We start from the raw sequence: 144179 nt of genomic DNA, 5'->3' as shown, positions 1-144179 counted from the left end.
ATGTCCTTACCTGCTTCCACCGGCAATACGGAAGGAAGGAGGTGGGCAGGATGTTACGTCCCGCTCATCTCTGCCCCTCCGCTTCTATTGGACGCCTGCCGTGTGACGTCGCTGTGACACTGCTCGAACCGACCCCTTAGAAAGGAGGTGGTTGGCCGGCCAGAGTGACGTCGCAGAGCAGGTATGTGCGTGTGATGCTGACGTAGCGATAATGTTTGCTACGGCAGCGATCACACAATATCGCTCGTACGATGGGGGCGGGTGCTACTAGCCGATACTAGCGATGTCGCAGCGTGTAAAGAGCACTTTAGCTGCATCAAAAGTCCCGGGAAGAAAACTGATGCCCAGCGGCCAAAGCAGAAATATAGGGAACAGGAACCAGAACAGATGTTACAACATGATACAAATACATGTTGGATGCATGGCAAGAAAACGAAACAAAAGGCACAAATTATGTCTAATAAGTAGAGTAAAAGGAGAAAAATAACTGGACCCAATTGTGTCAATAATAGTGGTTTAGCCTGACTTTATAAAAAAGCCTGGTTCGGGATCTGAACTTGACCCTGGATGCAAAACCTCATATAATTCAATGGAGACCCAAACTTGTGGGCTGTAAAATGACTGTAAAATGGTAGTAGTTAGGGCTAGGGGGCTGCAAAAGGGAGCAAAACCGGGGAAATTGTCCTGCAAACAAATGTGGGAAGGGAAATAACTTAAATGGCTTCTCTCACCATAGCAATCATGGTTATATAGGAAGTAAATGAAAAGTAAAAATTTTAAGACTGCCCTACGAGACTGATTTCACAGGTCCGCCAAAGAGCAACACTTCTCAAAAAAGGCCACTACAGAGCCTGTTTTACCAGTTCACCCACAGTCAAATTGTTACCTTTCTCCCAATGAGCATCCATTTCCAAAAAGGCTCTTACAGACACTCTTTTCCCAATTCACCCACATTGTTAAGATTGTTTTCATTTTCCCACAGAGCAACAATTCTGAAAAAGGCCCCTACAGAATCTGTATTCCCAGTTCACCCACACAATCAATATTGTGAGAGTTCACCCACAAAGCAACAATTCTCAAAAAGGACCCTAGAGAGCCTGTTTTCCAAGTTCACACACACACACACACACACACACACACGATTGTTAGAGCTCCCTCACCTCACACAGCAACAATTTTAAAAATGTCCCTACAGAATCCTACTGAGAATGTTTTCCTAGTTCACCTATTCCGTCAAGATTGTTTCCTCACAGAGCAACAATTCTCAAAAAGAACCCTACAGAGCCTGTTTTCCTAGTTCACACACCGTCAAGATCAGACCTGGGCAAGGGGCGGCCCACGGGCCACATCCGGCCCGCCTACTCTCTGTGACCGGCCCGCCTGGCTCAGGGCGTCCTTGCTGGCCGGTCACTGATGAGGGCAATCTGACCTGTTGTCCGGAGCTCCAGGCGCGTGGTCAGATTACCCTCATCAGTGCCCGGGCAAATGCCGGGGCCCCTGGAGAGCCGGGGGGGCCCACTCGGCCTCGTCAGTTCTGGTGACCCTTGGCCAGGGCCCACTCGCCTTAGTTCTGCTGCCCCCGGGCCGAGTTCCGGGGACCGCAGTCCTCGGCAGGAATCTGCGGCGCCGTCCCTTTAAGGAGCACAGACTTCCTGGTGGTTGAACTTCATCTGTGGGCGGAGCTACCGACCGACGTCCTGCTCATCCCACAGATGAGAGTTGCAGTGCCAGCCAGCGACCCCCAGCACAGTGCTTCTTTCCGGCTCTGTGTGGGCCCCCTCTCCACCGTGACCTGAGCGGTATGTGCCCTCCCCACCCCCCGATATATGGGCCCTGGTGAGCTGTATGGGCTTCTCCCCCCCCCCTAGGTGTATGCCCTGCCCATACCCCCCCCCCCTCCCGTGCCGTATGTGCTGGGCACCAGAGCTGCTTGTGTGGGCCCCCCAGAGCCGCGTGTGTGTCTGTATGTATATATTTGAGACATGCAGGCGCATGGAAAATCACAGAATTAAATCATTAGCAACAACTCATATACAATGAGAACCAAGAGGAACAGAGTCTTTAAATTCACTTAGTAAAGATCCCATACAAGCAAAATTATGGAAATATTAAATATTTTATTGAAATGCTGTTGGGTACAAAAATATAAATACATACGAATGGACCAGAGGGAGCGGTGCTGAAGGGGAAAGAACCCCACGTGTCCCAGAGAGTAAAGAGGAAGATTCCTCAGCCGTGATCTTGGAGAGTTTATGAGGGATGACCAAGGCTGCAGCACAATTTGTGGGAACGAATATACAAGCAATATGTACGAATATTTCCCAAATACAAGCAGCTCAACTCACCTCCTCAAGTCTATTCAGATCACTGCACCACCGGGGTAGCCACGTGGGGACCGGCGTCCCAACACGTGTTTCGCGTTTAGCTTCGTCGGGAGACGGGTAAAAGAGTGTGCAAGTACTGACCTTAAATAGGCACCCAAAGTACCTCAAAAAACACCCACCATGAGCGCGTCACGGGAAGCCCTGAGAGCCGGAGATCCGCCTATGTAGCTATGTGTGTATGTATGTATGTAGCAGAGCTATGTGTGTATGTAGCAGAGCTATGTGTGTATGTATGTATATATGTAGCAGAGCTATGTGTGTATGTATGTATGTAGCAGAGCTATGTGTGTATGTATGTATATATGTAGCAGAGCTATGTGTGTATGTATGTATATATGTAGCAGAGCTATGTGTGTATGTATGTATGTAGCAGAGCTATGTGTGTATGTATGTATATATGTAGCAGAGCTATGTGTGTATGTATGTATGTAGCAGAGCTATGCGTGTATGTATGTATGTAGCAGAGCTATGTGTGTATGTATGTAGCAGAGCTATGTGTGTATGTAGCAGAGGTATGTGTGTATGTATGTAAATATGTAGCAGAGCTATGTGTGTATGTATGTATGTAGCAGAGCTATGTATATATGTAGCAGAGCTATGTGTGTATGTATGTATGTAGCAGAGCTATGTGTGTATGTATGTATATATGTAGCAGAGCTATGTGTGTATGTATGTATGTAGCAGAGCTATGTGTGTATGTATATATGTAGCAGAGCTATGTGTGTATGTATGTAGCAGAGCTATGTGTGTATGTATGTATGTAGCAGAGCTATGTGTGTATTTATGTATATATGTAGCAGAGCTATGTGTATATGTATGTAGCAGAGCTATGTGTGTATGTATGTATATATGTAGCAGAGCTATGTGTGTATGTATGTATGTAGCAGAGCTATGTGTGTATGTATGTATATATGTAGCAGAGCTATGTGTGTATGTATGTATATATGTAGCAGAGCTATGTGTGTATGTATGTATGTAGCAGAGCTATGTGTGTATGTATGTATATATGTAGCAGAGCTATGTGTGTATGTATGTATGTAGCAGAGCTATGTGTGTATGTATGTATGTAGCAGAGCTATGTGTGTATGTATGTAGCAGAGCTATGTGTGTATGTAGCAGAGCTATGTGTGTATGTATGTATATATGTAGCAGAGCTATGTGTGTATGTATGTATGTAGCAGAGCTATGTGTGTATGTATATATGTAGCAGAGCTATGTGTGTATGTATGTAGCAGAGCTATGTGTGTATGTATGTAGCAGAGCTATGTGTGTATGTATGTATATATGTAGCAGAGCTATGTGTGTATGTATGTAGCAGAGCTATGTGTGTATGTATGTATATATGTAGCAGAGCTATGTGTGTATGTATGTATGTAGCAGAGCTATGTGTGTATGTATGTATATATGTAGCAGAGCTATGTGTGTATGTATGTATATATGTAGCAGAGCTATGTGTGTATGTATGTATGTAGCAGAGCTATGTGTGTATGTATGTATATATGTAGCAGAGCTATGTGTGTATGTATGTATGTAGCAGAGCTATGTGTGTATGTATGTATGTAGCAGAGCTATGTGTGTATGTATGTATATATGTAGCAGAGCTATGTGTGTATGTATGTATGTAGCAGAGCTATGCGTGTATGTATGTAAGTAGCAGAGCTATGTGTGTATGTATGTAGCAGAGCTATGTGTGTATGTAGCAGAGCTATGTGTGTATGTATGTAAATATGTAGCAGAGCTATGTGTGTATGTATGTATGTAGCAGAGCTATGTATATATGTAGCAGAGCTATGTGTGTATGTATGTATGTAGCAGAGCTATGTGTGTATGTATGTATATATGTAGCAGAGCTATGTGTGTATGTATGTATGTAGCAGAGCTATGTGTGTATGTATGTATATATGTAGCAGAGCTATGTGTGTATGTATGTATATATGTAGCAGAGCTATGTGTGTATGTATGTATGTAGCAGAGCTATGTGTGTATGTATGTATATATGTAGCAGAGCTATGTGTGTATGTATGTATGTAGCAGAGCTATGTGTGTATGTATGTATGTAGCAGAGCTATGTGTGTATGTATGTAGCAGAGCTATGTGTGTATGTAGCAGAGCTATGTGTGTATGTATGTATATATGTAGCAGAGCTATGTGTGTATGTATGTATGTAGCAGAGCTATGTGTGTATGTAGCAGAGCTATGTGTGTATGTATGTAGCAGAGCTATGTGTGTATGTATGTATATATGTAGCAGAGCTATGTGTGTATGTATGTATGTAGCAGAGCTATGTATATATGTAGCAGAGCTATGTGTGTATGTATGTATGTAGCAGAGCTATGTGTGTATGTATGTATATATGTAGCAGAGCTATGTGTGTATGTATGTATGTAGCAGAGCTATGTGTGTATGTATATATGTAGCAGAGCTATGTGTGTATGTATGTAGCAGAGCTATGTGTGTATGTATGTAGCAGAGCTATGTGTGTATGTATGTATATATGTAGCAGAGCTATGTGTGTATGTATGTAGCAGAGCTATGTGTGTATGTATATATGTAGCAGAGCTATGTGTGTATGTATGTATGTAGCAGAGCTATGTGTGTATGTATGTAGCAGAGCTATGTGTGTATGTATGTATGTAGCAGAGCTATGTATATATGTAGCAGAGCTATGTGTGTATGTATGTATGTAGCAGAGCTATGTGTGTATGTATGTATATATGTAGCAGAGCTATGTGTGTATGTATGTATGTAGCAGAGCTATGTGTGTATGTATGTATATATGTAGCAGAGCTATGTGTGTATGTTTGTATGTAGCAGAGCTATGTGTGTATGTATGTATGTAGCAGAGCTATGTGTGTATGTATGTAGCAGAGCTATGTGTGTATGTAGCAGAGCTATGTGTGTATGTATGTATATATGTAGCAGAGCTATGTGTGTATGTATGTATGTAGCAGAGCTATGTGTGTATGTATATATGTAGCAGAGCTATGTGTGTATGTATGTAGCAGAGCTATGTGTGTATGTATGTAGCAGAGCTATGTGTGTATGTATGTATATATGTAGCAGAGCTATGTGTGTATGTATGTAGCAGAGCTATGTGTGTATGTATGTATATATGTAGCAGAGCTATGTGTGTATGTATGTATGTAGCAGAGCTATGTGTGTATGTATGTATATATGTAGCAGAGCTATGTGTGTATGTATGTATATATGTAGCAGAGCTATGTGTGTATGTATGTATGTAGCAGAGCTATGTGTGTATGTATGTATATATGTAGCAGAGCTATGTGTGTATGTATGTATGTAGCAGAGCTATGTGTGTATGTATGTATGTAGCAGAGCTATGTGTGTATGTATGTATATATGTAGCAGAGCTATGTGTGTATGTATGTATGTAGCAGAGCTATGCGTGTATGTATGTATGTAGCAGAGCTATGTGTGTATGTATGTAGCAGAGCTATGTGTGTATGTAGCAGAGCTATGTGTGTATGTATGTAAATATGTAGCAGAGCTATGTGTGTATGTATGTATGTAGCAGAGCTATGTATATATGTAGCAGAGCTATGTGTGTATGTATGTATGTAGCAGAGCTATGTGTGTATGTATGTAAATATGTAGCAGAGCTATGTGTGTATGTATGTATGTAGCAGAGCTATGTATATATGTAGCAGAGCTATGTGTGTATGTATGTATGTAGCAGAGCTATGTGTGTATGTATGTATGTAGCAGAGCTATGTGTGTATGTATATATGTAGCAGAGCTATGTGTGTATGTATGTAGCAGAGCTATGTGTGTATGTATGTAGCAGAGCTATGTGTGTATGTATGTATATATGTAGAAGAGCTATGTGTGTATGTATGTAGCAGAGCTATGTGTGTATGTATGTATATATGTAGCAGAGCTATGTGTGTATGTATGTATGTAGCAGAGCTATGTGTGTATGTATGTATATATGTAGCAGAGCTATGTGTGTATGTATGTATATATGTAGCAGAGCTATGTGTGTATGTATGTATGTAGCAGAGCTATGTGTGTATGTATGTATATATGTAGCAGAGCTATGTGTGTATGTATGTATGTAGCAGAGCTATGTGTGTATGTATGTATGTAGCAGAGCTATGTGTGTATGTATGTAGCAGAGCTATGTGTGTATGTAGCAGAGCTATGTGTGTATGTATGTATATATGTAGCAGAGCTATGTGTGTATGTATGTATGTAGCAGAGCTATGTGTGTATGTAGCAGAGCTATGTGTGTATGTATGTAGCAGAGCTATGTGTGTATGTATGTATATATGTAGCAGAGCTATGTGTGTATGTATGTATGTAGCAGAGCTATGTATATATGTAGCAGAGCTATGTGTGTATGTATGTATGTAGCAGAGCTATGTGTGTATGTATGTATATATGTAGCAGAGCTATGTGTGTATGTATGTATGTAGCAGAGCTATGTGTGTATGTATATATGTAGCAGAGCTATGTGTGTATGTATGTAGCAGAGCTATGTGTGTATGTATGTAGCAGAGCTATGTGTGTATGTATGTATATATGTAGCAGAGCTATGTGTGTATGTATGTAGCAGAGCTATGTGTGTATGTATGTATATATGTAGCAGAGCTATGTGTGTATGTATGTATGTAGCAGAGCTATGTGTGTATGTATGTAGCAGAGCTATGTGTGTATGTATGTATGTAGCAGAGCTATGTATATATGTAGCAGAGCTATGTGTGTATGTATGTATGTAGCAGAGCTATGTGTGTATGTATGTATATATGTAGCAGAGCTATGTGTGTATGTATGTATGTAGCAGAGCTATGTGTGTATGTATGTATATATGTAGCAGAGCTATGTGTGTATGTATGTATGTAGCAGAGCTATGTGTGTATGTATATATGTAGCAGAGCTATGTGTGTATGTATGTAGCAGAGCTATGTGTGTATGTATGTATATATGTTAGTGATGAGCGAGCATGCTTGTCACTACTCGGTACTCGCACGAGTATCGCTGTACTCGGGCTGCTCGGCGGGGACCGAGTAATCTCGCGATATTCGTGCTGTACTCGTGGTCTTCATTTCTGCATGTTGGCGCTCTTTTGAGAGCCAGCCCTCATGCAGGGATTGGCTGGCAGACCACTGCAATGCCACAGCCCTGTTAGTTGTGGAATTGCAGTGATTGGCCGGCCTGCACAGCGTGACCGAGCCTTTATACCGGCCGGCGCGCTGTGCTCTGCTCACAGCTATCCAGACAGTCAGTGCAGGGAGAGTGTCGCTGATTCAGGGAAAGCTTTGCGGCCCTTTATAGCTATTTCCGTAGCAGGGCTGCAAACAGTGTGACCACAAGTCCTTCTCAGGACTATTCTAGTTGTATACAGGCAGGCAGGGTATAGCCAGGTCGGAGTACAGTAGCAGAGTCCTTCTCAGGACTATTGTTGCTATATACAGGCAGGGTATAGCCAGGTCGGAATACAGGCTAGTGACCAGAAGAGTCCTTGTCAGGACTATTGTAGCAGTATACAGGCAGGCAGGCAGGCAGGGTATATAGCCATTCCTAGTGGTGACCGTATACCAGCCTTCATCATATCTGGGGCTGGTGTACACAGTGTAAAACAGTCCAGATAGTGTCAGACTTCTCAGTAATTGTCGCTCCTAAAAACCAGTTAGGTTCTTATTGCGTCCGTGCTTGCATTTAAAAACAGCATGTGTGTGGCAGTCGGTGGCAGCGTCAGGCTCCATATTGTCCCTGGATAGAGACGTGCATGATGGCCTGTAAACATGAAGTGCCCATTGTAAGTAAGTGGGTCTATTGTAGTATAGCCCTTAGGCAGGGCAGCCAAAAATTGGGAGGCTCCACGTTGTCCCTGGATAGAGACGTGCATGAGGGCCTGTAAACCTGAAGTGCCCATTGGAAGGAAGTGGGTCTATTGTAGTATAGCCCTTAGGCAGGGCAGCCAAAAATTGGGAGGCTCCACGTTGTCCCTGGGTAGAGACGTGCATGAGGGCCTCAAAACATTGTTCCCATTGCAAAGGAGCGGGTCTCCTGTCGTTGTAATGTCCATTCTGCAAAGAATGGGCGAAAAAATTTACCACTGGGGGTATACCTGAAACAAAGGCCTAAGTATTGCAATTTGTAACGGTCATCATCATGGTGGCGCATGAGGAGAAGGAGGAGCAGTCCAGCGATTATCCAAAGTCCAGAAGTGTGTACCCATGGGTGAGTGGAGGTACATGGCAAACTTTAAATTCCGCTCTCATTTGCTGGTGGTGTGGTGAAGTCTGGCCCAATCCAACCCTTGTTCATCTTGATCAGAGTCAGCCTGTCAGCATTTTCAGTTGACAGGCGGGTGCGTTTATCTGTAATGATTCCACCTGCGGCACTAAAAACACGCTCTGACAAAACGCTAGCAGCAGGGCAGGCCAGGCCTTCCAAGGCGTAGAGAGCCAATTCATGCCACGTGTCCAGCTTGGATACCCAATAATTGTAAGGCACAGAGGAATGTCGGAGTACAGTTGTTCGATCTGCAAGGTACTCCTTCAGCATCTGGGCAAACTTAGGATTTCTTGTGGCACTACCCCGCACTTCAGGGGCTGTGGTACGTGAGGGGCTGAGAAAACTGTCCCACATCTTAAAGACTGTTCCCCTACCTCTGGCGGATTGGACTTGTGCCTCTCTCAGCTGTACGCCTCGGTTGTCCACTGATTCATGACCTATGCCGCTAGCGTTTTGTGAGGGGAATGCTTTGCCTACTTCCGTGACTATGGCCTTCTGGAACTGCTGCATTTTGCCTGACCTCTCCGCCTCGGGAATAAGAGACATAAAGTTCTCCTTTTAGCGTGGGTCTAACAGTGTTACCAACCAGTAATGATTGTCGGCCAAGATGTTCTTAACGCGAGGGTCACGAGACAGGCAGCTTACCATAAAGTCAGCCATGTGTGCCAGACTCTTAACAGCCATCACTTCAGTATCCTGACCAACACGATGACTGAACATGCTGTCCTCCTCCTCCTCCTCCTCATCATCTACCCTGTCCTCTGGCCAGCCACGCTGAACCGAGGATATGACTGCATGTCATATCCTCAATTTGGCCAGAGAGTTGCTCCATGTCTTCATCCTCCTCCTCGTCATAGTCCTCCACTGCACGTTGTGATGAGACGAGGCTGGGCTGTGTGTTATCATCACCCACACCCACTACTGTTTCTTGCTCAAACTCATCGCGCTCCGCCTGCAATGCATCATGGTTGTTTTTTGAGCAGAGACCATTTTAGAAGGCAGAGAAGCGGTATGGTGACGCTAATAATGTCGTCATCGCCGCTCACCATCTTGGTGGAGTCCTCAAAGTTTTGGCGGATGGTGTATAGGTCGGACATCCATCTCCACTCCTCAGGTGTTATGTGTGGAGTTTGACCCATTTCCCGACGGCTTAGGTGATGCAGGTACTCAACAACTGCCCTCTTCTGCTCACATATCCTGACCAACTTGTGCAGAGTTGAATTCCAACGCGTGGGGACATCACACACCAGTCTGTGTGCCGGAAGATGCAAACGGCGTCTTAAGCCGGCAAGGCCGGCTGAAGCAGTAGGTGACTTTCGAAAATGTGCAGACAGGCGGCGAACTTTTACCAGCAGATCAGACAGCTCTGAGTATGACTTTAGAAACCGCTGAACCACGAGGTTGAGCACATGGGCCACGCATGGAACATGTGTCAGCTGGCCTCGCCTCAAAGCCAGGTTCCGGCCATTGTCACACACGACCTTTCCTGGCTTTAGGTTCAGAGTTGTGAGCCAGTGATCTGCCTGCTGTTTCAGAGCTGTCCACACCTCTTCTGCATTGTGGGGTTTGTCACCTATGCAGATTAGCTTCAGCACTGCCTGTTGCCGCTTCGCCGAGGCAGTGCTGCAGTGCTTCTGTGTCGCCCTGGACAAGCCAGGGGCCACAGAGCACAACACTTAAACACCCCACACTCCCTGCAGGCATATCATAGTCAAAACACAAAATACTTGTTGCCTTCCCCAGGGGCTGTTGTCCACACCAGGGTGTGGAGCCAGGCGGTTGGTCTCCACCCATCGAGGAGGAGGGAAAACACAGGCAGTGAGAGTTAAGCTAAGGAAGTGGAAGGAGGAAAGTAGTAGAGAGGAGAAAAGTGACAGCAAAGAGCCTGAAGTTGGTCCGGGTGTGTGGCCTGGACAGGACAGCAAGGTTGGCAGGATGTGGTGACCGTCTGCAGTGGAGGCCGATTGGAGTCTGCCGTAAGGACCGTGGACGGGTGGTGACCCGGCCGTACCGGACCGGTATACAAAGAGAAGCCAGCACCATTGGCAGAGGACTTTCGGATCCCGGCAAGGCTTGGTGTCGCCGTGAATTTGCCAAATCCGTTAGTGAAGGGGACCTCAGGGTTTCCAAACAGCCAAGTCCAGATAGAAGGCAACCGTACAACCGTGAAGGGGAGACACAGCCACCGCCAAGGGCAACCGTCTCCCAGTGCCATCGCCTGTGGGCAAAAGGGGCTCCTCCGGCCCATATCCAGGTCAGGGAGCGGGTTACCGTTGGGAAACCATCACTACCAACACTTAACTTAGGTGCAGGGAGAGACAGTCATCACTAACCTGCAGGGAGGAACAACCGCAGCCGTCCGAGTGACCCGTCCATCCAGCCACTTGTTTTACCGTGAACTGTGTCATCATCATTGGGCTGAGTGAGTACCTCCGTGCCGTGCGGCACAGCGCTGCCCCTGCGACCCTGCACTTCATCAGGCCCCACAACCCGCCTGTCATCCATCTCTACCCCATCACCAGGCCCCGGGACAACCAACCCCCCTACCCACGGAGGGGAGAAATAACAACAAAGCTGCTCCCTGTCACAGGCTCCCGGGATCCCCGTCCAGAGCAGCGGTGGTGTCCACACAATCACCACAACCGTGGGTGGCGTCACGGACAATATCCCCAAAACCCAAACCACCCCTTTTCACTCACGGGCGAGTAGCGCCGCTCGAGTCCCCGGGATCCGGCCATCGCTCGAGCCAACGAGCAGCAGCAGCCGTAGAGCTGCGTCAGCCGGACCCGAGCAGTGGGAGAGCGCACCGTCCCCTCCTCCGCCCGCGACACTTCCAGCTTGGGACTGGTGTGGAGGGTAAAGTGGATCAGGATGCGCAGGAGGAGGAGGAGGCTGAGGAGCATGACATTCCGGAGCTGTAGAGTGTGTGTGAAACCCTGACTGAGGTAGGGCCTGCAAAACTTGGTGTGTGAAGGACGTGTTCCGTCCCTCGCTCAGACTGGGTCCCAGCTTGCACAATATTAACCCAGTGTGACGTCAACGAGATGTAGCGGCCTTGCCCACATGCACTTGTCCACGTGTCTGTGGTTAGGTGGACTTTGGCTGAAACAGCGTTGTTCAGGGCACGTGTGATGTTTTGTGACACGTGGTTAGTTATGCAATGCGGGGACGGCACACCGGGAGAAATAGTGGCGGCTGTGGACCGAGTAACGTGGGACAGCTGCCACCATCAGGTCGCGGAATGCTTCTGTCTCAACCAGCCTAAAAGGCAACATTTCCAGCGCAAGCAGTCGCGAAATGTTAGCATTTAGAACTGTGGCATGTGGGGTGTTGGCAGTGTATTTGCGCCTGCGTTCAAAGGTTTGCTGAATGGATAACTGAACGTTGCGCTGGGACAAGGACGTGCTTGATGATGGTGTTCTTTCTGCATAGGCAACTGCAGGTGCAGGAGTGGAGGAGGCTTGTTCGCAGGCAGCATGGACAGGGGATTGGCTCGCATGCACAACCAGCGAAGACGTAGCAGTGACATCAGCAAGCACTGCTCCTCGACTCTGTTGTACTTCCCACAAAGTCGGGTGCTTGGCTGACATGTGCCTGATCATGCTGGTGGTGGTCAGGCTGCTAGTTTTGGTACCCCTGCTGATGCTGGCATGGCAGGTGTTGCAAATGGCCTTTTTAGAATCATCTGGAGCCAACTTAAAAAACTGCCAGTGTCAGAGTTCCGGGTTTTCCAGTTTTCTTTTGAAAGAGCTTGCCCTTTGTTAACATGGAGTTTTTTGTTCTGTTGCCCTACTTCCTGTCCATCTGTTTAAAAGCCGCCCCTAAAGCTTAGTCCAGTGCCTGAGTATACTGCTTCCTGTGTGCTCCTGCCCTGCTGCTTTTGGTTCCTGATTGTTATTCGGATCCTCTTGGAAAACAACCGACACCGACTCTGGACTTCATCTGGTATCATCTAGCTGTGCCTGGACTCCGTTTGCCGTCTTTGGTCGGCACTTCTGCCCGGTTCCTTCCGTTTAATACCACTCTGGACTCACATCACGTACGGACATTTTTCGACTTACCTATTGCCCTTTTGTGTCCCGGCTGCTGCGCATTTAGGGCTTCTGGGGTGATTGCCAGACAGTCCCTGTATAGGGGTTCGCTCTTGGTGGTCTCCCTGGGGGAGTCCGGTGCGCGGTCCCGGGAATTCCCTTTCGCTCAGTCCCTGGAAGGTATTTCCTGTATTTATGTTCTACTGTGTTTTTGTTCCGTTTATGTACATATTTGCTGGTTGCATATTATAAATGTCTTGCACCAAGAACTCGTCTCTGGTTGTCATTGCCCTAACGCAATCGAAATCCTCAATACATACAATAGTATTACAGCCAGACTCGGGAAGACCTAACATTTGTACAGGCACCTTGTGTCGTGTTGTTCCGGGGAACAGTTGCCTGACGTCTGCCTGGGGCCACCACTCTGCTTCTTACTGCCTGTTGTGATGCTACGCCTCCCTCCCCCTGTGCACTGCTGTCCTCGCTCTGCATATCCTCCTGCCAGGTTGGGTCAGTTACTGGATCATCCACCACGTCGTCTTCCTCTTCCGCACCCTGCTCCTCCTCCTGACTTCCTGACAATTGTGTCTCATCATCGTCCACCCCTTGTTGAGACACGTTGCCAACTTCGTCAGAACGTGGCTGCTCAAATATTTGGGCATCTGTACATACAATCTCGTCATGGCCCACTTCAACAGGAGCTGGCGAGAGGCCAGAATTTGTGAATGGAAACGTGAACGAACAGCTCTTCCGAGTGTCCAAGTGTGGGATCAGTAATGTCCGTGGACGTGTACTCGGCCTGGTGGTAGGAAGGAGGATCAGGTTCTGAAATGTGCGGTGCAGTATCACGGCTACTGACACTTGACCGTGTGGAAGACAGAGTGTTTGTGGTGGTGCCAATCTGACTGGAAGCATTATCCGCTATCCAACTAACAACCTGTTGACACTGGTCTTGGTTCAAGAGCGGTGTACTGCTGCGGTCCCCAAGAATTTGGGACAGGACGTGCGAGCGACTAGATGTGGCCCTTTGTTGTGGCGAAATTAGAGCTTGCACACAACCTCGGTCTCTGCCTGCACCACCATCACGTCCACTTCCTTGTTCGTTGACAACGCCCTTGCGCATTTTGCAATGCTGTGCTGATGTGTATTCACTAGACTTGTGCGTTATATCCAAGTTTTTGCAAAACTCACACAAATGCAGCGGAAAGCTGCCACCAACAGGCACACACGTGCGGTTTTTAAATGCAAGCACGGAGGCACTAAGAACCTAACAGGTCTCTATCCAGGGACAACGTGGAGCCTCCCAATTTTTGGCTGCCCTGCCTAAGGGCTATACTACAATAGACCCACTTCCTTACAATGGGCACTTCAGGTTTACAGGCCCTCATGCACGTCTCTATCCAGGGACAACGTGGAGCCTCCCAATTTTTGGCTGCCCTGCCTAAGGGCTATACTATAATACACCCACTTCCTTACAATGGGCACTTCAGGTTTACAGGCCCTCATGCACGTCTCTATCCAGGGACAACGTGGAGCCTCCCAATTTTTGGCTGCCCTGCCTAAGGGCTATACTACAATAGACCCACTTCCTTACAATGGGCACTTCAGGTTTACAGGCCATCATGCACGTCTCTATCCAGGGACAATGTTGAGCCTCCCAATTTTTGGCTGCCCTGCCTAAGGGCTATAATATAATACACCCACTTCCTTACAATGGGCACTTCAGGTTTACAGGCCCTCATGCACGTCTCTATCCAGGGACAACGTGGAGCCTCCCAATTTTTGGCTGCCCTGGCAAAGGAAAATACTACAAAGACTCACTTCCTCAAAATGGGCACATTAGACTCAAGAGGCCTTCATGTACGTCTCTTCTCAGGGACATCGGAGTGCCACACATTGTTTTCACGTAAAATCTTTCATGTATTAATCTCAAAAAGTAACATACACCAGCTCTATCTCACTATTGGGTATGTGCCCTTAACATTTCTGCCATGAAAAATCATTTTGGGGTCATTTTGGAAGGTTTTCTGGTGAGTCCGTAAAAATGGCGTGAAACGCGGACAAAATTGTTCACAGCTGTGACTTTTGAGTGATAAATGCTTCAAGGGGTCTTCCCCATGCTGTTGCCATGTCATTTGAGCACTCTTCTGAGACTTTTGTGACATTTTTAGGGTTTCTCCATGCTGCCGGGGGGTCATTTCACAAAAATACTCGGGTCTCCCATAGGATAACATTGGGCTCGTTGCTCGGGCCGAGTACACGAGTATCTTGGGAGGCTCGGCCCGAGCTTCGAGCACCCGAGCTTTTTAGTACTCGCTCATCACTAATATATGTAGCAGATCTATGTGTGTATGTATGTAGCAGAGCTATGTGTGTCTGTAACAGAGCTATGTGTGTCTGTATGTCTATAGCAGAGCTATGTGTGTATGTATGTAGCAGAGCTATGTGTGTATGTAGCAGAGCTATGTGTGTATGTAGCAGAGCTATGTGTGTCTGTAGCAGAGCTATGTGTGTCTGTATGTATGCAGCAGAGCTGTGTGTCTGTAGGCATGTATAATGTGTATCTATGTATGTCAGTGTATATGGCTGTATAGATGTGTCAGTTCTATATGTATTTTTGTGAGTTTGTCTTTAAATATGTATATGTATGTGTACGTTTGTGTGTGTCTGCGTGTGGATGGGGCCCACTGGGACTCTTCCGCCCGAGGCCCACAAAAACCTGGAGCCGGCCCTGACCCTCATCACACGCTGCGTGTCGGGCAGGAAACAGAAGACAGATCCTAAAGCTCCGCACAGTGTAGGCAGCGGAATGCAGGAATCTCTCCTCTGTTCCTTGCCCGACACTTTTCTCTGTGACACACGCGCGCCCTGATATCGTCAGTACGGCGCGTGTGTCATTTGAAAAGTTCCCGCCCGGCAGGAGAAGCTGCAGCAGCCAGGGCCGTATGGAGAGAGGCAGCGGCGGGGGCTCCTAGGAATACAGCGTCGGCGCAGCCTGGCCATGTGAAGGAGAAGCAGCTCAGCGGGGGGCTCGTACGGAGGTGTCTGAGGACAGGAACGATAAGAAGAGAGGTGAGTGGTTACTAGTAACCTGCGGGGACAATGGGGGCGGGCAGGCGGGGGGCTGGAGGAGAGGGGTAACTTTTGACAAATATTTGGGGTGTAGTGGTTTAGTATATGGGAATGTAGTTTTACAGGTGTGGTATATGGGGGGTGGAGTGGTGTAGTTTTATAGGTGTGTAGTGGTGTAGTATAATACAGGTGTATATAGGAGTGTAGTATAATACTACACCCCTATATACACCTGTATTATACTACACCACTACACCCCTATATACACCTGTAATATACTACACCCCTATATACACCTGTATTATACTACACCACTACACCCCTATATACACCTGTATTATACTACACCACTACACCCCTATATACACCTGTATTATACAGGTGTATATAGGGGTGTAGTATAATATAGGTGTATATAGGGGTGTAGTATATTACAGGTGTTTATAGGGGTGTAGTGGTGTAGTATATTACAGGTGTATATAGGGGTGTAGTGGTGTAGTATAATACAGGTGTATATAGGAGTGTAGTATAATACTACACCCCTATATACACCTGTAATATACTACACCCCTATATACACCTGTATTATACTACACCCCTATATACACCTGTATTATACTACACCACTACACCCCTATATACACCTGTAATATACTACACCCCTATATACACCTGTATTATACTACACCACTACACCCCTATATACACCTGTATTATACTACACCACTACACCCCTATATACACCTGTATTATACTACACCACTACACCCCTATATACACCTGTATTATACAGGTGTATATAGGGGTGTAGTATAATACAGGTGTATATAGGGGTCTAGTATATTACAGGTGTATATAGTGGTGTAGTGGTATAGTATATTACAGGTGTATATGGGGTGTAGTGGTGTAGTATAATATAGTTGTATATAGGGGTGTAGTGGTGTAGTATAATACAGGTGTATATAGGGGTGTAGTATAATACAGGTGTATATGGGGTGTAGTGGTGTAGTATAATACAGGTGTAGTATATAGGGGTGTAGTGGTGTAGTATAATACAGGTGTAGTATATAGGGGTGTAGTATAATACAGGTGTATATAGAGGTGTAGTATATTACAGGTGTATATGGGGTGTAGTGGTGTAGTATAATACAGGTGTTTATAGGGGTGTAGTGGTGTAGTATAATACAGGTGTAGTATATAGGGGTGTAGTATAATACAAGTGTAGTATATAGGGGTGTAGTGATGTAGGTTATTACAGGTGTAGTATATAGTGATGTGCTGCAGTTAATTACAGGTGTAGTATATAGTGATGTAGCATATTACAGGTGTATATAGGGGTGTAGTGATGTAGTATATAGTGGTATAGTATATAGAGGTGTAGTATATTACAGGTGTAGTGTATAGGGATGTATATTACAGGTGTAGTATGTGGTGGGTGTAGTGATGTAGTATATGGGGATTGTGTGTGTATGAATACATTGTGTGTATGTATATATGTTATACATGCACAGTATATATGCGTGTTTGTATATATATGTAGAACCGAGTTAATTATATTAGTCCGGCCCTCTAAAACCATCCCAATTTCTCATGCGGCCCCATGGGAAAATTAATTGCCCACCCCTGGTCAAGATTGTTAGAGTTCCCCCACAGAGCAACAATTCTCAAAAAAGAACCCCACAGAGTTTGTCCTCAGCTCGTGTGGTGTAAAACTTCCCCACAAACAAATGAGTCTCAGAACAGCCTGCTGTCATTTTCCCCTGGCTATGCTGAAGGTGGTTGTGCAGGTGTTATGCTGACCAGATAAGGAGGTGGTCGAGGAAGGAGAGTAGTAGGAGGAGGCAACACAGACAGAGATACATTCAGCAATCCTTGGTGGTGGTAGCACATGCATCAAAACACTTTCTACCAAAGAGCCGCTTTTAAGAGTTGACCCACACAGCCAAGATTATTAGATCTCCCCAACATAGCAACAATTCTTAAAAAAGCTCCACAGAGCTTGTATACCCAGTTTACCCGCACAGTCGAGATTGTTAGCATTCTTCCAATAAGCAACAATTCTCAAAAAGGCCCCTGCAGAGATTGTTTCCATAGTTCACCCACTCTGTCAAGATTGTTTGAGTACCCCCATAAGGCAACAATTCTGTTAATGTTTTCTCAGTTGACCAACACAGCCATGATTGGTAGAGTTCCCTTACAGTGCAACAAGCTTCACAAAAGGCACCTACATAGCCTCTTTTCCCAGTTAACCCACATAGACAAGATTAGTCAAAATTTCAACTCCTTTAGTGTACACTAACAGCCGCTGCAGTTAAAAAGCTCGTAGTTGGATTTGGTATTGACCTGGTAGTACATCAGCTAGATTTGCTAACTTCAATCATAGCCATTTTGCTCTTGGATGCCTCAGCAATGCTGTTGACTGAGTGTCCCTGGGGCCTGAGGTGGAAGTGATGGTGTCGGTGGAAGAGGAGGTAGCCAACCCTATTTTAAATTTTAGTTGTTTTTTTTTATTTCATTTTTATTATTTTTTTGGGGACGCACCAATACATTGTGAATTGCAAATTGAGTATACCAATGGCTGACTGTGGCTGGCATAGTTGTTTAGTCAGCCAAAGGTGCAGAGAAGTCCTGTGTGATCCAAGCCTGATTCATTTTAATGAATATGAGCTTGCCCACATTGGCTGTGGACAGGCAGATGCGCCTCTCTGTGATCACACCCCCTGCCAAGCTAAACATGCATTCTGACAGTACACTTGCCGCAGGGTATGCCAGCACCTCTAAGGCGTAAAGGGCAAAATCAGACCATGTGTCCAATTTGGAGACCTAGAAGTTGAATGGGGCAGACCCATCACTCAGTACATGGAAACATGTGGACACATACTCTTCCACCATGTTGTTGAGACGCTGCCTCCTTCATTCCTACGGAACATATCAGGTGTTGGTGCCTGGATGTTGTGGCATGCTGCTGATGATTTTTTTTCCACTCTTCGGCCATCATAACCCTCCCTGCCGAGGTGGTGCTGGTGCACTAATTGTGTTGGTCTGCCTCCTCCACCTTTTTCTTCCACTGAGCCCCTGCTGTCAGGTGAGAACAACATAAGTAGTAGTCCGTGGAGTATTTGAAGTAGCACAACACAGTACACAGGTCCCACATGGGGGCGTACTCAGTGGTGAAGTTGTAGTATTGTTCTGCATAACGACTCACCCATGTGTGCTTCAGCTGAAACTCTACTTTTGACTGCTGCTGCACGCACAGTCTCTCCAGCCCAGCATATGCAAGATGGAGTTCCACCTTGTTGGTACGTCGCATATGAGGCTGAAGGCTGAAGCAGGGTGAGAATGCTGAAAGTCGCAAAGACTGCCCATATGTAGGTAATTTTAAGGAATCTCTGCACCTCAAATTCAGCACATGCACCAGGCCTTTAAAGGGTTGTGTGTCAAACTGCATGGGCCCAGAGATGCCATGGGATTTTGCCTGTTATCACACAGCACCAGGCCCAGCTTGTAGTTCACCAGCAAGAACCACTCATCTGTCTGTTGTTTGATCCCCGTCCACAGTTCCTGCGTGTGAAACGCCCACGCCGGGCTTGCAGGGCTCGTATGGTCACTGGGCTGGTGGTGTTCGGGGTCGAGCTGTGAGTGGCCCGACCCGTCTTCCGTGACCCCGGCAGGTTTCATTAAAGAATTCGACAGTCTGGTGTGACAAGGGGGTAATGTAAGGAGGGTAACGGGGGTCCTGGGGGCACATCACCGGTTGCAGCGGTGACTGGGGCCTCGGTCTCCTCCGCCATGGACCCCCTCCCCCTGTAACTCTTTTTTCCCCAAGGAACGGTATAGGACGGGAACGGGGGTTGCAAGCAGCGCCACCCGTGGTATGCAGCCAGGTGTTAAGCCGCCGCTGCATAGCCTCTCTCCGGGGAAGGTGTTACGGGCAGCCAAGATTGAATCACTCCCCACGGGTGGAGCGGGGAAGCCCTGGGAGGTTAGTGAGAACCGGGGGCGGCAGTCCTCGGGAGCACCGGGACACAGGGTGGCGGCATTTACTCACAAAAGTTACTGAGTGCGGGTTCTAGTTCCTTTTTATTCGCTGGTCTGTTCCAACATCGCACCCGGGTGCCAGTCCTTGCTGTTGTAGCCTCCGGTCGGTCTCGGGCAGGTCAGAGGCAGGGTCCAGTAAGGTAATCTAAGGGTCTCTCTTTCGTGTGCGTTTGGTTGCTGTCCCCGTGGCATGAAGCTTCTTGGGGACTCGCCGCCTCTCTGTCTATCTCTACTACTCCGGTGGCGCCCATGAAAAGCTCAGGGACCCTATCAGGCGCCGCCAGGTACATTCTCCACGATCCCTAGTACCTGTCCCTTTTCCCTTCCTCCAGATGTTACTAGGCCTGATCTGGCTGGTCCCCATCTACAGGAGCTACTCCTGCAGAGGTCTGTCCTCTTTCACATTCCAGACTGTTCTGATTAGACTTCCTGCCTTCTCTACAGCTCACTCCTAGCTCAGGCTCCCACCCTACCAGGACGTCGTCATGGTGACCGGTCTGTGTGAAGCTACCTGCTTCCTGCTCATTTAGGAGACAGGATGAGTCATGCAAACCTGAGCTACTTGCTGAAAATCTATTAACTCCTTCCTGGTGATGTGATGTGTGTGAACTTACCTCCTCCTGCCCGGGAAAGGATATTATACAATACCCTGTAACGACCACGCTACAAGGGCGTTACACGTGTGTGGGATTTGTCCCCCAGACAGATGAGTTTCAGAACAGCCTGCTGTAGTTTCCTCCTGGCTGTGGTAAAGTTGCTGGTGCAGATTTTACTCTGACCGGATGTGGAGGCGGTGGAGGAAGTACAGTAGGAAGCAACATAGACAGAAAAACATCCAGCAACCCTCGTTGGTGGTATGACATATACCAGAATGCTTTCTGCCTCAGGGCCAGTGGACACTACATTTACCTAGTTGGCATTTAAGGAGATATAACATCCCTGCCCTACCATGAATAAGGCATAGCCAAAACGTGTCAATTTCTTCTTCTTCATTCTGATGTTTACTTTTTTGTACTGTCTGATTGCTTGACAATTTTTATGGAAGAAATAAATGTAAATTTTATTTTTCTACATCCCTTCTCCTACTGTGGAATGGTTCTTACATCAAAGGAACTTCTCATCTCACCGACATATGTTTTTTAAAACTGTCCGTCTCCACCTGCCTGAATGACAACATTTCAAAGGCCGGGAATTTTGAAATGCTATTGCTCAGGGCCAAGGCTCATGGGTGAGTAGGGAGGTATTCCCCATTCTCTCCAGTGTTTGGGGGATGGACAGCTGAACACTTCCATGGGACAGTGTGGAGATGACACTGCTGGTGTTAATGCTCTCACATCCTCTCTTTGCGAGAAGCCAGGTGACCTTGTTGATCGTGAGCAGGAGGAAGGGGTTGAGACCGCAGCAAAAGAGGTAACAGAAGGAGCCTCACATCTTTCCTGGTTTTTAAGGTGTGTATTCCACTGCAGCTAGTGCTTGGAATTCAGATGCCTTGTCATGCAGGTGGTGCTCAGGTTCACAACATTTATGCCTTGCTTCAGGCTTTGACGGCATAGAGTGCAAACCACTTGTCTCTTGTTGTCAGCACATTGTCTGAAGATATGCCACTCCAGGGTGTTCCTTAGAGCTGGCTTTGGTGTGCTCCTTTCCTTGGCATAGTTGGTGGTAGCAGCCAATATACTGAGTAGGGGCCAGCCGCTGGGCTTTTGCACCTTGCTCCCCTATTCGCTGGGCTGCTGAGTCAGCGTGACCACTTCCTCTTTCTCCAAACTGCGCACATCAGTAGAATGGCCCTTGTTACATGGGGACTAGGACCTCATCATCCCCTGCAATATCTTCCACCCACTTCTCACCCCTGTCCTCCTTGCTGGTCTGCACAATGCCAGAACCTGCAGCAGTTGGCACCTGTATTTCCTTGTCCTTAGAGATGTGCTGTGGTCATCTGCTGACCATGTGCAGTAGCCCTCCCACTTACTCATCTTCTAACACAAGCAGTGGTTGGATATCAGTGCACTCAGTCTCTTCCATCTTTGGGGCAGGGCATGGTGGATGAGCCACACAACCCTAGCCAGCAGAGTCATCACAAATCAGATGTAATTGCTACATGACTTGAGGCTCACACTGCTTGGCTAATTTGCAAGGGGGTGAGATGGAAGAAAGATGCCCATAGTCCTCAGGTGCTCACTCTACACTTTACGCAGGGAACTGAGTGGAAGACATGTTCTGGCCTCACCATTCACCCAGCGGTACTCGTCCTGTGGCCTATGTTTACCAGAGGGAGGTATTTTATTTGGACATGTAGCAGGCACAGTTTGACCATGACCTTTCCCTATCCAGGATATTGCGGCTGCTAGCCCAAGCACTGCGGTCACCAGAACTCAGCCCGGGGCCCGCAGTACTTATGAGGGTGAGTGGGCCCCCCAGCTGTCCAGGGCCCTGGCATTTGTCCATGTGTGCCAGGTGCTGACAACGGCCGAGGTGTGCCGCCCCCACGCCAGCAGCCATGCTGCTCGGATCTGGATCTGCGGTATGGCTCGAGGGACTCTACTGGACCCAGGGGCCATGCGGACACTTCGAATAAAAAGGGGGACATATTTGTATGGGTGTTGTTGGAAACTGTCTGTGACGCTACCCACGGTGTGTGGTGAGATGTAGCTCCACCGCTGCTGCTGTGGGGCTCCCGGGGGCGATGGGCTGGCAGCTGGATGTTAACCCATCTGTGGGCAGGGATGGATGCCCCGGGGCCCAATGTCTCTGTGCAGGGGATGGTAACGGCAGGGGCCAGCGCACCCAATCAGACGACCGGGGATGTTACTCACAGTTGAATAAATCACACAAGTCCTTTGGTAAACCAAGGTGATGGTGGCCGGCTGCCACAGACAGGTGTATCTGGTCCCACACCCGGGCCGATGGTCAATGCCCCTTTTCTCTGCACTTTGTGTTTTCTGTAGTGGACTTCCTGGTGTGTAACGCAGGAGTCCGCTCCCGGTCCTTTGGTTGGGAGCCGTGCCCGTCAGACGCTGACTCGTTGGATCTACTGGGCCCTGGCGGATGCTCTATTCCTCTCTGTGGGTGGTTGTCTACTTTTCGGGACTTAGGTTGGGACAGGACCTAAAATCCTGCCCTCAATTGGTTAATTAGCTAGGCCGTCGGTGCCGGTCCTGGCTTTAGGGTCCGAGTACCCCCTTTTGTGCACGGTTTCCGGGTCGGATCTCCGTTGTCGGTACCGGCGGGCTACAACCCTGCCCCTATCCACCTCGGATCTCTGGCAGCCGTCTCCCCATCTCCTACTGGCACTGACCACTGTCTACCACCTAGCCAATATGTCAGGGCTCCGACCCTGACACCTGTCAGCTTCACCTCCTCACTTCAACTCCACTCCAAACTCAACTCTCTCTTAACTGCTGTTTTCCCGCTCCGGGCTCTCCAGACCCCTAGGTGGGCGTTCTCCTTCCGCCTGGTCCCACCCACTGGTGTGTCTTTCCTTCCCTGAGGGGGTGACTAGGATTTTGTCGGCTGGTTTAACCCTGTGTGGGAGCGGTGTTATGCGGGGGCCTAATCTGTGTGACTACCTGGTTTTGCCAGGGTGTCACATTCCCCCTTGGTTTAATACAGAGCGTCCGCGAGCTGTCCGACCACCACCATTTATTTTAACCAGAACTGGAAAAGTAGAAAAACAGGGTACAATTATAATAACTTTTTTACAATTACTTCCCTTATGGGAGGCACAAATCTTAAACATTGCATAACTTTACGGAATGGGACGGACCGGACCACCTTCTTGCTGTGCCCACCCAAGCAAATCTGACCCTGATGCCACCTCTAAGAACTGGTTGGCAACCCTTTTCCCCAAGTCCAGGAATGAGTCCGGGTGACGCCCACACGGGCCGGGTAAAAAGTTCCTCACCCGGCAGTCTATCTCAAGGGCCCCAAGTCCGGGGACCCCTGGCCTGGAGGGTAGTCACCGGTTTCAGTAGTGACTGGGCCTCGGCCAACTCCACCGCAGGCCCTTCCTCCAATCAGTCTCTCCAGAGACTGCAGTGGGACAAGAAGATTGGTCGGGGTGTATTTACAAAGCCCAAAAGTTTTTGGGTTGGCTTTCCAGTCCAAAGCCATGGTCCATTTAAAACTGAAGAACTGTGAACTGTCAACAGGGTTTAACTGGGGTAGCCGGAAACCGCTACCTTAATCATCATCTTCCGGGCTTGGAGATGGCGGAGAGGGGTGGAGGTACAACTGCTCACCAGCGGCCGCCCACTTCTTTACATCGAGGGTGAACCACCCCCTCTCTCCGCAGTGCCGGGAATAAGAGACCAGCTCTCCGGGTTCCAGGTCTCGATCCGGGTGGCCTGTAGGCAGATGAGGGGCCACGTCTCTCCGGGATACAAAAATCTTGGCCTCCGGCTCGTAAATAAAGCCCCATCCCTTCTGGGGGTTAAAATGCCGGGCCCCGTACTCGGAAAGTTGCCTGTCGGAGGTTGTCTTTCTCCCGGTAGGTGCGGACTAGTACTTCCGCCTTCCTCTTCTCCCGGACCGCGATCTCTGTCCTCAGCTGTTGCCGCTGCCGCTCCCAATACGGGGCACTGGTTCCATGCTCTGCCTCTGCCTGCTCAGGGGCTTGGATCAGCCGGACGCCCTTTCTACCGGCTACGACCGGCCTGACGTGAAGTGGCGGGCTCCGCTGATCTGTGGCCTGCTCTACCACCCTGCAGGTGCATCCCAGCTACACCTCAGCCGGGACAGGTAAAGGGGAGCAGCCGGCGTCTTTGCTGATGCCGACTTCCGGTCGGGCGTCGCCTCTGTTGTGGCCGGGCCTTGGTCTGGCGCGGGGCTGGAACGGGTGCCGGAGCGGTAGTGTGCCCATGGCCCGAGGACTCCGCAGCCTGGTCCTCGCAAGCAGACGGAACGGGTACCGCTGTCGTGGCTTGGGGCAGTGGACTGAGCGGGGCGCCAGCTATAGGTACGGGTGACGAGGGAGGCGACGTGGCAGACGGGGGCAGACCGAGCTCCTCAGCCTGGTGGGCCGGTCCCGGTGGGACATAGGGGCATGGGTCGCTTACCCGCTCCTCCGAGGCCATCTCCACTTCCCGGGCCCACATGGCTGCAGCCAGATCCCTCATCTCGGCCGTCCATCTTTTTAGCAGAAAGTTGGCCTTAGCTTGGATCCTGCGGCACACCCGTTCTGTCTGGGCTTCCACCCAGTCAGCAGTCCTGGGAGTAGGTTCTTCCATTTTCGGGTCGCCAGACTGGTCGGACATCCTCTTGGGGTGGCGTCCAGGAACTGAAGATGGCAGAGTCCTGGCGTCCCTGCCTCTCATCTCCTCGGATCACATGCCGCAATTCTCGCCCGCCCCCCTTTTTTTCGGGAGCAGTCTCTAGACGTGGCTTGCTAGTTTCGTTTTTGGCCTCAGGGTCTTCCTTCCGGCCATGTTCCCAGGGGGCGGGGCTTCAACTTTGCGCCGTTTCTCGGGGAAGAAGACGCTGGGTTGTCATCCTTCGCGCCTAAAAATGGCGGCAAAAATGGCGCACCGAATAATGTCCAGAATAAGGCGCACTTCCACCAGATAAGTGGATGGGTAAGTATCTTGTTCGTGACGCCAAGTTTCGAGGTGTGCCTCCCCCACGCCAGGAGCCGTGCTGCTCGGATCCGGATCTGCGGTATGGCTCAAGGGGCTCTACCGGACCCGGGGGCCACGCGGACACTTCGAATAAAAAGGGGGACGTATTTGTACGGGTGTTGTTGGAAACTGTCTGTGACGCCCCCCCATGGTGTGTGGTGAAATGTAGCACCACCGCTGCTGCTGTGGGGCTCCCGGGGGCGATGGGCTGGCAGCTGAATGTTAACCCCTCCGTGGGCAGGGATGGAGCCCCAGGGCCCAATGTCTCTTTGCAGGGGATGATAACGGCAGGGTCGGCGCACCCGGTCAGACCAGGGATGTTACTCACAGTTGAATAAATCACACAAGTCCTTTGGTAAACCAAGGTGGTGGTGGTCGGCTGCCGCAGACGGGTGTATCTGGTCCCACACCCGGGCTGGTGGTCAATGCCCCTTTCCTCTGCACTTTGTGTTTTCTGTGGTGGACTTCCCGGTGAGTAGCGCAGGAGTCCGCTCCCGGTCCTTTGGTTGGGAGCCATGCCTGTAAGACGCTGACCCGTGGCATCTACCGGGCCCTGGCGGATGCCCTATCCCTCTCTGTTGGTGGTTGTCTACTTTTCGAGACTTAAGCGGGCTTTACACGCTACGATATTTCTTGCAATTGCTAGCGATATCGTACGCAAAAGCACCCGCCCGCGTCGTACATGTGATATCGTGTGATCGCTGCCGCAGCGAACATTATTGCTACGGCAGCGTCACACGCACATACCTTGGTCGGCGGCGTCGCTGTGATCGCTGAACAATCCCTCTCTCAAGGGGGAGGTGTGTTCGGTGTCACAGCGACGTCCCCGCGACGTCACTAAGCGGCCGGCCAATGAGATGAGCGGGACAATCATCCCACCCACCTGCTTCCTTCCTCATTGCGGGCGGGACGCAGGTAAGGTGAGGTTCCTCGCTCCTGCGGTGTCACACACAGCGATGTGTGCTGCCGCAGGAACGAGGAACAACATCTATAAACAACCATTAACAATTTTTGGTTTTAGGACGACCTCTCCATGGTGAATGATTTTCACCACTTTGGAGGATGTTTAAGGTCGCTAGTAAGTGTTACACGCTGCGATATCGTTAATGACGCCGGATGTGCATCACTAACGACGTGACCCCGACGATAAAACATTAACGATATCGTAGTGTGTAAAGCCCCCTTTAGGTTGGGACAGGACCTAAAATCCTGCTCTCAATCGGCTAATTAGCTAGGCCGTCTGTGCCGGTGCTGGCTTCAGGATCCGCGTACCCCCTTTTGTGCATGGTTTCCGGGTCGGTACCAGCGGGCTACAACCCTGCCCCGGTCCACCTCGGATCTCCGGCAGCCGTCTCCCCGTCTCCTGCTGGCACTGACCACTGTCTGCTACCTAGCCAATGTGTCAGGGCTCCGACCCTGGCACCTGTCAGCTTCACCTTCTCACTTCAACTCCACTCCAAACTCAACTCTCTCTTAACTTCTGTTTTCCCGCCCCGGGCTCTCCAGACCCCTAGGTGGGCGTTCTCCTTCCGCCTGGTCCCGCCCACTGGTGTGTCTGTCCTTCCCTGAGGGGGTGACTAGGATTTTGTAGGCTGTATGTAACCCTGTGTGGGAGCAGTGTTATGCGGGGGCCTAATCTGTGTGAGTACCTGGTTTTGCCAGGGTGTCACACTGCCACCAACACCAGCAGCACCACGGCCACGTCCACATCTCCTATTTAATCCTCTCATCATGGTTTTACACTACCCAAAAATTTCAAAGTAGAGAAGAGGCTGTATTTGGGCTGAATGCACAAGGCATGCTGTTATGGCTCTGGACGTGCCCACAGCCTAAGTACCTGTTAATTGCCTGCACTATGCCTTTCATCAAGCTTTATTCAGCTGTCGAACCCGAACAGTAACACAGATATTCGGTTGGAAGTCCGTGTTCGAGTCCAAGACCTGGACACCCACTGCTCGGTACGAACCCTAAACTTTATAGTTCGGATTCACTCATCCCTAGTCAAGACTTATTCCTGAGACTATTGCTAAATCTGCTCCCATATTTATACTGACATGAAATTCTGGGTAGTAAAGAATTTTGCTGCCATCTTGTGGGGAAATAGGAGCTTTCCAGACAGTTAACATGAAATCTAGTCTTTTTTCATGATTTAACCAAAGTAATTGTTACACAGGACAATGAGAACTTACATCACGTGTCCCTGATTACTATGGTTCTCAACATTTTGACAGATAAAAAGTCCATCTCTTGAATTTGGGAGAAAAGCTGTAATTTCACGACTGTGTAGGACACAAACTATTCCCTCCCCTCACCTTGCGCCGCAAAAGCAAGATAAATACACCATAACATGGATGGATATTGCTCCCAGCTTTACTCAAAAAATTCTTGAAAAACACACTTATTGCCAAACAACCAGATTTCCATGATAAGAAGTGAGAACAATGCTAAAAAGGAAGTCATAGAACTCCGCTCTCTCACCATTTCTCCATTTTTTTAAACACAGCTGTGACTTGAACTGCATATATGCAGTAACTCTTAACAGATAAAAAATAAGTATATATATCATATAGCATGGTATTCACAAACATTTACAAGGGAAGGGAAGGTTGGAAACCGTGCCACCGGATCCCAATACCATGGGGGGAAGTGGACGTCCCAAGAGGTAAGGTGTTATATATACAGTTAGGTCCAGAAATATTTGGACAGTGACACAAGTTTTGTTATTTTAGCTGTTTACAAAAACATGTTCAGAAATACAATTATATATATAATATGGGCTGAAAGTGCACACTCCCAGCTGCAATATGAGAGTTTTCACATCCAAATCGGAGAAAGGGTTTAGGAATCATAGCTCTGTAATGCATAGCCTCCTCGTTTTAAAGGGACCAAAAGTAATTGGACAAGGGACTCTAAGGGCTGCAATTAACTCTGAAGGCGTCTCCCTCGTTAACCTGTAATCAATGAAGTAGTTAAAAGGTCTGGGGTTGATTACAGGTGTGTGGTTTTGTATTTGGAAGCTGTTGCTGTGACCAGACAACATGCGGTCTAAGGAACTCTCAATTGAGGTGAAGCAGAACATCCTGAGGCTGAAAAAAAAGAAAAAATCCATCAGAGAGATAGCAGACATGCTTGGAGTAGCAAAATCAACAGTCGGGTACATTCTGAGAAAAAAGGAATTGACTGGTGAGCTTGGGAACTCAAAAAGGCCTGGGCGTCCACGGATGACAACAGTGGTGGATGATCGCCGCATACTTTCTTTGGTGAAGAAGAACCCGTTCACAACATCAACTGAAGTCCAGAACACTCTCAGTGAAGTAGGTGTATCTGTCTCTAAGTCAACAGTAAAGAGAAGACTCCATGAAAGTAAATACAAAGGGTTCACATCTAGATGCAAACCATTCATCAATTCCAAAAATAGACAGGCCAGAGTTAAATTTGCTGAAAAACACCTCATGAAGCCAGCTCAGTTCTGGAAAAGTATTCTATGGACAGATGAGACAAAGATCAACCTGTACCAGAATGAAGGGAAGAAAAAAGTTTGCAGAAGAAAGGGAACGGCACATGATCCAAGGCACACCACATCCTCTGTAAAACATGGTGGAGGCAACGTGATGGCATGGGCATGCATGGCTTTCAATGGCACTGGGTCACTTGTGTTTATTGATGACATAACAGCAGACAAGAGTAGCCGGATGAATTCTGAAGTGTACCGGGATATACTTGCAGCCCAGATTCAGCCAAATGCCGCAAAGTTGATCGGACGGCGCTTCATAGTACAGATGGACAATGACCCCAAGCATACAGCCAAAGCTACCCAGGAGTTCATGAGTGCAAAAAAGTGGAACATTCTGCAATGGCCAAGTCAATCACCAGATCTTAACCCAATTGAGCATGCATTTCACTTGCTCAAATCCAGACTTAAGACGGAAAGACCCACAAACAAGCAAGACCTGAAGGCTGCGGCTGTAAAGGCCTGGCAAAGCATTAAGAAGGAGGCAACCCAGCGTTTGGTGATGTCCATGGGTTCCAGACTTAAGGCAGTGATTGCCTCCAAAGGATTCGCAACAAAATATTGAAAATAAAAATATTTTGTTTGGGTTTGGTTTATTTGTCCAATTACTTTTGACCTCCTAAAATGTGGAGTGTTTGTAAAGAAATGTGTACAATTCCTCCAATTTCTATCAGATATTTTTGTTCAAACCTTCAAATTAAACGTTACAATCTGCACTTGAATTCTGTTGTAGAGGTTTCATTTCAAATCCAATGTGGTGGCATGCAGAGCCCAACTCGCGAAAATTGTCTCACTGTCCAAATATTTCTGGACCTAACTGTATGGGAATAAACCAATTGTCAACAGGGACTGTTAGGAGGATCCATAGGGACGTCTGCTTCCCTCACAAGCTATCGGCACCATGACACACAAGGGGTTTATAGGAGAACAGCATAGGGAAGGGGGGGCAAATATGCACCACACAGTCTGGGGCACTTTCGTTATATACCACACTGCCCACCATTTTCCCCACCGACAGGAAAAAAAAGGCAACTCTGTTTGAGGCTTATATCAATGCAACTTTTACCATTATTGAATTAAAATGACTGTACAGGGCTCCTTAAAGAGGACCAACCACCAGGATTTTCCTATATAAACTAAAGTCAGTGCTATACTGGCGCTATCATGCTGATTCTAAACATACCTTTAGTTGTGAAATCAGATGTATAGTTTCTGAAATACAGGTGTGACGCCCTGGCAAAACCAGGTAGTCACAGCTAGGCCCCCGCATAAGACCTTCCCTCATCACATAGCCAACCAAGAAAACCCTAGTCACCCCCGCTTAGGGAAAGACAGGCACACCAGGGGGCATGACCAGGTGGTTGGGACACGCCCACCCAGGGGTCCAGACAGCCCGGGGCGGGAAAAACACAGCAGATGAGTTGAGCAGAGGAGTTTGAGAGTTCAAGGTCAGAGGAGTGTGGAGTAGAGGTTAGGCCTGTGTGTCAGGCCTGAAGCTGACTGACAGGTACCAGGGTAGGAGCCCTGGTGCTACTGGCTAGGAAGCAGACGGTGGTCTCAGTCAGCAGGAGGCGGGAAGATGGCTCGGTGGAACTGAAGTGGACCGAGACAGGGTTGTAGCCCACCGGTACCGAGACGGGGAACCGACCAGGAAACCGGAGCACAAAGGTGGGTACTCGGACCCTGAAGCCAGGAACCAGAAACAAGTGGAACTGGTTAATTAACCGATTGAGGCCAGGACTAGAGGTCCTGTCCCACCCAAAGTCCCTCATAGAAGAGAACAGCCCACCAATAGGGATAGACAGCCACCGCCAGGGTCCATAGATCCCACGAGCCAGCGTCTGCGGGCACGGCTCCTTAGGCCACATCAAGCCAGGAGCGGACTCCTGAGTTTCAAGCTAGGAAGTCTAATTCACACAAAAAGGTGCAGCAAAAGGATAGAGACCACCAGTCGGGTGGGGGATCCCGAAAGCAACCAGCCGCGGCACCGGTCACCACCACCTTGGTTTACCAGCGACTTGTGTGTTTTACTAACAGTGAGTACACCAGCACCCTCTGCGGTCGCCATCTCCCCTGCATGCACCAACCGGGTCCCGGGGCCACCACCCCTGCCCACGGAGGGGTTAACAACTTGCTGCACAACATCTCCCCCAGGTGCCCCGTAACAGCAGCGGTGGTATCCCACCTCACCACACACCGTGGGTGGCATCACGAAATTACTACGGCCTAGTCCGTACATCTACGTCCCCCTATTTATTCGGCATGTCGTCGAGACCCCCGGGTCCAGAGACCCTCGAGCCACCACCCCCTGAAGGTCCGGGCCTGAGAAGCGACCGGCTGCTGGCACAGGGGCGACACACAGGCAAATAAAGTTTGGGAAATGCACTGTTATTTGTTGAGAGGCGCAATGCAATATCTAATAGGTGGGTCGGGTTTTGCTAGTTATTCCCACCTTTGTCTGCCTGCCTGTCCTTCCTCCTTCCCTCCTCCCCCTGTAATATCAGAGACAGGGGGGGGAAGGACAGGCAGGAAGACACTGGCGGGAATAACTAGCAAAACCCAACCCATCTATTAGATATTCCGTAGCACCTTTCATCAAATAACAGTGCATTTCACAAACTTTGCTTGCTTATATATCAGAAAGTATACATCCGATCCCACAACTAAAGGTATGTATAGAATCAGCAGGATAGTGAAGTGATGAGCCAGGGAGGCCTCTGGCTGTGTAGTCGTGGCAGCAGTGAATTCAAGGCACATCCCTGGCTCCATCACTCCTTCAATGTTGCGGACTAGCTTGTTGGGACAGTGTGTGTCAGTGTCTTCGTCGGATGATGCACAAACAGTCCTCAGGCAAAAGCTGGGTATAATAAAAGATGACATTTATTGGCACAAGACAATCCGGTCAGCAGAATTCGGCACTTTCTGTGGAGCTGGGGACAACCTGCCCAAACGCGCCCTCTGGTGGGGATATGCCCTGGGTACTCCGCTTCTCCGGGCTCCCACTTCTAAGTCAAGCACACACTGGACCCACACCAGCGGATTCAGACCTTGAGGTTTACGTTCTCCTCCATTGCTCCGGCGTCCCCTGATGTTCCGCTCACACACACACTGCCACCGATGTTCACACACTGCTGTCCCGGATCCCAACACAGCACGCACACACAGACCTTCCCTAGACATCCAGCCGACTCCTCCTCCCCGGTGGCAACAGCCGTCCCACCCGGCCACTAGGGGGTGCCCTAACATTGCAATACAATACAATATTAAAAGAAATACAACATTTTTATTAACAACATTTCCGGTCCTTTAGTAGGGGTTATGAGCACCCACTACAATAGCACCAGTATAGCACTGGCTTTAGTTTATATATGAAAATCCTGGTGGTTGATCCTCTTTAAACATTTCAGGTACAAACATTTTAGTCTTTGGAAATCTCACACACAATTTCACCACTTGAATTGTAGTGCTATAGTCAGGGTCATTGCTAAAGCAGAAATATCTTCTAACCTACAGTACTTTTACAGGGAACCAACCTGTTTTCAGTCTACTTCACATGGTCACCCTATGGGCTCGGCCAGACAACTGTATTTTCGGTCCGAGTGCTAACCATCAAAACATCGTATTGCACTCGAACATACAATATAACACAAAAGTGAATGACCCTTCAAATTTTTGTATCTTGTTTTATTATATCTTTTCATGGGACAACACTGAAGATCTGACTCTTTGATACAATATAGAGAAGTCAGTGCAGAGTTGTATAACAGTGTAAATTTGGTGTTTCCTCTAAATAACTCAACACACGGCCATTAATGTGTAAACTGCAGGCAAAAAACGTGAGTACACTTCTAAGTGAAACTGGACAAATTGTCCACAATTAGTAATTTTTCCTCCCCGGTGTCATGGTGTTATCTCTCACACACTCTCTCATACTGGTCACTGTAAGTTTAACATGGCTCCTGATGGCAAAAAATTCTCTGAGGATCTGAAAAAAAAAGAATTGTTGCTCTACAAAAAGATGGCAGAGGCTATAACAAGATTGCCAACACCCGGAAACTGAGCTGCAGCACAGTGGCCAGGACCATAGAGAGGTTTAACAAGACAGTTTCCACTCAGAACAGGGCTCGCCATGGTCGGCCAAAGAAGCTGAGTGCATGTGCTTTGCGTCATATCCAGTTTGCTGAAGACAAGGAGACTAAGAACATGGATTACTCGAACCATGTCCTAAGTGAAAATGGCCAAATTGTGCCCAATGTGTCAATATTTTGTGCAGCCGCCATTATTTTCAAGTACTGCCTTAACTCTCTTGGGCATTGAGTTAAGTAGAGCTTCATAAGAGCCGCTGGATCCTCTTCCATCCTCCATGACAATATCCTGGAGCTGGTGGATGTTAGAGACCTTGCACTCCTCCACCTTCCATTTGTGGAGGATTCACAGATGCTCAACAGGGTTTAGGTCTGGAGACACTTGGCCAGTCCAGCACCTTTACCCTCAGTTTCTTTAGCAAGGCAGTGCTGATCTTGTAGGTGTGTTTGGGGTCGTTATCATGTTGGAATACAGAGGCAGAGGATCATGCTGTGCTTCAGTATATCACAGTACATATTGGCATTCATGGTTCCCTCATTGACTTTTAGCTCATTACAGCCAGCAGCACTCATGCAGCCCCAAGCCATGACACACACACACCACCATGCTTGACTGTAGGCAGGACACACTTGTCTTTGTACTCCTCACCTGATTTCCACCCACATGCTTGACAACATCAGAATCTAATAAGTTTATCTTGGTCTAATGATATCACAGGACATAGTTCCACTAATCCAAGTAATAAATGTAGATACAGAATAAATTTAAAAAAAATGACGTGAGGTTTCCCCTATTATTGATAACCAGCGCAGGTAAAGTAGACAACTGTGGCCTGCAGTTTTCAACTGTCTGTTTTACCTTGGCTGGTTATAAAAAAAAGAGGGGATCACACGCCGTTTTTTATTTATTTATTTAAGTAATGTAAAAAATAGCATGGGGTTCCCGTTGTTTTTGATAACCAGGCAAGGGAAAGCAGACAACTGGGGGTTGGTATTATCAGGCTGGGAAAGCCGATGGTAACTTGACCCTATACAGCCTAAAAATAGCAGCCCACAGCTGCCCCAGGAGTGGCGCATCCATTAGAAGTTCCAATACTGGCCCTTTTCCCGACTCTTCCCGATTGCCTTGGTACAATGGCAATCGGGGTAATATTTTTGGGGTTGATCTCAGCTGTGAATTGACAGCTGGCATCAAGGGGAGCAGGGTCACCTCCTAACACTCACTTGAGGCTGATTCCTGCACTCCCTGACATTCCTAAACGGGTTCTTCACCCCGTGCATCGATCTCGAGTCTAGGCCATCACTGGCTCTGATCTCACCCTGATTAAGTAGGGCCAGCGAGGCACTAGTCTCCCACTACAATAAGACAACACGAGAAAGGTAAGACAAACAGGTGGTGACAAATAAGGAATAACGTTTGGAACACCATTCTAAGTCTCAACTGGGTGCAAAAACCTAAAAAACATCACTATGGGGAGATAAGGTATGCACACCAGTGACTATGTAAGGGGGATACATGAATCTCTTGATTCATATGTTCATGGCAGTAATGCAGATTCCATTTTTCACATTTTCACTCTTACATATAGCTATTGAATTTTTCAAGTCAGTATTCACACAGCAGTTTCTGCTATTTCATGTATTCCCCTTACATAGTCACTGGTGTGCATACCTTATCTCCCCATAGTGATGTTTTTTTAGGTTTTTGCACCCAGTTCAGACATAGAATGGAGTTCCAAACGTTATTCCTTATTTGTTAGTAGTTTTTCGTTTGTGAACCCTCCCCAACCACACCTATTGCCAATCCATATCATACGCATAAATAGCCTGGGTCTCAGCTTCCCATACACGGTAAGTTTTTTAACTGCATGAGAGGACACACACAAGCTAGGGACCCCAACGTAGAGAAATACTTTGGCGTAGTGTTGGGGCTCTATTGCATTGATCAATTCAGTAGCTAAATTTCTCTTGATTCATATGTTCATGGCAGTAATGCAGATTCCATTTTTCACATTTTCACTCTTGCATATAGCTATTGAATTTTTCAAGTCAGTATTCACACAGCAGTTTCTGCTATTTCATGTATTTCCCTTACATATTCACTGGTGTGCATACCTTATCTCCCCATAATAAACAGGTGGTGACAGACAAAGCAAAAAGCACTTCTTTGTTTCTTCAGTAGGAACCTTCGCAACTGCAATAGAAATTATACTACATCTATGCAGCTATGAGCTCCTTCCACATGGTCAGCATAAGAATGTGCTACAGCCGGCATAGAGAGGAGTGAGGAGCTGATATTTATAGCAGAAGGGAGTGGCTACAATTGAGATTGCAACTACCTGTTAGATCACAGCAGGATAGAAATTAATCTTAACCCCTTCAGTACCGGATGGAATTAAATATGCTCAAACTCAGGGTAAATCACATGCGGGCACTAAAACAGATCTGTGATCCGCAATACGTTGTGACCTTTTGATTACAGAACCCCCCCTTCCCCCGAGATCACAACAGGCAGTGACACATTTGTCGCGGGCGGGGAGGAGGGTGTCAGCACACTACGCTCACCCCTTCTGCTCGGGTCCGGCGGCTGCTGCTCAGTGGTGGCTCAAGCTGTGGGCCGGATCCCGGGAGTTCTCGAGCGGCACTCCTCGCCTGTGAGTGAAAGGGGGGTTGTTGGGTGTGGGAATAGTTTATTGTCCGTGACGCCACCCACGGTTGTGGTGATTTCACCACCGCTGCTCAATATGGGGATCCCGGGGATGGTGATGCGGAGCAGCCAGGTGTTGTGTTGCCCATCCGTGGGTAGGGGTTGGTGATCCCGGGGCCCGGTGATGGTGAGGGAGGTGCAGGGCCTGGTGGGCGCAGGGACGTGGGGGCAGCGCTGTGCCTTGCGGCACGGAGGTACTCACTCAGCCAGTAACCACGACACAGTTCTCAGTAAACAAACGGCTGGTTGGACGGGTCCCTCGGACGGTTCACGGTGCTGCGGTTCCCTGCAGTTGGCGGTGATGATCACTCTTCCCTGCACCTACGTTACATCTATTGGTAGCGATGGATTCCCACCGGTTACCCGCTCCCCGACTACAATCTGGGCCGGAGGAGCTCCACACTTTGCCCGCAGGCGCTGGCCCTGGGGAAACTGGTGCCCTGGCGGTGGCGGTGTCTCCCCTGTAATGGTTGAGCTGTTGCCTTTAATCGGGACTTGGTTGTTGGGGGATCTACGTCCCCTTCACTGACGGATTCGGCAAATTATGGCGACTCCTAGCCTTGCCGGGGTCCGAGAGGCCCCTGCCCTGGTACTGACTGTCCTTTGCACGCTGCTCCAGACCGCCGGGCCACTACCCGTCCACGGTCCTTCCAGGAACCTCCAAACAGTCCCACTCCAGACAATCTCCGCCGTCTGCTGACCTTGCTGTCTCTGTCCAGGCACACAGCCTCAGACCACTTCAGGCTGTACTAAACTGCCACTTTGCACTTTCTCTACTTTCACTTCTCTGTCACTTCAGCTTTCTTCTTCAGCTCCACTACACTTCACTTCCTTCCACTTCCTCCTCCCTGGCTGAACTGCCTGCTCCTTCCTGCCTCCAGGGCTATGAACTCCTTGGTGGATGGACACCAACCGCCTGGCTCCACCCCCTGGTGTGGACACTAGCCCCTGGAGGAAGGCAACAAGGATTTCTGGTTAGCTGGTGTACCTGCAGGGAATGTGGGGTGTGTGTTGTTGTGACCTGTGACCCCTGGCTTGCCCAGGGCGTCACATTCCCCCTTAGCAAAATGCAGACCGTCCTCGGGCTGCCGTCCAACACCGGTTTTATTTTTCTGTAAAAGATAACAGGGTAAAATAACATATTTACATTTTTAATGAATCTTCCCATAACGGGAGGCACATTTCTTAAACGTTGCAAACGGTTTACGGTTACGGTTTCCGCTCTCTCCCACCCAAGCAACCTGGCCCTGATGCTGCCCCTAAAACCCAGGCAGCACCCCTTGACCCACAGTCCAGCACAAGTTACCCGAGCGGGATCTGTCCTTCCCCTCCAGAGGGTAGCCACCGGTTCCTTTGGTGGCTGGGCCCCAGCCTGCTCTGCTGACGGCCCTCCCTCCAACCTGCCTCTCCGGAGGCGGCATTGTGGAAAACGGTAACGGCAAACAACTTATTTACATGCCACTTAACGTTTGTGGTTGCCCTGCAAGTTCACGGGCTTGTCCATGGATAGTCCTCCATGCAAAACTTTTTAAACGGTCCCCACGGGGACAACGGTGCCGGCTCCGGCCGGTTACAAATCACTCAGATAATCAGGTTAAACTTCGGTAATTATTTCTCATTTTTCAAACTTTCAACACAAACTTAAACACAGTGGTGGTCCCAACGGGGACGGTGCAACGGGCATCTGCTGCCCTACTCCGGATATTCAGGCTCTGGTGCTGCCAAGGGAGGGAGTGCTGCGCTCGCTCGGGCCTCTGGGCTGCCCCTTAGTTTAGCGTCCAGTGCGAACCACCCCCGCTCCCCAAAGTACCGGGTGTATTGCACGATGTCACCCGGCATCAGATTGCGGCCGGGATGCTCCTCAGGCAGGTGGGCATTCACATCCCGCAGGGCTATAAATACTTCGGCCTCCAGGCCCGGTTCGTAGATAAACCCGTAGCCCCGGCGGACATCAAACCGCCTCACCTGCCCCTCGTACAACGGTCCCCAGACACGGGAGGTTGCTTGCCGGAGATTCTCCTTCTCCCTAATGGCCCTGGCCACCAGCTCGGCCTTCTTCTGTTCCCTCTCAGTGATCTCCAGGCCCAGCGGTACCGGCTCCCTATCCCAATACGGCGCTGCTGCCAGCTCCGGCGCACGGGTCGGGCCTCGCGGGACATCCTGGACGTTGCCCACTGTCAGGAATCTGGGCGGCATGTCCCGCGGTGTCTTGGCCTTGGGCGCTGCCTTGCAGCAACAACCCGGCGCTACCTCAGCCGAGGTGTGGGGGATGGGCACAGGGGCTTTCTGCTGCTGGGCCTTCGGCTCGGAGCGGGTCATCGGCTCTGGCTCGGGGGATTTTTCAGGGGATGCCTCCGGTTCAACCTTCGGAATCTTCCACGGCAACACCTCCGGTTTACTGCGGGCTCCGGCTACAGATCGGTCCGCCTGGGCGGGGACGCTGGGTATTGCTACCGGTTGCGGTTGTAGCAGGCCTAGTGGCGGGGTCACGGCCTCCGAAACGGGTGGCGAGGGAGGCAACGGGGGGAGAGGGCTTGGACCGGGCCCCGCAGCCGCGATGACCGGCCCTTCCAGGGCATCGGGACGTGGGTCACTCACCCTCCCTTTCTCCGCTTCCTCCTCGCGTCTCCGCACGGTGGCTATAACGTCCGCCATGTCGGTCTCCCACTCCTCCATGAGGAGGTGCATCCTGACCTGCAGCCGTTGGTAGAGCTGCGCGGTCCGGATTTCCACCTACGCCGCGGATCCAGGCGCGGGGGCTACGGTGTCGCGGGACGGCATCCACATGATGGCTTCTTCTTCCAGGAACGGTATGTCTGCAGAGTCCTGGCGTCCCTGCTCTTATAGCTGCAGCTACATGCGTCCAGCCGCCATCGCGTCCCCCTTAGCTCTTTTTGGCCCCTCCTCTCTCGGGGCGGGGTCTCGGCCTTCGCGCCTCTGCTACTCGAGAAGACGCTCGAGCGGGAACTTTTCGCGCCAAAGATGGCGGCTTCTGAAATTTTCCTGCCAGATATCTCCGGCGGTAACAAGGCGCACCTCTACCAAACGGCAGAGCGGTAAGATCCTGTTCGTGACGCCAAGTTGTCGCGGGCGGGGAGGAGGGTGTCAGCACACTACGCTCACCCCTTCTGCTCGGGTCTGGCGGCTGCTGCTCAGTGGTGGCTCGAGCTGTGGGCCGGATCCCGGGGGTTCTCGAGCGGCACTCCTCGCCCATGAGTGAAAGGGGGGTTGTTGGGTGTGGGAATAGTTTATTGTCCGTGACGCCACCCACGGTTGTGGTGATTTCACCACCGCTGCTCAATATGGGGATCCCGGGGATGGTGATGCGGAGCAGCCAGGTGTTGTGTTGCCCCTCCGTGGGTAGATTTTGGTGATCCCGGGGCCCGGTGATGGTGAGGGAGGTGCAGGGCCTGGTGGGCGCAGGGACGTGGGGGCAGCGCTGTGCCTTGCGGCACGGAGGTACTCACTCAGCCAGTAACCACGACACAGTTCTCAGTAAACAAACGGCTGGTTGGACGGGTCCCTCGGACGGTTCACGGTGCTGCGGTTCCCTGCAGTTGGCGGTGATGATCACTCTTCCCTGCACCTATGTTACATCTACTGGTAGCGATGGATTCCCACCGGTTACCCGCTCCCCGACTACAATCTGGGCCGGAGGAGCTCCACACTTTGCCCGCAGGCGCTGGCCCTGGGGAAACTGGTGCCCTGGCGGTGGCGGTGTCTCCCCTGTAATGGTTGAGCTGTTGCCTTCAATCGGGACTTGGTTGTTGGGGGATCTACGTCCCCTTCACTGACGGATTCAGCAAATTATGGCGACTCCTAGCCTTGCCGGGGTCCGAGAGGCCCCTGCCCTGGTACTGACTGTCCTTTGCACGCTGCTCCAGACCGCCGGGCCACTACCCGTCCACGGTCCTTCCAGGAACCTCCAAACAGTCCCACTCCAGACAATCTCCGCCGTCTGCTGACCTTGCTGTCTCTGTCCAGGCACACAGCCTCAGACCACTTCAGGCTGTACTAAACTGCCACTTTGCACTTTCTCTACTTTCACTTCTCTCACTTCAGCTTTCTTCTTCAGCTCCACTACACTTCACTTCCTTCCACTTCCTCCTCCCTGGCTGAACTGCCTGCTCCTTCCTGCCTCCAGGGCTATGAACTCCTTGGTGGGTGGACACCAACCGCCTGGCTCCACCCCCTGGTGTGGACACTAGCCCCTGGAGGAAGGCAACAAGGATTTCTGGTTAGCTGGTGTACCTGCAGGGAATGTGGGGTGTGTGTTGTTGTGACCTGTGACCCCTGGCTTGCCCAGGGCGTCACACATTCATGACACCCAGTCATTAATAGAGTGGACCTCCTCTTCTAGTCTTTGGCCTTGATTCTTGATATATTGTGGTACATATTAATAAAAATGTATCAAAATAATGTGTGGGTATCATTGTATTCTTTCATTGGCTAAAAAACTCCCACTCCCATCAATGTTTCTTCTATTCTATTAAGATTTTAAGCTTTTATATAAAACATTAACTATAATTTATGGCTTTTATCAAGGTCACTCTGTTATTATATGTAGACAAGACAAGCCTGTGACTCATCTGTTCTTACAAGATCTCACAGTCCTTCTTATAGACATGGGCATTTCGGCTAATTATGGTAATTAGGAACCAACTTTCAGAAAAGATAATGAGAAAATAAATCTGTTGAGATGTTCAAATAGCGTCTGAGCTCGAAAATGGAAACAAAATGTGGTGTTGGATGACGAGGAACTACTTAAGGCCTGCAGGGAATTTAAGGTCAAATAATTCAGTTTGTTCTTAGCCGCAGTGTATGTTGGAGCCTACAAGGGCAATGCCATTCATATTGTGTAGCTTCTTGTATTTACTGAGCTTTGTGGCTAATGCGGAGAAGGTTAATCTGAGGGTAAATGTCACCGCATGTTCTGCTTCAACGAACCATCGCTCCAATACAACCATTGAGAATTTGCTGTCCATACTGCCTTCTGTTCAAGGGATCGGTGACATTTTTTTCTTAATTTCACAAAAGATGTATAATGAAAGGATATGAGCCTATAAGACTAAAAACTATTATTAAAACCATTGTTTATATACTATATAAGGGCCTAGAGAAGTTATAGCAGGATTTTCATATTTTGGGCCCTTCTGAGTTAGGCCTCCTTCACACATTTGTGATAAAAACGCACAATTTTCATAGTCCGTGGTGTGGGTGCGTATGTGTCTGCGTGTTCCATATGTGTGTATGTGACGCCCTGGCCTATCAGGTCATCAGGGTATTGTGCAATCTGCCCTTCTGCATGATATCCATCTCCTCCTTGGTTACGGGTCCCTGACCTTTCGTGTTGCTAAGAACAAGCTAATCAAAACCCTAGGAACACTCTACACCACACCCACTAGACACACCAGTGGACAGTCTGAGGGGAATAGGGCTGGCCACTTGGGGGGTTGGGTAAGGGGAGGTCAGGAGTGTTAGGAGACAGATAGTGTAGTGCTGGAGCTGAAAGTGAGAGGAGAGGTCAGGAGCTGGGCTCCTCGTATACTAGGTGGCAGACGTTGGTCTGGGCCTGGTAGGAGCTGAACCCTGGTCACAGGGGATCGTGACAAGGGGCACGGACTGTTGAGAAGGACAGCCGGCAGCCTTGTGCCATCACCGGGCAGGGGCCAGGGCACGACAGGGTACGTGGACCCCAGGCCAGGAAGTAGCTTCAGGCATCCTGGTAATTCACCCGACGAGGACGGAGCCTTCAAGATCCGTTCTCCACCCACTCCAAAATCAGGGTACTAGCGCAACGAGGGGGATAGGACTTTCCCACTGCCTAGTCCAGAAAATCCCAGGGTGAACCCTGAGAGCAAGCTCACTCCATTAGCCATTCGGTGTGAGCGGGACCTCTTTTAGTTTCAAGCTAAAAGGGACCAACTGTAGAAAAAGGTGCCAAGGTCAAGGTCACAGTCTAACAAGCAACACCAACAGGCACGGGATCCAGGCATGTTCCCTCCCTGCTGCAGTGGCATCAAGAACTTTGGTTTACCACGGTTGTCAGTGTCAGCATTATTGGACTGAGTGAGTACGCAATTAACCCTTACCGGCCCGACGGCACCTCCCCGACACCATCACCGAGTCCTGGGGCATCCCCCCTACCCGTGGAGGGGTTAAACACCTGGCTGCCTACACCATCGCCACCGGGTACTCCCAGCCGCAGCGGTGGTACTCTACCCTTACCACACACCACGGGTGGCGTCACAAACTTTCCACACCATCCCCTGTACATAGCCCCCTTCAATTCGAGTGGCCGCACGACCCTCGGGTCCGGAGACCCCTCGAGCCACCGCGGATCCGGATCTGAGCAGCCTGCCTGCTGACGCGGGGGCGGCACATATACAGCGTGTGTTGTCAGTGTGCTCTCAGTGAGCTATCTGTGATCTGTGATTGCACATGGACAGCAGGAACTTCTATACTCACCTGTCCTTGGTGCTGCTGTTGTGGCACCCCATTGGTCATGGGAGCCACAGTGGCATTGTTCTCTTCACCTGGGGAGCAGTACTATGCCTGGAAGCAGCGGGGAAGATCTCAATGTCAGGTACCATTGCACACATCACTTCCTGACTCAGACCAGAAGGGGGAGCTCAAGTCCTGGTTGGGATGAGCCTCCCCTGTGCATTTTGGGATGGGAAGGGTTTAGTCATAGGAACAGGAAGAGGAGCCTCAGAACCCTGGAGGAGAGGAAGGAGACCGGTCGCTGTAAGAGAGCTGTCTACTAGCTTTCCAGTACCAAGCGCATTGTACAGGACACCGGAGTCCTAGATTACTGGGTATTAAAGGCTCAGTAGTAAAACCCAGAGGGCAGGAGATTCCATGTTTCATAGCCCACCAACAAAGCCCTAAGGCGAAGTAGCAAAAATAGAGCCCGGGGCCGTGGAGGAACACGCGGGCCCCATATCTGGCTCACGCTGCCCATCAGAGAGGGAGATAGCACTAAGCAACCAAGAACTGGGGTCCCCAAGTAGCTAGAAGCCACGGGGATCCAACATCCAAAACGCATAAAGGAAGGCCTCCAATGTACCTGGCATAGAGACATTCCTCCCTGCTACCAGGCTGTCCGGACCACAATAACCTCGGGACTACAACCTGTTACCAGTAAAGGTAAAAGAAAACTACCAATCTTTGTCGTCTGGTTACTGTCGACAGCCTCAGCCCTGCACCCCAACGCAACCACTACTACATCCATCATCCATCAGCTATGCACCCCAATTTGGGATGTATTCCACCTGTCTAGATTTTGGCGGTTGGTGACTGTACACATTCAGTCATCAGGCCTTGTTCACAGGCTTTTTACTTCATGCAGCATTTGCTTGGACCTGTTCCGCCCACAGCCATGACTCATGTCATGGGCACGGGATTGAAATAGACCAGGTGAGTGCTGCTAAGAGCAGTTCTACTATTCATATGTGAGGCCGTATGGCACATTTTATAAAAATATTTTAGTGTAGGACTGCCCCAAATGAGATTTGCCGTGACGTGGCGAGGTAGCTCAAGAAATTGCAATTTTTTGCCAAAAATCTCAAAATTTTATAATAAGTACAGTTTGGAATTTTTAGTGCTGGAGTGCACATTTGGTGCTGGCTTTTTGTTTTTTCTACATCTATCATCTCCCTGGGGCCCGCTCCACCTGTGGAGAGTAGAAACATCCAGGCTGCCACTAACATCTGCTTCTGAGGACAGCGACAGCAGCTATACCCTTGCTCCATACCGCAGGTGTGCACCACAAAATCAAACCTCCATTACTATCCCCTCCTTTATTGTACAACTCGGGGCACGAAACCGGGCAAAAGGGGCCACCCCGTGACATCCCCAGACCCGACATCGCCAGGCCCGGCGACGAGTAAGTTAATCAGTGAATATTCATGAGCATAGTGAGCGGGCCTGGAAGCAAGTGACAGCAGCGCTGGAGACAGGTGAGTATAGAAAATCATATTAATTCAAAGACACATGTTTTCTTCTGTACGTGCCACACTGATGTCACATGGATCACATCAGTATGTGGTCCATGTGACACCCGTGCTGCTGGAGAAAAACGGACATGTCGCCAATGTGACGCCCTGGACTATCAGGTCGTCACAGGGTATTGTGCAATCTGCCCTTCTGTGCAATATACACCTCCTCCTTGGTTATGGGTCCCCAACTATATGGCATGCACAAGATGGCAACTATATGGCAGGCACATATGCTAGCACAAGACACAAGGTATCCAACTGCTGCACTCAGGTTACCTAACCAGCTGGGACACAGTAAACGGACAGACGGGATCCCTGTGGGTGGCTATTTGGACAATTGGGAAGCGATTCAGCTCCCGGCTGTCATTACCTGATCCCCTGATGAACCCCAAACCACAAGTGGGGGGAAACGCGTAGGGTTAAGGATTTTGCACTAGACACGTGTTATCTGAATTTTAGACAGTATGATTTGGGATATCTAACCATCTAATCGCTGTAGCTCTGGAGGACTACCAACCAATAGTAGGCTGGGTTCTTCCCACTAATCATTTTTGTATACTGATTATCTGTATTTGATTGATATTGGATCATTTATATCTGTTTTAAATCCATACTGTAACAGGCAGCTCCTCTAGCCTGATATCCATTTATCTGGGCTGCACCTCTATATGCTGGGAACCTTGGTTTGCATGCTGGAGGCTTGATCCTAGATACATTTTGTACTGGATTGGAGTTACATGTAAAAACTTTAACAGTGATACGTTTTTTTCCATACGCAGTTGTCGCGGGCGGGGAGGACGCCGCTGCGCTCGATAACGCTCGGGTCCGGCGCTGCTGCGATGGCTGCTCGGTGGCTCGAGCGGTGGGCCGGATCTGGGGACTCGAGCGGCGCTCCTCGCCCGTGAGTGAAAGGGGTGGTTGGTTTGGGGGATTTTAGTCCGTGACGCCACCCACGGGTTGTGGTGAGGTTGGGCACCATCGCTGCTGGTGACGGGGATCCCGGGAGCGATGGTAGGTAGCAGCTGGGATGTTGTTTTCCCCCCTCCTTGGGTAGCGGTTGGTGGTCCCGGGGCCCGGTCAGGTGACGGGGAGGCAGGGCTGGCAAGGTGCAGGGTCGCCTGGACTGCGCAGCGCGGTGCCGGATGGCACGATTGTACTCACTCAGCCACAAATGTACGCAAAGTCTCTGGTAAACCAAACGGCTGGATGGACGGGTCCCGCAGCCGGCTGCTGTGGTTTCTCCTGGACGGTTGGTGGTGGCTGCCTTTCCCTGCACGTTTGTGTATGTTCGGTCCCGATGGCTTCCCAACGGTAACCCGCTCCCCAGCGTGTATATGTGCCGGAGGAGCCCTTTTGCCCGCAGGCTCTGGCCCTTGGAACTCTAGCTGTGGCGGTAGTTGTATTTCCTTCTACTGGTCGGACGGTTGCCTTCTATCGGGTCTTGGATGTTAGGAAACCCCTGGGATTCCGGTCACTAACGGATTTGACCTCTTAACGGTGACTCCAAGCCTGGTCGGGGTCCTCAGGCCCTGCCGGTGTGTGCTGGCTTCACTTCGCTCCCCGGTTCGGTACCGGCGGGCCACCGCTCGACCCCGGTCCTACGGTTCCGCGTTGATCTGCCGCTCCTGCAGACGGCCACCACCGTCTGCCAACCTTGCTCTTAGTGCCCGGGCCACACACCCGGACACGGTCAGTTTACTCCTCCACTACTACTTCACTCCTCTCTCTTGCACTTCCCTAACTGAACTCCCTTCCTTTTCCCGCGTCCAGGACTGTGAACTCCTCAGTGGGTGGGGCCAACCACCTGGCTCCACCCCACCCGTTCTGAGGCAACAAGGATTTTGTGTCTGGCTGATGTGCCTGTCTCAGGGTGGGGGTGTGTGTTGTAGTACCTGTGACAACCTGGCTAGTCCAGGGCGCCACATTCCCCCTTGGTTAAATGCAGACTGTCCGCGGGCTGCCCGTTCATCACCGGTTTTATTTTTTTCTTTTCAACTGTAAAAATATAAAATCAACACAGTATGGATTTCAAATCTTCCCTTACGGGAGGCATGTCACTTAAACGTTGCAAAACACATATATATACATTTTTAATAATAACGGACGGACGGCTCCGCTCTCCCACCCAAGCAACCTAGCCCTGATGCTGCCCCGCTCGGGCAGCACCCCTTGACCCCAGTCCAGATCCAGGCTGCCCGAGCGGGAACGGGTACGGTGCAGGACGGAGGAGGGGGCTGGGCCGGTTCTTGGGCCTCCTGGCCTCCTCTCAGCTTGGCATCCAGGGCAAACCAGCCCCTCTCTTCACAGTGCCGCGTGTATGTCACCAGATCGCCTGGGAGAAAGTTACGGCCCGGGTGGCCCTCTGGTAGATGGGCATTGACATCCCGGCGGGTCACAAACACTTCAGCCTCCAGACCTGGCTCAAAAATAAATCCATACCCCTGGCGGGGGTCAAATCTTCGCACCTGACCCTCATATATCGGGCCCCGCTCCCGGAAGGTGGCTCGGCGGAGGTTTTCCTTCTCTTGGATCGTGCGGGCTATCATCTCGGCCTTCCGCTTCTCCCTCTCCGCGATTTCCCAGCCCAGCTGGCTCGGCTCCCTGTCCCAGTAAGGGGCGTCTGCCTGCCCCTGCACGCAGGTCAGGCCCCACAGGGCCTCCTTCACACTGGCACTACTGGCGTCCTCTGTGGAAGGTCCCGCGGTGTCATGGCCTGGGGTGCTGCCTCACAGCGACGACCCGGCGCAGCCTCAGCCGAGGCGTGGGGTATGGGCACAGGGGTCCTCACCTGCTGAGCCTCCTCCTGGATGGGACGGATCACCGGAGCCGGGACAGTACTGGGTGCGGTCACTTCCGATGCCACCGGTGCGTCTTCGCAGACTGACTCTGCCCTCGGGAGCTTCCAAGGAAGCGGTTCGGCTCGTCTGCGGACCTTTTCTGCAGGCTGGTCCGCTCGGGTGGACAGGCAGGGTTCCGCTACCGGTTGTAGGGGTAGCGGGCCTAGTGGCGGGGCGGCAGCAGCCAACACAGATAGCGGGGGAGGCAGCAGGGTGAGCGGGCGCAGATCGGGCCCCTCAGCCGCAGCGACCAATCCTGTAGGGACACAGGGGCGTGGGTCGCTTACCCGCTCCTCCAAGTCTTCCTCCACCTCGCGTCTCCGTATGGCCGCCATCACATTTGCCACGTCGGCCTCCCACTCCTCCAGGAGGAGCTGCACTTTCACCTGCAGACGGCTGCTCAGACGGACGGTCCGGATTTCTACCCATGCTGCGGTGCCGGGCGCGGGCTCGGGGACTGCGGGGCTACCGGACGGACGGTGCATGCTGGCAGCGGTATCTTCCAGGAATCAAATGGCGGCAGAGTCCTGGCGTCCCTGCTTTCATGGCCTCGGTTTACATGCGGCTGGACGCCATCCCGTACTTGTCAAGGGACGCGAACACTTCAGCTAGGTGCTCCAGGTGGGCTTCATACGTCTGTGAGTATACAATTACATCATCCAGGTACAGCAAGACGGTCTCAAAATTCAGATGTCCCAGACAGCATTCCATCAGCCGTTGGAAGGTTCCAGGGGCGTTGCACAGCCCGAACGGCATGCTGTTGAACTCACAGAGTCCCATGGGTGTAGCGAAGGCAGTCTTCTCACGGTCTTCGGGTGCCACGGCCACCTGCCAGTACCCACTGATGAGGTCCAGGGTAGAGAAGTAGTTAGCGGTTCTCAGCGCGGCCAGTGACTCTTCAATACGGGGCAGAGGATAGGCATCTGGCTAATCTTCCAGTAATCCACACACATCCTCATGGTGCCATTCTTTTTCTTTACCAGCACCAGCGGGGCGGCCCAGGGACTGCAGCTATCCCGAATAACCCCCGCCTCCTCATGTTCCTCAACATGTCTTTGGCGCATTGGTAGTGTGCAAGTGGGATAGGTCTGTATCTCTCTTTAATGGGGGGATGCTCGCCGGTGGGGATGTGGTGCTGGACCCCTTTAATCCGCCCAAAATCTAGTGAATGTTTGCTGAAAACCTGCTCGTACTTCTGTACCACCCGGTATACCCCTTCTTTGTGATGTGTGGGGGTAACATCAGTGCCTACATGTAACTTTTGACACCACTCATCTAACCGCTCAGGGGATGTGTAGTGACTGGCAGAAGGCGGTAAGGTCGGGGGAACGGCCTCCTGGATGGTGTGGGGGTCTAGGGTAAGCAGCTTGGCAAGGGTAGCATACCGGGGAAGCCTGACCTCCTCCTCCCCACAGTTTAACACCCTTACGGGCACTCTCCCCTTCTTAACGTCTACTACCCCTCGGGCGGCCATTACTGTGGGCCAGTGTTCGGAGGGCATGGGCTCTACCATGGCTGGGTAATCACGCCCCTGGGGACCTACCACTGCCCTGCACCAAATCATCATTTCACTCCTGGGAGGCACAATCAAAGGGGCCGCATCCATCACTCTCACTCCCCCAATCTCCCCTCCTGTTGAGTTCACTTGCTGCCGATACATCAAGGCCCGGATCTCACGCTGCACAGCCCTCTGTCGGCCTCCCGCTGCAGTGGCGGCCAGTTGCTGCAGTAGGGTCAGCACCTCACTCATGCAGTGCTCCATCACATTAGTCCCTAGCACTACCTTCGGGTTATGGTCGCTGGGTTCATTCATTATCACAATCATTCCCTGGTGCTGCAGTTCAGCCCGTCCCACGGTCATGGCCACTTGTTTGTATTCCACTTGGGTCAAGGGGAGTCCATCAGCTGCGATCAGTGTCATGCTACCGTCTGGAGGGGCAAGTTCATCATCCCCCCAATACCGCTGATACAGTGTGTATGGTATCGTGGTTACCTGGGATCCAGTGCCCAGGAGTGCCATCAGCGGGATGCCGTCTACTGCCAGAGGGATGATGGGCCGGGCTCCGATGTACCGGTCCCACCAGTCTGGGGGGCCACTGGGTTCTACTCCTGAGGATTGGCCTATGGCCCCAGGGGTTGCTTGTTTAACGGACACCGTCGGGAGTAGTGGCCGGGCTTGCTGCACCTGTAACAAATTGGAGGTCCATACCGTGAGTCAATGGCCCTTCTCCGCTGCATCCAGGGGACGTCGTCCAGGCTGTCGGCGAGCTGCATCCTCCCCGGGGGCTTGAATCTCGTCGGAGGCTGGAGTGCTGCGAGGATCTTGGCGAGGTCTCCATCCATGCGACGGACCTGGGCAGCCAGCTCCTCCATCATTCCGCCAGGGGCTGCAGGGGCCGAGGGAGCTGGGAGAGGAGGGGCTACCAAGATGGGAGCCGTCTCAGCTGGCCATGGGGCCGCTTCAGGGACGTCGGACGCTGGGGGCTGCAGAGCTTTGATGGCCCGTTCTTTCAACACGACAAAGTCCACGTTAGGGTGTTCTAGGGCCCACAGCCGGAGCTGCTTGCGGTCCTCCGGGGACCCCAGTCCCTGCACGAACTGCTGAACTAACATTTTGTTGCTGTCCGCATCATTAATGGTATCCACCCGCTTCAGTGTACGGAGGGAAGTTTGCAGGCGCAAGGCATAGTCTCTAATACTATCTGCAGGCCGCTGTCGACATTGATAAAACTGCATCCGCAGCTCGGCTTCGGTGCGGGTCTCGAAGGCAATCAGAAGCTTTTCAAAGATGGTGGCCATGGAGGACCAGTCCCCCTCGGTCCAGGTCTCCGTCTCCTGCTCAGCCGCGCCGGTTAGCTGCCCCAGCACTACCGCTGCACGTTGCTTATCGGTCAGAGGATACAGTTCAAGGACCGGGTTAAGCTTCTTCCGGAAGACCTGAAAAGCATCAGGTTTTTCCTCATACTGCGGCAGCCAGGTAGCCCCGGGCACATAGAGCAAAGAGAACGGCATCACCTGAGCAACGGCGGGGGCCATGGCCTCCCCTGCTCGTGCGATCGGAGCATGGGCTGGCCCATTTCCATCCACGGCTGCGGCTGCGGCTGCAACCGCCACTCCTCCAGCGGCTCCGTCGGGCGCAGACATCTTGTTGCCGCCCCCCTTGGTCTTTTCTCGGCACCTCCTCTTCAGGGGCGGGGCTTCGGCTTTCGCACCTCCACTGCTCGAGAAGACGCTCGAGCGGGAAAATCTTCGCGCCCAAGATGGCGGATTCTGACATTTTTCGGCCGGACACCGCCGGCGGGGCACAAAGCGCACTTCTACCAGCCGGCAGAACGGTAAGATCCTGTTCGTGACGCCAAGTTGTCGCTGGCGGGGAGGACGCCACTGCGCTGCGCTCGCTAACGCTCGGGTCCGGCGCTGCTGTGATGGCTGCTCGGTGGCTCGAGCGGTGGGCCGGATCTGGGGACTCGAGCGACGCTCCTCGCCCGTGAGTGAAAGGGGTGGTTGGTTTGGGGGATTTTAGTCTGTGACACCACCCACGGGTTGTGGTGAGGTTGGGCACCACCGCTGCTGGTGACGGGGATCCCGGGAGCGATGGTAGGGAGCAGCTGGGATGTTGTTTTCCCCCCTCCTTGGGTAGGGGTTTGTGGTCCCGGGGCCCGGTGAGGTGACGGGGAGGCAGGGCTGGCAAGGTGCAGGGTTGCCTGAACTGCGCAGCGCGGTGCCGGATGGCACAATTGTACTCACTCAGCCACAAATGTACGCAAAGTCTCTGGTAAACCAAACGGCTGGATGGACGGGTCCCGCAGCCGGCTGCTGTGGTTTCTCCCGGATGGTTGGTGGTGGCTGCCTTTCCCTGCACCTTTTGTGTATGTTCAGTCCCGATGGCTTCTCAACGGTAACCCGCTCCCCAGCGTGTATATGTGCCGGAGGAGCCCTTTTGCCCGCAGGCTCTGGCCCTTAGAACTCTAGCTGTGGCGGTAGCTGTATTTCCATCTACTGGTTGGACGGTTGCCTTCTATCGGGTCTTGGATGTTAGGAAACCACTGGGGTTCCGGTCACTAACGGATTTGACCTCTTAACGGCGACTCCAAGCCAAATTTTGTTTAAATGCGGATTGCACATTTTCTGTTAGTACAATAAACCTCATTTCAATCCAGAAATATTACTCAGTCCATCAGTTATTAGATATATGAAACTGAAATAGCTGCTGCAAAAACCCAAATTGTTATAAAGAAAAAAGGTTAACATTAATAGGGGTGCCCAAACTTTTTCATATGACTGTAGGACAGCAAAACAGAAAGCCATCCAAAAAACTCACAAGAATTTGAATACAAGGCCGAAGGCTGACACTTTTGTGCTGCACCACCTGTAACGGCGGCCTATGTCACCTTCTCACCAACCTTTGCCTAACCAAGGACTGTCTGGGCAGTCGCCTAATACCTAGTAACCTCTCTGGGAAGTAGTGTGTCTGAATGTAGAGGTGTCGACCCTATAAATGATTTAAAGACGTTATGACTTTAAGAGATGGTGCTCCCCTGCATGCTGTTTTTTGTGGACTAGCCAGCAGAGACGGCGCTCCCCTCTGTACTGTGTAGTTTTACTAACCCTGCCCACAAAGTGCAGGATGCAGAGAAGAACTGGAAAATAGCTTAGGGTGGGAACAGGAGAAGTGAGGTCGCCTGAGAGAGTGAAGACGGGAGACGGTGCCTGAGAAATGTCTGTCAACAACAGTTTGGGAAGAGGCAAAGTGCCGGCTGCGAGCAGGGACTGTGAGAGAGGCCTTGTAGCCGCCAAGTGACTACCGGACAGAGAAGCTCCTGAGGTTGGCGATTCCGTATAGGTCAAGATATGTGAGCTGAAGGACCCAAGAGACCCCGGCTTCGTGACAGAAGAAGATTAGTTCCCCCTTGCCCAGCAAGGAGAAGTGTTCCCCTCTGAACATCACAGCATCAACCTTCCAGGAGTGGACTTGTTCCCCTCACCAGTACCGTGAGTCTTTTACCGGTGTGCACACTTGATAGGGTGTAGCAAAGGCCTCAAAAGCCAGAGAATGGTATCCACGTGGCCCAAGCAGCAGAGCCCAGTTATGTTGTTAGTAGAGTGTAACTGGGAATATATTCTGCTTGTAAAATTAATCGTTGTATATGGACTTGTAATAGCTGGGCGACGTGTCGTTGAAGCTGTCATCTTGTGTACCGTAATTGAACTCTGCACAGCGGTGGTCCCTCGTCCATCGTTTCATGAACGTGCCTTACTAGTATACATGGGCAAAGTCAAATATTCGGGTTTAGATTCTTTGTGCCAAATAATTTATACAATTTGTGAATTCATACCAAATAAAGAACCTAATGCAAGTCAGTGGGAAACTAGAATATTTTTCTGTAGGACCTTGGAAGTCGGTCTGAGAGGGCTGTGAAAAGGCTGCAATGGATGGAAATGTGCTGAAATTGAATGGGGACAGCATAGGGAAGGTGCCTGAATGCATTTCTGGGAATAATGTTGTTAAAGTATTATGGGGATAAAAGCAGGAGCATTATACTTACTGGGTTTCCTGCGGCTGTCACACTGCTTCCTGGTCCGATTATTAAAGTTCATGAAAGTGTACTACTTCCTCCACCCACCCTCTGTAACAGTGTCTGTGATTGGTTGCAATCCTGCTTCCCACACCCACCCTCTGTGCCGGTGTAGCGCCTCTGAACCCATCAGGGTGCTACAAGGTTCTGCATCCCCACAAGGTTGCAGGGCCTACCCCCTTAGGGACCCAGAACCCCAGTACTGGTAACACCAAAAACCCAGGTAATCCCAGTTTTCCCCAATATTCCCCCACATAATGGTACTTAGCTAGGGTGGGACCAATGGATGGCCACCTAGAGGAGGAGCCACTCCAGTCCACTAGTTGACCAGGTGGGAGGGGGCAGACTGTGGAGAGTAGTCGGGAAGACAGCAGTCAGAACTGCGGTGCCTGTTGAAAGTGTCAGACAGCAGGAGGTGGGAAGGTGTGTCTGAGCAGCGTCCTGACTCGGGTTGACGGTGACCTGGTATCCAGGAGAAGTGGTTGCCGGTGGAGTACTCCCGCAACTACGCACCGACGGGGTACAGGACCCTAGGACAGGAAAGAGCCTCTAACCGACCTGTTAACACCTGCACAGCAAAGGGGACCATCATGGACCTTGCTGACCCTACTCACTTACCAGAGACAGGTGCAGCGGAAGAAGGTACCAGAGAACCAGACTGGCACTGAGACAAAGGGGACCTGGAGGCAAAACCAGCCGGCCTTGGGCAACCAGTTAACATCTCAAGTGAGTAAACCAGTTGCACTAAATACCTGTCTGGACTCCCTTCTTTCAATGCCCATTGCACCATACACCCGCTGGGGCAATACTCTACTTGCGGAGGGACTACCATACTAGCTGCAAATACCACCAGCCCCAGTAGAGACATTGTGCAGCGGCGGCTCCCTACACTTAGGCTACATGTGCACGCTGCATCTTTTTGTGTTCACAAACTGCAGCCAAAATGCAGCCAAAACTGCACGTTGTCAGAGAGAGCCTGGAAATGTCACAAACAATGCTTGCAATTGTAGGTGCGTTTTTGCTGCGTTTTCGGTGCGTTTTTGGTGCGTTTTCACAACATGCGTTTTTGCTGCGTTTTTGTGACAAATGTTGACAAAAATGCAGGAAGAATGAACATGCTGCATTTTTTTTGTCACAAACGTTTGACAAATAAAACGCTGACAAATAAACTGCAATGTGCGCATAGCAAATCTGACTTCTCATAGACTTTGCTGGGAAGTCAAATGTCATAAAGTTCTGACAACAAAACTGCACCAAAAAACGCAGCAAAAAACGCAGCGTGCGCATGTAGCCTTAGCCGCATCACCACAAGTGGCTTCACGTATAAACTTTATTTAACAATCCCCTGTAAATATCCCCATTACAAAAAGGGCCCAGGGCACGGAACCGGGTAACGGCCACCATCGTGACATTCCCAAGACGTACACTGTCCGGAACCGAGTACCCCATAGCCCTGGGTGCTACAACCCTTTTTTCTGGCGTCACGAACAGGATTGAACTGCACCCGGTCAAACCAGGTGACGTGTGCCTTAAAAACTGTTTTATGGACTGAACTTTATTGTTTGAAAAACCGCCACTACTTTGCCGTGAAAAATAACTGCTCCACAGCAGACCAAATGGCGCGAAAAGAGATTCTGCCAACGACTCCTGTAAGCGCGAGTGGAAGAAGGCGGTAATCTGACCCGTCAGTTCCCAGAGGTGCTCGAGTCCCACAAGAAAGTGGCAAAGAAAAAGAAACCCAAGGGGTTGCGCCATGGAACTGGTTAATCCTAAGCGCGCGCGGAGGGACGATGATGAGCAGGTTGTACCCGCCCCCACCGCCGTAGAACTGGAGGAGTCGGACTCGGCCTCTAGCAACCTCGAGGCTGCATGGCTGCATGGGTTTCGCGCACGGAGAGTAATAGATTCCGTGCTGTCCTCATGATGCGGTATTTGCCTGAGGTCCCGGAGCCGATGCCAGATGAGGAGCCTGTTGCCCCCCGAGCGATGTCCCACTACCAACTTACCGCCGATGCAACAAACCGGGACACTCTTCTTGTGTGTGTCCAGCGGATTCGCAGAGCCCTGGGATTGAGATTGGTTCCCAGATGCAACCTTATGTGCCAGCAGAGATCGTTGCAGAGGAACCCGCTCCCACTTCAGCACCCACTTCATCACCAGTCCCTCAGCTGCCACCAGGAGGCAGTGTAGGTGCACGGGACCAGTGCATGCAGACTCTAAGTGCTGATCCCAGGAGGCCAAGTGAACCTGATGACCCCTACCCAGCACCCTGGTAGCCATGACCTGCTAAGCTACCAGTTAAATTGTTCATTGTTTGTTGTTTGAACATTGGACTGTTCCAGATTGAAAAGTTACCAGTTGATGTTTTGATATAAAAATGGACCCAGGCTGCAGGAGTGGTAGCAGCCAAAACAAACTTGTGTATTGTAAATAATTGCACCAGTTGTGCCCAACCAGGGTACACCTATCCAGTGGACATTGCTGTGAGCATCACCACCAGGAGAGGCCGGGTGCAGGAAAGGTCTGCGGCAGAGGCGGCAAGACCTGGTCACTAGTGAAACCGGTGACCTGCTTCCTTAGAAGGGTTCTGGGACCAGGATCTTTGGGTGGTGGGTGCAGGGAGGGATACACCAGGTTTGAAATGTTTAAAGTGATGAACCTCCCCTGCGTGGGATGACCAGTTATGTTTACTTTAAAATAAAAGAAAAAAATGTGTAACCAGTTTTACCTTGCAGCCTGAAGACGTGCTGGAATTAAGCAAGGGGGAAGTAACACCAAAAACCCAGGTAATCCCAGTTTTTCCCAACATTCCCCCATACAATGGTACTTAACTAGGGTGGGAACAATGGATGACCGCCTTGAGGCGGAGCCACTGCAGTCCGGAACAAGTAGCATAACTGTAGTAAAAAACTGTTAGCATCTAGCAGAGAAACAATTAAGCACAGAATGCAGCCTAGAATATTTCAGCAAGACAATAGTTAAATCAGGAGTCGCTGAGAAGAAAATGTCTTGTATCTTCCAGCAAGGCAATAGTTAATAGCAGGAGTGCAATGACGTAGAGACAAACTGGAGACTCACTTGAAGAGATGCATTAGCTTGATTGCAGATTACAGTTAAAAAGAGATGGTAACTTACACACAGAGAAAGCTTGACTGACCTTTTAAATAAATCTGGCTTTAGCATGGAAGTCAGGAGTAGCAAAGGACAAGATTGTCACCAGAGATCAGAAGATAAGGCCATAAACACTGAACACATATTACAGATAGTGTGTGACAGTGAAGAATATTAGTGTGTGAGGAAAAGTTAATAGTGTCATACATGTTTTTCAGAGCAATTAGAGGTTTTCGAGTGCCTTTGATTGGATTTGTGGTAAATAGATTTTCGTAAAAAATATTGATGTTATTGAATTTCAGTTATTTGCTCATCTTTCTCTCAGAATCTCTTGAAGGTACTACTAGCGCCCCACCAGGATAAATATATGCAATGATACAGCTTGTTCTGGATGTCTGAGCGGGATTGCTGCGATGTTTTGCATCCCATAAAAGACAACCCTCTATTACTGAACTTTTCTCTGGTCCTATAGACAGTACTGCTGGGGAGAAAATTGGTGCTGACAGAGAACATCAGTGGGAGGGATAGACCCGGAAACCATTCACAATCCATTAGCGATGGGAAGCCATCTTCCTCCATGTGTGGCTAACCCATCAGAAGCATTTGAGGACAACAGGATCTGCAATTTTCACTCTTTCACTGCCAATGATATAAATGTGTGCACAGAAAGGGAAGGTAGAGTAATTGCATCCTAAAAGTATTATACTAATATGTCTCCCTTCTGGTGCCCTCAGTTCTTCATTGCTATGTGCATTAAACATGGATGAGACCGTGAGACGGGACTATGAATGCAGATACTTTCTCACTGACATTTTTGCTGTTGATTCCAATGAGAAATTGAAGACAACACAAGCTGCGTGTTTTGAGCTCTTTGGTGACAACTATACTTGACTCTTTCTAAATGCATCCATACCCTTGTTATTGTAATATAATCCTTTTATCATGTAGACAACATCAATTGATGTCTCCCAGCAGCAGCTCTGTTGTTTACATCCATCTCTTCCCCTCCCCAGGTTTACTGTGTGCTAATACTAGGAAGTCCATCATACATCGCTGCAGCCTGTGAAACAGCACTTAGCTCTCCCCCTTCCTTCTCCATCCTGTGCTGCTGATTATCTGAGTGACCCAAGGTAGGTACCAGGTTATCTGGCAATTGCCAGATGACCATTACAGCACTGTCACTGTGTTTGTTCTGCAAATGTAAGCACTTTTTAACTGTCCACCTCAGTGATTGGATTACCTAAACCCTTTGCTTTTGAAATGCAGATTGCAGCACTTTACTTGGTGTTGGCCCCTGCTATTACTGCAAAATGAATATGACAGCTCAGCTTGGTGAGACTGTGAGGCAGACTATTTGTGATTCACTCCAAAACGTCCACACCCACCATCAGGCCACAACTTGCTTTTGTTTTGTCTGACATCTGTTCCAGAAAAGAAAGTATCAGACATAACAGAGGAGGAAGAAGAATCTGCATAACAATCTAGTACAATGTGATCCCTAATGAGATGTGCTCATAGAAGCTATACAGTACATCCAATACAAGTATATCACAAAAGGTATTGTTTAGAACTATGATATGTGGCAAAGGGGGTGAGAAAGTAATGGATAACCCCTTTAAGTTCAATTCGGGAATAAAGATGTCCTGCTTTGTCAAAATTTGAAAAATGTATCCATAATAATAATAATAATAATAATAATAAAAAAAAAAAAAAAAATCCGGCAACAATGTGTCTTCATGATTCTGTTTTTTAAAGAGGATAAAGCAAAGGGGCGCCTTTTTGGGATAGAGCTGCACCTTTTTCATGATAATATTAGTTTAGCAGGTGTGATGGGGTTACTCTCTTTGCTTGCTGCTGTCACGCTCCCGCCGTCATGGCGCCGCTCCTTGCCCACTGATCCGGTCTCACCGTCACGGTATCACTCCTTACCCACTGATCCGGTCCACGTGCCCACCGGTCACGGCTGCCGCTCCTGCTCGTGCTCCCCTGCGTCCTGCTCCCTTGTGTCTGACTCTGAGTGGTCTTACTCTGAGTTGTCTGGCTTTGATTCTGAGGCCCATGCATGTGTATAGGGCGGGGCCGCGCCCACTCACCTTAACTTATAGGCCCAGCACTACTGAAGCAGGATACGACATGATACTGGGGCAGGGTATATAAAGCTTCCCTTTCCATGTGGGTGGCGCCTGAACAACGTGTTCCTTGAGCTAGATGTCAGGTCTCTCTGTGCATTGCATCCCAATTAACCCTGTGTCTTCCGTAGAGCCCGTCTGCCGTCCTGACCTGGTCCCAGAGTGCCGATCTCCCAGGAGGTATCCCGGTGACCGTGTGCTGAGGATTCAGCCATCTCCTGTCAGTCTGAACCCTTCACCTGGACTTGGCCTGGCAACCTCAACCTTCACGCCCAGCTGGACCCAGATCCCATCTGTTGTTCCAACCCGGCACCTGAACCTGATTCCGGCACTGTCTTCTGGAACCCTGTGGCCCCAGAGACTTCGTACTACCAGTCCCCTGAAGGACGCTGTTCCCGTACCTACTCGTGTTCCAGCTGCCGTACATTTAGGCCCTCTGGTGGGGCGACCAGACAGTCCCTGTATAGGGGTTAGCTCTTGGTTGCCTCTCCAGGGGAGTCCGGTGCACGGTCGAGTGAATCCACATCCAGGACGTTACAGCTGTTTGAGGTAGCAACAGGAACACTTTCCATTTAAAAGTTCAATGGGTTTCTTAACATGCAAATAAACCGTACTTCTGCTTAAAGGAACACAACACAATTTTCAAGTCTGATTAACTCCCGCACAGGTTCAGATACACTTCTTCTCAGAAGTATTCCAGTGGAGGTATCTCCCTCTGCACTCACTGACCCCAGTCAGTACCCACACCTCTCTCCAGAGATACCTTACGGAGGTATTACAAACCTCCATACACAGTCCCGGTCAGGACCAGCTAATCCTCTCTCAGACGATTCCCTCCTAGAGAAATGACAGCCTCCTCACACTCCCAATGTGGCAAACAATCAGTCTACATCTTAACACATGAGACACATCCATTTGCAAAGGTATGTGGATAGCCAGAACTCGCACATATTTCCAGCTATCTATAATAGGACTCTGGCACTATAAGTACAAGAGCGGACATCCAAGTTTACACAACCTTCTTGAGACTGTGAGAGAATATGAGCCATTTTGTATTCTATAGAAACCATCTTGTTTTATAACTGAATAATATCATAGGGTTCAGCTAACACTGATGGGCGGGGAGATTTCACATTTCTACAGCTCTTAATGGTGCATGGTAATTTCTTTGTTTGAGGTACTATACAAGCTGTTCACATGATGTAATAAAACAGAAACTCTCAGTACACCATGCTAGGCTGTGCTGTATTAATTTCTCCAAGCGCTTGTAAAACAAATCTTATTAATTTGGAGTTCCAAGTGCAAAGACAGAGTGAATTTCACTAACAATACATACCCGCTGCCATGTTACACAAGATAGGATGATATCTTTGGAGTAAAAGAAATCTAATGTCTTAATTACTTGATGATAATTTTCTCTGTGTCAAGGTGTTAATCATCAGATAAACTAATGCTGATAATTCTTCTTTTCTTTTCCTTAGTAAATGCAGAGAGTGCAGACATCTAAATTCATGTTTTTTGCATGGCAACACTGGATGCAATTGTGTGTTCCCCTGATATACCATCCATTCATTTACATACAAGTGCAGCATTTGAGTTGGAAAAAGCAGTCAAGAGAGCAAGTGTTATAGATTAGGGCAACACCTCAAGGGCTCTCAGTCTCCATCTTCCAAGCTTATTATATACACATGTATTTTGCCTGTATTCTAGAGATGCAGTCAAGAATACGAGCACAATCTATAACTAATTATATCTCTTTCCTTAAGGGCTTGTTCAGACATTGTTTTTTCATGTAGAACTCTAGTCTGAGTCCAACAAAAATAAGACATCTATTGGACACCATCCATTTGCTGTCCATTTTTCACTGACTATGAATCGGGGGGGGGGGGGTCATCCAAGAAAAACCGTTGAAACTCTGAACAAATTCTTATGAAATCTGATCAAAAACACTCAAATTCAAATTAAATTCATATTCAAAATAGCATTATTGAGAAGACCAAGTACATGTTGGCAGTGCCAGAGCAAGTGGTACAAATGGGGATGGGGATAGGGGCTCATCCAGAGTGGGGTTTAGAGGTCCATCCAGGATGGGGGATTGAGGTATCTCCAGGGTGGGGAATGGAAGCTCCTCCAGGGTGGGGGATGGAGGCTCTTCCAGGGTGGGGGATGGAGGCTCTTCCAGGGTGGGGGATGGACGCTCCTCCAGGGTGGGATATGGAGGCCCATCCAGGGTGGGGTTTAGAGGTTCATCCAGGCTGGGGATGTAGGCTCCTCCAGGGTGGAGGATGGAGGCTCCCAGGGTAGGGAATAGATTGAGGCTCATTCAGGGTGGGGTATACTCATGAAACACTCATGAAACTCCGATTTTTGCATTCGAGAAAAATCACTGAAATCTGAATAGGGTCTACGTTTGTGTGTTTTTGCCTCAATGGTAATAGACCTACCTTGAAATTTTATGATCCCTGTGATATAGAGATGCACTGACTTTTATGGGCTTCATGGTCCGGAGTTAAGTCTGGGTCCCGAACTGAACTTTTAATTAAAGTCCTGCTGAACACGGTGAACTGTAACTTCAACGAGTTCACTCATTAGAGATGAGCAAACCCAAGGTTCGGTGTTCAGTGTTCGTACCAAACACAGACTTTACATAAAAAAGAGAGTTTGAATTTGGAGTCCGGATGCTTTACATATGAACACCACTGGTGTGAGCATCGCTGTGCTCTGGTACACTCGGTGCTCGGTCCAGTGTGAGCCTCTTGTAGGGTTTGAATGGCTCCCACTGGGGGGGTAACAACAACATGATCGGATGTAGTGTGCACCAAATAAGAAAAATGGAAACACTCCATCCACCCTCCCCTGGAAGTGATCTGTTCATGGCTGGCTGCATGTGGGCGAATACCCAACTGTCCAATTAGTGACTTCCATTGGGGTTCAGGAAAAGTCCGGGTACCAAACAGAACATTATATAAAGTCCGTCTGAACCCGCCGAACCAAACTTCCAAGGGTCCACCCATCTCTAGTTCTCACTTCTTGTAGATGTATTGTTTTATTTGTTGTTGTTTTTTCATTTGCATGTATCCATAAAGTATTTAGCTAAACATATAACAAAAGTATGCCAAATATTCACAGAAGTGCTATGCCAAATGGACAATTCTGGAGGGAAGCGTTAGCGGGGTTGTCTGACGTTAAAATATTTTAGTTTTTAAGCATCGATTGAATAGAATAATAAACAGAGGCGTATACTCCCCATCAAGTGCCCCCCCCTTGAATACAACGAACGTTCCAAAGGTCTGTGACAACTCAGTAAGTGGTGTCAGAAGTAATACTAAGGCTCTATCTTGTAATTGCTAATGACACGCTTTTCTTGCCAGCTGACCGTTGCAGTCAATGACAGGCTAGAGCGTTTCGCCTTCATTGACTTCCAAACGGGGCAAATCTTGTACCGGATCTGCGGGGGCGAAGCAAGGTGAGTATGCTTCTGTTTATTACTTTTAATCAAAACATTATTAAAAATATTTTACGGTTGGAAAACTCTTATAAAGCTGAATGTCAGCCTATATGCTGCATAAAGGTATGAAAATGCAGGATGTTAGCACTCCATTTCTATAGTCCTAAGTGCCAAGTGGCACAAAATAGTATGCCGTTTGGCTTCTAGCAGCACTAAAAAAGAATACAACAGACATTAGGAACCATGATTAAGGTGTAGCTAAAATGCGTAATTTTTTGTTGTGATTTTGTTTTTCTGATCGCCATGTAGTGTATTTTTCGGTTTATAAGACACACCCCAAATTTAGAGAAGGAAAAATGGTAAAAAAAGTTTTGGTGAAAATAGGCTGTGTCTTATAATCCGGTTGTATCTTATCGAGTGGGTTCGGCAGCAGCGGTGGTAGAGTGGGGTCACAGGGAGGCAGGGGCGGTGGTGTGGTAGGTGTGGTGAGTGTCTCAGCTATATTGAGGGCGCTGTGAAGAAGGAGCCATACTTGGTGATTGTAGGTAACAAAATGTCAGCAGTGTGGGAATCATAGAAATGGCGCTCAGAGTCGACGTGTGTAGATTGAGCTCTCGGTTTAATGAAGCGCCGAGATCTCATCTGCGCATGCGCCACCTCTGGGCACCACTTTCCTAAAGTCCACTGCTAGAAATCAAAGGGCCAGAGGCAGTGCGAGTGCAGATGAGCTCTTGGCTCATGAGTGAGCCGAGAGTTAAATCTGCGCATGCACCAACTCAAGGCGCCATTTCTTTGAAGCCCACACAACCGACATATTCATTAATTACTGGGGATGGCTCCTGCATTGCCAGGACACCCACAGCATCACTCTACTCCTGCCATTGCCATCTGACCCTTCTCTACCACACTCCCCCACCTTTGGTAAGCTAAAACTGGATTATAAGATGCACCCCCCATTTTGCTTCCACATTTTTGGAAGGAAAAGTGCGTCTTATAAGATGAAAAATACAGTAACTACTTTTTTATTATTTTGTAATAAACGAGAAATTTTTCTTCAAAAATTACTTTTCCTCGCAACTTTTCTGGATTGTCCACAATTTTTCTGAATCTTCAAGACTCAGATTTTGTACAGTCTAGATGTCAGTCTCAATGAATAGTGCACTGGAACACGATACATCAAATTCAATAATACAGTAGGTGTGTGTCTCTGATGCCTCTGGAGCATCTTTCAGACAGGATTGGCCCGGTATGGAGCAGTCTCAGCTCCTGAGCCTGCTCCATACATCTTACTCGCACACTGTGATGAAAATGTCTTCAGGGGGTAAGAATTAGAAACATGTAAAGGGGTTCAAAATGAGTCCACCACCCTCTTAGGCTATGCCGGCATGCTGCAGTTTTTTTTTGTTAATATCAAAACTGCTCCTTGTGGCAGAAAATGCAACAAAAAATTGCATGTGTTTTTGCCTCGTTTTATTCCATGAAGTTTTTTTGAGAAATCAATGGCTGGAAGGGCTATAAACCGCTGGCCAAAAATACACAAAGAATTGACATGCTGCAGTTTTTTCGTCACATAAAAACTGCAGACAAAAAAATGCATCTTGCAAATCTGATTTGTCATAGAATTTGCTGGAGAAGGAAAGGCATGCAGTTTTTGGACACAAACTACACAAAAATGAGGCAAAAAAAGGCAGGGTGCACATGGGGCCTTACAAATATTAAAGACCAGCCCAACTAATCAAAAGCCTCACCGGTGATCCGGGAAGGTAAGAGATTAGCGAGCCCATTCACATGCTTTACAGCTTCCTCAGAGTAAGGCTACTTTCACATATCCGTTTTTTTCTCTGCGGCACAATACGGCGCTCTGCAGAAAAACCGCAACCGTTTTTTTTTCGCCGGTTGCGGGTTTTTTTGCATAGACTTACATTAGTGCCGTATTGTGCCGCATGGGCTTGCGTTCGGTCCGGTTTTTGCCGCATGCGGCAGATTTAGCCGATGCCACGGCCGGATGGAACGTTGCCTGCAACGTTTTTTTCTCCGGCAAAAAAAACCGCATCGCGCCGCATCCGGCCGCTGTGGCACATTTTTCAATGCATGCCTATGGGTGCCGGATGCGGCGCGATGCGGAAAAAAACGCATCCGGCCGCCGCATTTCGGTTTCTTCCACTGCGCATGCTCAGTAGCGTGCCGCAACCGGAAAAAAATGGACGGGCCGCATGTAAAAACTGTTTTCGCCGCATCCATTGCATAGGTTTCACAGCCGGATTGAGCCGCACTGCTCAAACTGGATGTGTGAAAGTAGCCTAAGGCCTCCTTCACACATCCGTGTTTCCAGGACATTTGACGTCCATTTTCACACGAACTGGAGACATGGACACTTCTAGAACCATTAAAATCAATGGGTCTGCGCACATGTCCATGTTTTGCTCCACATGGCGACATGTCCATTTTTCTCTGGCAGCGCTGATGTTACATAGCCTGCACACTGATGGGATCAGTGTGACAATGTAGCGCCCCTGAAGCCCTCAGGGTGCTACAAGGTTCTGCATCCCCACAAGGATGCGGGACCTACCCCCTTAGGGACCTGGAGATCCATTGCCGGTAACACAAAAAACCCAGGTAATCCCAGTTTTCCCCAACAATCACCCATACAATGGTACTTAGCTAGGGTCGGACCAATGGATGGCTGCCTACAGGTGGAGCCAATCCAGTCCACTAGTTGACCAGGTGGGAGGGGCAGACCATGGACAGTAGGAGTCAATAGAGTGTAGTATGTGGAGGTGGACGTGAGGAGACAATCTGACGCAGGTTAATGGTGACCTGGTACCCAGGAGAAGTGATTACCAGTGGAGTACAGTGGAGTACTCCCAGAACTTCGCACCGACGGGGTACAGGACCCCATGACAGGAAAGACCTCCAAGCCGACCTGTTAACATCTGCACAGCAAGGGGACCATCAAGGACCTTGCTGACCCTAAAAATCCCTTTACTCAGTAGCAAAGGGAGAGCCGGGGACAGGATCAGAGACTCCATCCCCACAGGGTTCACGCTACCGTCAGGCGGACAGAAGTGGATAAACCACAGGACGGGGATCCCCAGTTGTTCCATACCACGGGGACCCACTTACCAGAGACAGGTGCAGGGGAAGAAGGTACCAGAGAACCAAACTGGCACTGGAACAAAGGGGACCTGGAGGTGAAACCAGCCGGCCTCGGGCAGCCAGTCATTACTAGCTTGCCGTGAGTAAAACCAGTTGCACTGAACTTTGGTGTGGACTACCTTCTTCTAGCATCCATCACAACACTTATCCACTGGGGCCCGGCCCTGCTTGTGAAGGGCCAACCAACCAAGCTGCAAATAACACCAGCCCAGTAGTGACATTCTGCAGCGGCGGCTCCCTACACTTAGCCGCAACACCGCAAGTGGCGTCACCCTCCCCTGTAAATATGCCCATTACAAAAAGGGCCCAGGGCATGGAACTGGGTAATGGCCCCCACCGTGATTTCCCCAAGACCTATACTGCCCGGGACCGAGTACCCCATATTCCTGGGTGCGACAACACGAAACAGAGAAAACACGTGTCTTTGAAATAAAATGATTCTCTATACTCACCTGTCCCTAGCAAAAAGGTGCTGTCTTCGGTGCTTCGAGGCCCGCTCATTATGCTCATGAATATTAACTGCACTGCCGACCCGGAGCAGACCTGGAAGCAGCAGCGCCAGAGACAGCAACACTGGAGACAGGTGAGTAAAAAGTTCCTGCTCTCCATGTGCTATCACGGATAGCACACGGAGAACACACATGTGCCAAAATCACGGCACATGGATGGCCATACGGTCCGTACAAAACAGTGTTTTGCATGAATGTGTGAAGGAGGCCTTATTTGGTTATCTCTCCCTATCCATAAGGTCTCATTCATACATTATTGTTGCATGTAGGTGTTGTATCTGTTTTTTTTCCATGGATACAACATGTGCATATTACAATTAGAGATGAGCGAACCGGTCACGGTTCGGCTCGAGGTCGGTTCGCCGAACGGAGCTCCTGTTCGAGTTCGGTTCGTCGAACGTTCGACGAACCGAACTCGAACTGCATAGGAAACAATGGCAGGCAATCACAAACACATAAAAACACCTAGAAAACACCCTCAAAGGTGTCCAAAAGGTGACAAACAACTCACAACACAACACAAACACATGGGAAAGGGACAAGAACAAATTCTCATGTGAAAACAAAACAGCGTTACGAGGAAAAAGAGGACGAGACACAGATATAGGCATGGCATGCCCTTCTAAAATCATGTAAAACACTGCAAGGTGACTCCAAGCGGAGTCTCCCTTTTTTCCAAAAATTGGGCCACACAGACACCCCTTCAGTGGCAGCACTTGTGCCCCAGTTGTACACTTCACAGCTAGATTTGCATCAAGCACATTCAAAAATACACCATACTTAACCGTCCCCAGGATGACACCGGGGTAGGTAGCAAAGTCTTTGCTGAACCATGACTTGTTCATCTTGGCTTCTTTTAAAAACAATGTAAGCAAGGGTTACTCCAAGCGGAGTCTCCCTTTTTTCCAAAAATTGGGCCCCACACACACCCACCCCTTCAGTGGCAGCAGTTGTGCCCCAGTTGTACACTTCACAGCTAGATTTGCATCAAGCACATTAAAAAATACGCCATTCTTATCCGTCCCCAGGATGACACCGGGGTAGGTAGCAAAGTCTTTCCTGATCCCAGATCTGTTCATCTTGGATCATTTTTAAAAAACACAGCAAGCAAGGGTTACTCCAAGCAGAGTCTCCCTTTTTTTCCAAAAATTGGGCCCCACACACACCCACCCATTCAGTGGCAGCACTTGTGCCCTAGTTGTACACTTCACAGCTAGATTTGCATCAAGCACATTCCAAATCCACAAGCATTTACTCTCCCCAGGATGACACAGGGGTAGTAAATTCCTTCTGGATCCATGACTTGTTCATTTTGATGAACGTCAGTCTGTCCACATTGTCACTGGACAGACGCGTGCGCTTATCTGTCAGCACACACCCAGCAGCACTGAAGACACGTTCAGAGACAACGCTGGCAGCTGGACACGACAAAATCTCCAAGGCGTAACTGGAGAGCTCTGGCCATTTTTCTAGATTTGAAGCCCAAAAGAAGCAAGGCTCCATTTGCAAAGTCAAGGCATCGATGTTCATTTGGAGATACTCCTGTATCATCCTCTCCAGCCGTTGACTATGTGTCAGACTTGTTGTCTCTGGTGGCCTTGCAAAGGAGGGTCTAAAAAAATTATGAAAAGATTCCATAAAATTGCTGTTACCAGCACCAGATACAGTCCTACTGGTACGGGTAGACTGTTGAAGATGACGAGACCGTCCCATGTTTGTCAAGTTACAACTGGGAGATTCCCTCCCTGCACCTGCACGGTTGTTTGGTGGAAAAGCCGAGCTAAGATCGAGTAACAGCTTCTGCTTATACTCCTGCATACGTGCGTCCCTTTCTATGGCTGGAATTATGTCACAAAATTTGGACTTGTACCGGGGATCTAATAGTGTGGCAATCCAGTAGTCATCATCACTTCTAATTTTGACAATACGAGGGTCATGTTGGAGGTAGTGCAACAAGAAGGCACTCATGTGTATTGCGCAGCCATGCGGACCAAGTCCACGCTGTGTTTGTGGCATAGAGGTGCTACCCGTTCTTTCTTCCTCTGACATCTCCCCCCAACCTCTTTCAACTGAAATTTGACCAAGGTCTCCCTCATCCGCTGAGTCTTCCATGTCCATGGACAGTTCGTCCTCCATTTCTTCATCTTCTCCTGCACCTTCCTCAACATTTCGCCTGCTACTATGCGCCCTTGTTGATCCCTGTCCCCCATGGTCCCATGCCTGCTGCGTTGGTGATGATGAACGTCTGGACCTTGGTGATGTTGTTGTCCCTTGCGCATATGAATCCTCCTGTAGTTCCTCCCCTTCCTGTTGTCCCACCCCCTGACTCCGAATAGTGTTTAGCGTGTGCTCCAGCATGTAAATGACTGGAATTGTCATGCTGATAATGGCATTGTCAGCGCTAAACATATTCGTCGCCATGTCGAAACTGTGCATGCAGAAGGGTGCATAGGTCCTTGATCTGAGACCACTCCATCAGGGTGATCTGCCCCACCTCTGCATCTCGTTGGCCCAGGCTATACGTCATAACGTATTGCACCAGGGCTCGGCGGTGCTGCCACAGTCGCTGTAACATGTGGAGAGTCGAATTCCAGCGTGTCGCCACATCGCATTTCAGGCGATGAACTGGCAGGCCGAAAGACTTCTGGAGCGATGCAAGTCGCTCAGCTGCGGCGGTTGAACGGCGGAAGTGAGCAGACAGTTTTCGTGCCCTGGTCAGAAGGCCATCTAGGCCGGGATAGTGTGTTAAAAATTGCTGGACAACAAGGTTCAACACGTGAGCCATACAAGGCACGTGTGTCACCTTGCCCAGGTGAAGGGCCGCACCCAGGTTTGCAGCATTGTCGCACACGGCCTTACCAGGCTGCAGGTTGAGTGGAGACAACCATTTATTAAACTCGGATCGCAGAGCTGACCACAACTCCTCAGCTGTGTGACTCCTATTACCAAGACATGTCAAGCTAAAGACCGCCTGATGCCGTTGCGCTCTGCTGCCAGCATAGTAATGAGGGGTGCGTGATTCCTTCTGCGCAGTGAGAACGCTGGTGGCCTGACCAGGCAGGCTTGGAGCGGAGGTGGAGGACCCAGATGAGGTGGAGGAGGCAGAAGCAGTGGCGGAACTTGGACAGACAGAGGATTGACACACAAGTCGTGGGGACGGCAAGACTTGTGCAGCAGACCCTTCACCATCTATCACCATAGTTACCCAGTGCCCAGTCAGCGACATGTAACGTCCCTGTCCATGCTTACTGGTCCAAGTATCGGTGGTGAAATGCACCCGTTCACACACAGAGTTTCTCAAGGAAGCGGTGATGTTGTGTGCGACATGCTGGTGTAGCGCGGGCACACCTTTCTTAGAGAAGTAGTGGCGACTAGGCATCTGGTACTGGGGCACAGCGACAGGCATAAGGTCTCTAAAATCCTGTGTGTCCACTAGGCGGAAAGGCAGCATTTTGGTAGCCAAGAGCTTACAGAGGGATAGAGTCAACCTCTTAGCTTTGTCATGGGTCGCAGGAAATGGCCTTTTATTTGACCACATCTGAGGGACAGAGATCTGGCTGCTGTGTGTAGACGGTGTTGAGTAGGGTGTCCCTGGAAAAATGCAGGTTTGTGAGGAAAGTGCAGGCGGAGACATGATGTTGCCTTCATCCAACGTTGGTGCTATCGATGTCTGAGAGAGCTGTACACATGCACTTGTTTCCCCTTCCAAACCAACTGACGACCTACCAAGCAAACTGCCTGTTGCAGTTACAGTGGTGGAAGTTGTGCGTGGAAAACCAGGTGTGACAGCTGTCCCCACAGTCCTAGAAGATGAAGAGCGCGCGGATGCACTGGAAGGGGCAGACCGTGGATGGTTCGCTCCGCTAGGCCGCATTGCAGCACGGTGAGCTTCCCACTGGGACCTATGATATTTATTCATGTGACGATTCATGGAAGAAGTTGTCAAACTGCTGAGGTTTTGACCTCTACTAACAGAATCACGACAAATTTTACACATCACATAATTTGGGCGATCTTTTTATATGTCAAAAAAGGACCAGGCTAGGCAAGGCTTAGAGGGCATGCAACCTGCTGATCCACCCCGACTAGTGCTCAGAGGCAGAGTGGTGGCTGATGATGCAGTTGTAGACGTGCTACCAGTGCTCCGACTCTGTCCAGGAAGGCGCAAGGTAGTGTGCAAAGGGCAGGAGGGTACAGTGGCAGGGTTCTGGGTCTGGGTAGAGGAAAGGCAGCCTGCCTTTCTATCCCTCCTAATGGGGAAATGCAGCGAGGAAATCCCTGACCTTAGCTACACAGACGCTGTCATCTTGTGAAGCTGTTAAACTCTGTTTTCAGGACCTGTCACCTATGGCTCTGACCCTGCTGGTACAAGCCCTTAAAAGGACTGATAGAAAGTGCTATCCCTATGCTGTCCAGCGCTGTGTATGGAGCGTATACAGCAGTATCGGAGATAGGAGCTGCGCCAGTGATGTCTGACACCAAGGACGCAGAAGAGAGATAATGGCGTCCGGACGGGCAGATACTCGTTTTTATAATGCAGGGACATGTTACATGTACATCCTATCACACATGCCGTTGCTTCTCTGGCTAAAAGTCCACTTAGCTGTGTGTGTGTCTGGGATTGGCTGACATGCTGGCCCTCCCCACTACACGCGTGCGCTTAAGGAAGGAAGACAAGGAAAAAAAAAAAAAAAATGGCGATCGCCATTATACATACAGCAGTGATCTGAATGCGCTGTTCCCGCACACTATACACTGAAATGTCATAATAATGTGAGTCACAGAGTGACTTACACTATTACAGCGGAAAGCCAGCTAGGAATTAGCTGTTTTTTTTGCTGCTAGAACCGTTCTCGAATGTATCTAGAACTATCGAGCTTTTGCAAAAAAGCTCGAGTTCTAGCTCGATCTAGAACAGCCCCCAAAATCACTCGAGCCGCGAACTGGAGAACCACGAACCACGAACCGCGCTCAACTCTAATTACAATCTGTGCATTCGCATACGTATTTTTTTCTCAGACATATCATGGATGAAATGAGCCAATACATGTTTTTGGATTCATGAAAAACACATACAGCATAGGGATGGCATCCGTTTATCATCAGTGGGCTGTACATATTTCACACTGCAAAGTATAGGAGACGTTTTGTAATTTATTTATTATCCAGCCGTGAAAAACACTGATGGTAAAAACACACAATGATGACACATTGTTCAAAACACCATTTTTACACATATGAATTTAAATACGGACATGTGAAGGAGGCCTAAAGGGGGCTTTACTCGGAGCGATATCGCTAGCGATGGCACCCGCCCCCGTCATTTGTGCGTCACGGACGATTTGCTGCCCGTGGTGCACAATATCGTTTGGAGCAGTCACACGTACTTACCTGCCTAGTGACGTCGCTGTTGCCGGCAAACTGCCTCCTTTCTAAGGTGGCGCTCCGTGCAGCGTCACAGCGGCGTCACTAAGCAGCCGCCCAATAGAAGCGAAGGGGCGGAGATGAGCTGCTGTAACATCCCGCCCACCTCTTTCGTTCCTCATTGTCGGCGGCCGCAGGTAAGCTGTAGTTCGTCGTTCCCGAGGTGTCACACATAGCGACGGTGCTGCCGCAGGAACGACGAACAACCGGTGTCCTCAACAATCAACGATTTTTTGAAAACGAACGACGTGTCAATGATCAACGATAAGGTGAGTATTTTCAATCGTTAATGGACGCTCGTTGGTGTCACACGCAACGACGACGCTAACGATGCCGGATGCGCGGCACGAAATCCGTGACCCCGGCAATATATCGTTAGATATGTCGTTGCGTGTAACGGGGCCTTTAGGCTAAGCTATGATGTGTGATTTTCTCTAACCATTCAGATTCACATTTATATGGCTGCTGCATTCCCTACCTTTGCTTTTATACAGACTATGATATTTCCTGATCATTAACTCTTCTATACCACGAGATGTGATAGCTGCAATGAGATCCTGCTTAGCAGCTCTGTCTGATGCAATATTTTGCATTGTGTAAAATTAGATTTTTGCTGATGGCATGAAGGGAATAGCAAATGATTTAAATTTGCCAGTTTCAACGAAATCCAAAGCATCCAACACAAATTCGATTCACATCAAATCAATCTACACATCTCTGAAAATCAACCCTTTTGCAAACTGGTAAGCTTCATTTTTCTCACTGTATGCTTTGCGTAATAGAACCATCATTATGCGTACGACCTAGTTACTGAATAAGAGCTGGTATTTTGGGGACAAACATTCATTCATGACGTCCATGTGGTTTTCGGCACCCTGCAGGCTGCATTGTCACAAGTATATTATGAATTGATCTGCTGGAGTTTATTAGAATGATAAGATTTATTTTTCCCCCATTTCACTTTCTATGATATTCCTCCCCGCTGGGCAGGTTGTATAAAGAATAGTGCGAGCGCTGGAAACAATTTCCTGTCTTTGTGATTTTGTTTTGTAGTTGACAGTGTTTGATGGAATCCAATGTACAGTAATCGGCTCATTTCAGCAGATTATTAAATCCGAGGTTCACATGTAATTTCTTTCAGCAAAGAATTTAAGGCACCCAAGCTTCCTGTAGTAGAAGCCTCTCACTGTATCATGAAGAAGATCGCAAGGTCACCAGAGGGTAAATGTATATATACAGTCATATGAAAAAGTTTGGGCACCCCTATTAATGCTAACCTTTTTTCTTTACAACAATTTGGGGTTTTGGCAACAGCTATTTCAGTTTCATATATCTAATAACTGATGGACTGAGTAATATTTCTGCATTGAAATGAGGTTTATTGTACTAACAGAAAATGTGCAATCCGCATTTAAACAAAATTTGACAGGTGCATAAGTATGGGCACCCTTATCAATTTCTTGATTTGAACACTCCTAACTACTTTTTACTGACTTACTGAAGCACTAAATTGGTTTTGTAACCTCATTGAGCTTTGAACTTCATAGGCAGGTGTATCCAATCATGAGAAAAGGTATTTAAGGTGGCCACTTGCAAGTTGTTCTCCTATTTGAATCTCCTATGAAGAGTGGCATCATGGGCTCCTCAAAACAACTCTCAAATGATCTGAAAACAAAGATTATTCAACATAGTTGTTCAGGGGAAGGATACAAAATATTGTCTCAGAGATTTAAACTGTCAGTTTCCTCTCTGAGGAACATAGTAAGGAAATGGAAGAACACAGGTACAGTTCTTGTTAAGCCCAGAAGTGGCAGGCCAAGAAAAATATCAGAAAGGCAGAGAAGAAGAATGGTGAGAACAGTCAAGGACAATCCACAGACCACCTCCAAAGACCTGCAGCATCATCTTGCTGCAGATGGTGTCAATGTGCATCGGTCAACAATACAGCGCACGTTGCACAAGGAGAAGCTGTATGGGAGAGTGATGCAAAAGAAGCAGTTTCTGAAAGCACGCCACAAACAGAGTCGCCTGAGGTATGCAAAAGCACATTTGGACAAGCCAGTTACATTTTGGAAGAAGGTCCTGTGGACTGATGAAACAAAAATTGAGTTGTTTGGTCATACAAAAAGCTGTTATGCATGGAGGCAAAAAACACGGCATTCCAAGAAAAGCACTTGCTACCCACAGTAAAATTTGGTGGAGGTTCTATCATGCTTTGGGGCTGTGTGGCCAATGCCGGCACCGGGAATCTTGTTAAAGTTGAGGGTCGCATGGATTCTACTCAGTATCAGCAGATTCTTGACAATAATGTGCAAGAATCAGTGACGAAGTTGAAGTTACGCAGGGGATGGATATTTCAGCAAGACAATGATCCAAAACACCGCTTCAAATATACTCAGGCATTCATGCAGAGGAACAATTACAATGTTCTGGAAAGGCCATCCCAGTCCCCAGACCTGAATATCATTGAAAATCTGTGGGATGATTTGAAGCGTGCTGTCCATGCTCGGCGACCATCAAACTTAACTGAACTGGAATTGTTTTGTAAACAGGAATGGTCAAATATACCTTCATCCAGGATCCAGGAACTCATTAAAAGCTACAGGAAGCGACTAGAGGCTGTTATTATTGCAAAAGGAGGATCTACAAAATATTAATGTCACTTTTATGTTGAGGTGCCCATACTTTTGCATTGGTCAAATTTTGTTTAAATGCGGATTGCACATTTTCTGTTAGTAAAATAAACCTCATTTCAATCCAGAAATATTACTCAGTCCATCAGTTATTAGATACAGTATATGAAACTGAAATAGCTGTTGCAAAACCCCAAATTGTTATAAAGAAAAAAGGTTAACATTAATAGGGGTGCCAAAACTTTTTCATATGACTGTATATACAGAGAGAGAGAGAGTTATGTGGCGCCCTGGACAAGCCAGGGGCCACAGAGCACAACACCCACAACACCCCACACTCCCAGCAGGCACACCGAGGTCAGACACAAAACCCTTGTTGCCTTCCTCCAGGGGCTGATGTTCACACCAGGGGGTGGGCCAGGCAGTTGGTCCCACCCACCGAGGAGTTCACAGTCCTGGAGGCGGGAAAGGAGTCAGATGAGTTTTGACAGTGAAAGTGGAAGGAGGAAAAGTGTAGTAGTGGAGCAACTAACTGATGGCGTCCGGGTGTGTGGCCCGGGCGGTACAGCAAGGTTGGCAGACGGTAGTGACCGTCTGCAGGAGTGGCGTATCTGAGTTACCGTAAGGACCGTGTACCGGACCGGTACACGAAGAGAAGTCAGCACCATCTGGCAGGGGCTTACGGACCCCGGCAAGGCTAGGAGTCGCCATAAATTTGCCGAATCCGTTAGTGAAGGGGACCTCCTGGGTTTCCAAACAGCCAAGTCCCGACAGAAGGCAACAGTCCAACCAACAGAGGGAGACACCGCCACCACCAAGGCAACCGTTTCTCAGGGCCAGAGCCTGTGGGCAAAGAGGGGCTCCTCCAGCCCATATCCAAGCTGGGGAGCGGGTTACCCGTGGGAACCCATCGGAACCATCAACCGTACATAGGTGCAGGGAAAAGCAGTCACCATCAACCTGCCAGGAGAAACAACACCGCAACCGTCTGCGGGACCCGTCCATCCAGCCGAGTGTTTTACCGAGAACTGTGTCTTCATCATTGGGCTGAGTGAGTACCACCGTGCCGTGCGGCACAGGGCTGCCCCCGCGACCCTGCACCTCACCAGGCCCCGTAACCCGCCTGCCACCCATCCCTACCCCATCACCGGGCCCCGGGACAACCAATTCCCCTACCCACGGAGGGGAGAACTAACAACAAAGCTGCTCCCTGTCACTGCTCCTGGGATCCCCGTCCAGAGCAGCGGTGGTGTCACCATTATCACCACAACCGTGGGTGGCGTCACGGACAATAAATCCCCACAATCAATCCCCTTTTCACTCACGGGCGAGGAACGGCGCTCGAGTCCCCGGGATCCGGCCCACCGCTCGAGCCACCACCGAGCAGCAGCAGCCGCAGCAGCAGCGGCCGGACCCGAGCAGTGGGAGAGCGCAGTTGAAAAAACACCTAGCTCCATCTAGTTCAACCTTCCTCTGCAAATTCTACATTTTGTCCCTAAAGCCCGCTTTACACACTACAATATATCTTACGGTGTCGGCGGGGTCACGTCGTAAGTGACGCACATCCGGCATCGTAAGGTACATTGTAGTTTGTAACAGCTACGTGCGATTGCGAATGAACGGTAAAATGTTCATCGTACGCACGTCGTTCATTCCTCATCAATTGAACGTCAGGTTGTTCATCGTACCCGGGGTAGCACACATCACAGTGTGTGACACCCCGGGAACGATGAACAGATTTTACCTGCGTCCTGCAGCTCCCGGACCACAATGCGGAAGGAAGGAGGTGGGCGGGATGTTTATGTCCCGCTCATCTCCGCCCCTCCGCTTCTATTGGCCGGCTGCCGCGTGACGTTGATGTGACGCCGAACGTCCCTCCCACTCCAGGAAGTGGACGTTCGCCGCCCACAGCGAGGTCGTATGGACGGGTAAGTGCGTGTGACGGGGGTTAATCGTTTGTGCGGCACGTTCAACAAAATTGAACATGCCGCACATACAATGGAGGTGGTTACGATCGCATACGATATCGTATGCAGAATCGTAACATGTAAAGCAGGCTTAAGTCATTTATAACCAACAATGTTGTGTGTACTGAGGAAATCATGGCTGTCACACTGTGACGGGTTCTCCAGCTTTTGAAAATGCTGGCCGCACATTATTCCATCTCATATTCCCTGCTTCCCCCGCCTACCGGCGCCTATGATTCGTTGCAGTTAGACACGCCCCCATGCTGAGTCACAGCTGTTTTACTGCAACCAATCAAAGCCACTGGTGGGCGGGTCTATATCGTGTAGTAAAATAAATAAGTAATTTAAAACAACAACGTGCGTTCCCCCCCAAATGATACCCAGCCGAGGTAAGCGCACAGCAGTGGGCTGGTATTCTCAGGCTGGGGAGGGCGAGGGTCTTGGTTATAGCCCCCCTCTCGCAGCCGAGAGTACCAGCCCGCCGTTGTCCCGAGAATGTCGCATCCATTAGATGCGACAGTCCCGGCGTGTCACCGGCCCTTCCCGATTGCCGTGATGCGGTGTCAATCAGGGTAATAAGGAGTAAATAGCAACTAAGAATTCTAAAGGCTCCGTCACACTAAGCAACATCGCTAGCAACATCGCTGCTAATGAACAACTTTTGTGACGTTGCTAGCGATGTCGCTGTGTGTGACATCCAGCAACAACCTGGCCCCTGCTGTGAGGTCGTTGGTTGTTGCTGAATGTCCTGGGCCATTTTTTAGTTGTTGCTGTCCCGCTGTGAAGCACAGATCGCTGTGTGTGACAGCGAGACAGCAACAACTAAATGTGCAGGCAGCAGGAGCCGGCTTCTGCGGAGGCTGGTAACCAATGTAAACATCGGGTAACCAAGAAGCCCTGTCCTTGGTTACCCGATATTTACCTTTGTTACCAGCCTCCGCCGCTCTCACTGTCAGTGCCGGCTCCTGCTGTGTGCACATTTAGCTGCAGCACACATCGGGTTAATTAACCCGATGTGTGCTGTAACTAGGAGAGCAAGGAGCCAGCGCTAAGCAGTGTGCGCTGCTCCCTGCTCTGTGCACATTTAGCTGCAGCACACATCGGGTAATTAACCCGATGTGTGCTGTAACTAGGAGAGCAAGGAGCCAGCGCTAAGCATTGTGCGCTGCTCCCTGCTCTGTGCACATTTAGCTGCAGCGCACATCGGGTAATTAACCCGATGTGTGCTGTAACTAGGAGAGCAGGGAGCCAGCGCTCAGTGTGCGCTGCTCCCTGCTCTCTGCACGTGTAGCTCCGTGCGGTGGTAACCAAGGTAAATATCGGGTTGGTTACCCGATATTTACCTTAGTTACCAAGCGCAGCATCTTCCACGCTGCGCTGGGGGCTGGTCACTGGTTGCTGGTGAGCTCACCAGCAACTTCTGTAGCGACGCTCCAGCGATCCCTGCCAGGTCAGGTTGCTGGTGGGATCGCTGGAGCGTCGCAATGTGACATCTCACCAGCAACCTCCTAGCAACTTACCAGCGATCCCTATCGTTGTTGGGATCGCTGGTAAGTTGCTTAGTGTGACTGGACCTTTAATCCCTGCTTAATCCAGTTGTAGAAGTGTGAACAATAAGTTGTTGTGACCTTGTGGTACCACACCCACCAGAGGTTTCCCCAGAGTGGGACACACTCATAGCAGAGCAGCATTAATAGGGACTAGAATAGAATAAATGTAGGTCTGAAAAGTACTTTAGGTTTTATGTTGTAGCACCAAGGACTGTAAGGCAATAACCCATACCAAGCTGCCTCTAATGCTAAACTAGCCCTTTTTCAGCAACTCTCACTACAGTGAATGCAGCTAAGAGTGGTAATATTAAAGGATTTTTCTATGTTGAAGCAGTAAGGACTGTAAAGGCCACTTTACACACAGAGATAAATCTGCGGCAGATCTGTGGTCGCAGTGAAATTGTGGACAATCAGTGCCAGGTTTGTGGCTGTGTACAAATGCAACAATATGTCCATGATTTCACTGCAACCACAGATCTGCCAAAGATTTATCTCTGCGTGTAAAGTGGCCTTTAGGCAATAGTCACTGTCTAGATGCCTCTAATACACTATCCCTTCTCCAGCAGCTCTCTTTACACTAAATGAGGCTAACAGCAATATTATAGGAGAATAGAATAGATTACACTTATGCGGGCTTCACACGGTACGATCTATTGTGCGATTGCACGAGCGGTCGTACCCGACCCCGTCGTTTGTGCGTCATGGGCAATTAGTTGTCCGTGGAGCACAAAGTCGTTAAACCGCCATCACACGTACTTACCTGCTGAGCGACCTCGCTGTGGGCGGCGAACATCCACTTCCTGAAGGGGGAGGGACGTTCGGCGTCACAGCGACGTCACACAGCGGCCGGCCAATAAAAGCGGAGGGGCGGAGATGAGCGGGACGTAAACATCCCGCCCACCTGCTTCCTTCCGCATTGCCGGCAGGAGCCGTGGGATGCAGGTAATCTGTGTTCATCGTTCCCAGGGTGTCACACGGAGCGATGTGTGCTGCCCCGGGAACGATGAGCAACCGGCGCCATTTTAATTAAACGAGATTATGAAACCAAGCGACGAGTACACAACTCTAGATTTGTGAGTGATTCTGCTTGGAGGTGTCACACAGCCCGATGTCGCAAGCGATGCCGGATGTGCGTCAAAAAAACCTTGACCCTGACGATCTATCGCACGATAGATCGTCTCGTGTAAAGCACCCTTAAGGTTATAATCTCTGCCTAGATGCCTCTAATACACTTAAACGCAGCTAAGAGCAGTATTATTAGAGAAGAGACTAATTATTTTTTACGTTGCAGCAGCAAGGACTGTAAGGCAATAATCAATCTAATATGCTATGCCTTCTCTAGCAGTTCTCCTTGAACTGTTTACAGAGTACAGTCTGCTGAGCATGGTGTCACCAGGTCTTATATAGATCCGATGACACGATGCGGCTAGCCTGTCACAGTAATGTCAGTAGCCAACATGACTGCGGCATTACTGTGATTGGCAGGCAATCCCAGCATGTTTAGTGGTAAATAAACAATGTGAAACATGCATAGCGCTCAAGCACCAGGGATACTCAATCGAGTATCGAGCAGTGGCGACCACGCTTACCCTTCAATATTGATTACTGGTATTGTAGTAAAATAGTAAATTGCCTGTAGCCTTTTCTGCTATTTCTACATAACAGATCAATTTTTGTCTTCTATTCCTGGTATCTAATGAAGTGCGCTGTGCTTTTTTCATGCTTTTCTGTTATTGTTAACCACATGATCAGGAACATTTTTCATATTCAATAGGTATTATGCAGTTTTTCATGTTTTGCTTGTGGGTCTCATTTAATACAATGAACAACTTGGGGGGGGGGGGGAGAGAGAAGAACATTTTCTACCATTAATAACAGCTACAAGGCACAAGTGTGTACAATTCATTATGAGACATGGGTAATGGAAATTGATTAAGTCTTTTAAGTGCGCTTGTACACCTGCAGATCTAGTTTTGATTTTGTGATGCCGTTTTTCAAGTCAAAACCAGACATGAATCATAAAGGAGGAGAAAAGTATAAAATACAACTACATTTCCTTGGGAAACATTTTTTTTCTCCTCTTTTTCCAAGAACCATAACTTTTTATTTTTTTGGTAATACAGCCATATGAATGCTTATTCTTTGCGGGATGACTTATACTTTTGATTGACACCATTCAGTGTATAAGCTTTATTACATGCAGAAGATGCCTGTAAGTTGCTGTGAACAATAAAGAAAAAAAATGACATCGGCTCCCACCTATTTTTGATAAACAACAAGCAAGTAAAGCAGACAACTGTGGGCTAAAGGCCTAAGCTGTCAGCTTTACCTTGGCTGGTTATCAATAATAAAAGGGATCCCACACAATGTTTGCTTATTATTTAAATAAATGATTAAAAAAATGTTTTCACCCCAATTTTTTATAACTTGCCAAGGTAAAGCAGACAGCTGAGGATTGGTATTATCAGGCTGGGAAGGCCCATGCTTACTTGGCCCTTCCCTGCCTAAAAGAAGCAGCCGGCAGCCACCCTAGATCTGGCGCATCCATTAGATGTGCCAATTCTGGTACTATGCCCTGCTTGTCATGATAAAGACCATTATCTGCCACTTTGGTTTCATCCATTTCCAGCCTGGTCATATCAGGGGTTAACTCCTCCCTTCCTCACTCTGGTTTCGGGACACCATAACCTGGTGCTCCACCTCTGGTTCAGTGGAAGTGATAGTTTATGCTCTGCAGCGTGTATTACTGGCTCTGATGAGTTACCTGATCTGTCCTGCTACCCGATTCTGACCAGTACCCTCTTCCATCCATCCATCTGTCCCGGTCCCTGACTACCCACTCCTGTCTACTGTGTATCCTTCCCTGTCTGTCTTATCTCAGTCCTGATCTATTTGTCCTCCTCCCTTGTTTATACTTGGACTTCCCGGCATCTGACTTATATCCACATTCCTGACCTCAACCTCCGTCTCTCCCTTTGGCTGTATCTGTGACTTCTCGGCTTCTGATTCTCGGCTATCACCTGACCATGATTTGTCTATCCCTGTGCCATTGATGAGATCTCCTGCTGCTAACCCAGTATTCTGACTACTCTATTGCCCTTTGGTGGTTTATCTATTAACTGAACTCTGAAGTTACATTGCTTGTAACTTCAGCTTCTCCTAGTGCAGCGTGACACTGCTATTCCCTATTGCAATGATGTGGTGGCAATTGAGGTAATCCTTTTGGGGTTGATGTCAGCTGGCAGGTAAGGAATTTCTCATGAGCTTGAGAAATTCTGGGCTGCTGCTGGACTTTTGTTATGAGAATGTTCTCAGAACAGAGCTCCATAGGAAATGATGGGTGTCATGGCACATTACACCATTGAATTACATTGGAACCTCGAGGATTTCATTTTAATTAACAAATTGTTGAACCAGAGAGTGTGGGGGAGTGTTTCTTCAAAAACAATTTTTTCCTGTGCATGCTTTTTTAAACTCTATACTTACTAGGTTAGTAATGGGGGTGTCTGAAAGATGCCTATCCATTACTAAACCCTGGGCTTGAAACCAGCTGTCAATTCACAGCTGACATCAAACCCAATAGTAATTTATGGATTGACATCACACCAGGGCAGTCAGAAAGAGCCAACACAGTGCCAGACTTGGCGCAACTAATGGATGCGCCACTTCTGGGGCGGCTGCAGGCTGCTATTTTTAGGCTGGGAAGGCCTAAAGAATTTTCAAAACAGGAGCCTATCATTTACAAAATGTAAAATTTGAGTTGATTAAATTTACATCTTAAATAAAATACATTCACTGTATATGGTACAATAGTAGATTAGAGGGGAAATCCATGGCTAGAGACCCTGCGCTGTCCCTTATCCCAGAGGTAAGCTTGTTGGTAGCTAGGTCTGGACCGCCAGTGTGACCCTAAAGGCTACTTTACACACTGCGATATCGGTCCCGATATCGCTAGTGTGGGTACCCGCCCCCATCTGTTGCGCGACACGGGCATATCGCTGCCCGTGCCGCACAACATCGCCCAGAGCCGTCACACATACTTACCTGCCCGGCGACGTCGCTGTGACCGGAAAACCGCCTCCTTTCTAAGGGGGCGGTCCGTGCGGCGTCACAGCGACGTCACTGAAGCGTCACTGAACCGCCGCCCAATAGCAGCGGGGGGGGCGGAGATGAGCGGGACGTAACATCCCGCCCACCTCCTTCCTTCTGCATAGCGGCCGGGAGGCAGGTAAGGGGAGCTTCCTCGTTCCTGCGGCGTCACACGCAGCGATGTGTGCTGCCGCAGGAACGAGGAACAACTTCGTTACTGCTGCAGTAACGATTATTAAGAATGGACCCCCATGTCGCCGATTAGCGATTTTGCACGTTTTTGCAACGATGCAAAATCGCTTATCGGTGTCACACACAACGGCATTGCTAATGCGGCCGGATGTGCGTCACAAATTCCGTGACCCCAACGACTCCGCACTAGCGATGTCGCAGCGTGTAAAGCCCCCTTAACTCAGGCCCCAACCCTGATCTAACACCCCCTCTTCCCCAGCCCAAGAGAGGGCCGAGAGCGGAGAAGCAAACCCCACAAATACCACAGACAGGGGAAAAATCAAAACACATGCACACTGCAATCAGACACAGGGGAGAAACAATACGTGCCCAGGGAGAAATAAAACACAGGGAGGAAATAAATTACCAACAGGGATCTTTCCACACCACATAGGAAAGCACACAACAGATCAACAGGCTCTGGATCACTATAATAAGGACTGGTATCGCTGAAGCAATGCCGAGCTATATTCGGGGAGGAACAACTGAATCCAATACCTTATAAAGAATGATGGTGGCTGTGAGTGGTCACACCAGTCTGAGCTCCTAGCACCAGTTCACTAGACTGGAGAGCATTGAAGCTAAATCAGCCGATGCCCGAGTCAGGCTGAGCAACTAAGAGACCTCAGGTTGCTTGTCAGACTCTGTGGCAGTTTAAAAATAGTCTGATGCCACCATGACACCCAGAGAGTGCAAAGCCAAACACCGCTTGACACTGCCAGTAAATTATAACCCACCATGAAAAGTAATGAACCTATGACCATAGAAAGTTAAAGTTCTGAATCGGGGAATATATAATGATGAGTGTGCATTGATGTCGGTTTACAATTTTTTTGGAACTTTCTTAAAGGTACAGGGCTCCATGCAAAATCTGTAGGGTCCTATTGATAATTCTAGTGTTTTCCTTTGTGGTTAGGTACAGATGAGCATCTGAGAAATCATCCAAGTTTCATCCTAAAATTTATAAAAATTTTCAGCTGACTTTCACCATTGTGCTGTACGTATGTCAGCTTCTTACGTATGTGTGCGATCCGTTTTCATAGACCTATATTATAAATTCTACATGTACAAACGCAGTTTCCTAGGATAATAATGGAAATGTATCCGTAAAAATCGGTTTATCTGTGTGGGATCCGATTTTCTTGTATTTAGAAGGGATGATTCAGAAGAGAATAGAGCATGCTGCGTTTTTTTCTCACGAAGAGTTGGACCAAGAGAAAGATGGTTCATCTGAAGAGTCCTATTGTACAACATAGCGGTCAACGTGCTGTCCATCTGCTTTTGGATCAAAAATCGGACAACACACAACAAATATATACAATTATCTGCCCGAGCCTTTTGCTAAAAGGGACTTTGGGTCCCTCAGACACCCCGCCTTCCCGGCTTGGATGTGGCTGTTACAATATCTGTGGCATGCAATGTTATAATTAACACCATTTCGAATTTTGAATATAAAATTGGAAAACTCCCATCGACTGCAATGGGTCTCTAATGCCATTCAAGCAATCAACTGTTTGCTATATAAATGTTTAACCCCTTCACCACCAGGCGATTTTCCATTTTTTCCTCCCTTTCTTCCAAGATCCATAACATTTTTTATTTTTCCATCAAATGCGGGACGAGCTGAATGTCCCACACTTCTGGTCATGCGCACTAGACCTGTCTGAAGCCACACCTGGCTTCATACTGTGCATAACCGGAAATGCGAGGCATTCAGCTCAGCATTGACCGTGGTACAGGTACATGCATCACCGCTGGTGACGCTGCATTGAATAGCACCCTTGTGGGCGTGCAAACAGGCTATGAGGGCAGCTAGTCAAGGGAAGTATCACCCTCATGACTAATCGCTGGCCTCGTTAGCATATTATAAAGAATCTTTAGAAAGACTTTTTCTAAAGATCTCTTTATCTATGCACTAAATATAGGGACAGTTAGGCAGGGATTAGAACTATGCTTATGGTTTTGGGTGCATATTGGACCTGACAGTGTCATGATCCAGGCCAGTATCTTCCACTGTAGTATCTCCCAGCTATTGCCTACTTATATCAGGGGTTAATTTCTCCCTGCCACCTTCTGGTTTCTGGAACGCTATATCTGGGTGCTGCACCACTGGTTCAGTGCCAGTGATAGTCTATGTCTCAGGGTACGGTTTCACTTATACAGCTTCCAATTTAAGACTATCGAAAGTGATACGCTTATGACCCTCTGCTGTATGCGTCAGCCGAGGGTCATGCAACTGTGATGCGATCTTGCGATCGGTCACAGCTGCGGAGAAGAGGGGGGGAGCACTTTCTCCCCATTTCCTCTGCTGTCTGTCTCTGCGTACATCACACTGCAGTCGCATGACATGTGAGTGTAGTGCGATGTTTCACACGCTCCCGTAGACTGATATGGGCGTGCGTGACTCGAGACTCGCTACCAAACACAGTATGCTGCGATTCATTCCGCATGCCGCTGTGGTATGAGAAATCACAGATGGACACTGCCCCATAGTATTGGACTGGTGCGAGTGCAATTCAATGTTTTCGGATTCCACTCGTCCGTACAAATCTCAAGTGGAACCGTACCCTCATAGTGTGTGTGTGAAAACTCACATACTGTACACATTAGAAAACTTGCAATACCGTTCATGGCCACAATACATTTATGGCGCTGTGTCACAGCCAACAAAAGGGGAAATTCAATCACCTGATCGATGCAGGTGTCAAAAGACAGAACAATAGTATATCGTGTGGATAGGTCATCAATATTAAATCACAGAAATCACCTCTGATGTGTTTACGCCAAAAACATGTAAGGAAATTATCTCCTATAATTGCAACACTATGGAATAATATATTTATTGTGCAAAATCTTATGTGATGGGAGAAGAACCAGTTTATGGCACGGCTACACTACAAGACATCAATATTTTCTTTAAGTAGAGGATCTTTCGGCTAAGTCTTTTCCTTTTTTCATATATTATAAGCCCTTTGAAAATGTTCTGTTTTATCACACTCTGCATATAAAAGTACATTGTTTATCTGTCAGTCATAGAAAAGGATAAAATATATCTGCTTTACTCTCACAAGGCTTAAAGTACAAGAAAACATCAGTCGAATACAGTGATCAACATGCACAGAGCAAGACGATTTAATCTACTTTAGCAATGAAATGATAAAGCTGTTCTTCATCTAAGTCACTTCCCGTATGGATGTTTCAGCTTCTGATGTAGCATGAGGTTCAGTTTTTTCCGCTGGCTATAGTCATTCCCAGAAATAGGACTTTTAGCTCTCTTAAACATTAACCGAACATGTCTGATGCCCATGCTTTTTAAGACCACCCTTCAAGCCCAGTTGGCCATGTCCCCGGTCACAGAACAGTAGAAAGATGAGAGCTGCAGACGGAGGCACGATGGGGAAACGAAGGACTTCCTTCTTCAGCAGAGTCTTTGCGGTTTCGATTGGCCAAAATTATGGTGCTCTTCTGGGGAACGAGCACCTGGACAGGAAGTTTAGGGGTCCAGTGTTTAAAGAGAGGGGGCAGAAAGTTTCTGAAAGCAGAGCGAAAGCGTCTGGAGAGGAGGTTGTAGATCAAGGGGTTGACAGCCGAACTCAAATAGAAGAAGACTCCTAGGAGATGAAAAACGGACAAACAAGACATTAATGTCATCAATACTTAATTATTTTTTGACATACATTTTTGGGTTATGTTCTTTATGTGGAAATCATGTACAACCGTTATATCAATTCAGTGGAGAGGTGAGAGGTACTTCCATCCGCTCATTAGAAACAGACTCAAACAATGTGATGGGACTCAAAGGATGGACTTCAGAACATGGACGGGCTTTTCCAGCCAGCCACCTTAGATTCCATAAAATAACAAAACAGTAACATTCAACTTAATGATTTCCCACTGCTCCTGTGCCAATGTTACCCAACAAGTCTCGGTTCCTTCTGCTCCCGATATGAACTAAATGGTATGTCAGCCTGGGATAGCTAGACGGGGAAGAATAAAGATCTGAGGGGCACCAGAATCGTCATAGGAGCAGTGGCAGATTGTTAAAGGGAATCAGTCATCAGATAGTCCCCACTAAACTACGGCCACCACCAGTGGGCTCTTATATACAGCATTCTAGAATACTGTATATAAGAACCCAGGCCACTCTGTATTACATAAAAAAACAGCTTTTATTATACTCACCTGCGGGGCGGTCTGGCCTGATGGGTGTTGCTGGTTTTGATCCAACACCTCCCATATTCTTATGATCGCCGTCCTTCTTCCCTGCTCATTTTGGATGATGCATCGTACATCAACCACACAATGTCTTCCATTGTGTTCCTACACAGGTGCACTTCACTCAACCCTGCTGAGGGCAGATCAAAGTATTATAATGTGCAGAAGCAGGGAAAGGCCAAAGACCGCCCGCGCGTGTGCACTACAATACTTTGATCTACCCTTGGCAGGGCAGAGAGAAGTGCACAGATTCATGAGTGCAATGGAGGGCTTTGTGTGGGTGACATAGGATGCATCCTCAACCTGGAGCAGGGAAGGAGGACAGTCATCACAAAAAGATAGGTGGAGCTGGATCAAGACTAGGGACATCTATCGGACCAGACCGCCACCTGGTGAGTATAATAAAACTATTTTTTTATGTTATACAGAGTGACCTGGGCTCTTATATACAGTATTCTAGAATGCAGTATACACTGTGTGCAGAATTATTAGGCAAATGAGTATTTTGATCACATAATAATTTTTATACATGTTGTCCTACTCCAAGCTGTATAGGTTTGAGAGCCAAGTACCAATTAAGTAAATCAGGTGATGTGCATTTCTGTAATGAGGAGGGGTACGGTGTAATAACATCAACATCCTATATAAGGTGTGCTTAATTATTAGGCAACTTCCTTTCTTTTGGCAAAATGGGTCAGAAGAGAGATTTGACGGGCTCTGAAAAGTTCAAAATTGTGAGATGTCTTGCAGGGGGATGCAGCAGTCTTGAAATTGAAAAACGTTTGACGCATGATCACCGAACAATCAAGCGTTTTATGGCAAATAGCCAACAGGGTGGCAAAAAGCGTGTTGGGCAAAAAAAAAATCACAGAATAACTGCCCATGAATTGAGGAAAATCAAGCGTGAAGCTGCCAAGATACCATTTGCCATCAATTTGGTCATATTTCAGAGCTGCAACGTTACTGGAGTATCAAAAAGCACAAGGTGTGCCATACTCAGGGACATGGCCAAGGTAAGGAAGGCTGAAAAACCACCACCTCTGAACAAGAAACATAAGATAAAACATCAAGACTGGGCCAAAAAATATCTTAAGACTGATTTTTCAAAGCTTTTATGGACTGATGAAATGAGAGTGACTCTTGATGGGCCAGATGGATGGGCCAGAGGCTGGATCAGTAAAAGCCAGAGAGCTCCACTCCGACTCAGGCGCCAGCAAGGTGAAGGTGGTGTACTGGTATGGGCTGGTGTGCTGCCCCCACTCCAGTAGCAGCCGGGCTGCTTGGATCCGGACCCGCGGTGTGGCTCGAGGGACTCTCCGGACCCGGGGGTCACGCGGACACTCCAAAAAAAAGGGGACATATTTATACTGGATTTGCCGTAGTCAGATTGTGACGCCACCCACGGTGTGTGGTGAAGTATGGCACCACCGCTGCTGCTGTGGGACACCCGGGGCGATGGGATGGCAGCTGGTTGTTAACCCCTCTGTGGGTAGGGATGGTTGCCCCGGGGACCCGGTGAGTTTGTGCAGGGGGCGGTGATGGCGGTGCGCCTGGTCAGACCAGGGAGTTTCAGCTTACTCACGGTTAAAGAAATCAGACAAGTCCAGTACTTAACCAAGGTGCTGGTGGCTGGCCGCCGTGGCCGGTTGTACTCTGGTCCCCCACCTGGGCTGGTGGTCTGTGTCACTTTCCTCTGCACTGTGTTGTGTTGGACTTCCCGGTGTGGAACACGGGAGTCCGCTCCCGGTACTATTGTTGGGAGCCGTGCCCGCTGACGCTGACCCGTGGTATCTTAATGGGTGTTGCAGATACCCTATCCCCCTCGGTAGGTGGTTGTCTGCTTTTGGGACTTTGGTTGGGACAGGACCTATAATCCTGCCCTCAATTGGTTAATTAGCTAGGCCGTTGGTTCCGGTCCTGGCTTCAAGGTCCAAGTACCCCCTCTGTGCACGATTTACGGGTCGGTTCTCCGGTGTCAGTACCGGCGGGCTCCAACCCTGCCACAGTCCACCTCGGATCTCCGGCAGCCATCTTCCCGTCTCCTGCTAGACACGAACCACCGTCTGCCAACTAGCCAATGCACCAGGACTCCAACTCCGGCGCCTCTGCACTTGAGCTTCACACTCGAATCTCTCACTTCAACTGCAGACTTAGACTAGACTAGACTAACTGTTTTCCCGCCCCGGGCTCTCCAGACCCCTAGGTGGGCGTTTTCCATCTGCTCGGTCCCGCCCACTGGTGTGCTCGTCTTTCCCGGGGGGGTTGACTAGGGTTTCAGGTCGGCTGATGTAACCCTGTGAGGGAAGGTGTTATGCGGGGGTCTATGTGTGTGTGACTACCTGGTTTTGCCAGGGCGTCACACTGGTATCATCAAAGATGAACTTGTGGGACCTTTTCGGGTTGAGGATGGAGTGAAGCTGAACTCCCAGACCTACTGCCAGTTTCTGGAAGACAACTTCTTCAAGCAGTGGTACAGAAAGAAGTTGGTATCATTCAAGAAAAACATGATTTTCATGCAGTACAATGCTCCATCACATGCATCCAACTACTCCACAGTGTGACTGGCCAGTAAAGGTCTAAAATATGAAAAAATAATGACATGGCCCCCTTGTTCACCTGATCTGAACCCCATAGAGAACCTGTGGTCCCTCATAAATGTGAGATCTGCAGGGAGGGAAAACAGTACATCTCTCAGAACAGTGTCTGGAGGCTGTGGTGGCTTCTGCACGCAATGTTGATCGTAAACAGATCAAGCAATGACAGAATCTATGGATGGTCGGCTGCTGAATGTCATAAAGAAAGGAGACTATATTGGTTACTAATTTTTTGGGGTTTTGTTTTTGCATGTCAGAAATGTTTATTTCTAAATTTTGTGCAGTTATATTGGTTTACCTGGTAAAAATAAACAAGTGAGATGGGAATATATTTGGTTTTTATAAAGTTGCTTAATAATTCTGCACAGTAATAATTACCTGCACAGATATCCCCCTAAGATAGGCAAATCTAAAAAAAAAACCACTCGGGGCCATGATGGTGACATCTATTCCAGGATGGTTTCATTATGTCAGACCCCATCCTGGAATAGATGTCACCATCATGGCCCCAAGTGTTTTTTTTTTTAGATTTGGCTATCTTAGGAGGATATCTGTTCATGCAGGTAATTATTACTGTGCAGAATTATTAGGCAACTTTATAAAAACCAAATATATTCCCATCTATACCAGGATGGCACCATGATGGGGACATATATACCAGGATGGGGATATATATACCAGGATGGGGTCAGTATGTGGATATGTACCAGAATGGGTCATGATGGGAATATGTATACCAGGATATAGCCATAATAGGATCATACACCAGGATGGGGCCTCGATGGAGACATCTATACCAGGATGAGGCAACATATACCAGGATGGACCATGATGGGGACATATATACCAGGATGGGGTAATATATTCCAAGATATTACCATGATGAGGTCATACACCAGGATGGGGGATAAATTTGCCGGCACGTGGCCCAGGATGAGGGACATTAGTACAGGATGGGGGTCAGTACTACACAATGAAGGGGGAGGGGGGCCACTCATATGTCTTTATAGGATATTGAACGCTACAGCGGCCCATACATCTGACCAACATGTGGGGGGTCCCAGGCTCAAACCTTGCACCGGGCCCATCAGACTCTAGTTACGCCACTGCATACACACATATGAGAGCTTATTCCGAAATCATTTAAAACATGGAGTATACTTTATGCTTTCCTTTTATATCTATTGCAGTAGAGCAAAGACACAAAACCAAAAGTTATTACAGCTGTCCTGAGAAATATAAATGTCACAGTAGTACGTCCTTCATAAAGGAATGACATGTAATGTGCCGTTTGTCTAATATTGTTAACTTCTAATAAAAAGAGCTCGTCACTACATGCCAACATAATTCTTGTGATTTCGACCGCGATTCAGACAATATCCATTCCTGACATCTTTTTTTCATTAAATATTAATAACAGCTTCACATGATGAGCGACATCTGCCATGAAATGACACATACAGGAAGACTGGCACAATTTCCACTTCTGCACAATTACGTGGAAAGGATGAGCGAGTCTCTGGGTCCCCGGATACTGGAAGGGTCTGGATACAAATTTACTTACATCAATGTCTGTCTGGATTCAGAGGTCAAGAATAAAAGGTTCTGATGATGATTCATTAAGGGTATGTACACATTTTCAGTATTTGTAGCAGATTTTTCTGATGCAAAAACCCAAAATGTTGGCTTGAAAAATGGCGCGTAAAATGACACTTTTTTTACATGTTTTTGTATACATGTTTTATGTAGTACATTGATAGGGATCTAACAATAGGTGTTGTCACAATGATACAATGAAGATGTCACGGGATTAAATACGGAAGACAAAACTGCCACTGATAACCCCGAAGGATCTTCACCGGATGATGTGATACAATAGAGAACTATTGTGTATCTTATTCATCGCTGCAAAGCTCTATCATACAAAGAAGAAGCCATATATCAACATAATCCCGAAACGCTGCCGTCCCGAAACTCATTTAAAATGGACTCAGGCAAAATGGAAAACTGTTCTGTGGTCAGATGAAAAAAAAACTTGAAATTCTTTATGTTTATGAATATCATGGATGCCATGTCCTGCAGACTGAAGAGGGGGACCATCCAGCTTGTTATCAGCACTCAGTTCCTCCATCTCTGATGATATGGGGTTGCATTAATGCCCATAGTATAGGAAGCTTAAGGCTGCTTTACACCTTACGATTGTGCATACGATATCATATGCGATCGTACCCGCCCCCATCGTATGTGCGGCACATTCAATTTGTTGAACGTATCGTACAAACAATTATTTCCCGTCACACACACTTACCTGCAAATACGACCTCGATGTGGGCGGCGAACATCCACTTCCTGGGGTGGGAGGGACGTTCGGCGTCACAGCGACGTCACGTGGCATCCGGCCATTAGAAGCGGAGGGGCGGAGATGAGCAGGACGTAAACATCCCACCCACCTCCTTCCTTCCGCATTGCCGGCGGGAGCCGCGGGACGCAGGTAAGATCTGTTCATCGTTCCCGAGGTCTCACACACAGCGATGTGTGCTACCCTGGGTACGATGAACAACCTGAAGTTCAATTTTTAGTAATTGAACGACGTGCATGCGATCAACGTTTTAACGTGCAATCGCACGGAGGTTTCACATGCTACAATGTAACTAACGATGCCGGATGTGCGTCACTTACGACGTGACCCCGCCGACACATCGTTAGATAAATTGTAGCGTGTAAAGCCCGCTTTACATATGCAAGGAGCTACGACTGCCGAGCATAATATAAAGATTTTAGACCAACAATTTCACAATGACTATGGGATATCAGATAATCGGGGCTCCTAGGCTGTCCCTCAACTAGGGGGCCCTATGTTATCTCTAATTTCAGGGATACTCCTGATGGTGGAAAGGCCTGAGTCTCCTTCCTGGCCCGGCTTCTGACCTGTGATGATCTGATTTCCCCTTCCCCAGGGAGGGACGGGACATGAGTGTGATGAAACCACAGATAAAGACAGACATGGGAAACCAAAACTCTAGCACATAGCACACACACACAGGTAAAGACAATAAGAGATTCAGGAGGAAAAATAAGAGCAGGAAGGAACAGGGGTAAACTCCACAACTGCTCCAAGTAATGAACATAACTTTCATCAGTAAGTCTGGGATACCACACTTCACAGACCAACATAGTATAAACTATAGCTGGCATGGGTGGAAGGTTTCAACCTGCATAAAAAGGAGGGAGGAGATGTGATAGGCCTCCTCATAACATGTGACCAAAGGAACAAGCAAACTAGCAGATATTAATACTTGCTAGTCTGCCTATGAATCAGCACACAGCAGGTCGACAGACTAGTTTGTCTGTGTTGACCCTAGACACCAGAGAAACCATTAGACAGAGTGTCTGAATCTGCAAATACAGAGTCCCAATGTTAGTATGACAGTCGGCAAAACTCCGTGTAACAAACATATGCTCCATCCAGACAATGTCTATTTCAGGGAAGGCCTTGCATATTCCAGGAAGACAATACTGCCTTCATCACAACAGCATGGCTACACTAAATAAGAGTGTGGATGATGAACCTGCCGCCTGCAGTCCATAAAATTAATTCCTAGAAAACATTTGATGTATTATGAAATGATATATCCTGCAAAGATGACCTTGGATTGTAGAGCAACAAGTATCATACATCAGACAAGATTTGGACAATATTCCTCTCCCAAATCTCCAGCAATTGGTCTCCTCAATTCCCAGATGCTTACAGACTGTTGTAAAAAGAAGAGTGCAAGCTACACAATGGTAGATGTGGCCCGGGTACTACTTTTTTCAGATGTGTTGTTGACATCAATCTCTAAATGAGTTTTTTTTCTAATGAAATGGGACAATGTCCAACTTTCAACCTCTCATCTGTGCTCTATGTACCGTTGTGAATACTATATGTGTCACGGTCGTCTCCCTGCTGTTTAGAGCCTCTCTTTTCCATCTTGACTCCTCATTTAACGGAGTTTACTTTCTTTTCATGTCTCATGAGTTAAATGCCAGTTTTGTTGCCAGCATCTTTTAGCAGTGCAGGTCAGCTATAGCTGTTTTGAGCCCACGCCTCTTTAGGTTTAAATAGTGAGGCTTTCACAGCAGTCCTTGCTGTTGATAGAATTCATTCTATTCTGGCCATCCTGGTGGAAGGAGCTGCTGGGGAATTGTCCTGTGCCCATCCAACTTGTACTTTGGAGTCTGTCTGCAGTCGTGGATTTTGGTGTTTGTATCCTTCAGTGTCTGGCTTTCCTTTTCTCTCATTAGTGTAGCGGTGGGACTAGTGTCTCACTCCGGCCATCTCACTAGCTAGGGGTGATTGCAGGGCTAGTGAGGGATTAGGTATCTGGCTCAGCGACGGGCTGAAACACTGTGTATAGGGACCCTAGGAAGCTCAGGTAACTGCTTGAGGTGAGTTCAGGAGGTTTCCCCTTATCCATCTCCCTAGCCACAGCGTCCACCCTCATTAAAGTGCCCCTGGTCGGTGTCCCACCTTAGTGGTGTTTTTCGTAGTGTGCCAGACGCCCGTCGGTCTGAACACGTGTGTCACGCGGTAAATACATACCTCTCCTACTCTGTGCGTGACAATATGGCTATACGAAATTTCCAAATCTTTGCATTCATGTTTTCTTGACATTTTACACAGCGTCCCAACATTTTTGTTACTGGGGTTGTAGATAAATGCCATATAGACATTCATATATATTTAGTGTTGTTACTATATATCATATTTGAGGTTAAATGTGTTTTCTGTACCTAAATAAGAACATAATATGACACTGTGGAAATACAACCTCACAAAACAGATGTGGAGTCAGGACCAGCAACAAAGTTCATTGCATATCCCCAGAGGGCGAGGATAAAGTATAAGGTAATCATTTAGAGATGAACTGTATCCAGATCCTTTTCCTTGCTCTTCACCGGAGGCCAACATTTAGCAGGTGTCAAAGCATTTTTTTTATTTCAAAGATCGTCTGGCTTTTCATCAGATCTCAGACATTTAATCAAGACACGCTCCATATCAAGACGCCAGAGGGCTTAACGCATCTGAACCATTCTGTGCAGCGGCCAAAAATCTGCAAACAATGTCTGCATATGTGCGAGAATAGATTAAATGTAGTTACAGAGCAGTGACTTTGGAAATGATTCAATAATATGAAAAAAAAAGTAAATGTAAAGTTTCGGTGCCTTGAAAAACTATTGACACCCTGTGAATTTTTCCACATTTGGTTTCACATTACACCCACAATCTTAAATTTATTATATTGAGATGTTATGTCATATAACAATACAAAGTAGCAAGTATTTGTGAAGAACAAAGGAAATTATACTTTCTTTTCTAAATATTTTAAACATATAAATCTTGTGATGTAACTGTATATTCAGGCCTGTAGTCGGATACAATCCGGAGACCCAATTGCCTCCAGAAGTCACCTATTTAGTAAATTGAGTCCACCTGCATGTAATTTATTCTCAGTATAATTATAGCTGTTCTGTGAAGGCCTCCGACGTTTGTTTGAGGACATTAGAGATTAAAAAGCATCATGAGAACCAAGGAACACACTGGACAGGTCAGGGATAAAGTTGTAGAGAAGAGTAAAGCAGGGTTAGGTTATAAAGAAAATTGCCCAAGCTCTAAACATTTAAAGAAATCTTACTCCAATGAGGGCCTGGAGTAAAGGCCACTTTACACACAGCGACATCGCTAGCGATGTCGCTGGTGAAAGCACCCGCCCCCGTCAGTTGTGCGTCACGGGCAAATCGCTGCCATCACTAACACCCATCACACATACTTACCTACCTAGCGACGTTGCTGTGGCCGGCGAACCACTTCCTTTCTAAGGGGGCGGTTTGTGCGGCGTGACAGCGGCGCCACTAAGCGGCTGTCCAATAGAAGAGGAGGGGTGGAGATGAGCGGCTGTAACATCCCGCCCACCTCCTTCCTTCCTAATTGGCGGCGGCTGCAGGTACGATGTTGTTCCTCGTTCCTGCGGTGTCACACATAGCAATGTGTGCTGCCGCAGGAACGACGAACATCATTGTACCTGCAGCAGCAACGATATTTGAGATTAGAACGACTGGACAACGATCAACGATATGGTGAGTATTTTTGTATCATTGTATCATTTTATAATACTCACCTAACGGGGAGTACAGACTGGTCAGATGGGTGTCTCTGTTCTCCGATACCGGCACCTCCTCTTTCGGCCATCTTTGTCCTCTTTCTTCTGAGGCCTGGGTGCATGACAAGTCCTACATCATCCACACTAGCTTGATTGAGGTCCTGCGCAAGCGCACTACAATACTTAGATCTGCCCTGCTCAGGGCAGATCAAAGTGCGCCTGCGTAGGACCTCAATGCTGGCTAGTGTGGATGACGTAGGACGCGTCATGCACACAGGCTTCAGAAGGAGGAGGACAAAGATGGCCGAAAGAGGAGGCGCCGGTACCGGAGAACAGAGACTCCCAGCCAACCAGTCTGCACCACACCGCCCCTTAGGTGAGTATTATAAAGTAATTTTTATGTTCTACACAGCAGCCGGGACTCTTATATACAGCATATTATAATGCTGTATATAAGAGCTCAGTGGTAGTGACCGCAGCTTATAGGCCCCAAATCTGGTGACAGGTTCCCTTTATTGAAAGTCAGCCAATTTCAATTACTTTATGACATCATGTATGTAAATTACAATTTTTTTAGATTAAAATGTATATGAGGAAACTTACCAGAAACAACATGGATGAGATTAAACACATTGGCAAGAGGTTCAGTCCAATCCACAACAAAACTAAAGAAAAGTCGGTCCACGTGGAAGGGCGCCCAACAGATGCCGAAGACCAGGACTAACACAACTATAAAAAAAAGGCAAAAATTAGTATGTAAAAAAGAGTACGGTTTAACCTTATACCTGATTGTTCCGGAATGTTCCACAAGGACATTCAAAGTGACGGCAGAAGATTATATTTTCCCCATGGAGGGAAGTACAAAGCCATCCTGGTGCATTATTACTCTATTTCTCTTATAATGATATATGACTCGGTAATATTAAATCTGTTCTTGCTCTGTCTATTAAGAAAGAAGTGGTTATCAGCAGAGGATATTACAACTGATAGAAAGCAATTCTGCCTTCTTATGAAATCCCCCCGACGCTGCCTTTCTTTTTTATTATTTTTATTTTTTTTATTTTTATTTACATCATATCAGAAGTGGTAACATTACAACTGCAAAATATCATGGGAGAACGGGGTAATTGCTTCAAGCCCTGGATCAGTATAGTATTTTTATTTTAGCGCTTTATGGAGGTATTTTATGGTAATATTATTTGACACTTTATTACATTATTACATCTGAATTTGTAATACAAACTGCATACATTATTAAGTAGATCTCTTAGAACTAATGATGTTGGTGTAATTTCTCTGCAAAGTAGGGGCGTGACGATCATGGTCGCACAGGGTGCAACAGAAACCAGGCTGTGCTGGATGGGGCCCATCAATGCCAGCGGCTATTTCAGTTGTATGTGTGTACGAGAACGACCATTCATCTGAAATGTATTGCAACGCAGAGACCCACGGGATCTCTGCTCAGTAATACATGCCACTGGACAATTAGGGGTACTTTGCACGTTGCGACATCGCTACTGCGATCTCGTCGGGGTCAAATCGAAAGCGACGCACATCTGGTGCCGGTAACGACGTCGCAACGTGTAAAGCCTAGAAGCACCGATAAACGATCGCAAAAGCGTCGAAAATCGGTGATCTGTGTAGTGCCGGTCATTTCCATAATTTAGCTGCAGCGACAGGTACAATGTTGTTCCTCGTTCCTGCGGCAGCACACATCACTGTGTATGAAGCCGCAGGAGCGAGGAACACCTTCTTACCTGCGTCCCGCCTGCAATGAGGAAGGAAGGAGGTGGGCGGGACGTTTACGTCCCGCTCATCTCCGCCCCTCCGCTTCTATTGGCCGCCTGCCGTGTGACATCGCTGTCCTAAGGGGGCGGGTCGCCGGCCAGAGTGACTATCGCGCTTGGCATCGCTACAATCGGCTAGCGATGTCGCAGCGTGCAAAGTGCCCCTTAGAGTTTGGCGGCTGACATCTCCAAAGTTAGTCATAGGTAACACATGTCAGTGACGTCATATGTTACCCATTGCTTGTTTGGGAGACATTATACCAGGAAGGGATCCAGGTTGGAGGACATCTAACTAGGAATGGGGCCTATGATGGAGCGCATTATACCAGGATGAGGGACATTATACCAGGAAAGGGAGATATTATTCCAGGAAGGGGCCAAGGATGGAGGGCATTATACCAGGATAGGCGACATTATTCCAGGAAAGGGAGACATTAAACCAGGATGGGGCCCAGGGTGGAGGACATTATACAGGAAGGGGCCTAGGATGGAAAACATTATACCAGGATGGGGGACATTTTACCAGGAAAGGGAGATATTATACCAGGAAGGGGCCCAGGATGGAGGGCATTACACCAGCATAGGGGACATTATTCCAGGAAAGAGAGACATTAAACCAGGATGGGGCCCAGTGTGGAGGACATTATACCAGGAAAGGGAGATATTATATCAGGAAGAGGAGCAGAATGGAGGACATTGTACCAGGAATGGGTCTAGGATGGAGAACATTATACCAGGATAGGGGACATTATTCCAGGATGAGGCCCAGGGTGGAGGACATTATACCAGGAAATGGAGAAATTATACCAGGAAGAAGCCCAGAATGGAGGACATTATACCAAAAAGGTGCCTAGGATGGAGGGCATTATACCAGGATGGAGGACATTATACCAGGAAAGGGAGATATTATACCAGGAAGGGGCAGAGGAAGGAGGCCATTAAACCAGGATAGGGGACATTATTCTAGGAAAGGGTGACAATAAACCAGAATTTGGCCCAGGATGGAGGAGATTATACCAGGATAGGAGACATTATTTCAGGAAAGGGAGACATTAAACCAGGGAGAGGCCCAGGATGTAAAACAATATTTCAGGATGGGGCTAAGATTGGGGACATTATTACAGGATAGGGACATTATTACACAGGAGAGTGAACATGTATGTCTTCAAAGGATCTGGAATGCTACAAGGGCCCATACAGCTGGTGAACATGCATGTGAGGGCCCAGGTCCAAAGTTTGCACCTGTACCCATCGAACTATAGTTACGCCACTGCTGCAAATCCATGTTACATTGGCTGTATAATTAAGAAAAGCATCTTAGGGTTCAACTACAGATCTCTAGAATCCAAGAGTATTCAGTGTCAACCCACCCAGTCTCACAGCTGCAGCTTATATTAAGCAGTGTGAGATTTCAGCAGGGAGGAGACACATTGAGGAGCTGTCAATCAGGCAAGGTGGTGAAGGCTGAGTTCAGACTTCCAAAAATGATTATATAGCCATTGTGAAATGGATTTTCAAAGTAAGTTCACTGCCTCATCAGTTCTAAAACATCTAATTAATAAAGTATGCAGTTTGTATTTTAAAATCTAGTAATTAGTGATGAGAGAATCTGCTGAAATTCAGATTTTAATTTCAACCATTTGCTCGAATTTGGCCGAGAAATTAAATTTCCATCTAAGTTATTCAGTTTCATAATTAAATGTTCCTTATTATGCTTTGGGGGGGTCTCAAAACATACATAACGTGTGTCCCAGAAAATAATACAGGGTCTTATATTATTTTTGGCTCCAAGGGATGTGCTAGGGTTTTTTTTCAGGGGATGTCTTATATTTTTTATTGATGTCTGTGGTTGGGTTGCCCATTAATGCAAAATAAATATTTACCCCTTCCCCCCCCACCCCTCTGTGCTGGCGTCAGTGATTGGGTGCAGTCAGACTCGCCCTCTAATGTGGGTGCAGTCAGACTGCTGTACTCGCCCTTTTATATTTTGTATGAAATTAACTCCCAATGAGCCCCTTTTATATGATTTTAAAGGGGATCTGTCACAAGGGTTTTCCTACCCTATCTGAGCACAGCATAATGTAGGGGGCAGAGACCTTGTTTGCAGAAACAGATCACTAACTGGGCTGGTTGCTGTCATTTTTATAAAATCATTGTTTTTTCTGTTACAGATCCACCAGTTCTTTGAATGTTGAGCTCAGTATAACCCCGCCCACACCACTGATAGGCAGCTTTCTGTGCACATATGCACAAAGCTGCCAATCAGTGGTGAGGACGGAGTTATACAACACTCGTGAATATGGAGGACTACATGAAAGCAGGTTTACTAACCCTCTAATGATAATCTGTTGCATATAAAACAGTGGTTTTATCAAAACTACAGCAAGTAGCCCAGTAAGTGACACATCACTGGAATCAGGATCTCTGCCCCTATATTATATTGCTCTCAAATTAGAAGGCAAATCCTAGTGACACATTCCCTTTAATACTGATTAATGGTGGGCATTTCACTGAAATGTATGTAACAGGCCAGAGAAATTAGGGCAAAAACTTTATTAAGTGGTTCCTATAGTCACAAATATAGAACACTTTATGACACAGTCATATTTTCTTTTGTTGGTTTCATTCCGAAGACAACATTTTCCATTCATCTCCATAGAACACACGGCACAATAGTGAATGTCACTTCATACTTACACAGCATCTTTGTCACTGATTTCCGCGATGGTCTCTGGATGTTAACAGACATTTTGTCAGCTCCCAGTGAATGATCGCCCCTCAGCTGAACAAGACAAAATGATAAAACAAAAAATCCTTGAAACAGCTGACTTACAATTTATTTTTGCAATATGTCATAAAAGCAACCATTCTGTCATTTTCCAAAAAGAAATAAACCACTCTTTTGACAAGTAAAATATGATGCCAGACTCTGGTAAATTGGAAGTCAACCATAAGGAACCCCCCAAAAAAACAAAAGAACCATTCATACAAGAGCAGATACAATTCTGTATATTGAATTCTTGCTAAAATACACACAATGTATATAATAAAATGATAACAATGCCCTAAAATGCAGAAAAAATTACTATCGCACCCATAGAGAATCCCATAATGTCTGTCTGCTATTTTATCCTTCTTCTCTGCTCTCTCATTTCTAAAACTGAACATGGACAAAACAGAATTCATCATCTTTCCTCCTCCTCACTCAACCCCCCCACCTGACCTATTCATCAAAGTCAATGGCTGGTAACTCTCCCCAGTCCCACATGCTCGGTGCCTTGGGGGTGACTCTCGACTCTGCTCTGTCCTTCAAGCCACACATCCAAGCCCTCTTCACCTCCTGCCGCCTCCAACTAAAAAATATTTCCCGGATTTGTACATTCCTTTTCCAAGAAGCTGCAAAAACACTAGTGCATGTGTGACGCCCTGGACTAGCCAGGTAGTCACAAACATAACACCACACACACCCCCTTCCCTAGACAGTTACACCAGTCAAACAAAAACCCTTGTTGCCTCCCTCCAGGGTCTGATGTCCACACCAGGTGGGGCGGAGCCAGGTGGTTGGCCCCACCCACCAAGGAGTTTACAGGTCTGGAGGCGGGAAAAGAGACAGAGATTTGTGTAGACAGTGAAAGTGAGAGGTCACAAACTGTCGGTGTCTGGGTAGGGGCCCAGACACAAACAGCAAGGTTGGCAGACAGTGGTGGCCATCTGCAGGAGTTAGTGAATCTCTGCAGAGCTGTAGGACCGGGGTCGGGCGTTGGCCCGCCGGTACCGAACCGGGGAGCGGAGTGAAGCTAAGCACACAGGCAGGGCCATCGGACCCCGACTAGGCTTGGAGCCGCCGACAATGGTCAAATCCGAGTGTGACCAGAACCCCAGGGGTATTCCAACAACCAAGACCCGACAGAAGGCAACAGTCCACACCGAGAGGATATACAGCCACCGCCATAGGCTAGAGATCCAAGGGCCAGCGCCTGCGGGCAAAACGGGCTCCTACATCAACAATACGCCAGGGAGCGGACTACCGGTGGGCAACCACAGGAGTCAGGGAAAGACAGCCACCATCAGCCGTCCGGGGAGAGCACAACACTACAGCCGGCTGCGGGACCTGTTCATCCAGCCGTTTGGTTTACCAGAGACTCTGTCATTGACTGTCTGAGTGAGTACACCAGTGCCATCCGGCACCGCACCGCGCTGTCCCTGCAACCCTGCACCCCCAGCCATCCAGCCTCCCTGTATCACCACCGGGCCCCGGGATCACCAACACCTACCCAGGGAGGGGACAACATCCTAGCTGCTCCCTACCATCCTTCCCGGGATCCCATGTCACCAGCAGCGGTGGTGCTAATAATCACCACGACCCGTGGGTGGCATCACGAACTATCTCCCTAAACAAATCACCCCCTTTTCACTCATGGACGAGGAGCACTGCTCGAGTCCCCGGGTCCGGCCCACCGCTCGAGCCACCGAGCAGCAGCAGAAGCCCTGGACTCGAGCGTGGCGAGCGTGTCCCCTCCGCTCGCGACACATGCCCTTATTATTTCCTGTCTGGACTATTGCAACCCCCTGCTCTGTGGTCTCCCTTCTAACAGTCTTGCACCCCTACAATCTATTCTAAACTATGCTGCCCGACTAATCCTCCTCTCCCCCGTTACTCCACGACATCTCGACTCTCTCCAAATCCCTTCACTGGCTTCCCATTGCCCAACAACTCCAGTTCAAAACCCTAACCATGACCTACAAAGCCATCCACAACCTATCTCCTCCCTACATCTGTGACCTGGTCTCCTGGTACCTACCTGCACGTAACCTCAGATCCTCACAAGATCTCCATCTCCACTCCCCTGGCATCTCCTCTTCCCAAAATAGCATCCAAGATTTCTCCTGTGCCTACTCCATCATCTGGAATGCTCTGCCACAACATATCAGACTCTCGCCTAGCTTAAAAAGGAACCTGAAGATCCATCTCTTCCGATAAGCCTACAACCTGCAGGAAGCTAAGTCATGCTAAATAGCATCTATCTGAATCAAAAATTACCCAGACAAGATAATTAAGGGAAGAAAGGATGATATACTTCCCTGAAAAAGCAGGTCCTCAGGCCTACCCGTCCTCAACGCGTTTTTCCTCTCCCTTCAGAGGTTCATCAGGAGGCTTGGGGGAGATGGCAGTGAGTACTGTTCAGTACCGATCCATGGCTAATCTTGTCTGGGCAATTTTTGATCCAGATAGATGCTATTTAGCATGTTTCATTTAAGAATGATCCTGGATTGGTAAAAAATATTCTGCAAAATCTTAAATAATATATCAAGATTAGAATCATATATTGATGTAAATGTGTGGGACATCTGATATTATACGGATGCTATTTGAAAACTTTGCAGGACCTTGTCGGGATCATTCCATTTGATTTTCATGGTTCTAAATTTCTGGATCAGAAGTGGGAAAATAGAATATACATTTTTGGGGGATTCAGCTACCTGATTATGCTATATGTGCAGCTGTTTAATTAAACAGGACTGTCGCTTTCCTTCCCTGTCATCTTTTATATCAGGGTCAGGGAGAGGGAGAGCCGTCGTGGAACGGGGGCGCCCGGTAACATAGGGTGTCATACCCTCCATTGACAGGTAGGGACATACCTTTCACTTAGGGTCATTAGGGATCCCCCCCCCTGAAAAATCCCCTTTCCCTTATTATCCTTGTTGCTCCAAATTGAGCTATTACAAGGTTATCTGATCCAGTGTGTGTATATATATTGTATGTTTTGGTGTTTTTGTGGAAAATTTTGGGATTTTAATGACAATTAATAAAAAAACGTACATTTTAACTAGGGTTTGAGGTTATATGTTAGCTCCTTTTAGGTACTCTACCCACTCCATATTATTTTTGAGAGAAAAGCAATTTTGCCTGGGAGTGCAACAAATCACCAGGTCGTATCTAAAGAAGCTTCTTCTGAAGTCTCACCAGACGAGTTTCCATTTTGTGTGCTTATTGGCAATAAGGATGAATCAAATATGTATTTTCCACATTACATGTGTACGGCTTCATTCAATACAAGTAAATTGAAGAAGACTAGACATGTCTAGTTGGAATGTGTCAGGAGGTATGACTGCTCGCTCCCGGTACTAGCACCGGAGAATCCTGACATGTGCGCACACTGCACAATGTGAGGATTTGAAGTCTGCAGTCACATAGAGTATATGTAGACTTGCGCCCAGACCTGGACAACCCCTTATATGTGTACAGGGTAGAAAGGTGATGTAACTTTGGGCTACAGGATTGTGCAAACTAATAGTTAATTCCTGCATTTACTGTTTTTTATCTGAGACAACAGGTTTACAGCCCTGGAGGCTGCCAGTGTTCTCATTAGTGCTGCAAAATGACTGTTACACAATCAACTATTCACCAAATGACCTCGACTTATTAGGATCAGTCTGGTCTGAAAGGAATCTCTGGCCATCAGCGGCCTGAAAACATTCTGTCTACCTCTTCTGTGTGAGCTGAATGGTATAGGAACACCTATTTTTTTCAGGCACCAGAACATCCTCAAATTAAAAGGAGTCTGCAAGTAGAAAATGACTGTTCAAACAAAGCACAGTCATGATCAAACAGTTGAGTGCCCCTTCCACCTACATTTTACCCCATCTATTTCTTCCCTTCTGTGGTTCCAGTAAAGCCAGAACTGTCAAATAAGAAAGAAAAGAAAGCTGGAAAAGAAGGTAAACTGAAATGTGTGGACACACCAAGCTGTAAAATCAAGCTGTATATGGCCCCCTTCACACATCCATGCATTAAATGCACATCTGACGGTCCATGGTGCGGTCCAACCATGTGTCCCTGTGTTTGTTCTCCATGTCCTATTGACGCGCTCACCGGGGCCGTGGGGGGGTTACCCGTTACCGGGCTGCGGTTCCTCACTCTTTGGAGATGTAATGGCGGCAGGGCTCAATTCCGTGACCCTGACGGTGATCGCTAAGTGGAAGATTATTTACAAGGGATGATGAAGTAGTAGTCTGTCGTGACACCACCTGTGGTATTTGGCCAGAGATAGCGAACGCTGCGGGATGAGACCTCTGGGGCAGATGGTAACGCAGCTTGGTTGGTATAGCTCTCCACAGGTAGAGCTGGACGCCAGGGATGATGGGAGTAGTAGTCTATGATAGCGGAGGTGCAGGGCTGGAGGTGTGACACCCTGGACATTACACACACCACATACACCCCCACCCCAGTAAGGTACCATCAGTCAACCAAAAGACCTGATTGCCTCCCTCAGAGTCAGACAGGCACACCAGGTGGGCGGAGTCAGGCGGATAGACACGATCCCCGAGGAGTCTGCTGACCTGAGGCAGGAAAAACATGAGGAGTGAGTGAGAGGAAGTTGGAGAGTTTTGAGGAAGAGGAGCTCAGTTCTGCTTGGGGCCTGGGTTGGAGCCTAGGACCCCAGATCAGGTGGGCAGACGGTAGTGGCCACCTGCAGGAGACTGGGAATACGACCGGTGGAACCGTAAGGGACCGGGACAGGGTAGTGGCCCGCCGGAACCAAGCTGGAGAGCTAACTGGATACCGCAGCACCAGGCAGGGTACTCAGACCCCAAACTAGGCTATAAGCCACCACCATAGTTAAATCAACTGATTGCGGTCTGGACCTCAGGTGTTCATTCCGGATAGGAGCCACCACCAGAGGCCAGAGATCCAAGGGGCCAGCGTCTGCGGGCAAACGGGCTCCTACGACACATATACGCTGGGGAGCGGGCTACCAGTGCTCAGGCACAGTAGCCAAGATCACATACAGGTGCAGGAGAAAGGCGGACATTACCAACCTATCTGGAGAAACTGCAGCCAGCTGCGGGCCCCGTTCGTCACCCCGTTTGGTTTACCAGCGCCTCCAGTGTCTTGTATCAGAGTGAGTACACCAGTGCCCTCAGGCACCGCACCGCGCTGCACCGCCACACTGCACCCCGCACCCCGGCCCCTCGCCAAGCGGGCCCCGGGACCAACATCCCCTACCCACGGAGGGGTCAACACCTAGCTGCGCCCCTACACTGCTCCCGGGAGTCCCCGTGCCTTTACCGCAGCGGTGGTGTCCACCATCACCACAACCCGTGGGTGGCGTCACGAACTTTACAACACAACCACCCAACCACCCCTGCGTGCACCGCCACTACACCTTTTCAGAGCGACGTGACCCCTGGGTCCGGAGGCGCTCGAGCCTCCGACACATGAGCCCGGACCCGAGCGGCTCGACGGTCGCAACCGAGGCTGCGGGGCGGTACAGAGGCGCAGGTGACTAACGGAGCGACACAGTGATGCAGTCTCAAGGTTTCTAATCGCTGTAGCAGGTTCCAAGGTAACACGACTAGTCAGTGACCGCCTTTGGAGTGCAAGGTTCCACTGTGATGGGCTCTTGTCGATCCTGGGTAGTTCGGAGGTCAATATCGGTGCACCTGTGGCGCCCTGCACAAGCCAGGGGCCACAGAGCACAACACCAACACACCCCACACTCCCAGCAGGCACACCGAAGTCAGACACAAAACCCTTGTTGTCTTCCTCCAGGGGCTGATGATCACATCAGGGGGTGGGCCAGGCGGTTGGCCCCGCCCACCGAGGAGTTCACAGTCCTGGAGGCAGGAAACTGTAGTCAGTTTAGCTCAGGCAGAGATTGAGTTGAGTAGTGAAAGTGAGCAGAAGGAAGTGGTAGTTAAGCAGCCTGAAGTTGGTCCGGGTGTGTGGTCCGGACAGATCAGCAAGGTTGGCAGACGGTGGTGACCGTCTGCAGGAGTGGCCTATCCGAGTTACCGTAAGGACCGTGGACGGGTGGTGGCCCGGCGGTACTGGACCGGTACACAAAGAGAAGCCAGCACCATCTGGCAGGGGCTTTTCGGACCCCGGCAAGGCTAGGAGTCGCCGTGAATTTGCCGAATCCGTTAGTGAAGGGGACCTCCTGGGTTTCCAAACAGTCAAGTCCCGACAGAAGGCAACAGTCCAACCAACCGAGGGAGACACCGCCACCGCCAAGGCAACCGTTTCTCAGGGCCAGCGCCTGCGGGCAAAGAGGGGCTCCTCCAGCCCATATCCAAGCTGGGGAGCGGGTTACCGGTGGGAACCCATCGGAACCATCAACCGTACTTAGGTGCAGGGAAAGGCAGTCACCATCAACCTGCCGGGAGAAACAACACCGCAGCCGTCTGTGGGACCCGTCCATCCAGCCGAGTGTTTTACCGAGAACTGTGTCTTCATCATTGGGCTGAGTGAGTACCACCGTGCCGTGCGGCACAGTGCTGCCCCTGCGACCCTGCACCTCGCCAGACCCTGTAACCCGCCTGCCATCCATCCCTACCCGATCACCGCGCCCCGGGACAACCAACCCCCTACCCACGGAGGGGAGAAATAACAACTAAGCTGCTCCCTTTCACCGCTCCCGTGATCCCCGTCCAGAGCAGCGGTGGTGTCACCATTATCACCACAACCGTGGGTGGCGTCACGGACAATAAATCCCCACAATCAAATCCCCTTTTCACTCACGGGCGAGGAACGCCGCTCGAGTCCCCGGGATCTGGCCCACCGCTCGAGCCACCACCGAGCAGCAGCGGCAGCCGCAGCAGCAGCAGCAGCCGGACCCGAGCAGTGGGAGAGCGCAGCGTCCCCTCCTCCGCCCGCGACAACTTGGCGTCACGAACAGGATCCTACCGTTCTACCGACTGGTGGAAGTGCGCCTTGTGTGATTGCCAGAGGTGTTCGGCTGAAAATTTGCCGAAGCCACCATCTTGGGCGCGAAGAGTTCCCGCTCGAGCGTCTCATCGAGTAGTAGAGGCGCGAAGGCCAAAACCCCGCCCCAATAGAGGAGGAGCTGGAAAGAAACGAAGGGGGACGAAATGGCGTCTGGCCGCATGTAGCTCATGGCTATACAGATAGGGATGCCGGAACCCCACGATCCGCTGATCCTTGCAAAGAATGTCCCCTCCACCTAGCTATGCGGAGGCTACCGAGCCGGTGCCCGGGACAGCGGCATGGCTGAGGGCCTGAACGGCAGGGATCTGCCAACACTACCGGAGCCAGATCTGTAGGCTGATGAAGCAGTGGACCGCGGAGGTGGAGGAAGTAGCTGCAGTCGCACGGGTGTATGGAATGGAGGCCATGATGGAGGAGCTGGTGAGTGACCCACGCCCCTGTGTCCCCGAGGGACCGGCCGTTGCGGCTGAGGGACCCGGTCTGCCCCTGGCCCTCATGCCGCCTCCGTCCTCCTTGCCCGTGCACCGCGCTACGTCTGGCCCGTCGGGCGTACACCCCTTCGTAACAGTGGCCGAGAGAGTGGCGAGCCTGGAAGCTGCGGCAGCTGGCGGCAACCCGCCTGGCGCAGGGACGGACATTAGTGATTCCGGGCCTGACACCGAGCCCGTTTCGGAAGAAGATGAAGGAGTCGTCGCTCTGCATGACATGGAGGCCACTTACATCAGGTAACGGGTATCGGGCGGCCCTTCCTCGCCGCGCCTGCTATGCGCTGGAGGGGCTGGTGCCCGTGTTCTTCCACCCAGAGCTGGGTGGAGAGGACTCAGAGTAAGGGCAGCGGAATGCCGTTCTCAACGTCCCCGTTGGGACCACCACTGTTTAAAGTTTTTAAAGTTTTGCAAAAATGATAAGGATAATCTACTGATGAAGTCACCTGATTGCCATCTGATTTACTGCTGATTGAAACCGGTTGTTGCCGGCACCGTTGTCCCCGTGGGGACCGTTCAAAAAGTTGCATAAAGAACTCTTTATGAACAGGCCCGAGAACTTGCAGGGCAACCACAAACTTAGTGGCATGTAAATAAAAATGTTTGTTGTGGCTTCCACCGTTACAGCCTCTGGAGAGGCAGATTGGAGGAAGGGCCCACAGTGGAGTAGGCTGCGGCCCAGCCACCACCGGAACCGGTGGCAATCCTCTGGGGGTTTCAGGGGCTCCCCATGGATGTGGGTCCCCTGAAAAGGACAGAACCCGCTCGGGCAACTTGTGCTGGACTTGGGTCAAGGGGTGCTGCCTGTTTGCTTAGGGGCAGCATCAGGGCCAGGTTGCTTGGGTGGGAGAGAGCGAAAGCCGTGACCGTTTGCAACCGTTAGTAACGTTTAAGTAAGAGTACCTCCCGATGTGGGAAAAAGTTATTATAATTGTATGTGTGTTACCGTTTTTCTATTTTTCAGTTGGTGAAAATAAAACCGGTGATGGACGGGCAGCCCGTGGACGGTCTGCATTTAACTAAGGGGGAATGTGGCGCCCTGGACAAGCCAGGGGCCACAGAGCACAACACCAACACACCCCACACTCCCAGCAGGCACACCGAAGTCAGACACAAAACCCTTGTTGCCTTCCTCCAGGGGCTGATGATCACACCAGGGGGTGGGCCAGGCGGTTGGCCCCGCCCACCGAGGAGTTCACAGTCCTGGAGGCAGGAAACTGTAGTCAGTTTAGCTCAGGCAGAGATTGAGTTGAGTAGTGAAAGTGAGCAGAAGGAAGTGGTAGTTGAGCAGCCTGAAGTTGGTCCGGGTGTGTGGCCCGGACAGATCAGCAAGGTTGGCAGACGGTGGTGACCGTCTGCAGGAGTGGCCTATCCGAGTTACCGTAAGGACCGTGGACGGGCGGTGGCCCGGCGGTACCGGACCGGTACACAAAGAGAAGCCAGCACCATCTGTCAGGGGCTTTTCGGACCCCGGCAAGGCTAGGAGTCACCGTGAATTTGCCGAATCCGTTAGTGAAGGGGACCTCCTGGGTTTCCAAACAGTCAAGTCCCGACAGAAGGCAACAGTCCAACGAACCGAGGGAGACACCGCCACCGCCAAGGCAACCGTTTCTCAGGGCCATCGCCTGCGGGCAAAGAGGGGCTCCTCCAGCCCATATCCAAGCTGGGGAGCGGGTTACCGGTGGAAACCCATCGGAACCATCAACCGTACTTAGGTGCAGGGAAAGGCAGTCACCATCAACCTGCCGGGAGAAACAACACCGCAGCCGTCTGTGGGACCCGTCCATCCAGCCGAGTGTTTTACCGAGAACTGTGTCTTCATCATTGGGCTGAGTGAGTACCACCGTGCCGTGTGGCACAGCGCTGCCCCTGCGACCCTGCACCTCGCCAGGCCCCGTAACCCGCCTGCCATCCATCCCTACCACATCACCGGGCCCCGGGACAACAAACCCCCTACCCACGGAGAGGAGAAATAACAACTAAGCTGCTCCCTGTCACCGCTCCCGGGATCCCCGTCCAGAGCAGCAGTGGTGTCACTGTGTCGCTCGGGGACCAGGGGGTACTCAGATCCGGGCCACGAGGTCACTTCTGTGGGTATCACGGTGGCGTGACCCGGTCTGTGATCCCAGGCTCCACAGTAAAAGGGGGTTTGTTAAGGGAGATTGTCCGTGACGCCACCCACGGTTGTGGTGATTGTATGGACACCACCGCTGCTCTGTATGGGGATCCCGGGAGCGGTGACAGGGAGCAGCAAAGTTGTTGGTTCTCCCCTCCGTGGGTAGGGGGTAGTTGTCCCGGGGCCCAGTGATGGGGATAAGCAGGGAGCAGGGCGCAGTGCTGCGGTGCGGTGCCCGAGGGCACGGGCGTACTCACAAATAGTTCACACAGAGTCACTGGTAACTAGGAATTGCCGGTGTCCGCAGCCTTCGGTACGGGGGTGTTAGTGTCCCACACACGGTGCAGCAGCTCTTGTTGTTCTTTCCCTGCAGCCAAGTGCCTTTCTCTCCACTCTCTTCCTCTTTCTCCTCAGCCGGGAACGGGGAGTCCACTCCCCTGCAGTGATCCGGGTCACCCAGGTACCGGGCGGCCACTACCCTGCCCGGCTACCTCTGGCCCCTTCCTCACTGCAGCCTGTCCCGGCCCTCTCGGAGCACGCTTCACTATCAGCCTGGGAGCTACAACTCCAGGCTTCTCTTCTCTCTGTCTCTCCAAACACTCTGCTCCAGCCCCTCCCCTCTGCTCTGCTTTTCTCTTACACTGGGGGCTGTGGTTTGTCCTGCTGCACCAGTGTGAGATCAGATTACCAAGGAGGATTAACTCTTTCTGTGACAACCTGGCTTTGCCAGGGCGTCACACACACCCTTGGTAAAACACGGCCCGTCCTCGGGCCGTCTGGCCACCAACATTTATTAAAACTGGAAAAATCAACACATTACAATCATACATCTTCCCACATCGGGAGGTACGTTTTCTAAAACTTTAAACCGTTCTGCCACCCCACACCTGCGGAGCAGATGGCCTCCTCCTGAACTTGATGGCGTTCAACAGTGGTGACAGTCCATAAAACAGTCAACTTTTTAACTTGTGGGTAGCCATCCATGCTCCACTACCACTGCCGCTGCCGCCACTCCCAGTATGGGGCACGGGTTCCGTGCTCTGCCTCCTGCTCAGAAGCCAGGCCCACTTGGATGCCCTCGGCGCCGGCTACAACCGGCCTCGCTAACTGCCGAGGGCTCCATCTCTCACTGGCCTGCTCCTCCTCTCTGCAGGTGCACTCCGGCTGCTCCACAGCCGTGACGGGGTACCTGGGAGCGGCTGGCGCCACATCTGGGGCGGACTTCCAATCGGGTGCCACCTCCGTTGCGGCCGGGCGGACTGGCGGAGCCGACGTCATCACTGTGGCGGCTGGGCGGACTGCCGGAGCCGGGTAAGATGTCATCGGGGTTGCGGCTACTGCTTGTCCAGGAATGGAATTAGGCAAAGTCCTGGCGTCCCTGCCTTTACAGTCCTGGTCACATAAACTGCGGTTCCTTCCTCCTGCTCCCCTTTGGTACTCGGGAGCAGTCCTTCCAGCAACTTTTAAAGTTTTCTTTTCGCTTCCGGTCCTCCGGAGCTTTACTTCCGCCCGCGTTCTTAGGGGGCGGAGCCTCTTTTTCACGCCCACCGCTTGGGGAAGAAGGCGCTGGGCGGGAGATTTTCGCGCCCAAAATGGCGGCAAAGATGGCGACTTTCAAAAAAAGTGTTTTGCAGCGGAACACCGCTGACAGTCCAGAACAAGGCGCACTTCCTCCAGGTAACTGGATGGGTTCGATCCTGTTCGTGATGCCAAATGAGTCGCCCGGGGCCCAGGGGGTACTCAGATCCAGGCCACGGGGTCACTTCTGTGGGTATCATGGTAGCGTGACCCGGTCTGTGATCCCAGGCTCCACAGTAAAAGGGGATTTGGTAAGGGAGATTTATATTGTCCGTGACGCCACCCACGGTTGTGGTGATTGTGGACACCACCACTGCTCTGGACGGGGATCCCGGGAGTGATGATATGGAGCAGCTAGATGTTATTTCGCCCCTCCGTGGGTAGGGGGTTGGTTGTCCCGGGGCCCGGTGATGGGGTAAGCAGGGCGCAGTGCTGCGGTGCGGTGCCCGAGGGCACGGGCGTACTCACAAATAGTTCACACAGAGTTACTGGTAACTAGGAATTGCCGGTGTCCGCAGCCTTCGGTATGGGGGTGTTAGTGTCCCACACACGGTGCAGCAGCTCCTGTTGTTCTTTCCCTGCAGCCAAGTGCCTTTCTCTCCACTCTCTTCCTCTTTCTCCTCAGCCGGGAACGGGGAGTCCACTCCCCTGCAGTGATCCGGGTCACCCAGGTACTGGGGGGCCACTACCCTGCCCGGCTACCTCTGGCCCCATCCTCACTGCAGCCTGTCCCGGCCCTCTCGGAGCACGCTTCACTATCAGCCTGGGAGCTACAACTCCAGGCTTCTCTTCTCTCTGTCTCTCCAAACACTCTGCTCCAGCCCCTCCCCTCTCCTCTGCTTTTCTCTTACACTGGGGGCTGTGGTTTGTCCTGCTGCACTGGTGTGAGATCAGATTACCAAGGAGGATTAATTCTTTCTGTGACAAACTGGCTTTGCCAGGGCGTCACATCACCATTATCACCACAACTGTGGGTGGCGTCACGGACAATAAATCCCCACAATCAAATCCCCTTTTCACTCACGGGCGAGGAACGCCACTCGAGTCCCCGGGATCTGGCCCACCGCTCGAGCCACCATCGAGCAGCAGCGGCAGCCGCAGCAGCAGCAGCCGGACCCGAGCAGTGGGAGAGCGCAGCGTCCCCTCCTCCGCCCGCGACACACCCTTCGGGATTCCACACCTCTGGATGAGTGTCAGGTTTCCGGGTTTTCCAGTCCTCTTTTGAAAAAGCTTGCCCTCGGTTAACATGGAGTTTTGTGTTCTGTTGCCCTACTTCCTGTCCAGCTGCTTAAAAGGCCGCCTCTAAGCTTAGTCCAGTGCCTGAGTATACTGCTTGCTGTGTGCTCCTGCTTTGCTGCTGCTGCTACTTGATTACCTTTGGATCCTCCTGGAAATCTACCGACCGACTCCTGGACCATACCCGGTTTCTTCAACTGTGCCCGGACTCCGTCTGCCGTCTTTTGTCAGCACGTCTGCCCGGTTTCTTCCGGTTCATAACCATTCTGGACTTTCATTCCGTATGGACACTTCTGGACTTTACCGCTTGCCCCTTGTGTCCCGGCTGCACCGCATTTAGGCCTTCCGGGGTTGATTGCCGGACAGTCCCTGTATAGGGGTTCGCTCTGGTGGTCTCCCTGGGGGAGTCCGGTGCGTGGCCCCGGGAATCCCCTTCGCTCCGTTTCAGAAAGGTATTTGTTTGTGTTTGTTATACTGTGTATTTCCGTTGTGTATCTACCGTGGTTACATATCATAAAAACATCTTGTACCACAAACTCGTCTCTGCTGATCATTGCCCTAACGCTATCGAAATCCTCAAACATACAATAGTATTACATTATACTCAGGCCCATAAGAGGATTTCGCTGGGGCAATGACTGAGACACGAGTAGATCAGCTCTTTTCTATGATTAACTCCTTGCAGCAGGAGATGGAGGTGGTGCAGACTAAACTTAGAGATGTGGAGACACAGCTGGGCCATGATCACCAGGTACTGGGTCCGGCTATACAGGATTTGCAAGTCAGAGTGGAGGCTCAGGAAGCCGGCCCCACTACGTCCGTATCAGCTGCCGGTATGCCTAGGTTACCCCCATTCCGTTTCAATGGTGACCGTAGTCAGTTTCGTGGATTTGTGAACCAATGTATACTGTTTTTTGATGTACATGCTGATTATTACCGTTCTGACCGGTCCAAAGTGTTATGTATAATTATGTTATTAACCTCACGAGCACTGGCTTGGGCTAATCCTATGATAGAGAACCGGGACATCCGTTTAAATCACCTAGAGGACTTTCTGACCGCAATGGCGCAGATGTTTGATGATCCGAATCGCCGTGCTACCGCTGAATCGGCTCTCCTTTCCTTACGTCAGGGAAAGCGTTCTGTCGTTGAATACGCCACTGAATTTAAGAGGTTAGTGGTAGACACCGACTGGGGAAACAATGCATTATTGTCTGTTTTCAGAAAGGGTTTGTCCGGTACCATCAAAGACGAGTTAGCTCGTTCCGAATCTCCAGGGGAGTTTGAACAGTTTCTCCAGCACTGTGTGCGTATTGATACCCGCTTGACCGAACGTAGACAGGAAAAATGGGCAGCTATAAACCGTGTAAACAACTTTGCCTTTCCTTCCAGAGAACCCGCTCTCAGGACGCCACGGGAGGCCGAGGACGTTCCTATGCAAGTGGACTCTCTGCAAAAGCGAGAGACCAATGAACGTCGCGAACACCGGCTCCGTGAGCGTTTGTGTTTCCATTGCGGTCAATCGGACCATTTCTTGATCGACTGCCCGAAACGTCCGAATCGCCCAAATAAGGTATTGGCAGCCATGGCAGAGTGTGACAACACGGACGCAGAGTCCGATATCTCTGAGGCAAGTGGACACCTGGATGCGGTATTTCCCTTGACTGTAATGTCAACCTCACCGAAGGACTCGGAAGGGAAATATACCCATTGCTCGCTCCCCATTCAGATCCGGTGGGAGGGACAGCTAATACCTACCTCTGCAATGATAGATTCTGGGGCAGGGGGAAATTTCATGGACTCCTCTTTTGCCAGGAAACACGGTATCCGGACTCAGCAAAGATCCTCACCGGTTACCATGGAGACGGTTGACGGATCTCCGTTAATCTCTGGACCAGTTGATCGGGAAACCGTACCGCTAGAATGCGTCATGAAGCCAGGTCAGCAGGAGACCCTTGTTTTCATGTTAATTTCTTCTCCTCATTTTCCGATTATTCTAGGTATTCCGTGGCTACGGTCTACAAATCCGGTCATCGATTGGGAAACTAAGGAAATATCCTTCCCACCGCAGAGTATTCCGACCATTAGTCCAACTGTTCCGGTTCCAGTAACACCGAATGCGGAGGGCACTGTACAGGTACCTGTTCTACCCCCGGTGTATAATGACTTTGCGGATATATGCGACAAAAGAAAAGCCGATCGGCTTCCCCCGCATAGACCGTATGATTGCCCCATAGACTTACTCCCAGGGGCGGAGATCCCGTTTGGTCATGTCTACCCGTTGGCGGCACCTGAGCTAGAAGCACTAAAAGAATACATTGATGAAAGTCTAGCTAAGGGATTCATTCGTCCGTCTACCTCACCAGCAGGGGCACCCATCTTTTTCGTGAAAAAGAAAGAGGGGACTCTGAGACCCTGTATTGACTACCGGGAACTGAATAAAATAACTATCCGGAACCGGTATCCGTTACCGTTGATTCCTGAGCTATTGGAGAGGGTCCAACAGGCAAAAATATTCACCAAATTGGATCTCCGTGGGGCATACAATCTACTCCGTATACGTCCCGGAGACGAGTGGAAGACCGCGTTCCGATGTCGGTATGGACATTTTGAGTACCTAGTGATGCCTTTTGGACTTTGTAACGCTCCCGCGACGTTCCAACATCTAGTTAACGATATTTTTAGGGATATCATGGACCAATTCATGGTGATTTATCTGGACGATATCCTAATCTTTTCTGATTCCCTACAGGAACACCAGGAACACGTCAAGACCGTACTTACCCGGCTGAGGGAAAACCACCTGTACATCAAACTGGAGAAATGCGAGTTCCACTGCTCACAAATACAATTCTTAGGTTGTCATCTCTCCTCAGGGACTGAACATGGAGTCTGGCAAGATACAAGCAATTCTAGACTGGCCGGAACCGGGGAACATCAAGGAGGTACAACGCTTTGTCGGTTTTGCCAACTTTTACCGACGTTTTATCCGTAATTTTTCAGAGATCGTTCGTCCCATCACTCTGTTAACCAAGAAAGGACAGAAGTTTGTGTGGTCCGCCCAGGCCCAGGAAGCTTTCCATCGTCTCAAGGTTTGTTTTACCTCAGCGCCTATATTGGTACATCCGAATCCCGCACTTCCCTTTATCGTGGAAGTCGACGCTTCCGACTACGCATTAGGGGCCATCCTTTCACAAAGGACTGGGGACAAGAGTCTCTTACATCCGTGTGCTTTCTTTTCCCGCCGGTTGTCCCCTGCAGAAAGGAACTATGACATTGCGGACAAAGAATTGTTAGCGATTATTTCCGCTTTCAAGGAATGGAGACACCACTTACAGGGAGCCGCGCAGCAAGTGATAGTACTCACAGATCATCGTAATCTGGAATTTCTTAAGTCTGCCAGGTGCCTGTCTCCACGGCAAGCCTGTTGGATTCTATTCCTTAACCAGTTCAATTTTGTCGTTACATACCGTCCAGGTTCACGTAATGGGAAAGCCGATGCCTTGTCCCGAATCCACGCCGTGGACTCCGTGCCTGGAACCCCGTCTCAGACCGTGTTATCGGATGCCAATTTCGTTGGAGTAATCCAGGACCAGGACTTGTGGAAGGACATCAAGCTGGCCTATGATGGTGACGTATTTCTTGCTGCCCCCCCGAATGATGTAACTCTTGTTCTTCGGAATGGTGTGTGGTTGAGAGAGCGACGCATTTATGTCCCGGAGGCCGTAAGACTTCGGGTTCTCAAGTTGGTCCATGACTCCGTGTTGGCTGGTCATAGGGGGGTACAGAAGACGCAGGAATTTCTGAACCGTTTTTTCTGGTGGCCTACCTGTTTAAAGGACTATGTCCACTCATGTGTGGTTTGTGCCCGGTGCAAGGTCCCTCGTGTGGCTCCTACAGGACTCCTCCAACCGTTACCTGTGCCATCTCGCCCTTGGGGGTCTATCTCAATGGATTTTATTGTGGAGTTGCCCGTCTCAGACGGTCACAATACCATTTTAGTGGTGGTGGATCGGTTGACTAAAGCTGCTCACTTTATTCCGTGTGCCGGTCTTCCCTCAGCCGCAGAGACAGTGGATCTGGTTATCCAGAACGTATTCCGATTGCATGGGGTACCAGACGAGATCATCTCTGACCGGGGCGTGCAGTTCACGTCTAGGTTCTGGAAGGGGTTTTGTACGGCACTCCAGATTGATGTCTGTTTGTCTTCTGCATACCATCCTCAGACAAATGGGCAAACCGAACGGACCAATCAAACCCTGGAACAATACCTTCGCTGTTATGTCAGCCATCTGCAGGACGATTGGTTGAAGATGCTTCCGTTGGCGGAGTTCTCGTATAACAACACTCAGAGCAGCTCCACTAAGGTAACGCCCTTCTTTGCTAACTTGGGTTACCATCCGACTATTTTGCCTAGGTCACCGGTTGCGGTCTCAGTGCCTGCGGTGGAGGACAGATTAACAGAGCTACGACAAAATCTGGAGGTTCTGAAGGACACTGTGGCTACAGCTCAGGAGCGTTACAAGAGGTCGGCAGACGCTCACCGGAGACCGGCACCCATGTATAAGGTAGGGGACTCTGTATGGTTGTCCACCAAGAACCTGAGATTGGGTGTTCCTTCGCAGAAACTGGGACAAAAATTCATCGGTCCGTTCAAGATCACCGGGATCGTGAGCCCTGTGGCCTGTCGGCTGCGGTTACCGCACCATCTAAAGGTACACCCGGTCTTTCATGTTTCTCTCCTCAAATCCGTCTCTCCCAATACGTTTCATGGTCGTGTCGTGCCTCCTCCTCCGCCTGTGATGGTCGACGGCGAGGAGCAGTTTGTGGTTGAGGACATTATTGACTCCCGGCTTCATCGTCGTCGGCTTCAGTATCTGGTACGTTGGCAGGGGTACGCCCCCGAGGACGATTCCTGGGAACCGGTGGGTAACATTCGAGCACCACGGAAGATCGCTCAGTTTCATCGACGGTACCCGGACAAGCCGGGCCCTGACCCGTCCTGAGGCCGTTTCTGGGGGGGGGAGTAATGTCAGGTTTCCGGGTTTTCCAGTCCTCTTTTGAAAAAGCTTGCCCTCGGTTAACATGGAGTTTTGTGTTCTGTTGCCCTACTTCCTGTCCAGCTGCTTAAAAGGCCGCCTCTAAGCTTAGTCCAGTGCCTGAGTATACTGCTTGCTGTGTGCTCCTGCTTTGCTGCTGCTGCTACTTGATTACCTTTGGATCCTCCTGGAAATCTACCGACCGACTCCTGGACCATACCCGGTTTCTTCAACTGTGCCCGGACTCCGTCTGCCGTCTTTTGTCAGCACGTCTGCCCGGTTTCTTCCGGTTCATAACCATTCTGGACTTTCATTCCGTACGGACACTTCTGGACTTTACCACTTGCCCCTTGTGTCCCGGCTGCACCGCATTTAGGCCTTCCGGGGTTGATTGCCGGACAGTCCCTGTATAGGGGTTCGCTCTGGTGGTCTCCCTGGGGGAGTCCGGTGCGTGGCCCCGGGAATCCCCTTCGCTCCGTTTCAGAAAGGTATTTGTTTGTGTTTGTTATACTGTGTATTTCCGTTGTGTATCTACCGTGGTTACATATCATAAAAACATCTTGTACCACAAACTCATCTCTGGCTGTCATTGCCCTAACGCTATCGAAATCCTCAAACATACAATAGTATTACAATGAGGTGCAGTACCTCTGTGGTGACTGAAGCCTCAGGGGCGCCACACTATCTGTGTGACATCCGGATAGGACACGGACAGCATGAACTTGTATACTTACCTGTTTTCGACGCTGCTGTCACACTTTCTTCCGGGTCCACATTCAGTGCAATGAATATTCATGAGGCATAATGAGCAGGCCCAGAATAAACAGCAGCACCGGAAACAGGCAAGTATAAAAATCCATTAAATTTTAAAGAATGTGTTTCCTCCAATATGTGTCACAAAAATCACATCAGTGTGAGATCCATGTGACATCCATGCTGCTGAGCAAAAACAGACATATCGCCGTGTGCTCCACACGGACACGCGTGTGCTTTAAACGGTCACATGGTTCATGTCAAAACACGGACGTGTGAGCAAACTTATTGATTTTAATGGTTCTATGTGTGTACGTGTCTCCGGTACGTGTGAAAATGGACACCATATGTACAGGAAACACGGACATGTAAAGAAGGCCTATGAAGTGACTATAGATGTCTCCTTCCTTATGGATGTGTACCGCCCCGCGCTCGGCTGCAGCCGAGCCGCTAGGGTCCAGGCTCGTTGGTGGGTGGCTCGAGCTCCTCCGGACCCGGGGTCACTTCGCTCTGAAAGGATGCTGGCGCTACGTAAGGGGGTGGTAGGTAGGTGTACGGCCGGAGCCGTGTTTGAGTTTGTGACGCCACCCACGGGATATGGTGAAGGTGTAGACACCACCGCTGCAGTTACTGGGCACCCGGGGGAGATGGTGATGCAGCAAGATGTTAACCCCTCCGTGGGCAGGGATGATGGCCCCGGGACCCGTTGGGGAGAGTAGCTCGGCGGTGCAGGGCAGTGCATGGCCGGACGGCACTGTTGTACTCACTGTTATTGACATAGACAAGTCTCTGGTAAACAAAGTTGATGGTGGTCGGTGCCCGCAGGCTGCGTCTGGTCCCCCACCTGGTTCGGTGGTCCTTGCCTTTCTCCTGCACCGTGTAGTGTATGTGTAGACTGCCTGCGCTTCAGCGACGGGAGTCCGCTCCCCGGCTGTATGTATATCAGGAAAGCCCATTTGCCCGCAGACGCTGGCTCGTAGGATCTCTCTGCCTGTGCGGTGGCTTTCTATCCCCCTCGGTGGGCTGTTGTCTTCAGTCGGGACTTGGGTGGGAAAGGACCTATAGTCCAGACCGCAATCAGTAAATTAACTCAGTCCAGTGGATTCTGGACCTCGGTTCAGGGTCTGAGTACCCCCCTGTGTGCTCCGGTTTACAGTCGGTTCCCCGGGTCGGTACCGGCGGGCCACTACCCTGTCCCGGTCCACCACAGTTCCACCGAGCCGTCTTCCCAATTCCTGCAGGCTAGGCCACCGTCTGCCTCCTAGCCAAAGATGCCCGGGCTCTGACCCTGGCACCTGTCAGACTGTCATTCTGCTGCAGACCTGCTACACAGGCCTGCTTCCACTCTCAACACTCAAACTCGACTGATCTTGAACTCGAACTGACTGCACTTCTTGCCTCAGGCCCTCTGAACTCCTCGGTGGGCGTGGCCAACCAACTGGCCCTGCCCGCCTGGTGTGTCCATTAAGCTCTGTGGGAGGTGACTAGGGTTTATGTGGTTTGGCTGGTGTTACCTTGTGTGGGACTGGTATTGTGCGGGGCGCTATCTGTGACTACCTGACTAGTCCAGGGCGTCACATCTTCTCTTTGCTTTATACTGTATGTCCTCCTGAGCAAACTGATTTAAGATGAAAAAAAAATCATGATTTTGGGATATTCTGTCAGGAGACTTTTCTGTAAGTGGTCGTCATGAGCACATTGATACCATTACCCTTTATTCTCTCGTAAGTGTAGACAGGGAGATCATGGATCTAAATATTTGGTATGGGCTATGAGCAAATGAACTTAAAGGGGTTTGTCCACTTGTTTTACATTGATGGCTTATCATTAGGATAGGTCATTGATGTCAGATCGGCTGGGGATGCGGGGTGTCCACCAGAGATCTACCCGCGCTTGTTAACCCCTTTGATTGTGCAATTTAAAAGCTCTGGCAGGGATCGCACTGTTCCTATTGGCAGCCCCATAGCGCGATCACGGTGCGCCAATGAGTTGCTGTGATAGCCTGGGGTCAGCTGATGACCCTTGTCTCAGTCATGACTCACTTCCTGTGAATGCCGGCAGAGCACCGCCTCACTGAGCTTTGGCACATTGATCGGACGTTACGTAGAAATACCCTTTATTGACTCCAAGTCAATTTATTTTAGCTGAACACAAAGCTGAAACATTTGTAAGAATATATGTAAATGGTACTTAATAATAATTACATAGAAAGGGTGACACACCACTCAAAGAGAACTTACTATATTAGCACTATCACACCTCAACACCTCCTCCTCCACCATATATTTATATATCTTAGATATACAATGTGTCCACCCATATCCTGTCCACCGCCATTAACTTGAGAACGGCGGCAGCTATAGGCATAGAAGGGGTGTCTAGGTATAGTAAAGTAGCCAACTATAGCGCCACCTGGTGGAAAACAACGGAGTTATCATTTTTATTTTGAAAACTTTACAAAATAGAGAAAAAAAGTGAATTACAAAGTTGTAGGGCATCATTAATTCAATACGAATCAACACCTTGCATACAGAAATGCTATGATTAGAGCGTGTAAAACTCACAAGGCTGCGGGCGTGAAGCGATACCTCATGGAGACCTTCCTTCAAGTTATTGGGTATGGTGGCTGTGTGGAGTGGCCTCTGCTCACCTGACCTGACCCCATTGGACTTCTTTCTGTGAGGTCACATCAAACAGCAGGTGTATGCGAATCCTCCACCAACATTGCAGGACCTACGACGACGTATCACAGATGCTTGTGCAAACGTGTCACCTACCATATTGCACAACGTGCAGCAGATACAGTATGCTGTCCAGAGTCCAGATGTGCATTGCAGCTGACGGTGGTCACTTTGAGTATCAAAGTTAAATGAGTGCCATATGCGTGACCAGCATTCAATGTGTTGAGGGGGTCATGGGTTTCATATCATAGCATTTCTGTATGCATGGTGTCAATTCATATTGAATTGATGATGCCCTACAACTTTGTAATTCACTTTTTTTCTCTATCTCGTTCCGTTTTCGAGATAAAAATGCTAACTCCGTTGTTTTCCACCAGGTGGCGCTAAAGGTGGTTTCATTACGTAGCACATGGCTACTTTACTATACCTAGACACCACTTCTATGCCTATAGCTGCTGCCATTCTCAAGTTAATGGCGGTGGACAGGATATGGATGGACATACTGTATATGTCTGATGGTGGGAAGATATGTTGAAGGGTTAGGGTTACCAATCTACCTATATATTAGGAACAGGGTCGGGATATGAAGATGACTACCAATTGTGCTTTTAATGTTTTAGCACCTGGCATGTCCTCTGGGACTCTTGGCACCAGTGATCACTTCTTTCCCAGTGGCCATTTGCAGTGTGATATCAACATTATAAGTGTGACCATATCAGCTCTGTGACATCTGGCCATTCAGAAATATGTCCAGTCCAGAACATTTCTGGGGGATTGAGGGCGGGATTTTTTTTTTTTATGCACTACATCCAAAAACGTTGTTTTACCCCTAGTGAGAGCCAAGTGGCTCTCACTGTGCTTTGTGTTTGAGCACTAGGGATACTCAGTCGAGCTCTGCGAGTACCCAAGCACCTTGATGCTTGATTGAGTACTAAGCAGTGCAGAGGATGCTCGCCCGTCATTACCTATTATGTACTGGAACTTAGTATAGCACTAGTGGAGATATGCGTTGCTTATAACGATGGGCAAGAGTGCTCATTACTCAATTGAGCATCGAGTGCTCGGTTACTTGCAGAGATTGGACGAGTATCATGGATGCTCTGAGTTTTCATCCGTGAAACAATGACGAGATCCCACAGGCTCACTGTCACAGTAGTGTCTCTGTAGCCACGTTCCTTTATGTTCAACTAGTAGGGTTTCCCAGCAATCTTGCTGCTTATACAAAACCATTTGTGTTATGATCTGGTCACCATGGACGATCACAAAAATCCCATCAGCAGAAAAACACAAAAAAACCCACAAGAGTAGTTGGAACCTGAGCTGACCACAATCCCCTGTCTGTCAGATCACACTAGAAGTAGCCGTGGAGCGTTCCTAAACACACCTAGATGCCTTGTCACAGCCGGAGAAACTTACTACACCTCACAGATAGAAATGAGGAAACCTATCTTGTCTCAGAGCAGTCCCCAAAGGAATAGCAAGCCCCCAACATATAGAGCCAATGGTGATGTAAGAAAACACAATAAATATAGATAGGAAATAAAGATTAGCAAAGGCGAGGCCCGACTTCCTAGATACAACAGGAAAGGAAAGAAAACTGATTGCGGTCAGTGTAAAACCCTGCAGAAAAATACCAATCTCCTGATATACAAAACCCTGAGACCACACGGTCTCTTCCCCACTATATCAGGTACTCTTGTAAATAATGGGAGAAACAAAATACCAAAAAAACACAAGAAATACAAAAGTGCAAATAATCAAGTAGAATGGGGAGAATCTCCCTTTTCTTGCAGTGGGGTTTGCAGAGGGGGAACCCCCATGCTCATCAAAACAGAAAGACAATTCCTCTCCTGCAAGAATACAAACTTTAAGCAAAAATGAAAAGAAACACTAAGGGGTACTTTGCACACTATGACATCACAAGCCGATGCTTGCAATGACGAGGGCGATAGTCCCCGCCCCCGTCGCAGATGCGATCTCTTGTGATAGCTGCTGTAGCGAACATTATCGCTACGGCAGCTTCACATGCACTCACCTGCCCTGCGACGTCGCTCTGGCCGGCGAACCGTCTCCTTACTAAGGGGGCGGGTCGTGCGGCGTCACAGCGACTTCACACGGCAGGTGGGCCAACGTAAACATCCCGCCCACCTCCATCCTTCCGCATACCCGGCATGAGCCGCGGTGACGCAGGTAGGAGATGTTCCTCGCTCCTGCGGCTTCTCACACAGCGATGTGTGCTGCCGCAGGAACGAGGAACAACATCGTACCGTCGCTGCAGCGGCAATATGAAAATGTCGGACACTACACCGATGATATGATAACAACGCTTTTGCGCTCGTTAATCGTATCATAAAGGATTTGCACACTACGATATCGACAGCGACGCCGGATGTGCGTCACTTTCGATTTGACTCCACCGACATTGCAGCTGCGATATCGTAGTGTGCAAAGTTCCCCTTACACCCTTAGGTGTGGTCAGGCAATAAAGCAAATAACTTGCAAGTTATGGCCTAACGATAAGTCCTAGGCAGCAGGCCCGCTTTCTGGGTGTTATACTTGACACTGATATCTCCTTCACCACCCACATACAATCACTTGCCCGCTCCTGCCGCTTGCACCTCAAGAAAATCTCTATTATCTCCTTTCTCACAATGGAAATGACAAAAAACCCTCACCGTGGCCCTGATCCACTCCCGCCTTGACTACTGTAACTCTGTATTAATTGGTCTGCCCCTAACTAGACTCTCTCCTCTACAGTTCATCCTTAATGCAGCAGCCAGGGTCACCTATCTGGCTAACCGCTACTCAGATGCTTCCGTTCTGTGCCAGTCATTGCACTGGCTGCCCATATATCACAGGATCCAATTCAAACTGCTTGTTCTCACCCACAAAGCTCTCCACAGTGCGGCACCCCCTACATCTCCACCCTCTTCTCTGTCTCTGTCGATGGCTGGATTGTCATTGTAAAAGATCACTTGTACCTTGCCCCCCCCTCATCTCATTGTAGACTGTAAGCTCTGACGAGCAGGGTTATCTTTTTTCCCTCTTAATATTGTATTTTCTATAACTGTTACTTGTTTGTATATGATCCTGAATTGTAAAGCGCTGCGGAATATGTTGGCGCTATAGAAATAAAGGTTATTATTATTATTATTATTATTAATAAGTTATCTGGAATGGTACAGGCACAGGATAATGGAAGGACAAATTCCAAGCCAATTCAGAGACTGAGGAAAAACATCATCACTGACCCCAGCCAGCAGCCACTGCTCTTCTATATAGCCCAGGCTGATCTGCAATTGGGCTTCCCAAACTCCCAATTATCTCCCACACCTGTTGAGTCACAGTCAGCTTCTTCCCCATTTCTCACCACCAGAGGGAGCTCCAAACTATCACCCCTTCGGATGACATTCACAACACATTTGTATTCTGGCAGCCTTGGTGAAAGGAACTGCTGTGGATTCATCCTGAAGTTGTATCTTCTCCATTTTACTTGTTATTCCTTTGTTTGTCACACCTACCCTCATGTTGTATTAGTGCAGCGGTGGGTCTAGTGAACCTTATCTTCCCACTCATTAGCCAGGGCTTACTGCAGGGCCTCTAAGGCCTTCAGATTTCTTCTCGGCAACAGGTGAGAAACCTGTATAGGGTCTGGCTCGGAGTGCAGGGTTCAGCGGCAGGTAAGGGCAGGAGGTGTCCCATCTACCCTCTCACTAGTACCAGGGCCCACCCACTGTTGTTATTGTATTCCCAGTGTCCCCCTTGTTTGTGGTGTTGTTGTGGTGTGTTTTCATTATGTGTCAGACATCTATTGGTCTGAACATGCGTGCCACGTTGATAGCATGACACTCGCTTTACTGAATGATGGGAGCTGGCACCTCAGGGAGAGCAATTTCAAGTCACTGAATGGCTCCCCAGGCGATAAAACAAATTTTTTGAATGCAGTGTATCAAAAAATGAAAATAAAAATGCCCTCCCTCCCGCCAGAAATGCTCTCTTTATGGCTGGCTGTATGTAGGCGGAGACCCGAACTGCCCAATCATTGACTTCCATTATACTCGTTACTCGTGTCGAGCCCGTCTGAGCGTCTGATTACTTTGAATTGAGTAACGAGCTGTTTTGGAAATTGTAACTTTGTCACATTTTAGGAGAACCTATTATTTGCCGTAAATATATAATATTTTTTACCTGGTGTAAATGCCGATATTCTCCTGAATCTGGCATCATTTTTATTTTGTTCTTGTGTCTCTCCATTCCTGAGATATGGCCCCTTCTATCTTATATAAGAGTCTAGTCGTTTTAGCCAACTGGGGGTGGTCCTAAAGGAGGCTTCCGACAAAAAAATATATTTATATACAGGGAAGAAGGAGCCATATCTGTCATGGTCGTGTCATGGGTGACAGACAGTCGTGTGATTTCTGGAAATAGAAGGTCACAGCGCTTGGCTGCACAAAATGCTCCCTGACTTTCTATTCTTCCTGCTGTTAGCATTCATTGGTATAGGTAGCTTTCCTGCCGGATTTTTATCTCTCCTCTTTTCGACCCAGCAGTTACTTGCCGTTCATCCAACTGCTGATCATCAGTATTCTCTTGGTGCTTAAATACTCCCTTCTTCCCTGGACTGGTGCTGGTGATATTATTCAGTTCATTCTAGCTCTGGTTGCAAGCAGGTGCCTTGCTTTCATCTGTAGTATCGTTGCTGAACTCCTGCCTGTGTCATCTATAGATAAGTAGTTCATGCTTTTTCATCTGAGTGTCCTTCTTGTGTCTTCCTTTAGCGTTTAGTGGGGTTGACAAAAAGCTCATTCCATCCGTTCCCTATTTAGGGTCAGGTATCCTGCTTGGCGCATAGGTGCAGAACCTATCTAGCTGATAAGGGACCGAAGGTTTGTACAGAGGTCACCATCTCCCCTTCCCGAGGTGCAGAGATCCCCTTTTCTTCTCTTTGTTGGTCCCTTGGTGCTTCCCTGTATCTAGCGTGACAATATCTCAGGAAGGAGGAGGCTAGGGAACAATAGAAAAAGCAATGCCGGATTCAGGAGAACAGAGGCATTTGTATAATGTAAATAAAATTACATATTTTTAACAAGTGACGGGTCCTCTTTAACTGAATACGTTGTAATACCAGACAGAGCCAATGGACATGAGTGGCGCTGTTTTTGGATGAAGCTGTGTTTGTTTTCCATTATCATACAGCTCCTTTATGGTCTTAAGGTGGCTTTATATGCAGCGACATCGATAGCGATATCGCTGGTGAAAGCACCCGCCCCCGTCGGTTGTGCGTCATGGACAAATCGCTGCCTGTGGCGCACTACATCGTTAGGACCCGTCACACGGACTTACCTGCCTAGCGACGTCGCTGTAGTCGGCGAACCGCCTCCTTTCTAAGGAGGCGGTTCATTCGGCGTCACAGCGGCGTCACTAAGCGGCCGCCCAATAGAAGCGGAGGGGCGGAGATGAGCAGCCGGATCATCCCGCCCACCTCCTTCCTTCCTCATTGCCGGCAGCCGCAGGTAGCCTGTAGTTCGTCATTCCTGGGGTGTCACACGTAGCGCTGTGTGCTGCCTCGGGAACGACAAACAACCTGCGACCTCAACAACCAATGTTTTTTTGAAAATAAACGACGTGTCAACGATAGGCGATTTGGTGAGCATTTTCCATCGTTAACAGCCGCTCGTTGGTGTCACACGCAACGATGACGCTAACGATGCCGAATGTGCGTCACGGAATCCGTGACCCCGGCGATATATTGTTAGATATGTCGTTGCGTGTAACGGGGCCTTTAGTTCTTACCTAAAGATGGCCATACCTAGATTAATTTTGGCCAAACTGCCAATTCCAGAAGCAGCATCCTCACTTTTTCCCTGGGAAAAAAATGGAGGATTTGAGTTTCATTAAAAATAATTGCATTGTTTGGCTTTTTATAGTCTTTGTTTTCCTGAAAATTCAGCTTTAAAGCATCACAGAAGCGTTTTCTTTTTTTCAGCACTGGAATGGCGCTTTAAATCTATGTGCCCTGCCCCTGTCATATACTCACTTTCCGGCGTATACACCTTTCATCAACTCCACTCCACTCCTGGGGTACCTTCTTGTGATTGTAACTTCAGAATGACCGGAATTCAGAAGTTACGTCAAAAGCTTTCAGTGTAAATCTAAGGGGTACTTTGCACGCTACAACATCGCAAGCCGATGCTGCGATGCCGAGCGCGATAGTCCCTGCCCCCGTCGCAGCTGCGATATCCTTGTGATAGCTGCCGTAGCGAACATTATTGCTACAGCAGCTTCACATGGACTCACCTGTCCTGGGACGTTGCTCTGGCCGGCAACCCACCTCCTTATTAAGGGGGCGGGTCGTACGGCGTCACTGCGACGTCACATGGCAGGCGGCCAATAGGAGCGGAGGGGCGGAGATGAGTGGGATGTAAACATCCCGCCCACCTCCTTCCTTCTGCATATCCTACGGAAGCCGCGGTGACGCCGGTAGGAGATGTTCCTCGCTACTGCGGCTTCACACACAGCGATGTGTGCTGCTGCTGGAGCGAGGAACAACATCGGACCATCGCATCCGCGTATTTATGGATTACGCCGACGCTACACCGATGATACGATTACGACCCTTTTGCGCTCGTTAATCGTATCATCTAGGCTTTACACAATACGATGTTGCCTGCGATGCCGGATGTGCGTCACTTTCAATTTGACCCCACCGACATCGCACCTGCGATGTCGTAGTGTGCAAAGTACCCCTAAGAGAGCCAGAACAAGGCTCTCATAGACTTGTATTGATTTGTGACTTTCAGCTAAACACTGGTGCTTCTGGCAGGTCACAAGTTGCTGAGAACAATGGTAGTAATGGCAAAAGAAGGTGAAGCCACCTGAAAGTGAGTATCAGACATGGGGCAAGGGACTTAGGGGTACTTTGCACACTGCGACATCGCAGGCCGATGCTGCGATGCCGAGCGCGATAGTACCCGCCCCCGTCGCAGCAGCGATATCCTTGTGATAGCTGCCGTAGCGAACATTATCGCTACGACAGCTTCACATGGACTCACCTGTCCTGCGACCGTCGCTCTGGCCGGCGACCCGCCTCCTTGTTAAGGGGGCGGGTCGTGCGGCGTCATAGCGACGTCACACGGCAGGTGGCCAATCGGAGCGGAGGGGCGGAGATGAGTGGGATGTAAACATCCCGCCCACCTCCTTCCTTCCGCATATCCTACGGAAGCCGCAGTGAGGCCGGTAGGAGATGTTCCTCGCTCCTGCGGCTTCACACACAGCGATGTGTGCTGCCGCAGGAGCGAGGAACAACATCGGACTGTCGCATCAGCGTAATTATGGATTACGCCGACGCTGCACCGATGATACGATTACGACGCTTTTGCGCTCGTTAATCGTATCATTGAACCTTTACACACTACGATGTCGCATGCGATGCCGGAAGTACGTCATTTTCAATTTGACCCCACCGACATCGCATGTCGTAGTGTGCAAAGTACCCCTTAGATTTAAAACACCACTCCAGCAGTGCACTACAAAAAAATGCTGTAGTTGTGCTTTAGGCGCCCTTCATACGTCAGTGATTCTGGTTCGTATGTTGCAATTTTTATACGTACCAGAATCACGGACACACGCAGACTCATTAAAATCAATGGGTCTGCGCACACATCAGTGATTTCTCAGAGCACAAGAACACGCGTATACGCCGCATGAAGACATATCCATTTTTCTCTGGCATCACTGATGTCCCATGGACCACACAATGATGTGATCCATGAAACACGTACCAGAAAAATTACATAATTATACATTTAAAATTTAAAGCTTTTTAAACTCACCCGTCTCTTACGCTGCTGTTTCCGGCTGCTGCTGCCTGTTGCTTCCAGGCTGGCTTATTATGCTCATGCATATGCATTTATGCACTGCACAGCAGACACGGAAATAGCTGCAGAGGGGAGATAGCAGTGGTCGGAAACAGGAAAGCGGGAGATATCAGCACCACGGATAGCAGGGGTGGGGACAGGTGAGTATAAGTGACTGATCTCCGTGTATTATCTCAGATAGCACACGGAGATCACACATGTGCTAACATCACGACACACGGAGGGCCATATGTGTGCCGTCCCCACGTCAGTAGCAACCGGGCTGCTCGGATCCGGACCCGCAGTGTGGCTCGAGGGATTCTTTGGACCCGGGGGTCACACGGACACTCCAAATGAAAGGGGGACGTATTTGTACGGGATTTGCCATAGTCAGTTTGTGACACCATCCACGGTGTCTGGTGAAGTATGGCACCACCGCTGCTGCTGTGGGACACCCGGGGCGATGTGATGGCAGCCAGTTGTTAACTCCTCCGTGGGTAGGGATGGTTGCCCTGGGACCCGGTGACTTGGTGCAGGGGCCGGTGATGGCAGGGGCCGGCGCACCTGGTCAGACCAGGGAGTTTCAGCTTACTCACGGTTAAAGAAATCAGACAAGTCCAATGATTAACCAAGGTGCTGCTGGCCGGCCACCGCGGCCGGATGTACTCTGGTCCCCCACCCGGGCTGGTGTTCTGTGTCACTTTCCTCTGCACTGTGTTGTGGTGGACTTCCCAGTGTGGAACACGGGAGTCCGCTCCCGGTACTATTGTTGGGAGTCGTGCCCGCTGACGCTGATCCGTGGGATCTCCATGGGTGTTTGCGGATACCCTATCCCTCTCAGTGGGTGGTTGTCTGCTTTTGGGACTTTGGTTGGGACAAGACCTATAATCCTGCCCTCAATTGGTTCATTAGCTAGGCCATTGGTCCCAGTCCTGGCTTCAGGGTCCAAGTACCCCCTCTGTGCATGGTTTCCGGATCGGTTCTCCGGTGTCGGTACCGGAGGGCTCCAACCCTGCCCTGGTCCACCTCGGATCTCCGGCTGCCGTCTTCCCGTCTCCTGCTAGACACGGACCACCGTCTGCCACCTAGCCAATGCACCAGGGCTCCAACCCCAGTGCCTCTGCTCTCACTACAACCTTCACCTTCAACTTCCACTACTCAACTTCAACTACTCAACTTCAACTACTGCTTTTTCCCGCCCCAGGCTCTCCAGACCCCTAGGTGGGCGTTCTCCATCCGCTTGGTCCCACCCACTGGTGTGCCTGTCTTTCCCTGAGGGGGGTGACTAGGGTTTTAGGTCGGCTGAATGTAACCCTGTGAGGGAAGGTGTTATGTAGTGGCCTATGTGTGTGACTACCTGGGCGTCACATATGCACCTTTATCACGTCAGTGAAAAATGTGTGTGTTATTCACTGATGTGTGAAAGAGGCCTTAAAGTGATCTATGGCCAGAAATCAGCTAAAAGGAGCTCAGAGGAAGGCTGATCGACCATTTATAAACTTTCCATGACAGATTCTCCGTTAACTCATTCAGCAGACTGTACTAGACAAAGCAACACAGAGACCGTAGAAAGCATATGATGCAAAAGTTTAACAAACATTCATTTTAGCCCCAAATACCTGCATTTAAGTAAAAAATAAATATCTCAAAAGGCGCTCAACCTTTTTAAAGAGAGACAAGCCTTCTCTAGTGGTGTCTGGCAATAGTTTACTCTCCTTTCCCCATTCAGAACCCATACAGCTGTGTCCAGGCTGAGCTTGTGTATGGAAGGGGGATGGGGGGGTTCTAGAGAAGTAGCCACTTGTTGAATAGTCAGGGAAAGTGCATAGTTTCACACATCCAGTTTTTCGCCGGTTTGCCGGATTCGGCGCACTCCAGTACAGTATGATACAGTACAATGGCAGCACGGCAACTTCCGGTCCCCGAGGCCTGCTCCCCGGTTCCCGTACCCCGCTCTCCGGTCCCCGACGGCGTCCCCTGCTCACCGCTCCTGTCCCTCCTTCTTCTTCCTCGCCTGCGTCCTCCATGTGTCCTGCTCCCCACTCCCGGCGCCCCTCTGCGACGCAGGACACACTGCCGGGCACTCCTGCTTCTTCTGCTCCACTTCCTGCACTGGCTTCTGGCACACGGGCCTCGCGCATGCGCATTATGGCGCGCGCGCGCGGTCATTGACCCTCTCTTAAAGGGCCAGCGTCTACAAACAGGATATTGCATAGACAGGTACAGGGTATAAGAAGATTCTCTTTCCTGGTGGGTGGGGCCTGTTCTACGTGTTTAGTAAGCTAGGAGTTCAGGTCCCCGTATTGCTTTGTCCAGTATTAACCCCTGTCTGTCTCACAGAGCCTGTCCTGCCACGCCAGCCGGTCCTGACCACGTCCGCTCCAGTACTCCTGACGGTGACTGTCGGCTGATGTTCTACCACCTCTTCAGTTCCGCCAGTCTCCGGTCCCTGGCTCCGTTTGGTGACCTGTCATCTCGCTCAGCTGGTTCCGGAGTCCGCCTGACCTTACAACCCGCCTCGGACCCTGAGCCTCGTCACCCGGTCTACCGTCTAGAACTCTGTGTTCCCAGGGACATCTACTTTCCAGCTCTCATACGGACTGTCTTGCTACCAGTAGTGCTTCGGCTGCCGTGCATCAAGGCCCTCTGGCAGGGTGACCGGCCTGGCTGCCTCACCAGGGGAATCCGGTGTACGGTCCAGTGTTTCCACCACCCGGACGCAACACGGGTCACATGATCCGGTCACATGACAGGATTTGACCGGAGCTTGTTGCGCTGCCATTGTACTGTATCACACTGTACTGGAGTGCGCCAACTCCGGCAAACCGGCGAAAAGCCGGATGTGTAAAACTAGTAACGTTCTTACTCCATACACTGAACTGGGGTAGATTTATGGCGATCAGCACAGTAGGGGACAGATTATATCAAATCTATTGGGGGCAATGGTTAAAAGTTCCCAAAACTGAACTTATTTCCTCCAGTTTATCAATATTATCCACTTAATACAAGTTATAATAATCGATCCGATCACTATTAATTTTAATTAACACAGCGGTAAATGATTGTCTGGAGATTGTGCAACGTTGGGAAACAGGAAACTACAACTAATGTGATTTGTTTTCTATTGTCGTTTTCGGCTGCTGAGGGAAGAATATCAGAATATCAGAATATCAGCCGAATGGATTCTGCCACAGAACGCCTGGTTGTTCCATCTTGCAGAGTTCAACTCAAGCATTAAATTGCTGACACCTCCAGCAACAGGAGGGGACATCGAGAAGAGGGGGATCTACATTACACATTTCCGTGATAGAAAAAACACTGAATATATGTATATATTAAAAAGATAAAAAATCTAACAATCATAATTTTTATGTATATATATATATATATATATATATATATATATACATATATGTATATATATATATATATATATATATATATATATATAGATACACACATATATATATATATATATATATATATATATATATATATATATATAGATATATGTATATGTAGATAGATGGATAGATAGATATAGATATGAACGGTATACTGCTCAAAAAAAAAAAGGGAACAAGGATTTTGTATTTTGGTGTTCCCTTTATTTTTCTGAGCAGTATATATAATATATATTTACTTATATATATATATATATATATATGTATATACAGGGCTGTATTTTGCCTTCATGCTGCCCTAGGCACTTTAAGTGGTCGCGCCCCTTAGTGACAACGTAAAACTGAGTTTTCGCACACGACATCTGTTTAAGGCAGATCTACTCTGTAGCACACTTTAAAAAGTATCAATAAGAAACTAACCCCCCCCCCCCCAATGGGAATCACCACAGGCACATCAAAACATAGCATGAGTATAAAATATTCCCACCACACCGTCCCCACTTATATACTGTGACTGTGACACTGCCCCTAATAAACTAAAACACCACTCTGCCCTCCCTTATAAACTACTGTATATGCACCACACCTTCCTCGATTATGAAATATGATCTGTACATTGTGAGGAGGGAGCAGCATGATGTGAGGACAATGTCCCATGCATGCTGCCCCCTCCTCACAATGTCCCATGCATGCTGCCCCTCCTCACAATGTCCCATGCATGCTGCTCCCTCCTCACAATGTCCCATGCATGCTGCTCCCTCGTCACAATGTCCCATGCATGCTGCCCCCTCCTCACAATGTCCCATGCATGCTGCTCCCTCCTCACAATGTCCCATGCATGCTGCTCCCTCCTCACAATGTCCCATGCATGCTGCTCCCTCGTCACAATGTCCCATGCATGCTGCCCCCTCCTCACAATGTCCCATGCATGCTGCTCCCTCCTCACAATGTCCCATGCATGCTGCTCCCTCGTCACAATGTCCCATGCATGCTGCCCCCTCCTCACAATGTCCCATGCATGCTGCTCTCTCCTCACAATGTCCCATGAATGCTGCCCCCTCTTCACAATGTCCCATGCATGCTGCTCCCTCCTCACAATGTCTCATGCATGCTGCTCCCTCCTCACAATGTCTCATGCATGCTGCTTCCCGCCTTACAATGTCCCATGCATGATGCTCCCTCCTCACAATGTCCCATGCATGCTGCTCCCTCCTCACAATGTCCCATGCATGCTGCTCCCTCCTCACAATGTCTCATGCATGCTGCTCCCTCCTCACAATGTCTCATGCATGCTGCTCCCTCCTCACAATGTCTCATGCATGCTGCTCCCTCCTCACAATGTCCCATGCATGATGCTCCCTCCTCACAATGTCCCATGCATGCTGCTCCCTCCTCACAATGTCTCATGCTTGATGCTCCCTCCTCACAATGTCCCATGCATGCTGCTCCCTCCTCACAATGTCCCATGCATGCTGCTCCCTCCTCACAATGTCTCATGCATGCTGCTCCCTCCTCACAATGTCTCATGCATGCTGCTCCCGCCTCACAATGTCCCATGCATGCTGCTCCCTCCTCACAATGTCCCATGCATGCTGCTCCCTCCTCACAATGTCTCATGCTTGATGCCCCCTCCTCACAATGTCCCATGCATGCTGCTCCCTCCTCACAATGTCCCATGCATGCTGCTCCCTCCTCACAGTGTCTCATGCATGCTGCTCCCTCCTCACAATGTCCCATGCATGCTGCTCCCTCCTCACAATGTCCCATGCATGCTGCTCCCTCCTCACAATGTCTCATGCATGCTGCTCCCTCCTCACAATGTCTCATGCATGCTGCTCCCGCCTCACAATGTCCCATGCATGCTGCTCCCTCTTCACAATGTCCCATGCATGCTGCTCCCTCCTCACAATGTCTCATGCTTGATGCTCCCTCCTCACAATGTCCCATGCATGCTGCTCCCTCCTCACAATGTCCCATGCATGCTGCTCCCTCCTCACAATGTCTCATGCATGCTGCTCCCTCCTCACAATGTCTCATGCATGCTGCTCCCTCCTCACAATGTCCCATGCATGCTGCTCCCTCCTCACAATGTCCCATGCATGCTGCTCCCTCCTCACAATGTCCCATGCATGCTGCCCCCTCCTCACAGTGTCCCATGCATGCTGCCCCCTCCTCACAGTGTCCCATGCATGCTGCCCCCTCCTCACAGTGTCCCATGCATGCTGCCCCTCTCCTCACAGTGTCCCATGCATGCTGCCCCCCTCCTCAGTGTCCCATGCATGCTGCCCCCTTCTCACAATGTCCCATGCATGCTGTCCCTCTCCATGAGCTCCTAATGCTGCCTTCCTCTTTTCCATAATGAGACCTTCATGTTGCCCCACTCATGCTAAGACCACCACACTAACGCTTATGCTGAGACCCCACCCCCCACACACACTACCCCACTCTTGATATTGACTCCCCTACATTGCTCCACTCCATACTGATCCCACACATGCTGCCCCTTCTTCACAATGAGCTCCCAATGCTGCCCCCTCTTGTTCTGAGTCCTTACACTCCCCCCACCCATTCTATTTTGTTATTGCACTATCCCTCATCCCTTGTCCTCTGTCTCTAGCATTAGCCCCTCTCTCACACTCCCCCAGCATCAGCCTCTCTCCCCCAGCATCAGCCTCTATCTTCCCTCAGCATCAGCCTCTCTCCCCCAGTCTCAGCCTTTGCCTCCCCCCAGCCTCAGCCTGCCCCAGTCTCCGCCTCAGCCTCCCTCCAGCCTCCCTCCAGTCTCAGCCTCCCTCAAGTCTCAGCCTCCCTCCAGTCTCAGCCTCCCTCCAGCCTCCCCTCAGTCTCCCTCCAGCCTCCCCTAAGTCTCAGCCTCCCTCCAGTCTCAGCTTCTGCCTCCCTCCAGCCTCCCCCCAGTCTCAGCCTCCCTCCAGCCTCCCCCCAGTCTCAGACTTCCTCCAGCCTCCCTCCAGTCTCAGCCTCCCTCCAGCCTCACCCCAGTCTCAGCCTCCCTCCAGCCTCACCCCAGTCTCAGCCTTCCTCCAGCCTCCCCTCAGTCCCAGCCTCTGCCTCCCTCCAGCCTCCCCCAAGTCTCAGCCTCTGCCTCCCTCCAGACTCCCCCCAGTCTCTGCCTCTGCCTCCCTCCAGCCTCCCCCCAGTCTCTGCCTCTGCCTCCCTCCAGCCTTCCCCCAGTCTCTGCCTCTGCCTCCCTCCAGCCTTCCCCCAGTCTCTGCCTCTGCCTACCTCCAGCCTCCCCCCAGTCTCTGCCTCTGCCTCCCTCCAGCCTCCCCCCAGCCTCTGCCTCTGCCTCCCTCCAGCCTCCCCCCAGCCTCTGCCTCCCTCCAGCCTCCCCCAAGTCTCTGCCTCTGCCTCCCTCCAGCCTCCCCCGAGTCTCAGCCTCTGCCTCCCTCCAGCCTCCCCCAGTCTCTGCCTCTGCCTCCCTCAGCCTCCCCCCAGTCTCTGCCTCTGCCTCCCTCCAGCCTCCCCCCAGTCTCTGCCTCCCTCCAGCCTCCCCCCAGTCTCTGCCTCTGCTTCCCTCCAGCCTCCCCCAAATCTCTGCCTCTGCCTCCCTCCAGCCTCCCCCCAGTCTCTGCCTCTGCCTCCCTCCAGCCTCCCCCCAGTCTCTGCCTCTGCCTCCCTCAGCCTCCCCACAGTCTCTGCCTCTGCCTCCCTCCAGCCTCCCCACAGTCTCTGCCTCTGTCTCCCTCCAGCCTCCCCCCAGTCTCGGCCTCTGCCTCCCTCCAGCCTCCCCCCAGTCTCTGCCTCTGCCTCCCTCCAGCCTCCCCCCAGTCTCTGCCTCCCTCCAGCCTCCCCCCAGTCTCTGCCTCTGCCTCCCTCCAGCCTCCCCCCAGTCTCTGCCTCTGTCTCCCTCCAGCCTCCCCCAGTCTCTGCCTCCCTCCAGCCTCCCCCCAGTCTCTGCCTCTGCCTCCCTCCAGCCTCCCCCCAGTCTCTGCCTCTGCCTCCCTCCAGCCTTCCTTCAGTCTCTGCCTCTGCCTCCCTCCAGCCTCCCCCAGTCTCTGCCTCTGCCTCCCTCCAGTCTCCCCCCAGTCTCTGCCTCTGCCTCCCTCCAGCCTCCCCCCAGTCTCTGCCTCTGCCTCCCTCCAGCCTCCCCCCAGTCTCAGCCTCTGCCTCCCTCCAGCCTCCCCCCAGTCTCAGCCTCTGCCTCCCTCCAGCCTCCCCCCAGTCTCTGCCTCTGCCTCCCTCCAGCCTCCCCCCAGTCTCTGCCTCCCTCCAGCCTCCCCCCAGTCTCTGCCTCTGCCTCCCTCCAGCCTCCCCCCAGTCTCTGCCTCCCTCCAGCCTCCCCCCAGTCTCAGCCTCTGCCTCTCTCCAGCCTCCCCCCAGTCTCAGCCTCTGCCTCCCTCCAGCCTCCCCCCAGTCTCTGCCTCCCTCCAGCCTCCCCCCAGTCTCTGCCTCCCTCCAGCCTCCCCCAGTCTCAGCCTCTGCCTCCCTCCAGCCTCCCCACAGTCTCAGCCTCTGCCTCCCTCCAGTCTCAGCCTCTGCCTCCCTCCAGCCTCCCCCCAGTCTCAGCCTCTGCCTCTCTCCAGTCTCAGCCTCTGCCTCTGCCTCCCTCCAGTCTCAGCCTCCTCCAGTCTCAGCCTCTGCCTCTCTCCAGCCTCCCCCCAGTCTCAGCCTCTGCCTCCCTCCAGCCTCCCCCCAGTCTCAGCCTCTGCCTCCCTCCAGCCTCCCCCCAGTCTCAGCCTCTGCCTCCCTCCAGTATCAGCCTTTGCCGCCTCCCCCCCCCCGCATGCGCAGATCTCGGGTCTGCATTAGAGACACTCCCACGCTCCTTATGAATCCACTTACCTGCTCCAGTGCCCGCCGCCATCTTCCTGGCTCACGTGAGTATCCTCTTCTGACACCGGCTTCCATCACGGCGTCATCCGCAGCGTCCTGCTGTGAGCTCTGCATGTGACGTCCACACAGCAGTGGATGCAGCGCAGAGGAAGGAGCTGATTGGCGCGCGCCTGTGACCCCGGAAGTGCAGGCGCCGGCAGTTCCGGGGTCAATCAGCTCCCTGTGCTCAGCAGCCACAAAAAAAAAATGTAAAAAAAAAAAAATTTTTTTTTTTTTTTTTTTTTTTGCTGCCAGAAGGTGCCGCCCCTCACAATCTGCCGCCCTAGGCACCGGACCACGGGTGCCTAATGGTAAATACGGCCCTGTGTATATACTATATATATATATATATATATATATATATATATATATACATACAGGGAAATAAAGAAAACAATAAAATTCTAAATATATATATGCTCCTGGTCTATGATAGATAAATGGATGGACGGATAAATAGTTAGATGGATAAATGGATAGATAGATAGATAGATAGATAGATAGAGGGATAGATAGATAGATAGATAGATAGATAGATAGATAGATAGATATAGAGGGATGGATACATGGTTGGATAGATAGATAGACAGATGGATAGATAGATAGATAGTTGAATAGATGGATAGATAAATGGATGGATAGATAAGTGGATGAATGGAAGGATGGATGGATGGATGGATGGATGGATGGATGGATAGATAGATAGATAGATAGATAGATAGATAGATGAATGGATAAATGGATGGATAAATAAATGGATGGATGGGTGGATGGATGGATAGATGGATGGATGGATAGATGGACAGATAGATGGATGGATGATAGATATGATTATTGAAAACCTTCTAAATAATCACAGCTGGAAATTGTAAGATATAGCAGAGCTTATTGTGCTGTTTTTTGTTTTATTTAGCACTTCCAGTATGTCTCTCCAATGCTTGTACATAGTAGCTATTAGAATTAATGGTAATACTTCAACTGATCAAAAGATTGAGTTTAATTACCATTTAATGGAGGATTGGCATGATCAAAGACCTACCAGTCTTATTTCTAATCTCCTTCAGCTCAGTCTACTAAACTACTGCAGTCACAATGTATCCACAAAGAGTTAAAAAGACAACTGTGATCTGGCTACATCTGCAGATGATTAATCATTTATTGAAATTAATCACTAAAGGATAAAGCAGAGATTTATAGACCTCATGCGTCCAATAACCTGATTGCCACCTGCATAAAGTCTCCACCTGTTGGTATAATGGCGATTCAAGGTAGTTGGTATAGTTCTATAGTTATCAACTATCGTAATATCATGTCTCATCCAGTTCATTGGTAACCGCTGATGAAACTGATATTGATTTTCTTTTTGGTATAATTTCTGGTATCTTTTTTCCAAAAATTGAGATTTCATTAAAGCTTTTTCTGAACAAAATTGCAAAAGATCTGGTCTAGCTAAATTGATGGTCTTCTCAAAGAAGTAGAGGTTTACAAAATATATGATAGTACTGGAGATCTGGTCTAGATCAAGGGATGTTCATCTCAAAGAAGTAGATGGTATGCAAAATATGGGGCGGTACCAATGATATGGTCTAAATAAAGAGATGGTCTTCTCAAAGACGTAGACAGTATGCTAAATGTATGAGTGTAAGGATTCATTGGTTGGCCCTCACAAAGATATAGTCAGTATACAAAATATATGATGGTACTGAAGATCTGGTCTAGATCAAGGGATGTTCCTCTCAAAGAAGTAGAATGTATGCAAAATACGGGAAGCCACTGAAGATCTGAACTAGATAAAGAGATGGTCTTCTCAAAGAAGTAGACAATATGCAAAATATTTGATGGTACTGAAGATCTGGTCTAGAGAAATGCATGTTCTTCACAAAGAAGTAGATGGTATACAAAATATGGGATGGTACTGAAGATCTGGTCAAGATAAAGAGATGGTCTTTTCAAAGAAGTAGACAGTATACTAAATATATGATTGTAATGAAGATCTGGTCTAGCTTAATGGTTAACCATCAAAAAGAAATAGTCAGTATACAAAATACATGATGGTACTGAAGTTCTGGTCTAGAGAAATGGATGGTCTTCACAAAGAATCAGTCATTGTACAAAAAATGTAATGGTGCTGAAGATTTGGTCTAATTATAGGGTTCGTCCTTGAAAAGAAATAGCCAGTGTACAACATATGTGTGATGATACTAAAGATTTGATATATATCAAAGGGTGGTCTTCTCAAGGAAAGAGTAAGTATTCAAAATATTTGATGCTACCAAAGATTTGGTCTAGAGAAATAGATGCTGTTCTCAAAGAGGTAGATGGTATGCAAAATATCGGAAGGCAGTGAGGATCTTGTCTAGATAAAGAGCTTGTCTTCTCAAAGAAGTAGACCATATTACTAAATATATGATCGTAAGAAGAGTCTGGTTTAGTTCAATGGTTTGCCCTCAGAAAGAAATAGTTAGTATACAAAATATATGATGGTTCTGAAGATCTGGTCTAGAGAAATGGATGGTCTTCTCAAAGAAATAGCCAGTGTACAAAATATGTAATTATGCTGAAAATTTGGTCTCAATGAAGAGTTGGTTCTTGCAAAGAAATAACCAATCTACTGATGGTACTAAAGATTTGGTATAGGTCAAAGGGTGGTCTTCTCAAATCAATAGTAATGAAGATCTAATCTAGATAAAGAGGGGAGAGTTGGTCCTCTCAAAGAAATAGCTAGTATACAGAAAATATCATAGTATGAAAGATATAGTCTACAGAAGGTGAAGGGGTGTTCCTCTCAAAGAAATAACCCATGTACAAAATATATGGTGGTACTGAACATTTGGTGGTCATCTTGAAGAGGTGATCTTTCTGAGAACTTTCACTGTATAATTGTATATTGTTAAGGCTTAATGAGTTATGAGATAGGATGCTCCTATATCCTGAGCCATATACAAACTCACAATAATATAGTAATAAATCTGGCACACTGAAGTTATTCACGACACATGAAATGTTTCTTTAGAATGCTGAATCGAATTTATTAGTGCAAAAAGTTGAGGATAATTTATCCAACGTTTCGACCGTATCTTATGGTCGTTGTCAAGGACAAAATTATCTAGGATTACAAGAAATATGTACAAGAAAAGACAAAAAATGAAATTAGTACAAAAACATAACATCAAGCTAATTTTTTCAAAAGCCTGCATCATAGGTTTGATCATATACAGCACATAATAAACATAAGAATCATGAGACAAAATGAGCAAATCTGTGCATTTATACGAATACCTATCTAACAGAAGACGAGTATAGTGGTAATGATACAAATACAGCATGCACACCCACCTATATCAACACTGTAAAGATATGCATTCAATGTTAAATGGACATCACCATTGGGTATAATGGGATCAGAAAGATCGATCCTACGTGTGAAATGAAGAGAGGTATATAATAAGTCACATGGCACAAAGTAACATATTTCATTAAATGGCATATTACCAATGAAAATTAATGAATATATATATACCTCACATACTATCAGTTAGATATAAGGAAGATGGCCAAGACCTTTATTGCAGGACTGGGAATAACGCAAGTTTTTGTTGTTGTTTCTAAATGTAGATCAAATATATCATTCTTTCAGCGTACTGAACAAAGTTATTCCTAATGGAAACATTATATAGGAAAGAGACACACTACCTGGTTTACTGGACAGAAACCATAACACAAAACACTAGTGGGAGTAGTGTGATTCCCACACTGAGTGTTTCTTAGTTGCCTCCAAATGAGCAAATGCTAGAATGAAGGGTACATAAGAATTAAAAATATATCTGAGAATATAACATCAGTATAAGACATATATAACAGGGGATATGATGGAAAAATGCTCCATACTACCTTATTGCAGCAATAATTGTCTGGTACTGCTATCATGGGAAATAGGGAATACATGTCCCTTTAAGACTCTATGAAAGATCATATGAATAGTGCAAGTGTTAGAGGCAATGAGTCAAGGTTGATTAAAGAAGAAAAACACTAATAGAAACACATACCTGGAAAGGTAAATAGGAACTCACAAGCAAAGAGTTGTTAGGTAGATTTGTGGAGGAACAAGTCTGGGAGAAAATATAGATAGAGATCAGAGGTAGTCTAACAAGGACCGGACAGCGTGGATAGACAGATGACGCATACCTTATAATGCTGGTGTAGGATATAGGTCCCTGGATAGTGTGCGCTGTGCCACGCTTGTGATAATCTTATATACTCTAGGCGAGACGGCGCCCACCGTCCCACTTCCGGATTGTGGAACGCAGTGTGCTGACCGTGGATCGCACGCCGCGCATGCGCAACGCCGTCACCAGCATCGCGCATGCGCAGGGAGCGGACCGCCGGGCAGCAGGCAAGGGAGGAGGTGATGACATGACGTATTTCTGGAAGGAGCGTATATGTAAACAATCCCAGTGGAGGATGACAGTGAACAGGCCTGTGGATTGCACGCAGCCCGCGCGCCGCGCCTGGCTATTTGCGCAACGCACGAGCCGGGCACAGAGCACAGGCCAGAGTGAATGGCTGATAACAGTGTTAGATAAACATTTATATTGCCTACATAGTGACAGGTGACGATGTAACAGGGTGAAGGTAGACTGTTGCTGGTGCCAGTAGGTGAGGGATCAAGTGGTGGGTGACTGAAAATGAGAAAAACAAGTTAGAACCATAATCACTATCTAATCTATAGTGATTATGGTTCTAACTTGTTTTTCTCATTTTCAGGCACCCACCACTTGATCCCTCACCTACTGGCACCAGCAACAGTCTACCTTCACCCTGTTACATCGTCACCTGTCACTATGTAGGCAATATAAATGTTTATCTAACACTGTTATCAGCCATTCACTCTGGCCTGTGCTCTGTGCCCGGCTCGTGCGTTGCGCAAATAGCCAGGCGCGGCGCGCGGGCTGCGTGCAATCCACAGACCTGTTCACTGTCATCCTCCACTGGGATTGTTTACATATACGCCCCTTCCAGAAATACATCATGTCATCACCTCCTCCCTTGCCTGCTGCCCGGCGGTCCGCTCCCTGCGCATGCGCGATGCTGGTGACGGCGTTGCGCATGCGCGGCGTGCGCTCCACGGTCAGCACACTGCGTTCCACAATCCGGAAGTGGGACGGTGGGCGCCGTCTCGCCTAGAGTATATAAGATTATCACAAGCGTGGCACAGCGCACACTATCCAGGGACCTATATCCTACACCAGCATTATAAGGTATGCGTCATCTGTCTATCCACGCTGTCCGGTCCTTGTTAGACTACCTCTGATCTCTATCTATATTTTCTCCCAGACTTGTTCCTCCACAAATCTACCTAGCAACTCTTTGCTTGTGAGTTCCTATTTACCTTTCCAGGTATGTGTTTCTATTAGTGTTTTTCTTCTTTAATCAACCTTGACTCATTGCCTCTAACACTTGCACTATTCATATGATCTTTCATAGAGTCTTAAAGGGACATGTATTCCCTATTTCCCATGATAGCAGTACCAGACAATTATTGCTGCAATAAGGTAGTATGGAGCATTTTTCCATCATATCCCCTGTTATATATGTCTTATACTGATGTTATATTCTCAGATATATTTTTAATTCTTATGTACCCTTCATTCTAGCATTTGCTCATTTGGAGGCAACTAAGAAACACTCAGTGTGGGAATCACACTACTCCCACTAGTGTTTTGTGTTATGGTTTCTGTCCAGTAAACCAGGTAGTGTGTCTCTTTCCTATATAATGTTTCCATTAGGAATAACTTTGTTCAGTACGCTGAAAGAATGATATATTTGATCTACATTTAGAAACAACAACAAAAACTTGCGTTATTCCCAGTCCTGCAATAAAGGTCTTGGCCATCTTCCTTATATCTAACTGTTAGTATGTGAGGTATATATATATTCATTAATTTTCATTGGTAATATGCCATTTAATGAAATATGTTACTTTGTGCCATGTGACTTATTATATACCTCTCTTCATTTCACACGTAGGATCGATCTTTCTGATCCCATTATACCCAATGGTGATGTCCATTTAACATTGAATGCATATCTTTACAGTGTTGATATAGGTGGGTGTGCATGCTGTATTTGTATCATTACCACTATACTCGTCTTCTGTTAGATAGGTATTCGTATAAATGCACAGATTTGCTCATTTTGTCTCATGATTCTTATGTTTATTATGTGCTGTATATGATCAAACCTATGATGCAGGCTTTTGAAAAAATTGGCTTGATGTTATGTTTTTGTACTAATTTCATTTTTTGTCTTTTCTTGTACATATTTCTTGTAATCCTAGATAATTTTGTCCTTGACAACGACCATAAGATACGGTCGAAACGTTGGATAAATTATCCTCAACTTTTTGCACTAATAAATTCGATTCAGCATTCTAAAGAAACGTTTCATGTGTCGTGAATAACTTCAGTGTGCCAGATTTATTACTATATTATTAACTACTATTTTTTCTGGGCACCTAAATTGCACAACTGTGAGCCAGACATATCCGCTTACTAAATATACAAACTCACAATCACATGTAAATAAAAGTATTACGTTGTCAAAGATATTAAACTTACTTTAATGCCCATCAGGCAGTAGAGGACACTGATGACTCCCATCGGTAGCACATAGAAGAGCAGGGATGTGACTTGGATGATACAGTTGTATATCCACAAGGGTTGGATCACAGTACAAGTAGCAGAGTCAGGAACAAGACTTCCATTGGGGAAGTAGTGCAGCCGGATACCATGAGTACTGGTATTGGGAATGGAAAACAGAATGGAGAAGATCCAAAGTGTGATGAGTATCCTAAGCGCTCTTCTTCGGGTGCTCTTCAGTTTGGCTTTGAAGGGATGCATAATGGCTACGTATCTCTCCACACTGACTGTGGTCACACTAAGAATAGAGGCAAAGCACACAGTTTCAAAAAGAACTGTCTTAAAATAACAACCCCAAGCACCAAAAAGGAAAGGGTAGTTGCTCCACATCTCATAGACTTCAAGTGGCATACCAAGAAGAAGGACAAGGAGGTCGGAAACTGCCAAACTGAACAGGTAATAGTTTGTAGGAGTCCTCATGTTATGGTGCTTCAAGATTACGAGACACACCAACATGTTACCACTGACCCCCACCAAGAAGATAACTGCGTAAACTAGTGTCATGGGCAATGATAAGCCACTGCGCTTTGGCCCACAAAGAAATGCTAAATATTCTTCAGTGCTATTTATATTCCTCAGCATAGCGTCGTCCGAAGATAAAGTATAACCTGTCCACGTGGAATTGATGTTCTGCAGGTCATCCATGACTTTGGCTCGAAAAGGTCAGGATCACACAAAAAGATTTTGTTGAAGTAAGTCCAAAAATGTTTATAAGAATAAAGGAAAGGGGAGAAAACTGGAAATGGGTGATTGATAGTTAAAAGAGAACATAAAAAACAGGATGTAAATATGGTAACATAAAAAAACACAAATGAGAATGCAATACATATGTAAGAGGTCGAGAAAAGATAAGGAACTCAACAGATCATGTCTGGATGGAACATAAATGAGCTAAAAGTCAATAAAATAATCTAAAAATGGAGAAATAATACAAATGAATTCACAATATAAACACACAAATGATAGAAAAATCTTCTTTCCAAGCACTTTTCATAGGAAGAGTTGAATTTCCCAGATGGGAAAATGCTGCCTAACTCTCAGTTTGTGATGCCGTGATACTGTACACCAGTTGCCTTCCAAAGATCTGTGTTTTCAGCTGAATTTCTCCTCCCCTGAAGGATGCTGATTGGGCGCCTGGCATTATTCAATACTCTCTTGAAGCAGGCTTTAGCACGGATCTAAGAAGGGGAGTCTGGATATCGCAGGTGGTTTGCTTCTATTCATGACAATGTTCCATTGACTACGGTTTAACAATGGTGTTAAGGAAAGAGTTAAATCCAATCACATGCTTTCTGCGCTAATTACGTGCCTAGCGGGGAATACTGACTACAAAAACTGACAAAGCTAATTATCTGCCCAAATGTACAGCGAGCCATGTGAAAAAGAAAAGAATACATACAATGCCTGTAATCTTTGTTCGCGAAATGAGCCATAAACATGAATCAATATTGTAGCTGTGGGATTTAAAGGTATAGATATACAGTTTGTAAACTATTTGGATCATATATGGGTATGTGCACACGTTGCTTTTTTTTCCGCGCGGAAAAAAACGCACCCTCTGGCAGAGGGGAGAATTGTAAACAATGCTTTTTGAGAAACAACGCATCGAAAACGCATGCGTTTTTCATGCGTTTTTCATGCGTTTTTCATGCGTTTTTCATGCGTTTTTTTAGGTGCGTTTTTTAAGACTTGTCAGTGATAATAAAGTTGGTTGAACACAGACCTTTGGAAAAAAAAACCTGTGATGTCATTTCCTTCTCCACATTCTGTTTGGATAAATGGGAGGGCTTGGAATGGAAGGAGCACCATTTGAATTTTGGAAAAGTTGAAATAAACTTCGCGCACCAAGCCCCTTAGGTACCTATACGTCAGAAAACCCCCACAAGTGACCCCATTTTGGAATCTGCACCCATCAAGGATTTTATTCAGGAGTATATTAAGCATTTTGAATCTACAGCTACTTCACCCAAAATGTTGCTGTAGCAACAATATTCTCACTTTTAGGCCCGTTTCACACGTCAGTGAAAACACTGACGTTTTTCACTGGCGTGTAAAACACGCACATGTCCCTCCGTGTGCCGTGAATCACGGCACACGTGGGTTGTCTAAGTGCAATCCGGGCTCCGTTCTCCGTGGCCCGTGATTGCACTTAGAGATTAACTCACCTGCGCCCGCTCCCTCTCTCCATGGTGCTGATCGCTCCCGCGGTGCAGCATCCAGCCGGCGCTGACCCCCGCAGCAGCTGGTTCCGGGTTGGCTGTGTCGTGCATCATGAATATGCGCGACAATAATGAGCCGGCACAGAAGGAACAGGGAGGACGGGCTGCAGAGGACATCGCTGGAGCCGGGTGAGTTAAAATGTTTTTATTTTAAAAGCACGTTTTTTTCTGGCACGTGTTTCACGGATCACACCACTGCGTGGTCCGTGGGACATCAGTGATGCCAGAAAAAAATGGACATGTCTCCGTGCGGCAATCACGCACACGCGGGTACGCCGCATGGAGACACGTGCAGTGAAAAATCACTGATGTGTGAGCAGACCCATTCATTATAATGGGTCTGCGTATGTCAGTGATTCTGGTACGTTTAAAAAAAAGCACAAACGTCCCAGAATCACTGACGTGTGAAAGGGGCCTAAGGCTATGTGGCCATGATCCAGCGACACGGCGT

At 49.0% G+C, this 144179-nt stretch overlaps 1 protein-coding gene across 1 annotated transcript; it reads right to left on the bottom strand.

The window, feature by feature from the left end:
- Nucleotides 1-82982: 82982 nt before the first annotated feature.
- NMUR2 (neuromedin U receptor 2) lies at nucleotides 82983-142557 on the bottom strand. The gene is made up of 4 exons (XM_075342224.1): nucleotides 141429-142557; nucleotides 97798-97882; nucleotides 93917-94042; nucleotides 82983-83975 (listed from the first exon to the last, which is right to left on the bottom strand). The coding sequence occupies exons 1-4, from the start codon at nucleotides 142152-142154 to the stop codon at nucleotides 83716-83718; spliced, it is 1197 nt and encodes a 398-aa protein (XP_075198339.1). The 5' UTR covers nucleotides 142155-142557; the 3' UTR covers nucleotides 82983-83715.
- Nucleotides 142558-144179: the final 1622 nt, after the last annotated feature.

This window comes from Anomaloglossus baeobatrachus, chromosome 4 (assembly GCF_048569485.1).
Source record: "Anomaloglossus baeobatrachus isolate aAnoBae1 chromosome 4, aAnoBae1.hap1, whole genome shotgun sequence".
In the NCBI taxonomy this organism is placed as follows: domain Eukaryota; kingdom Metazoa; phylum Chordata; class Amphibia; order Anura; family Aromobatidae; genus Anomaloglossus; species Anomaloglossus baeobatrachus.
Note: the sequence above shows the minus strand (reverse complement) of the source record. Positions and strands in the feature narration are given on the sequence as shown.

Bases quoted from the DNA above. Each gene is read 5' to 3' on its own strand.
- NMUR2 (XM_075342224.1), bottom strand. From the start codon at position 142,154: ATGGATGACCTGCAGAACATCAATTCCACGTGGACAGGTTATACTTTA. The intron at 97,883-141,428 runs GTAAGTTTAATA...TGTCTTGTTCAG, and splicing joins ACTGCCTGATGGGCATTAAA to CTGAGGGGCGATCATTCACT. The intron at 94,043-97,797 runs GTAAGTATGAAG...TTTTTTTTATAG, and splicing joins ATCAGTGACAAAGATGCTGT to TTGTGTTAGTCCTGGTCTTC.